Source organism: Sceloporus occidentalis, unplaced genomic scaffold (genome assembly GCF_023333645.1).
Source record: "Sceloporus occidentalis isolate IW3139 unplaced genomic scaffold, rSceOcc1.0.p SCAF_6, whole genome shotgun sequence".
Classification (NCBI taxonomy): domain Eukaryota; kingdom Metazoa; phylum Chordata; class Lepidosauria; order Squamata; family Phrynosomatidae; genus Sceloporus; species Sceloporus occidentalis.
Genome location: NW_028316986.1, coordinates 93,433,777 through 93,577,955, shown reverse-complemented (window position 1 = coordinate 93,577,955; position 144,179 = coordinate 93,433,777). Strand labels below are relative to the sequence as shown.

Genomic DNA, 144,179 nt, shown 5'->3' with positions numbered 1-144,179 from the left:
CTACATACCCCCATGACAGTAATTTCATGTTTGCAATTTCAAGTTAGGCCCCAGATTGGGTGCCAGTTTTGTACAACGAGCTGCATATTAAAATTTGACACCTATGAACTGCCCCCAAATTTCCAGGCATACAATGTGGTGTCAGAGAATGACTTGATTGCAAGGTTTTTTTGCCTGTGCCACTGAACAGTACTTCAATGACTGGATGCAATCTCAAAGCCCTAAATAAAAACATACAAAATAGATGCAAATGCAGTATAGAAGTTCCACTAGAATGAATTTTACTTTTTTGTTTTCTAATAAATAATCATATCCATATCCATGGATTCGGCATCCACAGATTCAACCATCCATGGCTTGAAATTTTTAAAAAATAAAAAAATCAAGCCTTGATTTTGTCATTTTGTATATGGGACACCATATATATAATAGGACGTGAGCATCCACAGATTTTGGTAGGCATGTGAGGGAGGGCTGGAACCAAACCCCAGCAGATAACAAGAGCCCACTGTATATACAGTAACTGACAATACCGCTAACTTTTTCAAGGTGAAAATAGCCTATTCATCAGCCCCAGAAACTGTAACTCCTCTCTAGCTCTCCCTCTCTTTCTGAACTCAGCCATCAAGTATGGACCCTTCCTTGTGATATCCCTTCCTACTGGGCCAAACCAATAACTCATAAATACTTTGTCTGTGTGCCTTCAAGCAACCCCATAAATTTCATAGGGTATTCTTAGGTAAGGAATACTAAGAGATGGTTTTGCCAGTTCTGCCCTGCATCAAAAGATTACAGGTCAGGATAGAGACAACAGAACACCATGTAACAAGTTTAAAAAAAATCTAATGATTTAGAACAAGTTAAACCTTGTGTACTAAAGCAAGACTTCATAGCCTGACAAGTCATGAACCATAGGCTCCCACAGCTTTAATAAAAAGTTCTGGTTTTAATGTGCTGCTTGGATGTGCTGCTTATTCAGTCTCAAGAGGAAGACATTCCCTAACGGAGGTAGCACAGCAGGGAAGGCTCAGTGTATAGCTGCCAGGGCCTGAGGTTTCTGGACCTGAGACCTAGGGATAGCCCCTGGTGATGTAGCACATCATATATCAGTCATGGTGGCTCTTACAGTTTGTCATTCAAATAAACACATATACAGAGCAAGAAAGAGAGAACATATCTTCTGTTTGGAAATTTGGACAGAAATCTCAGCTAAAATGTATTTTGAAGACCTTGGTGAAAAATGGACTAATCCTTCTTACTTAGGGAGACAGGATAAAGAATATTTAATCTAGCCAACTTGCTTTTAACCAGACGGTGGATGCAGAATAGAGGGGAGGGTAAATCCTGCTGATACAATGACTGTGAGTGAAGGAGAAGGCTAACTAAGTAAATAAATAAACACCTCCCCAAAAAAAAGTTTCTTTGGAAAGTTGCAGCAACAGATCAATTAAACCTTGTAAATTGTAGCAAGCTACTGCTACAATTCATAGAAATGAATACAAATTGTATTGGGAACTGATAGAAAATACAGTCAGCCCTCCATATCCACCAATTCTGCATCCACAAATTCAACCATCCACAGCTTGAAAATATATAATTTTAAATTCCAAAGAGCAAATCTTAATTTTGCCCTTTTGCTATGCCATTATATATATGGGGACTTGAGTATGGATTTTGTTATACATAGGGGATTCCTGAACCTGAACCAAGCCCCAGCAGATACCAAGAGCCCATTGTATTCTGCAATAAAATTATTTTACTTTATTTGTGTCTCCAAAATAAAATCAGAAAAAACAGGAACAATTTTTTGGACTTTCTGGTGTTTTTAATCAGTCTGTATGCACGTTATAGTCAAGTCTTTACCCCCCCTTCAGAATTGCTGGACTCTGATAATTTGCATCCATTTCCCCTTCCTCTCATCAGCCCTGCATCCGATAAATGGATGCCTATTAAGGATTCTGTTTCTTCTTCCTTAGTATGGAGATCTCCTGGCTCAAGACTTGTTTTCTGTGGCACCAAACTTGTCAGCACAGGGATAGGATATTTCTCTGTATCGCTAGGTCAGTGCCTTTGGTCCAAAGCAGGTGTGGGGATTATGTAGTCTTCCAGATAAACTACAACGCCCAACAGGCCTAGGCACTGTAGCTAGTGTCCAAAAATTTTGGGAGTATCAGTTCAACAAAATCTGGAGGTCTATATTATTCCTATACCTAGCCTAAAAGGATGTAAAGTTATTCTTTAAGAGACATGCACTAAGAACATGCCCACACTATTTATGCATCAATTATATAATTCACCTTTTCCTCCCAAATAAAATAGCAAGTGCAAGGGACCCAACATAGAGATGAGGAAAAATCCCTATGGCATCCTAAAGTCTAAAGGCATCACAAATATATTAGTGCATTAGTTTGCATTTTGTAGACCAGTAATCACTTTATCTATGTATCTGATAAAATGGATTCTGGTCTATGAATGTTTATGCCACAATATATTTGTTAGTCTTTAAGGTGCTACAGGATTTTTTTAACTGCTAAAAGCCCCCAAGAATTGTGCTAGAACAAGCCAATCTTTGTATCTTATTTTCTGACATCTCAATCCTATGCCTGGTTTACTCAGCTGTCTATACCTACATTGTATTCCATGGGTCTTACTCTTCAAAAAGTGTGTATAGGATTACAGCCAGAATGGGTCAAAAATATAATATATTGTAAAATGTTAGTGAGAATCAATGTCATATGTCGCTATGAATGGTAAGAGTATGACTCTGAACATCAGGTTTTGAATCACTGTTCAACTATGGGAACCCCCTGGGTGACCTTGGGCAAGTCACACTCTCTCGGTTTCAGAGGAAGGAAAAGGCAAAGGCAAAAGGCCCTCTGAACAAATCTTGCCAACAAGAAACCATGATTGGTTCACTTTTGTTGTTGTTGTTGTTGTATGCCTTCCAAGTCATTTCATAAGGCAATCATATCATGGCTTTTTCTTGGCAAGATTTGTTCAGAGGTTTGCCATAGTCTTCCCCTGAGGCTGAGAGAGCATGACTTGCCCAGGGTTACTCAGTTGGTTTCATGGCTGAGCTGGGAATCGAACCCTGGTCCCCAGAGTCATAGTCCAATGCTCAAACCACTATGCCACACTAGCTTTCTAGGTTCACCTTAGGGTCGCCATTAATCAGAAACAACTTGGAGGCATACAAAAATGTTAATTCTCCTACTTTTAAAGTAAATGTTTGGAACTTAATAAATAAACTCTTAGTAATAATTGAAGCGTGCTGTACAAAGTACTGCAATGTAGAGGTGTTACTAAATTTACGCAGACATTTCAGCTTAAAATCAAAATCAGCAAAAATACAGATAAATTTCTCCTTGTATCTATTTCCAAAGTGCCTTGCTAACACACTAGTTGCCAGTTCAATAGCAAATGAGCATAGCCCTTAATTTATCTCAGCTCAAACAACAGAGAACTTTCAAGCCATGTGGGGGAAAAACCTTAGGGCAGGCATGAGGAACTTTTAGCCTTTCAGATGTTATGGCCTATAATTCCCAGGACAAGTTACTGTTGACCATGGTCTGTGGGACAATGTGAGATCTGTAGATCAGAACATCTGGAGGACTAAAAGTTTCCAGTTCCTCCCTTACAGATTAGCTTCTCAAATTCTGATGTGGTGGAAAGACTGGGAACTGAAATGTTCCATGCGTGTATACATAGAAGAAAACAAACTAAAGACCATCTGCTTGATTTTATCCTTTATCTTTTGTGGTAAATACTTCATTGCATGCAATAAACCACATTTGGAAATCCTCTGGGATTTAGAGCAGTAAGAACCAAGAAGAGAGGTGAATCTGCGCCAAGTTTTAGTCTACAGTTTTAAAGAGCTATCCAAGGTGCAGAAGTCTGACTGTAGGGTAAATTCAGCACTTTGGGCCGGCCTTTTAAAATTCAAACTTTAAACCAGTTCGCTCCCCCAGAGGTGTATGTTCCACCAGCCACCAATGGTCACACTTTTTACAGGAAATGAAGCAGTTTCAAATATTTAGAACAAAAGAAGAGCCATGCTGGGTCAGACTAAGGGCCTGTCTAGTCCATCCATTAACACAGCAGCCAGCCAAATGTCAGTGGGAACTAACCGGATGAACAAAAGTGCAACAGCACCCTCTGTCTCAAGTTTCCCTGCAATCAATATATTGGCTCTGGTAGTGTAGAAACTGCATGTCCATCATGCCTAATAACCACTGCATGCTCCATGAATTTTACTTATCCCTCTTTAAAGCTGCCCAAGATGGCAGCCATCATCATATTGTATAGCCATGAATTCTACTGTTTAATTATGTTCTCTACAAAGGAGCACTTCTTTTTTAACTGTTCAGAATCTCTCATTTATTCCCAACCAGAGGAACGAATTCCCATTTACTAGTACAGGAGAAAGAAAGAACCTGATGTTTCTTTTCTTTTTCTTTTTTTAACATGTAGAATAATATCTCAACAAAGAGCAGAAATCTAAATAGGCTGTTTTGCAGATATGTGGAAATTTACCCTAAAGCAAATTGTACCTTTTTATAATAGTCACAAGAAAGCAAGCTTTGACTACAGCCAATGGTGTTTTCTTCTTAAATATTCTGCTATGTTTATAGCATGGATCTTAAAATGAGTACTGTCTAGCCAGAAAGGCACAGAAAAATTAGTAATCAAATAGACATAAAATTCTATTACAACTGTCATTTCTCCATTTATAATAATTACTACATTATTCCATACTCTACCAAAGAACTCATTACAGCGTATGCTCTTTCTTTCCTTATTTTAACAACCCTGTAACATAAATTAGACTATAGCTACATCTACATTGCAGAATTAATGATGTTTCACACAACTTTAACTGCCTGGACTCAATATTATGGAATTATGGGGATTTGTAGTTTTGGGATATTTAGGCTTCTCTGCCAGAGGCCTGTGGTGCCATAACAAACTACAAATTCCAGTATTTCATAGGATGGAGCTATGGGGCAAAACAGATGTGCAATAAAAGGCAGATTGAAGGTGCCTTTTCCAAAGCTGCATTGAAACCCCACCAATTGCACCACCCACTCCCAAGGTGGCTGGAGTGTGCATGTCATGACCACACGGCATGGCTTCAAGTCACGCCGCTGGGTACTTTTTTTTACTGTTCCCTACCATCACCAGCATCCGTGCACACTTTTGCAAGAGTGAACCACTGCTGACTGCCATCTCAATGGATGGCCATCCCTGTGAAACTGCATACATTCGCATATGCAGTGCTTCACTGGGACAGGGCATCGGAGCAGAGGTGTGCCCCTGCAAATGCTGGCAAGATACAATCATGCCCCCCTTCACCACCCCTTCACACCATGACTATCTGTTTTGTATATGTTGTACTCATTTCCATGAGAGGTGTCATGGTTTCTCTTTTGGGCTTTGCCACCCTCACTGCTTGGGTATGGCAGCTCTGTCACTTTTAAATGTGCTCCTGTGACGGGACATTTAGATGCACAATGGGGGCTAGGGTTTGAAAAGAGTGCCCGTTTAGAGCCACCCTGGCATCTGTGCATTTATATGTACATGTGTAGGTGTGCACTTTCCGGGAAGAAGTGGAAAAACCCAGCTCCTTTTTAGCTTGGCTTTTCTCTCCATAGCATGTCTTGAGTGTACTTTCTGGCCAGCTTCAAGGAGTGTGTCGTCTAATTGCCCAGCCTCAAAGCCAGCTGGAATCCTGCTTCTTTTGACTGTCTGTTTTGCCTCTGTGACAGTTAAACTTGGTACCAGCTTCGGCCGATATGCCAACTGTGCCATTGTCTGGATCAAAAGGACCTTGAAACAGTAGTATATCCACTGGTAACCTCTCGTTTGGATTTCTGTAATGCGCTCTACATGGGGCTACCTTAGTACCAGCTTCGGAAGCTTCAGTTGGTCCAAAATGCTGCAGCCAGATTGGTCACGGGAACCTCTAGGTCAGACCATATAACACCTGTGTTAAAATCTCTGCACTGGCTGCCAATCTGCTTCCAGGCCCAATACAAAGTGTTGGTTATCACCTTTAAAGCCCTACCTGGCTTGGGCCCAAGTTACTTGAGGGAATGCCTCACCCTACACAATCCGCCCCGCACTCTCAGAACAACGGGGAAATTGTTATTCGAACACCCCAAGGTGAGATTGGTAGCAACTCACCAAAGAGCTTATACAGCGATAACTCCAACTCTTTGGAACGCATGCCTGGAAGAGATTTGTCTTAGCGGTACACTGGAAGCCTTTAAGACGGCAGTGAAAACCTACCTCTTCCGGCAAGCATATCCTCCTGATTCTCTCTAGAGAAAGTATTCCCCATTTAGATTAAGATGTTTTAATATGCTGTTTTTAAACACTTTTTATCAGATTGTTGTAACTGTTTTTATACTATAATATGACATGTGTCATATAATTCTATCGTATGTGATCCGCTTTGATCTCGAGGAAAAGCGGTATAGAAATAAAAAGTTTATTATTATTATTATTAAACTGTATTAATTCTGCAGTGTAGCAGCAGCCTGAGAAAAGGTGGCTAATTCCAACAGAATTTTATGGCTGATGTAAAGACATGAACCTAGAGAACCACAGTCCTAAACCAGCATTCTCTCTAACAATACCCTGCATTCTCTTTTGAAGCTGAATGAGAAACAGATCCACTGTATTTTATACCTGCCCCTTGGTGTCCGGAGCTCCTGGTATCATTTGACCCACAGACCACCCCTATAATAAAGTCTCCCATTCCTGCTCTAGAAAATAAGTAGGCTATGTGTTCTAGACAGGGTGGACAATGGTTGCTTTCACATGAATTTGGCCGACAACTCCCATTGGCCCCAGTCAGAATAGACAATTGGAAGGGATGATGTAGCTGCAGTCCAAAACTTTTGGATGACCACAGTTATCCACCCATGGCCTAGGGTTTGCTTGACTTTGACCCTTGCCCATACAGGCCCACCAGCCAGATTAGTTCTGTTTCTAATGTAGCTTTATATATGCAGTGAGGTGATATGTACAATTCTTGTTCAAATGAATAAAATCTAACAACATAAAATTAAAATAACCAATTATAATAGTTTAAATTAACCTGAAATAACATTTATATTAATTCTTATATAATTTCTGTGCAACCAATTTTGTATCAAGCCTAAAAGTGAAGCACAGTAAAAATGAGAGCTCAGAAAGTAAATACAGGGGTTAAAATTATAAATAGACATTAAAGAAAAATATAGCAATAAAAAGAACAGCCATATTTTAAGTTCAGCAATATTTTAAATAGAAGGCCAATAGCCTTCAAATATAGGGCTGAAAAATAAAAAATAGACTCTCTTTTTATGGTCGCTTAAACCCAGAGATGTAGGCTCAAGTCAATTGACTCAAAATCAAGTAGCTTCCACTCGACTGGGACTTGATTCTGCAATAAATGATATACTAACTGGTCCCAACTTGCGACTGGATGTTTTTAGTGGACTTGCTGGCCTAACTCCATCCAGAAACAGCAAATGCATTAGGCAATGGACTTGAGGTGGAAGATGAAGTCTGCTCAGCAGCCTGTCTCTGAAGCCCATCCAAGGATCCTTCTAAAAGCTTTAGAAGGATCCTTCCACTCCAAGCCCATTGCCTAATACATTTGTTGTTCACCTCTGATAATTTTTTTACCTAACTTAGGCAGTGTCCTGGCAGCGATAATAGGGCTCAGGAGCACACACCAACCACACGCTCCCGAGCCTTACTATGTGCGGGTGGTGCCACTATTGCGCAGCACTGGCCACATGGGGGGCGTGTTGATGACGTGTGGGCGTCTTAGCACCCACACATCTCTTCCAGGAAGCGATGTCATAAGGGCTGTGACGCAGCTCTTACAACGTCGCGAAAAGGAGCTGCTCTAGGTGGCTCCTTTTTTGCTGCACAGTGGTGCCTCGCCATTTGGTTGTTGTGCTGTGGCAATGCTACACAGCAAAAAGGGGCGGCGTTTTCCCGTCCATCTGTCCTGCCCCTTTGTATTCTTGATTTTCTAGTTACTGAAACTTCACACACACCCCACACTCACACACAACCACCCTTTTTTCTGTTAAAATTGGCTCCCAGACATGAGACCTGATTTGAGACTTGACTTGAAAGTATCTTGCAAGGACTTGAGCAGGGGTAGGCAACCTTTTTGAGCCGGGGGCCGGGTTGCTGTCCCTCAGACAACTGGGGGGCCGAAGCCAAAAAATAAATAATTAAATATTTTTTTTAAAAAAATAGATATATAAATAAACCAGGACAAATGTAGGACAAAATTTTCAAATGGAAGACACTTTTTTTAAAAAATGGAGGACACGTAAAAAAATTTGCTGATTTTTTTTAAAAAATGTTAATATAAATGCATGTTTCTGAGGCTTCTATAGACAATTGCCCCCCAAAGGCCCCAGCGGCAATCGGCGGCAGGACCGGGCTGGGGCCGGTCCCAAGGCCTCGCCGGGTCGCATCCGGCCCGCGGGCCGCAGGTTGCCTACCCCTGGACTTGAGTCTTGAAGACTTGAGATTTGATTTGAGACTTGGAGTGAAAGACATGAAAACATTTCTGCAGGCTATCATTGTGATTTTACCATACTTGATGGGACACTCCAGTTTCTTTCAGGGCTGCCACTATCTCCTTCATTTTGATTCAAACATATCAGTTTACAATCTCTCTTCAAGAAAACAGTTCCATACAGGGGTATAGCTATGGGGAGAAGGAGCAAAATTTCCTTCATTACCCAAATTTCTAGCATTTCAGGAATTTAAAACTTCAGATGAGCATCTAGAAATATAATTTAGGCAAAGAAAAGGAACTAAGTTTACAGTGGAATGTGAACACAGCACATATGAGTTCTAGGTATAAACAATTGTCAACGTCTAGCTGTCTACAAAATGCTACAAATTGGAGGAGTGAAATAAAATGTAATGGGTAGAATTCGCAGAGAGGCAATATCCTCATTTTGCCCACTTTCCCGTAGCTACAATCCTGGTAAGATAAGTACAGTTGGCCCTTCTTATACAGAGATTTTTTATACACAGATTGAAGCATCCACGGTTTGAAAATGTTAAAAAAAAAGTATAAATTTCAAATAACAAACGTTGATTTTCCAATTTTCATAAGGGACACCATTTTGCTATGACATTATATTTAATGAGACTTGAGCATCGACGGATTTTGTTATCCATGGGGGATCTTGGAACCAAACCCCAGAGTATAACAAGGGTCCACTGTATCATGACATTATCCAAAAAGCTTTTTTTAAAAGAAAGCTAAAAGAGGTAACTAAGGTATTGACCGCTTTATGGAAATTAAGCACTGTTTTATTTCGTAGGAAAAGAAAAAAAGAAATTCTCCAGAGGCTCTTGAAATAAACGAATCACAAAGGAAAAGCATCATTAAATAACTTCAATAGTATTCAGACTTTTTATATATTAGATCTATGATGTAATATACGCTAGTAATTCTCAATTTATTACTGTATTTGAAATCTAATATGATGAATATACTGAATTACTATTTGTTGTTGTTGTTGTTGAATACATTGTTGTGTACCTTAGAGTCAATCTGACTAATGGCAAACCTATGGCAAATCTATTATGAGGGGTTTGGGGGGCATGATTTGTTCAAAAAGGGTTTGCCTTTGACATCCTCTGAGGCTGAGAGTGAGACTTGCCCAAGGTCACGCAGTGGGTCACCATGGCCAAGTGGGGATTTGAAACTTAACCACCAGAATCATAGTCTAATGCCAAAATAATAATAATAATAATAATAATTATTATTATTATTATTATTATTATTATTATTATTTATACCCCCACCTCTCCAATTAGATCAACGCAGCTGACAACAAAACCACTATACCACATTGACCCTCACAGATTACATAGAATTTTAAAATGAGGGCTAAGAAGTAAACTTTTTACTTACATTTTGGAGACTTTTACCAACAAATAATGTATTAGTTTCTCTCTAATCTAGAAAAGGGCTTTATATCTAAAAGAGTTTTTCAAGATTTTCAAGAACATCATTCAACTGATAGGTTAGGAAAACTTCCTGAAGTTGAGCAGCTAAAGAACTTTATACAAAAGTACACAAAGAGAATTTTTATCAGGTTTTCATTTCTATTTTTGGCATGCTCAGTTTTTATAGCTGCAAAACAGAATGACAATAAACTCTTAAAATGTGTAAATATACAGTGGTAAAGGGCTCCAGAGTACAATTTTTTTCTTGCTTGATTAAAGAGATATTTGAGCACTATACATCTCTGTTCTGAAGCAATCCCCGAGTTGGTAGGTGTTACTCCTAGATAAATGATTACAACCTCAGTTGATCAGTGATTTCAGTGAATTGTCTAGTTATTTGTTTAATTGCTAGTTTATTAATTATTATTATTATTATTATTAACCTTTATTTATAAAGCGCTGTAAATTTACACAGCGATGTACATACAATATTTTTAATTGGACGGTTCCCTGCCCTCAGGCTTACAATCTAAAAAATTTGCTGAAATGCATCTTTAAAAGTAAGTTTCCAGGTAGATCTGTGTTGCCACACAACTCTTATTGGTTTAAGGGCTGCCACTTTCACTGCCTATAATGTTTGCATTTCTTTTCCTTCTTGCTTTTCTGATCACCATCTTCCACACAAAGCAGTTCAGGGGTTAAACTCTGTCTCTTATACTTTGATTGGAAGAAGAGTTTTCATCACTATACTAGAGTAAATCTGCTTTTCTACGCAAGCACATCCTAGTCCCAGTGACTATATACACGTTGCAAGCTTTTGAAGCCTGCTATCAAGGCTTGTCCAGGCTTCCATGAGTCTAAAATGAGCACTTTCTCTTTGCATATCCTTTGTTTTTACTTCCTGTTGATTCTGGGTTGGAGGATTACTGATGAATAGCTTGTGATTTTCCCCTTGAATAGTCTGTTCAAACTGGTCCAATGTTTTGTTATTTATTTATTTTATTTTTTATCCCACCTTTTTCCCAAGTTGGGACCCAAGACATACCCCCCTCTCTCTACACACACACACACACACACACACACACACACACTTAAAAACAATTAAAATAATGCAATTAAAACAGTAAAAAGTTTTTAAAACTTCAAAAATCAAGTAGAGGTAGTCTCCAAAAGCAACTTTTCTAAGTTTTGCTTCTCTGAATGATAGCTTGCCTACCACTACTGATGGTAGGATTCAGAGACATAGCCATGTTAATCTGGAAAATCATTATGCAAACTCAAAGGGATCCTGTAGCACATTTGAGACTAACTGAAAGAAAGAAGCTAGTAGCATGAGCTTTTGTAGACTTGAGCGTACTTTGTCAGATGCGTGTCACAAAGGTGCTACAAGATCCCTTTACATACCACTACTGATATTTGCTGCTACAGTTCTTTTAATACCCTCTGATCTTCTCACCATATCTATAATAAAGTTTTCACTGTGAAAGTAGACTAGCAAATTACCCTGGTCAAAGTCTTTCCTGAAGCCCACATTTCCTGAGGTGATATAATGGATGGCATCATGGAGACCATCAGTAAGGAAAACCTCAGAGGACAAAAGTAGTTGACAGAAAGTTTTGCTTTTGTATTCTTCCCTGCAAATATTTCTTAATACCATTTTGTCCACCAGCACCAGCTTATTTTTTGCATTTGGAGCCATGGGTGGAGAAACAATGTCTCTCTGAGGACATTTAGAATTATTATTATTATTATTAACCTTTATTTATAAAGCACTGTAAATTTACACAGCGCTGTACATACAATCTTTTTAATTGGATGGTTCCCTGCCCTCAGGCTTACAATCTAAAAAGGCACGACACAGAAGGAGAAGGGAGTGGTGGTGGGGAAGGGGCCTATCTAGTAAGATAATACATATAAAATACATAGCAATACAGGAAACGATTCAATAAAACAGACAACAAAAGAACATCAAATAGCAAGTGACAATTATGCAATGCCTGGGAACGCTTCTCTGAACAGGATGGTCTTCAGCTCCGTTTTGAAGCTGGTTAAGGAAGTGATGGCTCTTGCTCGCGGGGGAAGAAGGTTCCAGGAGTGAGGGGCAGCATGTGAAAAGGGGCAAATCTGAGATGGGGCAGAGGAAATCCTGGGCTGGGACAGCAGACCTTGACTACCAGAACGGAGGGCCTTAGTGGGAAGGTGAGGGGAAATAAGGGCGGGATACAAACCGCCATATAGTACGTCTTCTATACGTACTAGGGTTAGGAAGGGGCGGTGCTTCCGCACCCCCCTAACCCTAGTAGTATAGAATACGTACAACATGGCGGCGCCCCTTCCACATGGGGGCCGCCATGTTTACGTACTGGACGCATAGCGTCCAGACGTGTCGCGGCGCCTATGACGTCATAAAGGCGCCGCAAAAAGAAGCTCCGAAATGGAGCTTCTTTTTTGCTCCGCGCGGGAGCCGCGCGGTTTGGCTGCTGCGGCTCCCTTGCGGAGCAAATGGCGCCAGCGGGAGACCGCCGCAAAGCGGCGGTCTGTATCCCGCCACGGTCTGACAAGTAGGGAGGGGCCAGCCCATGGAGGGCTTTAAACGTTGACAGCAGGAGCTTATACTGAATGCGGAAAGGGAGGGGGAGCCAGTGAAGTGAAGAAGATATAATATGGTCCTTGTTGTCTGTCCACTGGTTTTTGCCAGCTATCCACAGTCCCTGCACTGCTAGGAGAGTCAGTGAAAATTTAAATGGGGCACCAGTTGGCTACAAAACATCTTCCCCTCCCAGAAAACATTATTATTGTCACTCTCAATGACTATGTTTTGCAAGTTCAAGTATGTTAGGGGGAAATCGGGATGCTAACTGGCTAGCACCAGTGACAATGGCAACATTAATCCTCTTCCTCCAGTTTCCAAAACAGATTGCAAATGCTTTTAAAGTGTCTGTGAAATTTTTTATTGTAAAGCAGTTCATAAATGTTTATTCTTAAAAATACACATATGCCACTATTATGTCAGTTTAGAATATGTTTTTGAAATGGCAAAAAGCTTACCTAGAGCATTAGGCAAGTTTCAACACTGAGAGCAGCAGCATTTTTTGATTTACATAGATATAAGTGCATAAGGCATGTTGTGAAGCTTTTTTTTCCACTTGGCAGAGATAAAGCACCTAAGACCGTGGTTAGAAATGTTACATCTTTCCTTTGACTTCTAGAGTACTATCCATTTTGACAGGCAAAATAGTGATCTGCCCTGTAAAGTAGGCCACTATTTTTAATTCCATTTTTCAATTCTAGCATAATGTATCACTCCCTTTAGTCTTTTGCAACTGTTCAATTTGGTGTGCATGGCCCACTTGGAAACTAGTTTGTGGGAACATTTATTTTAATTTAATTCTGGATGATTTTTGGACATTATAGGATCAATAACAGCCTAAATACCCAGACAATACCAGTTCCTTCTGGTCTTGGAAGCTAAGCAGGGTCAATGTGGTTAGTAATTGGATGGTGGTTAGTAATTGAATACCAAGTGCTGCAGGCTGTACTTCAGAGGTAGGAAATGACAAGCTAGCTTTGAACATTCCTTCCCCAAGAAAACCCTATGAAATACATGAGGTTGCCATAAGTAGTTAGACAATGTGAAGGTACATACACACCCACATAAACGGTAATATTTGAAGTGTCTCAGTTCAAAGATACTGTTCTCAAGCATCACCAAAACATCCCAACCCCTTTGACATCACTCTCTCAAAAAAGGCTGGTACCAACCTGTTCTGCTCAGCTTTTTACCTGTTTCCTGAGCTATTATAGGCACATTCTCTCCACCTTTCCAGGGGGGGAGGAATCACAAACATGTGAAGTGAAGTGGGAGGGGAAAGGAGAGAAGGGACAATGAGAGCCACAGCTGTGGAGTATAGATGGGAGACATTGTGAAGGCATGAAGCAAGAGAGAGAAAAGGTGGAAAGAGAGGGTGCAAAGAGCAAGAGAAATAGGTACAAGGTGAGGCAAAGTACAAGGGAAGGAGGTGTGCTTGTAAGTTTGTCCTTGCATTCCTCTATGAATCAGATGGCAGCCACTTTCAAAGGCTTCCTGTAAGAATTTTTATGAATCCTTTTACTGATGGCAAAACAGATACTATAGTGATCTGAAGACAATGCAGTAAAAGAGCCTGATAGTGACAAAAGGTTGTTGATGTTTATCATGTATATTTACATGCACAGTATATTTACTGTCCTGCTGTTAATCCTCACAACAATCTGGTATATTAGACTTCCTGAGAGGTAGTGACTGACCAAGGTCAAAGGACCAAAGAGAAATCATGAGTCTCTCTGTTCTAGAGGCCTGAATACCCTAAGGAATCAGTTCCTGTCTGATCTTGAAAGCTAAGCAAGGTCAAGTATGGTTACTACTTGAATAGGAGACCTCTAATGAATAACAGGTGCTGTAGGCTATATTTCAGAGGAAAAAACTGACAAAATTACCTCTGAGTATTCCTTGCCAAATTAATGGGGTTGCTAGAAGTACAGAAACTTATAGCACCATAGCATTAATTTCCCATACAAGCAAAATTATGCTCAAACTTCTGCAACACAGCCTCCAATCATACATGGAGAGAGAAATACCAGAGGTGCAAGCAGGGTTCTGGAAGGGAAGAGGCACTAGGACTACAATGCAAATATAAGATGGCTAATGGAGCACACCAAGGAATTACAAAAGAAAACCAGCATGTGTTTTATAGACTATAGATAAGCCTTCAACTGCATAGATCATGAAAAGCTATGGAATGCTCTTAAAGGCATGGGACTGCCACCACTTCTGATAGTCCTGATGAAATATCTGTATGTAGGACAAGAGGCTACTATTAGAACAGAATACAGAGAAACAGAATTGTTCCCAGTTGGCAAAGAGGTTAGGCAAGCCTGCATACTATCACCCCTTTTGTTCAACATGTATGCAGAAAATATCATGCAAAGAGCAGGCTTATATTCAGAAATGGGCAAGACACATGCTCACGGCCTCAGGGGAAGGCAATGGCAAACCTCCTATGACCAAATCTTGCCAAGAAAACACCATGATAGGTTTGCCTTAGGATCACCATAAGTCAGAAATGACTTGACAGCAATCAACACACACACAAAAGTAGAAGAAAGGAATATCAGCAATCTAAGATATGTGGATGACATCATACTACTAGCAAAAAAACATCAGGGTCTTGGAACAATTACTAAGGAAAGTCAAGAAGAAAGTGTAAAGGCAGACTGAATGCTGAATATAAGGAAGACCAAAACAATGAGCAAGGGGTGACACACATACATTCAACCTAAACAATGAGGAAATCGAAATAATAAAAGAATTCCCATAGCTAATATCAAATATCATTCTGGAAGGAGAATGCAGTCAAGAAATCAGAGAAAGACTAAGGAAGGGCAGTGATGAAAGAATTAGAAAAGATCCTAAAGAGTAAAGATATACAACTGAGCACTAAATTCAGAACCATACGGGTCATTGCACTCCCCATTACCAAGTATGGATGCAAGACCTGCACTGTGAAGGAAATGGATAAGAAGAAAATCAATTTATTTGAGATGTAGTTCTGGAGAAGAGTGCTGAAGATACCATAGACATCCAAAAAGACAAAGAAATAGGTCCTTGAACAGATCAAGTCTGAAATCTCCCTGGAAGCCAAGATGATCAAGTTGAGGATGTCGTACTTTAGCCACATCACGAGAAGACATGACTCATTAGAACAGGCTAGGAAATATGGAGGGGTGTAGAATGAGAAGAAGGCCACACACTAGATTGATAGACTGGCGGGATACAGACTGCCCAAAAAGGGCGGTCTATCTGTGCCTTGTTTTGCTGCGCAAGGGAGCTGTAGTGGAAAAAACTGCGTGGCTCCCTCACGCAGCAAAAAGAACCCGCAAAAAGCGGGTTCTTTCTGCAGCACCACAGTCATTGCGACGCCATAGTCTGTCACGTCAAAATGGTGGCGCCTGTGTGTACAAGACACATGCTCTTGGCCTCAAGGGAAGGCAATGTCGTGTATGGGTAGTGCGCCCTCAGCCAACCCCTAGCATGTGACGAGGGCGCACTTTAGGCCCATCTTGATCGGGCCTCTATTAGGGAGGTCACTGGCATGAATTTACAGGACCTAAGCAGGGCAGTGGAGGATAGGGAGTCTTAGAGATGTCTCTCATCCACAGGGTTGCCATAAACTGGCATTGACTTGAAAGTGGTTAACAAACAACATAACAGGCAATTTGAAGGCATATACATACATGCACACTGTTCTAAGTCCAGTACTATATACATTACTTTATTAGCTCTCTCAAAAGAGTATGTACTATACTTTGTGTATTACTGCGTGGCAGTAGGTTGGATTGGATGGACTTTATAGTCTCTTGCAAGTCTATGATTGTATGATTCTATGATTTGGTTCCTGCAAATCCCACATTTGATTTGGGCCTTAAGAATTCCACCCAACAGCAAAAAGGCCATTCCCCTGGTTGTGAAGAAATAATACTCCTCATTTAAAACATATGTACCACACACAAAGGTAGGAGAAAGACACACCTTTGAGAAAAAAAGGGGATTCATTAGCATGTAGCTTCAAAACCTGGAGAGTGAGCAATACAGTTGAGGCAGTGCATCTATTATCTCCAATCAGTGACTAGAAGTAACAGTGGGAACCTTCTGTGTTTCACTGATCCTCTGAATTAAGAAGGTAATAATAATAATAATAATAATAATAATAATAATATATTTTATTTATAGCCCACCTCACCCTGCGGATCAAGGAAGGTTACAACAAGCAGAATACAGTGGGCCCTTTCCTTATGCGGGGGAATCCGTTCCGGACCTCCCTCCTGCGTAAGGGAAAATCCGCGTATGCTGTTGCCCCATAGAAAACAATGGGGTGAATGATCAAGGTGCTGGTGCGGTGCATGCGCCACGGGCATATGCACGATTGTTTATATTGTCACGTGGCTTCCACGTAAGCAGGAAACCGTGTATAGTGCACCCACGTATGGCATGGGTGCACTGTAATAATAAAACACAATATACAATTAAAATTCACATTTCTAATTAATTCCATATCCCACCCCCCTCCCAATCATAAAAAGTAATAAACTAAAAACAGTAACAATATAAAAGAAATGACAATATAAAATACTAATTAAAAGAAAAAATAAAAATTACCTAAAATTGACGGTAATTGGAAGCGACACTTCTATCATTCTAGGGGTAGATGGGGGCCATCAATATCAGTGAAGGGGAGGCTAATCTGGAAATGCCTGCTGGAAGAGATCTGTCTTAACAGCCTTTTTAAAGGCTTCTAGAGTAGTAATGTGAAGGATCTCCTCTGGCAGGTTGTTCCATAGCTTAGGAGTGGTAGATGAAAAGACCAGCCAATCTGGTCTTCTTAGGCTGCAGCAAATTCTTCCCAGAGAACCTGAGTGTGTGGGATGGATTATGTGGAGGAAGGCACTCCTGCAAGTAGTCTGGACCCAGGCCGTGTAGGGCTGGTTACATGAGGTATTCAGAGAGTGCATCTATGAGGAAGAGACAAGACTAATTAAAGGATTTCCCAAGACTTTCCACAGGCCAGACAAGAAGACTTCACAGGCTACATTAAGCTTGCACTAGAGGGGACTGGAATTTCCTTGCCTTTCTTAAAACAACTCTGAAGGAGAACAGTTTTCTTTATTCAGTTCTGAATTAGGAAGTCAAGAATGAAAGTCACTTGCCTAAGGCAGTAAAAAGGAGAAAGGGAGGGGGAAGAAAAAGTGAGGGGAGAAAAAATGTAGCAGCACCTTTAAGACTAACTGATTTTTATTTTGACATGAGCTTTTGTGGATATAAATAGTTGCGCCTCTGTTTCTGTGGACTTCAGATCCACAACCCTCGCTTACTCATGAGGAGCAAACAGAAGGGGTTAAAATGGGGTGTGCCCCTGAGGTGTGCACCCACAGCCACTTGCTTGCACGTGCCCTCATTCAACCCTGGGGGGGGGATGAATCCCCTGTGAAAACGGAGGGCTGACTGTACACTTCCTCAGATGCAGCATATTAAAGCCTCATGTAACAAAGCACATTTATACAGGTGTAGAAGTGAAATACAGTATAACAGAATCCAGAAAGATGCAAATCATGACCCTTGCAAATCAAGACATTTAATTTTTTTATTTCAGAACTTTACAGTGGTTAGTTAATACTGATGTGTGAAAGCAATACATCTTCTATAACTTGCTTAACACAGCAAATTTTGGGAGGCAGATCTCACAAGTTTTGGGAGGCAGATCCTAACTGAACAATTAGTCATTTACAAAAGGATACATAACATGGATGGTAATACACGGACAAGACCAACTCTATTCCCAATCTACTCTGGGAGCAATATTACAGGGGACAATAAAATCACACACGAGATCAAAAGTGCATTTACTTCCTCTTCCCCCAATGTGATATATGCCATCCTACCAGCAATGCCCTTCTACACTCTACACTGAGCAGTCTCTATGCAAGAGGATTAATGGTCATAAATCTAACATTAGAAATGGAAATTCCCCCAAATCAGTCGCAGAACAGGAATGTAGAATTTCAGCCTTCCTAGACATGCAGTAAGGGCAGTAGCGTCACTGGGGGAGGGGTGTGGCCCACACCAGGTGACACCTCAGAGGAGGAGGTGACACCTGGTCAGTCCCCCACCCCCTATGGGGCCTTAACGGGGCCTTGGGCACCCTGTTCGGGCCACTGCAAGGCCTTGGGCACTTTGTGTGGGCTGCCGTGCGGCCTTGGGTGCCCCCTCTGGGCCACCACAAAGACTTGGGTGCCTTGTCTGGGCTGTGTCCAAGTGTACTTCACTTATGTGCATGCACACTCCTGTGTGGGGCTCCACCCCAGAAGACACCCCCCACACACACTGGGTGAAAGGGATTTATAGGTCAAGGTCATTACAAAGGAAGATTAGAAAGATAAACAGCTAAACTGGGTTATATTCACAAATTTCAATCCATTACCAAAGGTGTGTATGAACAAAGTCAATGGCCTCATGGCACACCACATAAATTAATACAAGTGTCCTCATTACTGTACTTCTCAGAGAGTGTTAAAGCCAGGGAAACTGACTTTGGTAAGCTGATTTATTGCTTTCACGCATCAACACTGTCACTAACTGGCCACTGTAACATCTGAAAGACCTGTATCACCTCACCAAGCTCCCTAAAATTTAGGGCAATTGACATGATTTCCATCTTTCTGGGTGACCATGGGTAAGTCGTATTCTCTCAGCCTTAGGAGAAGACAACGGCAAATTTCCTTCGAACACATCTTGCCATGAAAGCTCTATACGGTCACCTTAGGTGAGGTACACAACAAGAACAGCAACAAATTGCATCTGAAGAAGTGGGTTTATATCCATGAAAGCTCAAACTATATTAAAAACCAGTTAAAGGTGCTGTCACATTTTTCTCCACCTCCCTTCCTCCTTTTTATGCTGCAAGAGACCAACATGGTTACTTCTTTGACAATTGCCTAAGGCAAGTTATAGAAGATCTGCATTTCAAACTATAAACCCTGATTCATTGTTCAAGTTTTTAACCCTTTCAGATTCATCATGTAATCCCATCTGTTTCTGCATCTTCAGTCACTCAAGCTATAAACACGTTGTGTTCCAGTAATTTTGTTGATAATAACACCATTTAAATCCTTTTAGATGTGTTTACATGGCCATTAACTCCAGCTCAATGATTAACAATAGCAATAACTACTACATTAGCAATGGGAGACTCACAGCAGCAAAAAACCCAAAGCAAAACACATGCAACCTGCCTAAATACTGTAAAGGCAGCAGCTCCTATCTGATCTTGGAAGCTAAGCATGATCACCCCTTGTTACTACTTGGAAGGGAAACTGCCAATACCTACCAGGTGTGTTGTAGGCTATATTTCACAGGAAAGAACTGCAAAATCACCTCTGAGTATTCCTTAAGAAAACCCTGTGAAACCAATGGGGTTGCCATAAGTACATGAAGGAACACACATGCACAATATGCATTATTGTAATAAAGAATTAATGTAATTGGTGTCTAGAATTGAATACTGTGTTTAAATCAAGCCCAACCCCTGCCCCAGACTGATTTACTGAAACACTGAAGAAATCACACCTCCTTATTTCCAGTTCATTAACTTAATAAAAGTATGCTGAGCTGACATTAGAGCACACTACATTCCTTGCAAAAATTCTATAAAACTGGGCATCTACAACAGAGGAGTTTATCAGAGAAGGGAAATTGGAAGTATAATCCAATGGCAATCCGAACGCAATCATGGGGTTTAATGTTATTGCGTGATAGACTACCACACGCAATTTCAGGCAATGGGAAGTCAGTCCGAACGCAATCATGGGGTTTCACACTATTGCCTGCTAGACTACCACGCACAATTTTGGGCAATGGCAAGCCAGTTCGAACACAATTCGAATTTACGTAAATTTGCTGAACTAGCGAATTCACATGAATGCGTTCTGGCCCCACTTTCTTTTCATTCAAAATTAAGAGAAATTCCTCCTGTGTGATAAATGTCAGAGGTTCTAAGCCCTAGAGCTCTCAGGCACTTTACTAATTCCAGATATTCTAGGCTCCATTTCCCAAAAGTCCCAGCCAGTGTGAACTATGATAAGAATTGTGGGAGTTGTAGTCTAAAGAGGTTCATGTCCAAAGATTCCCCAAAGCCCGCTATAGAAGCTATAATGTGTAGAATACAATAATAACTATAAAACAAGTTATTTCAATTGCCACATGAGTGTTTGATTTACAGGAGCAATTGTTTTTTTCTGAGTGGAAGGCATAATTTATTATTTTCTGTAGATTTTCATTTTCTTAATTTTTCATGGAAATTACTAAGTGTGCCTCTAGATTATGATGATGTATAGTGAATTCTGTTTTTAAAAAGTATGTTGTATTTTGTTTCATGATCAGGTTGTGAGTTGGTAGATCTTCAAACTTATTATATAAGCCTGGAACCATGGTGGATCATTTTGTAGTGACATCAAATTGAGGGGAAAGCAACAAAAATAGTTGTGTGTATTGGTGTTTAGTGCTTGCACAGAAAATACGCCCCTCAAGAGGAAATACAATTTTCTCTGAGAAAATTAAGAGAGACTTGGAAGTGGTTTTAAAACAAGTTACATGTTGGTCTTATTTCCAGTATGATCTAAAGCGAATTGCTGATCGGTTTATATGACTGTCGTTCCCACATTAAACCAGTTCTGATCCTGGTGTGATCCATTTCAATCACGATGAAGTGAGGCAAATGCAACCCCCCCCCCCAAAAAAAAAACAATGCCTTTTCGTGACACTATTTATTTAGTGGGGTTTTTTTAATGGATTCTGGAGCATTTTCAACAAGTGGGAACGACGGATCTGAATCGCATCAATCTGGAGGGGAGGGACACATAGCAGAGGCATGTTTACCATCCCTCCACCATCCCCCCCCCCCCCCCCCGGTGCTGCCTTTGTCTTTATGGTGTGACCAATGGCTGCATTTAAAAAAAATAAAATTAATAGAAAATTTGATTCATTGATGTTGCATCTGTGATGAATAGACCTGCCTATCAGCCAATCAGGAAGCTGCATTTGACCAGCCAATGGGAAGCCAGCTGGGCAGAGTAAAAATTCCAAGAGGAATGTTGAACAGAGAGTTGGGCGAACAGTAAAGCCTGAGAGGGGCTGTGCTCTGAGCCTTCCTGAGGGAACCGATTAAAGTTAAATATAGACCATGAAAGGGTCTGATAAGTCCAAAGTGGGACAGTGTTAGGTGTGAAGGGTCTAATAATAAGAGACTCAGAGTAAGCTGGACTCTTAGATAGGAGTTTATATTAATATTTTAAATAACGACTTGTGACTAAGTGACTAGTCATTATTAACAAGTCAACAGTGACAACTTTGAATCCAAGATAGAGTTTAATTTCCTGCTTTACAATAAACTTTCATTAGTGTTTGAACAAATACTTGGCCTGTGTTTTACAGTCAAACTATGCTACCAAACTTTGGACAGAAAGGTGTTGTCTATCATAGGAGAGACTTGTGGGTTTGCATCACAGCATCTACTTGGAAAAGCAAGTAGTTGGAAAGCCAATGAATCAAATTTTCTATGAATTTTTAAAAAATCTATACAGGCATCCCTTGGGTGATCCAGGTATGGTGGGGGGAGCCCCCCACAGGTCCCATCCACACCCCTGCTATGTCTGGATCAGGTGATCCAGGCATGGTAGGGGGTCTGGATCCCCCCGCCATGCTTGGATTGGGTGATCCAGGCATGGCAGGGGGGAAGAAGCTGGATTCCCCCCGCCATGCCTGGATCACCCGATCCAGGCATGGCAGGGGTCTGGAGGGACCCACAGGCAGCTTTCTCCATCCTGCCATGCTAGTTGCAAGACCAGTGAGTTGCATCTTCTATCAATTTATATATATGTGTGTGTGTGTGTGTGTGTGTGTATTAAGTTCCTAAGCTGGACTGCCCAGGCTACAGCTTACATCACTGATGACATACAGATGATTGACATGCATTTTGAAGCAGCATGAACTAATGGGGATGACAATCATGTCAAAAAAGAAGTGATCTACAGAAAAGATCTGCTTTCATAGTAGGAATGACAGACCTTTTGGAATCGCTTTACCAACACAGAGCAAAGGTGAATCACACATCGGTTTAAATATAAGTGGGAATGAACCCATAGGGTGTTTTTATGGTTGGTGCTAAGAATTGTGTATAGTAGCCTGTTCATTTGTGAGTTTTGTTTATATGTGGTGGAACATAGAAGAAAGAAGAAAGCCATTTAAAAATGAATGCACCTTCTAACCAAAGAAATTTTATTCTAATGTAATAGATGAAGGAAAATGCAAAAAACAACTGATGTAACCTGAGGTGATCGCTTGGCACCCTGTGACACTGAATTTGGCACCAGCTGATGTTTCCAAACATCTTTTAGAGACCATTTGTTATCTGAGAAGAAAAGCAACACTATAAAACAGAAGTGAAAAAAATAAATGTATCATCAAAGCTAAAATCTAAACCACCAACCCTTGCAATTTCTGCCTATGCTTTTCTAATATGCTTCTGATACAGTACTACAGGTAGTAACATTCTGGTGTTACTTTCGATAATCTGCCTTTGAAAATGATGGCTACAGACTGAGTTTCCCTTATCCAAAAACCTTTAGACCAGAAGAATTTTCGAATATTTGCAAACACATAATCTTGGAAATGGGACCTAAGTTGAAACATGAAATTAATTTGTGTTCCATACGCCTTATTCACTTCGGACTCTATCCCAAGGCCAAAAGTGAGGGGAGCATAGCGGGATACTCCCGTCACTATTACGAAATTGCACAAAGATTATCAGACGACGTCACCAGAATTCCATCATTATCCTGAGAATAAACAGTAATTCTAGCACCACTTTTCATCCACAGGACTTTCCCGTGAATGAAAAGTGATGCTAGAATTACTCTTTAAGTGTGGAGGGTTAAGGATAGAATTATGGTGACGTTGCGCGATGTTGTCTGATAATCTTTGCACAACTGTGCAATAGTGTTGGGAGCATCATGCTATGTAATGTGAAAATGTCCATAGCCTGAAGGTAATTTTATACATATAGTTAACCCTCCACATTCACGGATTCCTTATCCATGCATTCAACCATCCAGGGCTTGAATATATATACATGTGTGTGTGTGTGTGTGTGTTAATATATATATATATATATAAATGAAAAGCAAATTTGGTTTGAAAAAGTAGCAGCAACCAGTACAATATATATAAAAATTCCAACAGCAAACCTTGATTTTGCCATTTTATATAAGAGACATCAATTTGCCACCCCATTGTATTTAATAGGACTTGAGCATCCATGGATTTGGTTATCCACGTGGTGTCCTGGAACTAAACTCCAGCTGATACCAAAGGCCCACTGTAATATTTTTAAATTAATTTTGAGCATGAAACAAAGTTTGTGTACACTAAACCTTAAGAAAGCAAAAGTGTCACTATCTCAGGAGAAAATATAATATGAAGAGCAAGTTTAGACTGAGAAGAAGGAGAAGTGAAGATAGGAAGAACATCAGCAATCAGAGGGGAAGTTAGAAGGCCATAGAAAGAGAGGAAAGTCACATGTCAGATGGATGGACTTAATCAAGGTCACAGGCCTGAGTTTGCAGGACTTAGTCAGAGGTGTGGAGGGCAGGGGGTCTTGGAGAGGTCTCATCCATAGGGTCACCATGCATTGGGGTTGGCCTAATGGAAGTTAACAACAACCAACAACACTATTTCAGCCATCCATATTGACAATTTTGGAGTACAGTGGACCCTTGTTATATGCTGGGGTTTGGTTCCAAGATCCCCCGTAGATAACAAAATCTGTGGATGCTCGTCCCATTAAATATAATGAAATAGCAAAATGGTGTTCCTTATAAAAAATGGAAAATCAAGGTTTGATATTTGAAATGTATACTTTTTTTGAACATTTTCAAACCGTGGATGCTTGAATCCATGTATAAAAAAGCCGTGTATAAGAAGGGCCAGCTGTATTCAGGGTTCCAGATAAGGGATTCTCAATAATAACACAAAAGAAGTAGAAAGGGGTTTGTTTTGTTGTTAGTTGCCTTTCAGTTGGCTTTGACTCATGGCCACCCTGTGGATGAGATATCTCCATGTTTCCCTATTCTCAACATCTTTGTTCAGGTCCTGCACACTCAGGCCCCTGACCTCCCAGAATGAGTCCATTCATCTGACACTGGTCTCATTTTACCTTCTACCTTTCCTAGAGGAGAGCCAGTGTGGCGTAGTGGCTTGGGTGTTGGACTATGACTCTGAAGACCAGGGTTTAAATCCTAGCTTGGCCAAAATGAAACCAACTGGGTGACCTTGGGAATGCCACACACTCTCCAGGGGAAGGCAATGGCAACCGTCCTCTAAAGAAATCTTGCCCAGAAAACTCCATGATAGGGTTGCCTTAGAGTCGCCATTAGTTGGAAGCAACTTGAAGGCACGCAACAACATGAAGTCGAAGGCTTTAATGGCTGGCATCCATAGTTTTTTGTAGGTTTTTCAGGCTATGTGGCCATGCTCTAGAAGATTTTGTTCCTGATGTTTTGCCAGCATCTGTGGCTGGCATCTTCAGAGAATGTTGGTATGGAAGTGAGTGGGGTTGCTGGCAAAACATCACGAACAAACTCTTCTAGCCACATAGCCAGAAAATCCCACATAAAACTATGCACACAGTTTTTCCTTGCATCATTGCCTTGCCTTGTCATGAAGTTGCCAAAGTAGGACAGCCTCAGTTTAGTCATCTTGGTTTCTGGGAGAGTTCAGCCTCTACAAAACAGGGAGATTTCAAGACAGGTCTTTGTTTCCTTTTATCATTTCTCTGTTTATCATTCCTCTCTTTCTACTGCCTTCTATCTTCTCCAGCATCACTATCTTTTCTAGTGAGTCCTGCTGCCTTCTCATGATGTGGCCAAAGTACAACAGCCCCATTTTAGCTATCATTGCTTCCATTGCTTTGAGGAGGGAACAAGCTTGTTTTCTGCTGCTCCAGAGAACAGGACCCGGAACAATGGATGCAAGCTACAGGAAAAGAGATTCCACCTCAACATTAGGAAGAACTTCTTGACAGTAAGGGCTGTTTGACAGTGGAATGCATTCCCTCGAAGTGTAGTGGAGTCTCCTTCCTTGGAAGTCTTTAAGCAGAGGCTGGATGGCCATCTGACAGGGGTGCTTTGATTGAGAGTTCCTGCATGGCAAAATGGGGTTGGACTGGATGGCCCTTGGGGTCTCTTCCAACTCTATGGCCCTTATCACACGGAGGCTTACTGTTGGTAAAATGTTCCTGAAGCATTCCTCAAGTGTAAAGGTGTGATAGCCGGTTGCGCTTCTAAATCGTCATTGAGTCATCCTGCGTGTCTCCCATCTTCAAAGTGTTCGCAGAGCAGCCATTTCTTCAATAACGGAAGTTCCCGTTACTGAAGAAATGGCTGGTCCACGAACGCTTTGAAGGCGGGAGAAGTGGGACGCTTCAACAATGATCTAGAAGCACGACCGGCTATCACATCTTCACACTTCAGGAATGCTTCAGGAACATTTTACCGAAATTTTAGTGATGGTATGCGCCTCCGTGTGATAACAGCCTATGAAGAACAAGACGACAAGATTTGTACTTTGCTGTAACATGACTAACAGAGAAAAGCAACTCTAAAAAGATTCCTCCATCATTTCTCTTCCAACTCCTATGATTCTAAGTCCTTGTTGCCTTTTTAGGATTCCTCCAAATTTGCCCTGCCTTGTGAGAACAGGGATGCTGAGGGGGGAGGAAAGAAAAAGAAGGGTGCAAGACCCCCAGTCCCAGGTGTGTCTTGCTGCTTTCCCCTGAGAGGCAACAGCAGCAGCAAAAACAGCCAGTCTTCCTCCAGCAAGAGCAGCAGCAGCAGCAACCAGCAGCAGTTTCCCTTTCCCTCCCAGCCCTGGCTCTGCGGGCGCATGCTCACTTGTTCCCGCAGCCCTGGACCATATTTGACTCCTCGAGAGACGGAGAAAGAAAAGAAAATACATAGAAGAAAAAGAGACAGAGAGAGATTGAGAAAAAGAAACTGAGAAAAGGGATTTAGGGGGGTAAGGAAGCTGCTGGTGGTCCCTTGCAATGTCCAGAGGCTGAGATGGTGGATGAAAGTTGGAGGGAGGAGGGAGGAGAGCGCACCCTGAGGAGGAGGAAGAGGAGGAGGAAGGGGAGGGAGAGATGGGGTCTGAAGGAGGGCTGGATTCCCACTCAAGACCCGGCAACTTCGGGGGAAGGGGTGGGTGGGTCATGGGGGTGGGGTGGGGTGGCTGCTTCCCTAAAATCCTAAGTAAAAGAGGAACAAAAGAGGGAGGGAGGGAGGGAGGGAGGGAGGGGAGAAGGGAAAGGGTGGGAATCCTTTCTAAAATCATTATTATTTAATGTTATATCTTCTTTCCCCCTCCATTTCTTCTTTCCTCCATGAAGGGTAATGAAAGGGGGAAAAGAAGTGGCTCTGGAAGGGGGAAACCAGGGGGGCATTTCGACCCCAGCAGCGTCCTGTCAAGGGAAATATATATGCCTGAAAACCTATAAAGTCATTGCCCGTCACTGTATTATACCAAGATGAGCAAATACTAGGTTGAGAGCTAGTTTGATATTTAGATCAACTGCCACATACAAAACATTTGAATACGTGTGTGTGTGTGTGTGTGTGTGTGTGTGTGTTCAAAGTGGCTCTGGAAGCGGAAAACCAGGGAGGCATTTGGCTCTCAGCAGCTGAGAGCCAAATGCCTCCCTGGTTTTCCGCTTCCACATACATACATACATATATACATACACGCACACACACACCACACCACACGTATATATTCAAGTGTGTGTGTGTGTGTATCCTCCATCAGGACACTAGTGAGGGCCAAATGCTCCCTGGTTTCCCCCTTCCAGAGCCACTTTGGATATATATATATATATATATATACACACACACACACACACACACACACACACACATATGTTTGTGTGTGTTTATGGCAGTTGATTTAAATATCAAACAGTATCTCTCAATCTAATATTTGCTCATCTTGGTATAATACAGTGACTGGCAACGACTTTCCAGGTTTTCAGACACACACACACACACACACGTATATATATGTGTGTGTGTGTGTGTGTGTGTGTATATATATATATATATATATATATAAAATCTCCCTTGAGACTTCTGAGGGAGGGTTTAGGGGGGAGGTGCTGCTGGTGCAAAGGAGATTTGGGGGAAACGCTGCCTCTCCCTCTCTCTCTCTCTCTCTCTCCTGGGTTTTGTTTACCGTTTTCCTCAGGAGAGAGGCAGGAATTTTTTAAAAAAGGCTGGAAAGAAGGGAGGAAAAGGAAGGAAGGCAGACTTTATTCCCTTCTTCTCCAGCCTGGCTTGGTTCGGATATACCGGTTGAATGTGTGTGTAGCTTTTGGTTCTTGTGGGGAGTGTGTCGTTAGTGAGGGAAGGCCTGTGTTGTTCAGCCCAAGCGCGCAGTGAAGGGAGAGGGCTATTTATTTTATTATTTCATTTTATCTAGTTCTCCTCCTCCTCCTTTCTTTTCTTCGGCTTTCCCTTTCTCGAGTTCGTGGCGCGTTATGTGTGTGTGTGTGTGTACATATATGTGTGTTCTGAGTGCGGCGCTCTATAGAAATCTAATCCTGAGCTCCCCAATTCCGCCATTTTGGGCAAACTTTGCACACGCAACACGCACTCACTCACAGCCACACGCGCAGAGAGAGGGAGGGAGGGAGGGAGGGAGCGCACTGGCTTCCCCCGGAGTGCCTCCTTCCCCCCTTCCTTCCCTCCTTCTCTTTTTTAGTAAGTACTACTGTAGGAACATGCCTGTGGGGGGGGGGCATGGCGGGTATCTGCGGGGAGAAGGAGGAGGAGGAGGAGGAGAAAGAGCGCCTGAAACCCTGGCACTAACTCTGCCTTCTTCCCTGACAGACACAGAGAGATATCTATCTATCTATCTATCTATCTATCTATCTATCTATCTAATCTCTATCTATCCAATGTCTAATATCCATCTATCTATCTATCTATCTATCTATCTAATCTCTAACTATCCAATGTCTAATAACCTTCTATTTATCTATCTATCTATTCTCTAACTATCTATCCAATCTTAATCTAATCTCTATCTATCTCTATATCTATACTGTGTATCTAATATCTATCTATCTATCCCTATCCAATCTCTTTCTAATCTCTCTCTCTCTCTCTCTCTATCTGTCTGTCCTCTATCTATCTAATCTCTATCTAATATCTATGTGTCTGTCTGACTGTGTGTCTAACCATCTTGTTTTATTTTCTCCACCCGTGTGTGTGTGTGTGTGTGTGTTGTTTGTTGTTGTGTGCCTTCAAGTGGTTTGCAATTTGCAGCGACCTTATTAATAGCTCTTCTTGTTGTTAGCTCTTCAATAGCTCTTCAAAAGGGGGGGAGGCTTCTCTGGGGCTGAGAGAGTGTGACCTGCCTATGGGCACTATCTCTCTAGTGTTGTTGTGTGCCTAGTCCCAAGTCCTTTCCAACTTGCCACGACCCTGAGGCAGACCTATTGTGGGTTTTCTTGTTGGTAAGTACCTTCAGAGGAGGAGGAGGAGGAGGGGTCTTGCCATGGCCATCCTCTGGGGCTGAGAGAGCGTGACTCGCCCAAGGGGCTTGCATGGCCCAGTGAGATCGGAAGCCTGCTCTCCAGAGCCCTAGCCCAGCGCTAGAACCCCTGCGCCCCACCACTGCCTCATCTGCCTATATTGTCTGTGTCTATGGCTATATCTATCTATACTGTTTGTCTATTTATCTCTCTGTATCTATATTGTATCTCTCCATATATATTATATTCTCCCTATATCTATATTGTCTGTCTGTCTATCTGATCCCATTGTGTCTGTGCGCTCGCGTCAAGGAGGCTGCTGCCTGGTGGCGATGTCCTCAGGAAGGGAGGCGCTGGGTGCGAACTGGGCTCCCTTCCCGCCCAGAGTGGCCCCTTATAACCCCCTGGGGCCCCCAGGCCTCCTGCAGAGCCCCCTGAAGCCCCGGCTGTGTACACAGAGACACTTGCCCGCCCTTCCTGCCTTCCTGCCTTCCTTCCTTCGGGGGAGGTTGGGGCTTAAGGCGCTCTCCTCTCGGTCGCCAATGGGAGCCAGGCGCGCCTGGGAACCCAGGCCTGCTGTTGTGTGTGTGCTTTGTGTCATTGTGTGTGTGGAGAAACGGAACAGAAACACAGTCTTGTCGGGAGGAAGCAGGGTAAGGTCCTGGGTTCTCTCTCTCTCTCTCTCACAAACACACACACAACACACGCACCCAGGAGAAGTTTGAAAGGACTGCGCCGTCGCCAAAAGCAAAAGCGAGGGGGACCCTTTTCTTGAGGCTGCCTTTGCGCCAAGGAAGAGAGTAAGGCGCCTCCCTCCCTCCCTTCCAAGAGGGTTTCTCTCTCTGGAAAAGGATCCTGCATGGAAATTGGTATTCAGAAGAAAAGGGAGGGAGGGAGGGAGGGGCTGGGGTCTAGAAATGTTTCCTGCCGCCTTGAGAAAGAAAACCTCCTCTTCTTCGCAGAGTGAAGGGAGATGGAGATTGTGGTGTTTGTGGGGAAAGTCTTTTTGAGTTTCGTTTCGGGCCATTAAGAGAACTAAAGGGGGGATGGAGGCCTTAGCAAAGCAGCCTCCTCCCATTATGCAACTTCCTCACTCTCTCTCTCTCTCTCTTTCTCAAGACGGACGGATGCGCCTTTTCTTCTGATGTATTTGTCTCCCTTGCACCTAGTGCCGCGCCTCCCTCCCTCCCTCCCTTCAGAAAGGAAAAAGCGGAGCCTTGCTTTCTTTCAGGTGAAAAGCTGCCCTTGGCTGGGGAAAGGGGCCATTGCAGCTTGGAGCGCAGTTTGAATGTGGGCTTTTGGTTTCTTGGGGCCACTGGCTGGGAGGCCTTTTAGGCTCCGCTGCCATCTGTCTCCCCCTCCTTTCCTCCCAGCGTTGCCGTCTTCTTGGGTTTTCAGCAGGGAGCAGGGCCACTCACCCGGAGAGATGGATCACAGCATTTCCCCAGAAAAGTTTCAAGTGCAGCAAAAGCAAGGCTGTGCTCCAAAGCTGGCCAAGGAGGGACCCCTGCTGGCCGAAGGGAGCGACCCATCCTGGGCAGGAAAGGCCAGGTTGCGGTGGCCTCTTTGGAGTTTTGCAATGCAGCTGGCCCTCTCTCTGACTTTTGCGGAATTGATTATTTGCGGCTTTGATTCATATGCCCTCCCTAGGAATCTCTGGGCCCTCCAGCACACTTCTCCTGGAGGCTGGCCATAGAGTTGTGTGGAGAACATAGGAGTTCCTAGAGAATAACCACGCTTTTGTAGGTCCTCCAGCATGATTCTGGGATCAGCTTCTGGCAGATGTTGGCCATAGCCTTGCACTGGAGGACCTGGAGGTTTCTAGAGAAGTGTTCTTCTAGGTAAAAAGAATAGTGTTGTTTGATTTCTGGTCCCCCCCCCCCCCCCCACATGCACAAGGGTCCTTCACCCTTAACCTCAGTGCAGGGACCACTGTCATTCGCAATGACTGCAGGATCTATGAACTGGGAAGAGATAATTTTAGGCCTCTTTGCCATGTTTTGAAAAATAAATGAATGTTTCTTCTGAACCTTAGCAGAGTAAACTGTTTCCTGTTGGCACTCAGTACTGTATGTTGAACACTATCCTTTCTGCAATATTTTTTTGAAGGTGGTGTGACGTTTGGTTGTGATTAGGTAGAAATCTTTTTTTTCTGAAGAGATATCTTATGGCTAGATGATTTCCCTCCAAGCACTTGTACCTTACTCAAGTTTTTTTCCGAGGTAAAAGCGGTTGGTCGCTGGGTTGCAATAAGATGTGCATTCGTAAAATGTTGGAGGGTCTGTTAAATTCAAAAGGTTCTAAAGTTTGTGTAGGATATTAGACTAGGCAGGTGGGTTTGGTCTTTTTTAACTGTCTGGATGTGGTAATGGGAATCTCCATCATGACTTGTGGGATAAAAATCACAGGTTTTCAAATTGTTCCTGGACTAATATGAGAATAATTTTGCATGTTTATAGAAGATTCCATTTTTATCTGTTGACGCAATGTTGGAACAAATATGTTTATGGTGGAGATAGGTGTCTGTTTAGATATCTGAGGATTCCTCATCTCTTTCAATTAGCTTGGTCGGCAGAGGAGGTAAAATGATAAATACTTGTACAGGTATAGCAACGAAGTTTTGGCAATGCACTTCCTTTTCCCTATCTAACTCACCATATATATATATATATATATATATATATATATATAATTGTAGACTTAGCCTAGATTGTGCGTCCCCTGATAACTGCACAACAGATGGAACTCATCTCCTTTGTACAAATCATGAGAGGAGACTTTGTGTATCTGAGGTGCTTTTATTATGAGATACTCAAGACAAAACCAAAGAAAAGCTTCCATTGGGTATGAAGGACAGAAGGAAGTTGGGTGACTTTTCCCTTCAAAATCGGTAAGGGGTTTAAAAAAAGTCTGTGGCTCTGAATGTTTGGAAGGAGAAACATGCATATACATTATCAGCAGCGTATGTTATACTGTATGTGAAAGAAATCAGATGTTACATCAGTCTTACCTGCCTAATCTGTCCTACAACATAGTACTGAGGAATTATGATTTAGCATCCTTGCCATTTGGTTTCTTGAGATTCGTCAAACTCTATTCCAGTGATGGTGAACCTTTTACAGACCAAGTGCCTAAACTGCAGCCCAGACCCCACTTATTTATTGCAAAGTGCCATGTCCCTCTGGCTTTCTAGTAAGAAACTCTGGCAAACTCTGTGCTAGGGCTACAGCATGTGTGCCCAAAGAGAGGGCTCTGGCACTGCTCTATTCCTATGCTTTTTATCACTTACATGAAGCTGCTGGGGGTGAATGGAGTTTAGGGCTTGCATCTCATTACTGTACTGTATCCACTACATTATATCTATTTCTGTCTCTTTTTTACTACTTATACCAAGGAAGTCTGTTGAAGCCTTGAATTTAGTGTGGACACTGGTTAACTGGATGTGAGCTGCGAAACTGAGTCTTAGTTCTAATACTGTTGCCCAGTTGACAACTAATCTGTGGTTGTGAGTGTGACTTGTTTCGGATGGGGTTGCATTTCCTAGACGGTTCAGATTTGTTGCAAGTGTAGTAGTGATGGAGTTCTAGACCTGGTATTTCTTCTGGTGACTTAAGTAGCTGCTATTGCCAGGAGAGCCTAGCTTTGGCTAATGCAGCAAATGCACCCCCCTCCTGCAGAAGGTTGATCTATTGCAGGGGTTCCCAATCTTTTTGACTCACAGAGCCCTAAGGGCTCCATGGAGAACAGATATCAACCACTTGGTTAAGCCTCTGCTTTGGGCTCTTATTGAAGAGTGTTAAGAAACTGCACTTAGCATAAAATGTAGTGATCAAATTACTTTCTGTTGCACACTTTGTTGACTGTATTACCCCAGCCCTATGTGGACTACTGTGCCTTCCAGTCTTTTCATAAGTCAAGTTTGAGGTGCTGCCTCTTACCTGTAAAGATCTCCACAGTTACGATATCTGATACACATCCCATACGAAGTGTATGCTCTGCTTCAGAGGCCTTATTGTGTATCCTACAACCAGGGCTGCATCTACCCTGCAGAATTAATGTAGTTTGACACCACTTTAGCTGCCATGGCTCATTGCTGTGGAATTCTGGGATTTGTAGTTTTGTAATATATGTAGTTTTCTGTGTCAGAGAGCTCTGGTGCCATGACAAACTACAAATCCCAGGATTCCATAGGATGGAGCTTTGACAGTGGTGTCAAACTTTCTCTTTTTCCTGATTTCTTGTTTATGACCCGAATGGGAATCAGGCGCTGTGGTAGATGTTGTGTAACTGCAAGTCCTGTAAGCCCTCTGGTGAGTAGGCAATGGTCAAGAATTCTGGGAGTTTCAGTCCAACAGTATCTGGAGGGCCATATGATCCCTCTGTCCCCACCCTGATTTTAAAATGTTACGTTATTTGTTGCTATAGGGCAGTGATGGCGAAACTTTTAGGGACTGAGTGCCCAAACTAAAAGGCATTCCAGCACTGGGTGTTACGCAGGGGTGGGACTTCCAGGGGAAGGGACTTCTGCCCTCTGGGGGTGGGACTTCTGCTTTCCAGGGGCGAGACGTCCAACATGGGACTTCTTCCCCAGCGGCAGCTGAAGGCCTGGGATGGCTGGGAAGAGGAGGAACAGGTGCTCTACACGTGCCCTGATGAATGGCTTTGCATGGCATCTCTGGCATGCGTGCCATAGGTTTGCCACTACAGCTGTAGGGGGCTCTAGGAGCAGAAAGGAGAGTTACACAATTTTTTATAAATAAATAATGTTTCACATTTTCATTTTGTTTGGTTTGCAGTTCTAGATACTGAAAGAAAAAGTGGAACCAACCTCTATCCTGTTTCTGTAAATGCCTGTTTTTTGTTGTTGTTGCTATTGTGTGCCTTCAGGTTGTTTTTGACTTATGGCAACCTAAGGTGAAATGATTACGGGTTTTTTTTTCTTTGCAAGTTTCTTCAGAGAGGGTTTGCCATTGACATCCTCTGAGGTTGAGAGAGTGTGACTCACCCAAGGTTGCCTAGTGAGTTTCATGGTTCGGTGGGGATTCATACCCTGGTCTCCAGAGTCATAAACTCAAACTACTATGCCATGCTGGCTCTAGCTGTTTGAAAGTTCTAGTTCTTCCCATTCATCAGTCTTCTTGTAATTTTTGTGCAGTTGATAGAGAGGACATTTCTTAGAGTTATAAGAAGAAAAATCTCCATGTGGAAGATATAGGAGAATTTTTTCCTCTTTGTATTTCAGTGGACACATCCTTGTTCATCTTAGTTGTTGCTAGTACTTGGGAGTATTGATGGTCCCCGATGGGCAGTGTATCTTCAGTTGGTTTTTACAATATACTGTTAAATGAATCAAACAAATAGCGTTAAGATAGCTTTTTCATCTATTTGTGACATATATGCGGGGAACTTTAGAGATGTATTTAGTTGGCGTTTGTAGTAGAGTTGTCATTTTAAAGTCAGCTTCATTTAATCACTTTGGTTGTTATCAGACAAGGGAAATTGGAAGTATAATCCAATGGCAATCCGAACGCAATCATGGGGTTTAATGTTATTGCGTGATAGACTACCACATGCAATTTCGGACAATGGGAAGACAGTCCGAATGCAATCATGGGGTTTCACATTATTGCGTGAGAGATGATCACACACAATTTTGGGCAATGGCAAGCTATTTTCGGGCAATGGGAAGTCAGTTTGAATGCAATTCAAATTCACGTAAATTTGCTGAAGTAGTGAATTCACGTGAATGTGTTCTGGCCCCACTTTCTTTTCCTTCAAAATTAAGAGAAATTCCTCACATGTGATAAACTCCTTTGATACTAAACTGTACATATGAAGTTTTGATTCTTAGGAAAAAGAATTGCATGCCTTGTGCTTGTTATTCTGTATATAAGGGTTTGGTACTTGCTGTTGAGTTTAATTGAACAACTTCTCCTGATGCATGTTGACAAAATAGTTTTCTGATTGATAGTAAGAATTTATTTCCATTAAACCACCACTTTGTTGTTCATTATCAAGACAGGTGGTTTGAACAGAGACTGAAATATAGCACTTAATGAAGACATAAAAAGATAAACAGTATGCTATCTTCTTTAATATTTGTGGAGTAAGACTTTTTCTCTATAACATCTCAAACAAACAAACAAGACACAGACTTGTACCTCCAACAATGTCACTTACCTTCTGCTCCCTGATTTTTTACCATCTTTCCTTGACAAATAAGCCAGTGTATTTCTAAACCAAGCAAAATGATTTTTGTGTCTTTTGGTTGGCCTAATCAGGGTATAAACTACCTGTGTATTTTGGATTTTGTAATCATTTGAAGAGCAAATAGCAAAGCAATAGTAATAGCAAGTACATTTCTATACCCCTTATCAGTGCACTTAAACACTCCCTAAGCAGTTTACAATGTGTAAGCCAATTGTCCCCAACAATCTGGGTACTCATTTTAGTGACCTCAGAAGGATGCAAGCCTGAGTCAACCCTGAGACCCTGGTATTGAACTCACAAACCTTGTGGTTTGTGAGTGAGTGGCTGCAGTACAGGGCATTTAACCACTGCGCCACCAGGGCTCTTGTCACCACTGAAGTAATTCAGGAAGTAATAATAATACTTATTTATTTATATCCTGTTCTTCAGCCAAGGCTATCAGAGCAGCTTACATTTTGTTAATTAGACATTAATCAAGTGATGTTAATCTTAAATCCAGGAAATGATGTTAATCTTAAAATGGTTATTTGTGACTCTATACCATTGGAACTTATTTATGTGTGAACACTTAGTATTTAGGATCAGCATGTGAATATATATATATATCAGGTTGAATTGAATGCCAAACCAGTATGGCAAGACTATACCCTGTGACCAGAGGAGATCCTGTACCATTGTTGATAATCTGGGAATAACTGCTACTCTTAAATCAAATCAATTGTTACTCATTAATGTTTATTTAAATAAATAAACCTTGTCAGAGACTCCACCTCATGTTATGTGGTTGATGAGGAAAACCCCTTGAAGGGTTCTGCCCATTGCTTTGTTGTTGTTGTCATTGTGTGCCTTCAAGTTGTTTCCGATGTATGATGACCTTAAGGAGATTCTATCACATGTTTTCTTGGCAAGTTTCTTCAGAGGGGTTTGCCATTGCTATCCTCTGAGGCTGAGAGGTTGTGACTTGCCCAAGGTCACCCAGTGAGTTTTGTGGCTCAGTAAGGATTTGAACCCTGGTCTCCAGAGTCATACCCAATGCTGAAACCACTATGTCACCCTCATTGCTTTAGGGGCTGCCTAATTTACTGGGAATTGGCGGTTAGTTGGCCTACACTGAAAATTAACTAAAATCAGATCAGCATTGTTACAGACAAGACGTATATGTTCAACTTTTGTCTCAGACTGGGGCAAATTTCTTGTTGCAGTTGATGTGCTACAATTAAAAAAATCTGTTCTGATTCAACCGTTGTAGTTCTCATGTGAGAGCCAGAGTGGTGTCCTGGTTTGAGCATAGGACTCTGGAGAGCAGGGCTAGCTTGGCCATGAAAATCCACTGGGTGACCTTGAGCAAGTCAAACTCTCATGCTCAAAGGATGACAATGGCAGATCCCCTCTGAAGAAACTTGCCAAGAAAACCCTGTGATAGGTTCGCCTAAGTCAGAAACCATTAAGGAAAACAACACACAGTTCTCTTGTGCACTGTGAAGTCATTGCCAAGACGTTAAAAAAAATATTACAGCGAGAATGTATGGAATTGGCCAGAAATCCTGTTTGTACATCTAGAGCTGGATTTCAATGATTCAAACAGAGTAATTGAACCTGGCCCTGCATTGTTTAGGAGCCCATTGTGTGTGTGTGTGTGTGTGTGTGTGTGTGTGTGTGCACGCGCACGCATGTGTGTTGTTTGCTTTCAAGTCATTTCCGACTTGATACCGACCCTAAGGCGTGCCTATCATGGGGGTTTCTTGGCAAGATAGGTTCAGAGGAGGTTTGCCATAGCCTTCCCCTGAGGCTGAGAGAGTGTGACTTGCCCAAGGTCACCCAGTGGGTTTCATGGCCATGTGCAGATTGATTCTTCTTTTTCCCTGTTCACTTCCTGAATCTCCTGAGTTCACCATTGCAGGATCACCCAGTGACTGGGTCTGCTCAGAAAATTCCTCCAGCTTCCCAACAGAATTCAAAAGACAAGAGGAAGAATTAGTTGCTCTGAGGGCAGAAGTACCTGCCTTGATTTCCATGAATGGATACATTGGAGTTGCCTGCAGTTGTGAAGGACCTATAACATTCTTTTGTGAAAGGGGTAGCCACTAAATCTGCTCACAATCAATCCAGACAATTTTTTTAAACACACATACACACACATTTAGAATGGGGCCCATTGCTAAATTACCTGCAAAGGGAATGGGGTGAGAAAGCTGTTTATTGGCTTGATATAAGATCTGGAAAAATGTTTTGCGAATAATATATGGATCAGTTTAGACTAAAAATAAGGTAAAGGAATGATTAAAATGTATATATGAAGAAAAATTGAGTTAGTAGATTAACAGACCAAAAAATTCAGGAAGTCATAAGCTTGTCTTTTTTGTGTTGTCTTTTTCTTTTAAAGTTTTCTATGCTTTATTGTGGTTTGCTATTTTACTTATTCTTTTGAGAGATTTTATTAGGTATATCAGTATTCTTTATACTTATGTTTATTTTATATATGGTTTTGTACTGTAGGATGGATGATTTTAATGAAATACAAATAAAAATGATTTTAAAAACTCTCAGTAGAGAAGCAATAGGGAGTGTTTCCATTGAGACAGAGAACAGGGTTGGAATAAAAACTAGGTTTAAAAAAACATAGCAAAATTCCAATTTTATTTGGTTTAAACCAGGTGATTGGTGTTGTTTTTTTGCATTAATCTTTCAATGAAAAAAAATAGGATCCTGCTTATATTAATACTGTGAAACATTTTATGTATTAGAAAGCTTGATGAACCATGTTTTAATGCTTTCTAGCAACCCAAAATTATTAGGGTTTGATATGATTTATATCTTTCAGTAAAACTTTGGAAATTATAGTGACAAGTTGGTAGCCTATATATTGGGTAGGGCTTCACCAATATAGGCGAATCTGACAAAATCAGAAAATGAAGTAGGAAAATACAGTTCAGATGTTATGACCACTAGCTTAAATAACAATTGTTCTCAAAAAGTTTAGGTTGAACTTATATTAATTGAAGGATTTGTTTCTGAATGACATTTCTTGCTCTGGTGGTGCAGTGGTTAAATGCCTGTACTGCAGCCACTCACTCAAAACCATAAGATTGCGAATTCAATACCAGCGAAAGGGCTCAAGCTCGACTCAGACTTGCATCCTTCCGCTGAAATGAGTACCCGGATTGTTGGGGGGAAACTAGCTTACAGTTGTAAACTGCTTAGACGCTTAGTTTAGTATGAAGCGGTATATAAATGAAGCTGTTTGTACTGTAAAATAAAGTGATTGCAAACAAACAACTGATGCTGGATATTGCCAGTAAACTGTTAAAGTTAAAAAATGTTTAAATTCAAAAGTCATTGTTATTCCAGTAAGAGGGTTGCAAAAATAATAATAGCCAGACTTTTTAAAAAAGAAGAAAAATAAATGGGAAAAAACCCAGTAGTGTTTTTTTTTAAAAAAAAGTAATTTGGTAATGTTTTCAACCAACCATCAGATAGTCAGGAAAAATCAGTACAGGTGAAATTGGTGGACAGGATTTGTTTATGTGTGGGACATTGGGGTTGTGTTTGTGTCTAGGGAAGCTGAATATGTGTTTGCATGTATGTGCATGTGAATAGGGTTGCAGTATGGGGTGTGCGGATTCCTTTGCTAGAGAGAGAGAGGACTTCTGCCTGGGCAGTACATGCATTAATAGAGTTGAATAGGTGTCTGCCTAGAATGGATGCAACCCCTTCCCCAACTGTTTTGCGATCATGACTTTAATTTCTCAGTTTGGTTTCTTGCATTGTGCAATGTGAGAGATTGGTGGAACAGAAAAACATGGCCTCAGAGGAGTGTATTTGTGTGGCTTTGAAGACTGTTAGCATTTTATTCTTTTATTACTAGCAAAGGAATGGATTGTAGATGTTCTCTGATCTGACTGTGCTGCCCATGCTTTCTCCTAAAATACTTTCTCCTAGTCTTTCTTAACTTCCAAATAGATAGGCATACACATGATTTTTGTACTGGGTGCTGCTTCTCACTTTTATCTCTGATTAGAAATGTAAATGGGTGACATAATGACACTTTGTGGTTAACATGCAAAGGACTAGATTTCGCATTCTTTTCAGAACTTGCTACTGTTTCAAAGACTGCCTTTCTGTGTTGCTCTGAGGGAAGATATCCCCCTCCACCCACATGCAGTTTTGCAGGTATGCTGCTGTGTCCCTTACTGCAATAGGTTACCTTGGGTCATAGTTTTTGTTGTAATCCAACGCTGTATGTGTTATTGGACTAACTGAGTATTAATGCATGGGATCAGGCTGTTACTTTGATGGAGGTGACTGGGCTGATAACAGGAATGTGCTGCTGTTTGTTATGCTTTGTGTTTTAGTTATAGTTCATTCATTTATTTAATTTCTGTCTATTACTCTGAGAATAGTTCATACATCAGGATTGATAGCCAAATATTGATTGTTTTGGGGAAATTGTTTTGGGTTTTTTGGGGGGAGGGGTTCAATTTTGCATGGAATTTGGAGTGAAACAAATGTTAACGATTCTAGGTACTACCAGTCAGAATTTTGCTTGATTTAGACCATAAGGAAAACCATCTACATCAGCCTGGGCAGTGCTAAATACATTTTTTCATCTAACAAAAACTTACGGCATCTGGATACAGTGAAAACATAAGTTATGTTTGTGGAAGAGAGACCATATCAAAGAAAGATGTGTTCATAAGCACAGAGAGCTATAATGGCACCAGAATAATGTCGATATATTCTGAGATGAAGCAGTTTACATCTGTAAGTTATAACTTCTCTGTTGGCTGTGCATGAACCAAAATATTGTATTGTGTGCACAACAAAGTTATTTCCAGAAATGTAACCCTGTGGAGTTCAGTGGAGCTTGATTCTAAATAAATTGATGTAAAATTGCAGCCTTTACATCCAAACCTATACCCACTTACTGTCATGCATATTTACCATTGCTGGGGACAATGAACCATGGAAGAGTCCTCCCAGTTAAAAGAGTTGCATTGTAAAGACTTTAAACCACATGAAAATTACTGAGGATGCAGTAGTGTGATAGATAGCAGGTTCTTTCCTGCCATTACTGCTGTAAAACAAGTTAACATCAATACTCCCTGTAAGACTTTAGGTCAACCTCATGCATAGGTCAAGGGTAGGTTTTTATGTCCCATGGATAAGTTGAGGGTACAACCTAGGGGCATGTAGCAAAGGATGTAAAGGATGAAGCAAAGGAAAACAATGCCAAAGAACTTACAAACATCCAGCAGGTATAACTGCTTACATTAAGAGCTGAATGGATGAGAGAACACAATGGGGTCAGTGCTTCCAGCACAAACTGCACTCTTGACTTTCACCAGGGGATGACTCCTTTTAAAATAAGAGTTAAAATATAGCGGTAGTACATATATTGGCCTGTAGATAAGTTGATTCAGGGTTTCTGGATCAATTTTTTGACTAAAATTTCTAGACGTATATACAGTAATTTGTCTTAAATATTATTTAATTTACTAGGCTTCTTATTTTTTACCTTACTTTTATCTTTGTTTAGTATAATTAATGCCCAGACAGAAGTGGAACACATATTTTTACCTAGGACTAAAAACAAAAAATAAACCCAAAACAGGTAAATAAGTCAAAAGAATGTGCACATCCATGAATGTCAAGGAACTTTCCAATACCAAATTTACTTGTATCAATATTCCTTCCCAAAATGTAGCTACTATGAGATAACTACAAAACATATAAATTAAGAAAGCAGCATTAGCAATATTACATTGCCAACAATTTGGTGATTTAGAAAGCCCTAGTTAGATATATGTTCTGATGACCAATATATCCAAAAGTGCTACTGTATATATTTATGTTTAGGTCTAGAAATTTTAATCAAAAAATTTACCCAAAAAACTTGGGCCGACCTATCTATGACTCAAAATAAGTACTGAACTTTAACTCTTATAAAAAAAGGGAACCCTTCCCTGGTGAAAGGTAAGAGCTTAATCCCTTCTCAGAGCACCTAAAAGAAGCACCGACTCCCTTTACCGTCATCCGTCCAGCCTTTAGGGTGAACACAAACAATTACGCCTGCCAGAATTTTGTAAGTTCTTTAGCATCATTTTTCTTGTTTTCATCCTTTGTTATATGCCCCTAAATTTTACCCTTAAAATCCATAATTTTGGCCCCCAAACCTGCCCTCAACTTATATATGAAGTTGACATATAGTTGAGTATACAGTGGGCCCTTGGTATCCACTTGGATTTTGTTCCAGGACACACACACACACACACACACTGTGGATACCAAAATCTGTGGATGCTCAAGTCCCATCAAATACTGTGGCATAGGTAGGAAAATGGTGTCCCTTATATAAAATGACAAAATCAAGATTTGCTTTTTAGAATGTATATACTGTATTTTTAAATATTTTCAAGCCGTGGATGCTTGAAGCCATGGATAAAAGATTCATGGCTATGGAGGGCTAACTGTATACACTCATCCCTCCACATTTGTGGCTTTGACTTTTGTGAATTTGATTATTTACAGATTTTATTAATAGGTTCTTTCTAGGAATAGCTAGGTCCTCCAGTGCAACTCTATGGTCAACTTTATCCAAAAGTCACACTGAAGGACCTAGAGATTGCTAGAGAGAACACTCCACTAGGCATTTGTAGCGCCACCGGTGAAATTCTATGTCTAGCAGATGTTGACCACAGAGTTGCACTGGAGGACCTAGAGATTCCTAGAGAGGTGTTCTCTCAGGTAAAAACATGGTGTTTTTGTTATTTGAAGTTTTTTCACATTCCTGTGTCCCTAACTCCAGTGAATGTGGAGAGATGAATGTACTGTATTTCTACTGTATAAGCTGTAGTTGGAGTTTTGATGTCTGGAAGCTGTTAATCCAGCTCTGCATTTTGATAAAACATTGCTATAGTGGCGAGGAGAGTCTTTTTCCTATGATGGCTCATGTTCTTGAGAAACCATGCAGTGCTAATCTGTGTTTTTGTAAACTTGGCTGATCCAATGCATTCTGCGGAGTTGCTCTGGCTAGTGCAGGACATTGCTAGTGAATATGAGATGTTCTAAAACGGGGGTTCCCAACCTTTTGGACTTGCAGAGCCCTAAAGGCCCCACCGAACACAGGTTGGGAACTGATATGATTCCCAACCTTTTTGATTCATGAGAACTGCTCGAAAACATCCAGCCATTTTTTCTGAGGGATGCTCAAGTTAGCAATAGCAAGTACATTTCTATACTGCTTATCAGTGCACTTAAACACTCCCTGAGTGGTTTACAAAGTGTAAGCTAATTGCCTCCAATAATCTGGGTACGCATTTTAGCAACCTCGGAATGATGCAAGCCTGAGTCGAGCTTGAACCCTTTTGCTGGTATTGAACTCGCAACCTTGTGGTTTGTGAGTGAGTGGCTGCAGTACAGGCATTTAACTACTGTGCCATCAGGGCTCCTGCAGGGAACCTTGCAGGTGCATCCTTACAAGGTTCTTCACCTCATGTATTTCAAATGTTTTTCTCATTTTCTCTTCATATTGTCTTCTATACTCGCTTATGGCATCTTCTCAAGTGCTGAATACTCTGGGAGCAACCCTGAAGCAGCCCAATGTTCTTCTGTTATTTAGTCAATGTGGAGTGATGGCACACTGTCTATGCAGTGTCCCTGTGTGCTGCCCACTGCCGAGGGTTGCTCCCTTTGAGGCTGAAAAAGAGGCACCCACTGTTTATAACATGGCTGGGTGACTCATTCTGTCCTCAGAGGGAGCAATTCGCAGTCGCAGTAGGTGGCATAGCAGGATATGTTGTAAACGCCTGCCATCTGTCTAATTCTCCAGGTTTTCTTGGAAGATCTGTACAAAAGGTGAGTTGAATTAATCTTAGAGGTGGTATATCATGAAATTGGTGCTGAATTGGCTATACGTTGTCTGGACAGTTTGTACCAGAATTGGGGATTTGGTCCCTGTGTCATCTGGACTGATTACCTTAGGGAGGAGGTCATGTTATTTGGACTTTGTGGGCATGGACCAAGTCTTGTTTCAAGTTCCCACACTAAGCAAAGTAAAAATGGTGTGCTGATTTGCAAGGTCTTTACCTCAATTTATCAAGGCTGTGAAATGAATTTACCCCAGAAACCCACAATTTTGAGTCTGTGTTAGCCTTCATCTCTTCTGTCTGGCCCTTCAACTATCCTGTTTGTTTTTAATGCTATGCTTTACTTTTGGAGGTTTATTTTGCCTCATTGAGCAATGGAAAAGCATGTAAGAAATTATTCTGGTTTAGCTGAAGCTGTTAGTTGGTATGTTAACAGAATCTTTACTCTAGCTTCATGTGGGAAACATGTGGTCCTTCAGATGTTGTGGGACTTCCTCACCAATGGCTCTGCTGGCTAGGACTGTCGGGAGTAGGAGTCTAAGCTATCTGGAGGGGGGTTCATGGTTCCCACATATAGACCCCTTTCACACTACACAGTTTTAGCACTGGAATTTGCAGTTTAGAATTTGCAGCCAGAGGGCTGGATTGAATTCCCACCATACAATAATAATGTATATTCTACTTTGGCTGCCATGACAACATCCCATGGAATCCTGGGATTGGCAGTTGAGGGAGGAGCATTTAGACTTCTCAGCCATAGAGCTGTAGTGCCTCATTTAAATACAAACCCCAGGATTCCACAGGATATTGCCATGGCAATTGAAGTGGAATATAGCACTTTGTGTATTGTGAAAGGGCCTCTGACTTCTGTAGGATGCAGGCACAACTGTTGAATTGAAATCGTAGTGTTACAATTTTGTAATGTGAAGGGGCATCAGGTATATACCATATTCTGAATATGATGCCTCCTACTAAAGGGAATATTATTGTGAACAGTGACACCCATTTTTCTTCCTTGCTCCTCCCCTGAATAGTCTGGCTAGCAGTTTAATCTAAGGAAATTCTCCTGATTCATCCATTTGGATGCCTTTAGAATTAAATTCTGGATGGTAGTTCTTTTCCTTAAAATTGACCTGACATTAATTCAGGTAGATGTGGTCTGGGCAGAAGACCAAAATTAGGCTGAGTACTTACTTTTTTGAACCCCCTTTCCTGCTAACAGCTTGTCATTTCCTCATTACCATATCTCCTTCTCCCCTGCAATAAATCAGGGGTGAAGAAAGTGTGGGAAATAAAATTCCAGCCAATTTCCCTACCAAAATGGGCATAAAACACCCAAGTCATCACTAAAATGTACAGCTTATAACCCCAAATCCCCTCTCCCCCCATAAAAAGAATCTGCTAAATTTACTAAAAGCAAATGGATGGTTTTCAGTTGAAACCTAAACAGGAAATAGTCTGATGCTATGACCCATGGGAGATAATTCCCCCCTACAAAGTTATCCTTTCCTGCATTAAATAATTTCTCCCCATTCACATATTGTGCTGCTGAAAAAAATGATGGTGCTTAGGTATTTCACATCCATAGTTTTATCTTGTATTTATTGCTTCTGTTAATGGCCTTGTATAAGAACTTGTTTTCTTTCATATTTCTGCTTGTGGTCATTCATTGAGCTTTTATAGGCCTTTCTGCCCATCTTTCATAGCAAACTTACCTTGCTGGGATGTATGGTTAGCATTTGAAGGAGTAGTTATATTTCTTAGTAATACCATTGGGTCTAAGATAACATTTACAGTGGGTCCTTGTTATCTGCTGGGGTTTGGTTCCAGGATCCCCCGTGGATAACAGAATCCATTGCTGCTTGAGTCCCATTAAATGCAGCGGCATAGCAACATGGTGTCCCTTATATAAAATAGAAAATCAAGGTTTGCTGTTTGGAATTTATACTTTTTTAAAAATATTTTCAACAGTGGATGCTTGAATCTGTGGATAAAAAATCCCTGGATAAAGAGGTCTGACTGTATATATAAACCTAGGAATTGCATCTTATTGTTAAAGATATATTTTTGGAATATATATTAACAATTAGTATATAAGTTATTGATGATCATTGTAGGAACGCATAGGACTTTCCATCTAGCTGAACACATAAACTGCATCAATTGAAATACATTGTTTAAGGTGATTTTAAGTAATAAGAAATGCTCAGATGGTTTGAAAATCGATGGCTGTTTTCACACTTGCAAGTCATTACTTAACATTATGTGATGAACATATATTTGTGGTTCTTAATAATATGTTGCAAAATGTCCTAATATTCTAAAGTTGAGAATACTGTGCTTTCCCAACGATGGAGGGGAGGACATCCCCATATGGGTTGTTCCTTCCTCATCACTCCAGTAGTCAGGAGATAGACTTTGAGGGAGTTCTCAGCAGGGAGAACACCCCCCCCCCCCATATCCTGCAGTCCAGTTCCTGCCTTTGCTCCATATAGGCGATTCCAGATTCATTCCTCATCTCAATCTACTTTTGCCTTTCCAAAATTTAATTCTCAAACCAATAAACCCAAACCACACCCCGCTCTTTCTCACCTTCTCCCTCTATCCTTGGTGGGCTAAACCAGGAGACTAGGATGAGCCCCATGAAGGACAATTCTGGCATGCTGGAGGAAGAAATCCCCCCTCCCCCACGTCTGCCTCTAGGCTCAGGGAAATGGATGCCCATGCAGTCCCTAGCCAGAAACAGAAAGCAGCCAGGACAGAGGAGGGGGACCCGTCTCAGCAATTGCGGCGGGGGGGGGGGGGGAGGAGCACCAGTAAAGCAAGACTCAATGAGCATATGGAGGTGCTGTGACCACTGATTCAGAAAAGGGGCAAGTTTACTTTTCCAACCTCTGCATACCAGAGGGCCATGTGGCCTATAAGGATTTTTGTGTCTGCCTAAATGTGTATATAGCCTCTGAAATGGCTGGGGCAAGTGCCCCAACAGCTGCTTCTCAACCACAACAACCCCCTCTCCAAAGGCCTCTCAGAGGGTGATGCAACAGTGTGCCACTCTTGAGACAATGGGGGATGGTCCTTGATTCCTGTTATGCACATGGAAGGTGGAATCAATAGGACCTTTCCCACAGCAGAAACTGACTGGTATTGAAAGCACTAAGGCTGGCTCTTACGGCCTTCCACCAGTAAGTAAAGAATAAGGCAGTTCTTATCTGAACAGACAGTGTAACAGCAAAGGCCCACATAAACATAGTGGGAGGCACATGCTCAAACACACTGATGACAGAGTTGATGATTCTTCTATTCTGAGTGGAGACCAACCTAACAGCCATAAAGGCAGATCTCATAAAAGGGGAGCTGAACACCAAAACAGATTGGGTCATCAGGACAGATGTACACAGAGTGGCAACTACACCTGGAAATATTCCAGAAAGACTCAGCTGCCTTCAGATAGACATGTTCACCTGGCTGATCAACACACAGACACTGAAGGTTTTCTCAAGATTCAAGGCATATGAAGAAGAAAAAATAGACATACTCAGCACAAAGTGTCTGAAGGAACACCTGTATGTGTTCTCTCCAACAACCATGATATCCAAATGCCTCAGGAAAGTAAGACTGGAAAAGGTGGAGATAATCATGGTTCTACTGCACTGGCCAAGGACGGCATGGTTCTCAGAAATCACGAATCTATACCAGGAATAAGGAAATACCTGCTCACCCAAGGGCAGGTGTGTCACCAGAACCCAGCAGGGCTCAACCTTCACTCATAGAGATTGAGCAGGAAATATTACTGAAGGATAGTATCAACCCAAAGGTGGCAGGCACCATCCTGAATGTCAGTTGACAAGAAGGATATAAATTTTAGACCATTTGTGAGATGGAACAAAAGAAAGGGTCTGAACTGTGAACCAGTCACAGTGAACACCCTGTTACTGTTTTTAAAAGAAGGGTGAGATAAGGGTCTCCAAATATACCCAAGAGACTGGTGGCAGACTGGTGCTCCCTCCGTCTGGAGCAAGAAAGTTATTCACACACTCGCACATCAAAAGCTTCCTAAGGACAGCGACACTGATAAAACCACCCACAATACATTGATACATTGATACCCAAATTGGGACCTACATCTCATTTTGTTGACCCTGACTAAAGCACCATTAGAGTCCATGATAGAAGCTTCATTGAAACTTCTGACGTGAAAGGTATTGTTCCTAGTAGTGGTCACCTTGACTAGAAGAGTGTTGGGAGCTGAGGGCCTTATCAGTGAGGAAAGAGTTTTGCATTTTACATCAGGAGTCAGTGAATCTCAGGTTAGACTGCAAGTTTCTACCTAAGGTCAACTCAGGCATTCACAGAGCTCATGAGGTTGCACTCCCCTCATTTTGTCTGAGTCCCCTCCAAGGAGCTGGAGATGTCATGGCATACCTGGAACATATGCAAGGCAATCAAGATACATATTCGTTGTATGAAGCAAATCAGGTAATCGGGTTGCATGTTTGTCTCATTCCAACTGTCCAGTCCAGTCTGTCCTATTCTTCTAGAACTCACAATGTAAGTCTTCCCAGCTACCCATCAAGGTGAATATAGGTTATTTTTAAATAAATATATATTTATTGAACATTTATGTATAAATTACATACAAACATAAAGACATGAACAAAACATAAAGATGTGAACACTGATAAAGATGAAGGTCTCAGCCTCAGCACTGCCAAGGTGGCTAAGTGCCTGTATCATGCTATGCCACGCATTGTCAGGGCCCCCACTGCCAGGGGTGGTTGTTGCGCCTTCCACACACAGTGCTGCCACCTTGGCTGTTCTGTTTATGAATTCTCCCATCGTATACATATGTAGAGCAGTGATATGGCATCACCATCTATGTTTGTGTGCTACTGTCGTCTGTAGGCCTTCAAATCAGTGGAGGCATGCTTCAGTAGATGAGTGCTGCAACTGATAGTTCCAAAGTAGGAAATTTGCCTCAGTTCACCCTCCCCCCCAGGAAGTGGCTGTGGTATGACCCACATAATGATGTCTATCCCTCCATTGCTGGAAAAAGGAACATACCTGTGAGATGTTTCTTTTCTGCGATGCAGGTGGACACATCCAAACCCACGCTGAACTGAGGAATGAAGACTTCATAGAATCATAGAGTTGGAAGAGACCACAAGGGCCATCCAGTCCAACCCCTGCCATGCAGGAACTCTCAAAGCATCCCCGACAGATGACCATCCAGCCTCTGCTTAAAGACCTTCAAGGAGGGAGACTCCACCACACTTGTAGGGAGTGTGTTCCACTGTCGAACAGCCCTAATGTTGAGGTGGAATCTCTTTTCCTGTAGCTTGCAGCCATTGTTTGGGGTCCTGTCCTCTGGAACAGCAGAAAACAAGCTTGTTCCCTCCTCAATATGACATCAAATATTTAAACGGCTATCATATCACCTCTTAACCTCTTCTCCAGGCTAAACATCCCCAGCTCCCTAAGTCGTTCCTCATAGGACATGGTTTCCAGACCCTTCACCATTTTTGTCGCCCTCCTTTGGACACCCTCCAGTTTCTCAACATCCTTTTTGAATTGTGGTGCTCAGAACTGGACACAATATTCCAGGAGGGGCCTGACCAAAGCAGAATACAGTGGCACTATTGCTTTTCTTGATCTAGACACTATACTTTTATTGATGCAGCCTAAAATTGCATTGTCCTTTTTAGCTGCCGCATCACACTGTTGACTCATGTTCAACTTGTGGTCTACTTGGACTCCTAGATCCCTTTCACATGCAGTCTCGTTCAGCCAAGTGTCCGCCATCCTATATCTGTACATTTCATTTTTCTGACCTAAGTGCAGTACCTTACATTTCTCCGTGTTGAATTTCATTTTGTTAGCTTAGGCCCAGCTTTCTGGTCTATTCAGGTCATTTTGAATTTTGATCCTGTCCTCTGTAGTATTAGCTATTCCACCTAATTTGGTGTCATCTGCAAATCTGATAAGTATGCCCCCAATTCTGTCATCCAAGTCATTGATAAAGATATTGAATAGCACTGGCCCCAGGACAGAGCCTTTGTGGAACCCCACTGGTTACTTCTCTCCAGGATGAAAAGAAGCCATGGCTGAGCACTCTTTGGGTTCAGCCAGTCAACCAATTACAAATCCATGTAACAGTTACCTTGTCTAGCCCACATTTTACAAGCTTGTTTGCAAGAATATCATGGGGAACTTTGTCAAAGGTCATACTGAAATCAAGATATACTATATCCACAGCATTCCCTTCATCTACCAAGCTACCAAGGTAATTTTATCAAAGAAAGAGATCAGGTTTGTCTGGCATGACTTCTTTCTCTGAAACCCGTGTTGACTTTGTGATTATGGAATTGCTCTCTAGATGTTCACAGACTCTCTTTTTAATGATCTGCTCTAGAATCTTTCCTGGTATAGATGTCAGACTAACTGGACGATAATTGTTGGGATCCTCTTTTTCCCCCTTTTTGAAGATGGGGACGTTTGCCCTCCTCCAATCTGCTGGGACTTCTCCTGTTCTTCAGGAGTTCTCAAAGATTATTGCCAGTGGCTCTGATCTTACATTTGTCAGTTCTTTTAATACCCTTGGATGTAGTTCATCTGGTCCTGGAGACTTATATTCATTTACATTAACAAGGTATTCCTGTACAATCTCCTTGCTTATTCTGTGCTGAAATTCCCCAATTCTGTCCTCTGCTCCATTATCCTCAGGTTTAGCACCCTTTTCCTTTTCTGAGAACACAGAGGCAAAGACGGTGTTGAGTAATTCTGCCTTTTCTCTGTCTTTTGTTAGCATTTTGCCATCTTCTCCATGCAGTGGCCCTAGTGGAAGAGATGGTAATACAGCGCGCCCGTGTCATATGTGGGCGCGCCTTACGTGGCTTGAGCATACGCGCTCAAGCCGCGGGGCGCGCGCAGGGCGGAAGGGGCGGCGCGTCCCATTCAGTTGAATAGGCGCGCACGCCCGTTGCGCCGCCGCGCCTCCGTGCACGAGCCCCATTGTTTACAATGGGCTTGAGCATAGGTGGAATTCGCCTTACGGGGAGGGATCCGGAACGGATCCCCGCGTAAGGCGAGGACTCACTGTATATTCCTTTTTTGTAGTTAGTGATCTGCACTAGTCACTAGTTGTGTCTGTTCAATCTGTTATATAATTTTTTTCCTTGATCATAATGGGGGGGGGGGGAGCACTAGTTGTCTGGCTGTATCATGAATTAAGGGATATGGGGGGTTGCTCCCTCTCGAAATCTATTTCCTGCCTACTGAAGTGATGAGAAAGGAGCAACCCACTCAAGGATGTCTGACTGTATCTCTGAAAAGAAACATCTCACAGGTAAGGCCAATGTTCCTTTTAATGATTTTAATGAAACTTAACATCATTGCATATACTTTTTCATGATTGTTCATGTATCAGTGCAGAACATTTATGGAAAAGCTGTGAATTAAAGAACAGCTTTGAATGACTAACAGACTTCGTTACTGTACATAACATGTGTTATAAGTCGAGAAATTTTAGTCAAAAAATCAACCCCCAAAGTATGGTACCTTAACTCTTATCAAACAAGGAACCATCTCCTTCTCTGTGTAGAGCAGAGAAAGGAGAGTGCTTAGTCTGTCCCAGGAGAATCTAAAAGAAGCAACATCACCCTTTATTTTTTGAGCGGTGGTGCTGCTTCTGCCCTTTTGGAATGCTTGGGTGGGAGAGTGGCAGCGGCAGCTCTTTGGTGCTTCCCTCAACAATTCCACTGTTTATTCAATTATTCCATCAATGAGCACTTGGGCTTTGAAGGATTTGAATAAGATATTTGTCAGGTTAAAATCAAGGACAGTAATCACATTTAAAAAGCCTGTAATTACTGCTAACATTATCACCATTTTCTTTGCTTTGACTTTTCATCCTTTTTGACGAGCACATTTTCTTAGCCCTGCCCACACTAGTTGCCTCCAACACACAGCCATCATTTACCATAGTTCCCTCCTCCTCTAGGGCAGTGGTTCCCAACCTTTCTAATGCCGTGACCCCCTTGTGGCTGAAAGCCTTGCCCCTTCTTCCAGCCAGCGGCCTCCTTCATTGGTTGGGAGGCTGAGAAGGGGTGGATTTCCAGCCCCACACGATCAAGGCAGTGGTGGCAGGCCAGAGGAGGCCTGGTCTCCCTGGAGGAGGAGTGTCCAGGAACTCATCTGCTGGTCATGTCAAAATCCATAATTTTGGCTCCAAAATCTGGCCTCAAATTATAATTGAGGTCATCTTATTTACAAGTATATATGATATTCTATGCAGTATTTGTAGGTTGCAATCCTACGTATTCCATTGACTGTACTGTCACACCCATCTTGAGTATATGATTGCAGCAACAGTATGTGGTTTTATCTCAAAAGCTTCTATAGCGTGTGTGTGTGTGTGTGTGTATTTGCTATTTGCTATTTATAGACACTTGTTTCATTAGCTAGGTTTTCTTCCTCTCTGTGTAAGAAGAGTGCTTAGATCTCAATCTCAGAGTTCTTTCATTTACTCTGCATTCAAATCCACAAAAAGAGAATTTTTCTTTGTCAAACATAATGAGCTCCAAGAAGTTAGTCAAGGCAGTTATGTTTCTGACAGTGTGCTAACTTTTTTTAAAAAACAGCTTTAATATATTTGGCTATAATACGTATCATATATTTCTGCTTTATCTTATTCTCTGTATAAAATAGGCCAGTATTGGAAACAAATCTCCTTAGATCCCATTCCAGGCTTCAATAAATCCAATAAATAAATAAATATGGAAACATACATGGAGAGGCAGATATGGCATTTTCTATCAGATAAGAATATATATAGTTAAACATTTTACATGTTGTGAAAATGACACTTGGTAATACAGGTTGAGTATCCCTTATCTGAAATGCTTGGGGACCAGAAGTATTTTGGATTTTGGAATATTTGCATATATATAGTGAGATATCTTGGAGATGGGCCCAAATCTACACATGAAATTCATTTATGTTTTGTATGCACTTCATAACATAGACTGAAGGTAATTTTATACATGCTCAGCCCTCACCCCGCCTGCAGGATGGCATTTTTTGCCCGTTTGTACTGGGCCTTAGTCTTTTAGGGATAGTCCTATAAATCCTAATCACAGATAACTGACTGGACTGATAGCCTTGGTACAATAGGGTAAGTTATGCTACTGGTTCATTCTTCTCTTTTAAAGAAAACCTAATTAATAAATACATGCTCCTTTGCCTGAGATGATTACTTAGGATAAGGAGGTAGTCTGCATCTTGCCTGTTTCTCTCTCTCTCTTTCTCTCTCTCTCTCTCTCTCTGCCATTGTTTTTGTTGTGTGCCTTCAAGTTCTTCCCTACTACCACAGGGCTTTCTGAGGCTGAGAGTGTGTGACTCACCCATGGTCATTGAATGGATTTCCTTGGCTGATCTCTAGAGTCCTAGCCCTACACTCAACTCCTACATCATACAGAGTCAAAAAATGAATGTGCTGTGTGTGTGTGTGTGTGTATGAGAGAGGGAGAGGTTCCTTATCATTTTACTTTGAGATTACTGAATTCCAGTGCCTGTACAAGTTTTCTTTGGGCAGGTTCAGTCATGTTGTTGGGAAGATGGCAATATGATATTTAAATGGGATTTTTGCTCAACAGTGTTATTGGCGCTACTGAGTAGATGCAGATGACATTCACAAAACTATATTACAGTAGTTTGTATTGCAATAAACCTTCTAGAAGACTGAACAATTAACTTATGCTAGCAATAATGTACTGTTGTCTGAATGCTGCGAAAATACAGCAGTATTGGGACAGGAAGAAAAGCTATAGAGCCACTTTTGCCAGTTTGTGTTACAAACTGATCTTCTGAAAAGAGTTCATGGCTAACTTTGTGATATTCTGAATAAAAACTTAATGCTAGTTATAAATAGTATATTGTATATATGAATATTTCAACTTTTAACTTTTTCAACACTGTTGAAGATGATAAGGGCATTTAAAGCCACTGATTTTGATCCAGCTTAAATTAGTTATAGCTAAAACAAGTTGAAAATAATGGATAAATTAGCCATGTCTGGAGTTTAGTAGGACTTAGCCACACTGAATTTATTCTTTAAAAAAATGAATGAATTAATCTTGTGTTTCAGCATATTTATTTAGGGAGGTAGTCCTACTGCTTTTATTGGGGATTATTCCTATGATTTTAGTTTTCATTTTGCTAGATTGAAGCAAATGTAAACCTGTAGCCTAGTATTGATTCTGGCTACATCCACACTGCACAAATAATCCAGGTTGACACCACTTTAATTACCATGGCTCGATGCTATGGAATTCTGGAAACCGTAGCTTGTTGTTGCACCAGAGCTCTCCGACAGAACAGGCTAAATATCTCACAGAACTGAAGATCCCAGAATTCCATAGCACTGAGCCATGGCAGTTAAAGTGCTAACAACCTGGATTGTTTCTGCAGTGTGGACATAGCCTCTATCTTGAAGGTGGGAACAAGAAGAGTTCCTTCTAGCCCATTTCTTAGTATGGAAACAGGTGTGGTCACACTTAAGTTTGATCTGCAAATTTACAGATTTTGGCTTTGGCTACTTTTGCAGTTCTAAAGCACAGCATTCAGCCTCTGAAATCATTGAAAGTTTTGTCACCAAGAGTTGTGAAATTGCATTAAGAGAAAATACAGTAATCTGCTCCAAGTTGCGTCTTTTACAAAATGAAGTGCGAAAAAACTTAAATTTTAAAAGAAACATAATGAGTGGCAAAATTGCAGATATTTGCTCTGACAGGTAATGTTTTATAAGTATTCAGAAGAGAGTGTTTTGGGGCATTTTGAGCAGTTTCATGCATGCCCTCCAAATTTCCCCTTTTTGGCAAGGAAAAGGCTTGATTGATCCACTGTCATCCCACTTTTTCAGCAAAATGTCTTTTTCTCCTCTTCTTCCTCCTCCTTTTTCCTCACCTTATTTCATATGCTGTAAACTGAGTTCTAACTAAGGTGCTATATAGACGGGCCCTATCGGGCGCCATCGTTACATGCAAGGGACGGCGCTTCCTGACGCACCTTGCCCCTCGCACGTAATGAGGGCGTAAAAATGGCGGCGCCCTATACACATGGGTGCCGCCATTTTGACATGACGGAAGCCTAGCGTCCGCACATCTCGGTGCCTTGATGACGCCGCAAGTGCTCCATTGGTGCCTTGTGGCGTTATAATGGCGCCGCAGAAAGAAGCCACTTTTTGCGGCTTTTTGTTGCGCAAGGGAGCCACGTGGTTTGTCCGCTGTGGGCGGTCCCTTTTGGGCGGTCCCTTTTGGGCAGTCTGTATCCTGCCATTGTACAAGAATAGTTTGTACTTTCTTATATTAGCAGGGAGGAGAGAAGTGGGCAGAATCTTGCCCTTCCCAATAGGCTCAGGAAGAAGGAATCTGCTGCAGTTTCTCCTTGCATGTGTATTCTTCCTCATTAAAAGCTTTTGTCAGTTTGACCACACTGTTGTTGCTTGGTAAAACATGCCATTGTTTTCGTATGTGCAATGTTTGAGAGTATGTTTAGCTGGAGGTTTCCAAGTTCTGTACCATTTGTTTAGCAAACCTAAGGTTTGTTTGTTTTTAAAAGCAGCAAATAATGTAGCACACAACAAAAGTTTTTTACAAGAGTAATGGCTACATATGTGAGGAAGGGCTTGATAATGAGTTATATAACATATTACAGATTGAGTCTGCCTTATCTGAAATGCTCAGGATCAGAAGTGTTTTGGATTTTGGATTGTTTATTTATTTATTTATGGATTTTAGAATATTTGCATATATAGGGGACACTCTTTTATTACACCATTGCATATAATGGGATTTGAGAGCATCCATGAATTCTGATATTCACATGGGTTGCTGGAACCAAACCCCAGCAGATACCAAAGGCCCACTGTACATAATGGCCGACATTTAAACATTTATGTTGATAATAATAATAATAATAATAATAATAATAGGTTTTATTTATATACCGCCCAATCACTGGGAATCCAAGCAGTTTACAACAGAGGAGACAATAAACGGTTCCCTGCCCTCAGGCTTACAATCTAAAAGACACGACACAAAAGGAGAAGGGAATGGTGAGGGGGGGAGGGGATCAGGTCCAGCATTCTTCTCTCCCTCTGAGGCCTGGACCAATGCAGATGGACCGGAGGGAGGGCTTTGCTTCTTCAGGCTAGCCCTGGTGGAACTGGGCCAGCCTGTTCTCTCCCTTACCGGCCGAAAGATGACAGTTATGGAGGAAGGGCGCTCTATCTCCAGGCTAGCCCCTGATTACGCTGGGTCAGCCTGTTCTCTCTATGTGTATATAGCATGTACACATAGCATGAAGGTGATTGTATACACAATATTTTTAATAATTTTCTTCTTGAAACAAAGTTTGTTTACAATGAAGAATCAGAAAGCAAAGGTATCATTCTCTCAGTCACCCATGTGGAAAATTTTGGGTTTTGGAATATGTCTGATATTGGAATTCCAGATAAAGGAGACTCAGTCTGTACTTCTAAAAGGTAATTTTCCAAATTAATTAGAAAATAAGCAGAGCAAACAACCATCTCACTGTGCTTAATGGTTGGTCTATTGAGTCCTCCTATTATGTTTGTTGAAGTGAGTCAGGACTCAGAGAAGACCAGAGGAACTTGTGAAAGAAAAATATAATGTTTCTTGGGTCTGGGCTGGAAGGTTTTTAACACAAAATATTTTGATTTTGCAATGTATACATCATACATAGTGAAGGTATATTCCTCCCCCCCCCTTTCATAGGTAAAACAAATCCAACTAAATCCACCAGTTGAAAATTTGATGAAATGTGTTCATAATAATGGCTTGTGCCTTATATCACATATGTTTTATAACAGCATTACATATGAAATGTACTTTGGTTTCATTCACAGCTTTCTTTGTTGCAAAGAAAGCGGTTGTATAATAGCTGTGATTAGCTGATTATGCAGAAAAATTGAGATGTAGATTTACCGGGTCTAAAAGTGCGCTCTCCGCGCGTGCTGGGGTTAGAAAGGGGCGTCCTTTCTGGACGCCCCCAACCCTAGGACACGCAGAGCGCGCACAAAATGGTGACGCCCATTCCACACGGCTGCCGCCATTACTATGTCACGACCGCGCCGCCTCTAAACGGGGTGGCATGGTTGTTACGTAGTGGGGCCGCACGAGGGCACTTAGTGCGCCCTTTCCGCGGCCCTGGAAGGAGCTCCGTATCGGAGCTCCTTCCAGGTTTGCATCGCTGGGCGCAGCCTTTAGATGGCTGCGCCAAGCAACACAGAGAAGAAAGGGGCCAAGTGGCCCCTTTCTCCTCCTCCCCGCTGCTGCGGGGTGTCCTTGGGGCTTGAAGCCCCAAGGACACCCTTTTCCAGGCCTCGGGGAAGTGGCCTTTTGCCGCTTCCCTGCGGCCTGGAAAGCGGGGGATCGGGGCCTCAGCGGCTGCCGCTCTGGCCACTGAGGCCCCGATCTGGCAGGGAAAGGGGTGGGTGCAGGCCGCCGTTTTTCGGCGGTCTGTAATGCGCCCAAGGGTTTACCAGTTAATACTAACATTCTCCATGTGTTCTGTTTTTTGCTGATACTTCTTGTAAGAGTTGCAGAGCAATAGCATCTGAAAATCATTAAATTAGCAGGATCTAGTGACCACATGCCACATTTTGTGTAAGCACCATGTATTTGTAAGCTCTTTATTGTCACTTGAAGATTAGTGGACAGTTTAGAACAGCATTTCATAAACAAAATTGTCAGACACTCACCTATATGTGAATTGCTTTAGATCAATACATAGAGCTGATGAAATCCCAGCCATATATAAAATTCAACAGTTACTTAGCTCTTTCTATGTTCTTAGGTTAAACATAAAGGATCCTTGTTAAGTATGAAACAAGTAAAGAACAACATAGTGGTTTCATATGAACTGAGATGGAAATTACTTTTAGATGTTGTACCGGATATGTTTCACTTAAAGTTAAAGACAGATTTGAGTAGTTCACGGATTCATTTTTCAACAAAGCCATCAGCCATTGTTGTTTTTGTTTGTTTCAGTACTCGGTGATGCGCTTAAAACTTGAATAGCATATAGCGAAGCTATTGCAATCCTGTATACTAGCCTTCCCCAAACTGGTGCTCTTCAGAGGTTCCAGACTACAACTAATTTAAACCGGTACTACTGTATTTTCCGGCGTATAAGACGACTGGGTGTATAAGACGACCCCCAACTTTTCCAGTTAAAATATAGTTTGGGATATACTTACCATATAAGACTACCCGTCTTCCAACGCACACCAAATAAAAATTATGTCAGATTTGATTTCAATATGGTAATTTTAATTCAAATACTTATGACATGCAGGTACTTAGCAGGAGAACTTGTTGTATACAAAGCCTGGTTGGATTGGTCAGCTCTCCCTGCTTGCCCAACCCTCCCTGTCTCCAAGACTATCAGAGAGGTAGTGCAAACACAGCTCTTTTTCCATACCTCAGGTGTCCTGGACACCTGCAGCTTGCTTCGCCCTTCACTTACACCTTCCAGGTGAGACACCCCCTCACCTCGTCATCAGGACCACATTAAGTCATTTCTTTCCACGAATCCTAGTGAGTGGATTTTCTTCTACTGTACTTGTACAGCGCCGCCCTTACTGCTTTCATACGGTCGCCGCATACAGTGGGGATGCAGCCGCGGCCGTTTTTGATCTCCCCCCACCATATGCGGCAACCGCAGATTCTCCCAGTCTGGCTTGGAAGTTTCAGCACCTGCCCTATAAGACAACACCAGGCTTATAAGACGACCCCTGACTTTTGAGAAGATTTTCCTGGGTTAAAAAGTAGTCTTACACGCCAGAAAATATAGTATTTTTACAAGGACTGGCAGGAGTTGTAGGCCAAGGTCTAAATCCAGTAGCAAGTTCCATTGACAGTTCATCTGTTGAATTCCCTGCTCACTTTGGAAGTCAAGACATGAATAAATCGCATTAATTTAGTATGTGTACTTTGTTTGCAATTAGAATTAGGATTTAGTCCCAAAACATCTGGAATGCATCAGACTGGGGACACAACTACACATGCATACTGGAAGTATCTCCCAACTCAATATGGTGGTGAAAAGGTTATTATGTATAAGGTGATTATGCTTAGTAGAATGATATCCCCTCCTGTATTCTGTTTTAAGACTCTCATGACAAGGTAGAATTTGTGGCTTCAATACTCAGCCAGATTTTTTCCCTTCATTCCAGCTTACTAGTCTGCTCAGTATGCAGTGTAATGAGTTCTGGAGAGCTTGTTGCAGTTACATTTGCATTGGTCCTAAGAAGACATCATCAAACTCTGTATACTTGCATGGGTTATTATATTGTGGGGCTGGCAAAGTAACTTGAAAATCATGGGGACTATAGTGCATTGGAAGAGGTGTCATAGTATGAAATTAGATTAGGATTTTTTTCTTATTGCCTATCTTTTTATTTTACAGTAAATGCACAATGAATGAACCAGCATCTAGTGGAAATGGACAAGACTTTGATGTATTTAGTGTAATGGACTGGAAGGATGGAATTGGTACCTTGCCTGGAAGTGATCTAAAGGTAATATTTTTGTAATTTCAAATGTGTTTTAAAAAGCCAGAGGCCTGGCAAAATTACTTTAGAGTACAATTCCCAGAGTATTGAGCCAGCATTGCTGGATTTGAAGTTCAAAAAAGTAACTTTGGCCCCATACAGACAGACCAAAATAAAGCTGCTTCGGGCCACTTTGGAGGTATGCTGTTTAAATGATGCATGCATCCTAAGAGTCCAGAAGCCATGCCAAAGCCAGACTCCAGTCCTAAGGACTGGAGCACAGCTTGGGTGTGGCTTCTGGCCTCTTAAAATGTGTGTGTCGTTTAAACAGCATATCTCCAAAGTGGCCCGAAGCAGCTTTAATTTGGCCTGTCTGTACAGGCCCTTTGCCAAGCTCTGGTAGAGACATATATAGAAGAGAACCAGTGATGTGGATTTTCCAGGGGGGAAATAGTAGAATTTGGGGTTGGGGGATGGAATATTTTGCAATGCTCTAAATAACATTATTTGATTTATCAATTTTGTTTTAAATATTTTAATCAAACACATTCAAAGCTTTATATGGAAATTACTCTAGTGGAATATTTCATTTTTGGTTCCCCTTTGCCAGTGCTTGTCAATACTTGTTGCCTTAAAAGAGTAACTAGAACATCATGTCCTATATTGAGCTCACCCAACTTGATTGATTGCATTACAACAGCCCGTTTGTGTGTGTGTGTGTGTGTGTGTGGGTAGTTGGAAAATTTTCTGTGGAATAATATAGCATTGGAAAATTTTCCACTCCATATGTCTAGATGGATAGAACAACAATGTGATATTGCATAAAAGCAAGTATTTGTTTTTTTTAAGGGATTTTATTGGCCTACTGAGAACACCCTGTTTTCAGTCGCCACCAACCTCCTGCTTGGGACCAAATCAGCTGCCTGCTTTGGGAGCATACCGTCTGGTCGCCACATTCCTGAGCAGCCATATGCTGCTCCTTCTAGGCTTTCTGCTTTGGCCCAGTGTGATGAAAATAGGCATGCAGGTTCCATTTCCTCCAAAACTGAGCAGATTCAGCGTTCCAAGTGCCGTAGTAGGGTTGCCATAATTGTCCACTAAAACCAGGGACAAAATGTGGAACAAAATCTAGACCAAACTGTAGGACAACTGCAGGACAAAACTCAGCCCAAAATGTAGGACATTTAAGAAGAAGGGAGGACCTTAAATGTCCTACATTTTGGGCTGAGTATGGCAACCCTACTATGATACAAATAGAAAAAACTGTCAGATTCCCCACCAAAGCTAATGCAGCTGCAACTAGATGGAGTATTTACATCTCATGCAAATACTACACTCCTAATCCAAAAGAGAAAGTACAGCATTGGAGTGGAAAATCATGGCTAATGGAAGGAAATCAGAGTGCTGCACTAAACAGTCTCTAGTTTCTGTGATGAAGATGTCCGCTATCCTACTGGACTGGCTATATTGACCTTCCTGGTTGAGAGTATCTTGCCAGGCATGCCTCTCCAGAACCTCAGAAAAAATGCATTTTGGACAGCCAAGGAAGTAGAAGTCCTGTATCAGTCCTGATAGCATTGGTGAGACAAGGTAATTTATGCCTACTGAAGTAATTCTTCCCGAGCTGGATGATAATATCATATGGATAATCTTGGGTGCCATTATACAGCACCATCTGCAGTTTCTCCTATAGCTATACCTGTCACTCCTTCTTAGTGAGGCTAATTCCTTGAGGTCAAGATGTGATCCCCATTCAGTTGATGAAGTACAGATTCTCACTTAATAGACAATGATATGGTCACAGATCAATACAGATATTAAGTTCAAAACTGAAACTAAAGAGAAAACAAGCAGCTGTTGTAGCCTGGTTGAATAGCCCCCTAGAAAAGAAATAGTGTTGAAGAGAGCCATTCCACAATGGTTATTTCTTAGTAGTAGTAGATACATGCATTGACATTCCCATGCTTTGATTTTTTTCCTTCCAAAATTTAAAAAAAAAGACTAGAGATTACATTTCTTGTTTTTAATATTCAGTGTTGTGTTATTTTTAGTAAGTAATTTCATACTTCGCCTTGAGCAATTTTTTCAGTTTGAAGGTTGTCTGCAAGAAAATTGCAATTGTTACATACTCATTCATTATCCAGATTTGTTTTTAACATTGTATTTTGTGGTTTGTTTCAAAATGCAAATTATTAATCAAATGCACAAAGAGGTGAAAATAAAATGAAAACTAGCAAATCAGACTGGCTTATAGTTTGATAGATACAGTAACTGTAGACTAGCAAGGGGATTCAAGGTTTGGAACTTTTCCATTTTGCAAGCTAAGCAGCATGTTCAACTCAGAAACACTTCAGTGGTTTACAATTGCTTTGCACTGTTTAGAGGACTAGAAGAGTTGATATCTCCTAAACTGAAGAGCATATATAAATGTGCTGTGCTTTTTTGAATCACTCTTTGAATCACGGGTGCACACAATCTCTAGTACTTCTAGATTCAAATGCTTCCAACAAATTGGGCAAGCTGTAGTAATTTAAAATTGCTTCCTGGTACAGTTTGAGTATATGGAATATTTATGCCTTGTGTTTTTCTCAAGTGCCATATCTTCAAAGTAGAATTACAAGTAGGCCTCCTATATAGTCATTGCATACAAACAAATCAATGTATTAACTGCAACAATCATTGCAAAAATAGATACATCCAGGAAGTTTATTTAGGAGCAATACATGGGGAAGTTAATGGCATGGCAAAGGTAGTTAGAGACAAATTTACCATCCAAACTGTTTGTTATCAATGACAAATGGCTTAATTTATTCCACTTTTGTCTCTTTAAAATATTGTCAATGCAGTATCATTTGCAAATGATAATCCACTGGTATTGTCTAATGGGGGGCATGTAGGCTTTAGGCTACTTGGATCTACTTTGTTTATTTTTTTAAGAATAAAGCCCCACTAAACAGAGCCAAATGCAAAAGACATGAACTTAGAATTAAATAAAGACGTAGCAGTGTTAGTCTGCATCAGTACTCAGAGAGATATTGTAGTACTGTATCTTTGAGACTGAGAGAAAGAAGTTTGTAGCAAAAGCTTTTGTAGACTGAGCCTGCTTCATTAGATGCATGGAGTGACGTTCTTATGGACAGACCTTAACCAAAATGCTAGGGACAGAAGTGTTTTGGATTTGGATTTTTTCATATGTTGAATATTTTCATATATATAATGAGATAACTTAGAGATGGGATCCATTTCTAAACATTAAATTCATTTATGTTTCATATATTCGTTATACACATAACCTGAAGGTAATTTTATACACAATATTTTTAATGATTTTGTTTGTGAAACAAAAGTTTGTGTGCAAAAGTGTCACTATCTGAGCCACCCAAGTGGACAGTTTTGGATTTTGGAATTTTTCAGATTTCAAAATTTCGGATAACGGAGACTCAACCTGTATTCTCATTACTAATGTTTGATTTATGTCCATTTATTCTCTGATGCATAGACTGGCCTGTTTGCCCAATGCCATGGGTCATTTCATTAGATCCTCTGATGATATTTGCTGAATAGATGCGTGTGCAGATTCCTGTCTTTTGATCTGTTCTGTAATATATTACTCCTGAGTAAGAGTCTTGCCTTGTTGATTTTTTTTGGTTTCATATGGTGGGTACTATAGCTTGTTGGCTGTTGGCTGTAATTTCATGAGTGACATACCTGTCTTGTGGGTCTGAGCAGATGAAATTGTATTGGAGGGCTTGGCTGTAAACTATGGATTTGGTAGATTGTTCAGAGTGGAAACTGGAGGTATGTATGTGTAGCAATCTTTCTTCCCAATTTTGTTCCCCAACAACCATAATTAAAACTAAATCTGTCACATCATTAACATACATATAAGTTTTAAATTTCTGTTACTGTTCACAGAAACATAATCACTCATGGACATAAATGTCTGTCCATAAGCACTTTTCCATGCTTCTGATGAAGTAGACTCTGACCTTGTCTATATAAATATTAAATACCCTGAACTCCCCCCAGGCTCTCTGCTTCGTGTTTACACAATGCAGGCTCATGACACCCAGATCCAGTTTGAGGTTTCTACCCTCGAACCCTCATTTGCTTATCTCACCTTTTGGTGCAGGTTTTCTGGTCTCTTTGTGGCAGTGATGGCACCTGCACTCACGTGGTCATGAGCTGCCTGTCTCTGTAGGTGCGTCACTCTGAGGTCGGAATAAGGCACCTAGCATTGTCAATACGGCTGGACCCTTCATTTTGGCCTCAAATTGACATGCCCACAGTGGGCAGCTTAGGACCATGCAGTTGCTGCCATTTCATTGATTCAAAGAGACCTGAGCTGCCCACTGGTTGGGCATCTCGTTCTGGCCTCAGAGTGATGCACCCACACCAAGGGTATCAGGCTGCTTGGTATTGCAAGAGTGAAGGCAGCAGCATCACTGTAAAGCAGGTAAGGGGCGAATTCAGGGCCAGAATAATCTCACTCCAGGGACACCTTGTTGAATTTTAGAAGGTGTAGATGAACCCTCAGTCTGAGAAAGCTTATACAGTGGACCCTTGTTATACGCTGGGGTTTGGTTCCAAGATCCCCCATGTATAACAAAATCCGTGTATGCTCAAGTCCCATTAAATATAATGACATAGCAAAATGGTGTCCCTAATAAAAATGGAAAATCAAGGTAAATTTATACTTTTTTGGAACATTTTCAGACCGTGTATGCTTAAATCCGTGTATAAAAAATCCGTGTATAAGAAGGGCCAACTGTACTACAAACTTCTTTGTCTGAGTTAGTTTCAGAGGTGCTACAATATTCTTTGCATACTTAGAATTTAAAAAATGGTGCAAGAATTGTTTCAATTGTCAGCACTGAGCTAAGATTACAGTCCTTATACAGAAACATTCAATACTGTGTTTCCATTAATTTTAGCAATATAATTCAGTGTGAGGTATGAAGTAGGTTGGTGTCATTAGCTGCTGCTTTTTCTGTCTCAACATATGCTGTCTTCTGCTTTACATCTATCCAGACAATTAACCCACAGCCAGCCACTGTGAGGCAAGTTAAACCATAACTGTATATTAGAGAACTAAACAATGTCAACTTAAAAAGGATTTAAAAGAGTGGTAAGACAAGTGGTAAGAAAACAAAAGGGGCCGAGAATATCAGGAGATAAGCAGAAAGAAAAAAACTGAGGGGAACCAGACCAGAAAGGGAAGATCTGCTAGGGACAGCCAATCAAACATCAAAAAGTTGCTAACAGTTTGGTACACAAAGAGCAACATCATTATAATGACATCTTAGAGCAATCAGACATATTAGAGCAGTGCCCATTTAGGCAGAACATTTGCTGTTGTTTCCATCAAAAATCCTTGTTGATCTACTACTAATCACCCAGAGATCCACCAGGAGATGTTGAGATCTACTTTCTATCCATTTCTGGCCTGATGAGTGCCTCTACAACTGATCTGAAGACACAAATCCACTGATTTATTTCTGGGGTTAGCATGAGAAGAGTGGGATGAAGAAAATGAATTGTAGTATGTCACAGCGTCGCTTTTAAACAAGGAGAGAAAGTGGAGATAGAAAAGGAAATGACATGAGGGGATCTGGATTTACAAAATAATTGAGAAATATAATTCCTCATTATTTTCTGTTACCTTTTAGTTCATAAAAATAATTCACAGACACATACAGTTTTCTGAACAGGAGTCTTTCTCTGTATTGTGCACATGTATGTGTGTGTGTATACATACGCATGCCTACTCTGAAGTAAATCTTGGGGGCATACTCCCTGAAAAGTGTACACAGAAGTACAGTAAAAGTGATAATAAATACTAATTGTCAAAGAGCATTAGGATATGGCATTTTTTGTTGACTGGTGATTATTTGCTGACTGGTGATTAATGAGCCATTGTGGAATAGTGGTTTGAGTATTAGACTACAATTCTGGAGATGAGGGTTCAGTTGTCCACTCAGCCATAGAAACCCATTCACCTTGGGTGAGTGACTTGCTCTCATCCCCAGAAAATCCTGTGATAGCTTTGCCTTAGGATCACAATAGGTCGGACTTGAAGGCCCACAACAACAGTTATTTCCATCTGCCCACACATTCTGTGGATACTTGTTACATCCAACCCCACATAGTGTCCGGTGTGTAAGAACATATTCCAATGACAAACGGATTTCATGTGGATTTTGCTGGCATCCTCAGTTAGAATCCAATGTCAATGTTTCCCTTAAAACATATTTTCATTGGAACTACATGGTTTGGTTTTATAATGACCACTAGATGGTAGTGGTGTGCTACTTTTTTCCATTATACAATTTGTTTTACTTAACTTACTGCCTTTTAATTGTACACAATTTTCTTTTTCTGTATTCTTATATCTCTTTATGCCTCAGTATTAAATTGGGATTGGAATCTAAAAGACTAGGCACTCGATTCAGCTTCCCAAAAGCTGTCCTTGATCCCCAGTGTATTTGCACTGTGTGATGCACCTCAGCTGCACCCTCTGATGGGTGAACAGACAGGAGGAAGCAGCATATGATATCATGCAGGAAAACGTCTTATATGCTGGCCTAAAGGTGGTGATTGGCCAGCTATTTCTCAATTCAGAATGTATTCTGAGTATAGCTGTAATGGAAAGCACAGGGACTGGTAAGAGAACTTGTTAGGATTTCTTGCAAAAATGTGTGATGAGTACAGAAGTAATTAGGAAGTCAGAAGCTACTATATATGCATAACATACAAAAAAAAAACCTAATTGGGCTACATTAAAAACAGCTTTTCTCTTCTCATTTTTACATTAAAATCAGTTTCGTGTGAATGAATTTGGTGCCCTGGAAGTGATCACTGATGAAACAGAGATGGAAAGTGTTAAGAAGGCCTCAGCTACCACAACCTGGATGGTGCCCACTGCTCAAGATGGTCAGAACTTTGATTTAATTGTTTTTGTACAATTATCACACAGTCATAGAAAAGTCAAGTTATTTATTTGTGTGGGTAAGAATACAGTTTATTTAAACACAAACTCTTCAGTGCAGTCCATTAATTTCTAGTCATGCATGGTTCAGTTCAGAGAACTAACATGGTATAGTGATTTGAATGTTGGACTAGGACTCCAGGAGACCAGTGTTTGAATCATGGAAGCGAAGCACACAGGCAGAAAGAAGTGGCTTCTGGCCACTTTGGAGGCATGCCAATTAGACACATGCCTCCAAAGCAGCTGGAAGCTGTGCCGAGGCTGCACTCCGGTCTTTGGACAAGAGCAAAAAGGAGCTGGGATAATCTGGCTCCTGGAAGCACCAGTCAGCCCCAGCAAACACAGCCCAACTTGGAAGCAGGCCATGCAGTTGGTGGGATTCGGACTGGACTAGATTCGGGCCGTTCTTTCCTGCCTGTTTATTCCAGCCTATGGTAACTGAATGGATAACCTTGAACAAGTTAAACTCTTTCAGCCTCAAATGAAGGCAGTGGCAAACCTCTGAATAAATTTTGCAAGAAAATTCTAGGGTAAGGTCATCATAATTTGGAGTTGGCTTTGGAAGCACATAACAATAATAATGGGTTATTTCTAAATAAATGGAATGTACACAGGTTTGGTGGTACAAACTACATGTTAGGATATTTTCTAAAAAAAAACCCAGTAGCATTATGATGGTGGTGGGTGTATTCAGTAAAACTTCAGGTCCATGTTAAGTGGCAAAGGAGATGCTGCAGTCGCGATCAAACTTTTCTCCCCCTCCCATGTGCTCTTTAAAGTTACAGAAAACCTGCTCTTGCTACCAGTCAAAGCTTTCTATCCAATGTAAATAGTTGGTGTGTGTATCATATTTTCACCAGAACAGTAATCCCTTTGGCGGGACACAAACCGCCGCTTTGCGGCGCTTCCCCGCCGCCACCGTCGTTTGCTCCACGCGGGAGCTGCAGCAGCCAAACCGCGCGGCTCCCGCGCGGAGCAAAAAAGAAGCTCCATTTTGGAGCTTCTTTTTGCGGCGCTTCTATGATGTCGCGAGGCGCCTGGCGCGGACTCGCGACGTCATAGGCGCCGCGACACGTCTGGACGCTATGCGTCCAGTACGTAAAGATGGCAGCGCCCATGTAGAAGGGGCGCCGCCATCTTGTACGTATAGGATACGTACTAGGGTTAGGGGGGTGCGGAAGCACCGCCCCTTCCTAACCCTAGTACGTATCCTATACGTACTATATGGCGGTTTGTATCCCGCCTTTCTCTGCAAACTGTGGTTCCAAACCTGACCAGAGTGCCTGTTAATTATTGTTTTGTCTTTAAGTCACATTAAATTAAATAGCAATGAATCAACAGGATTCATATCAAAAGCTAGAGACTGCTTTGAGAATTACTGTTTGTATGCGCCATGTAGATTACTGTTTGTTGACAAGTATAACTTACCGTTCACAAGTCTATAGCATGGAATAATAGGTCACTATTTGAAGAAAATGTGAAGATCAGTTGTATTGGACGTCAGCTCCCAGAATCCCAGAGTATTGGCCAAAATGGCTGTATGTTCTGAGAGGTGAAATGCAAAATACTTGGAGGATCAGAGATTGGGAATCATTGGTGTAAAGAAATGCTGAGAAAACAATTCTGCAGTTTGATTAACATTCTAATTTCTCCAATATATGTATCATGGCCGCATATTAGTGTGCCTTAGAAAGCCCTTTAGAATACACTACTGTCTTGAAAATCAGATGGTAGTGTACTTTGTTATGACAGTGCTGCATTAGACTATGATTTGGACATGTGGTCAGATCCAGGCATGTTGTTTAGTTCACAGGGAAAGCAGAGATCCTGTAGAATTTCCGATTTTTAAAATCTCTCCAGTCCCTTGCACAGTGGTTTGGAAGGTCTCCCAACTCTCTAGAGCATTTTCTTTGGGTGAGGGCTGATACACACAGGCCACGAAACGCCCCCCCCCCTTGCTGCACAGCGTTGCCGCAGCAACCAAACAAGACGGCAACGATGCGCAGCAGGAAAGGAGCCGCCCAGAGCAGCTCCTTTTTTGCGGCGTCATTATTACTGACGCTTCTTCCATCCAGAGCAGTTTGGGCACTCAGGCTCCCACACATCATGGATGCGCACCCCATGTGGGCGGGGCTGTGCAATCATGGCAGTGCCTACATGTAGTAGGGCTCAGGAATGTGCAGTTGCTGCACTCTCCCAAGGCCTAGTTTTGGCCCCCTGACGGCGCTTCCCGTCCATCTGTACACTGCCTGAGAGGGCAAAAAAGGATGTAAGTGGAAAATGGATTCAGTGAGAATACATCTTCTCCTCCCCACAGTGAAAACTCTAGTGTTGAACTTTTACTCACCACCACTCTGAATCCAGCTCAATATATTTGATTAATTCTGTTCTAGAAGAAGGAAAGTTAGTTAACATTTTAATCATTACAGTTCTGAAATTTGCAAGCCATTTTATAAAAAATAATAAATATAAGTAGAATGGCTGTAATGCTGTTGACTGAGTTATCTTAACTAAATCCAATAATATTTCTGTAATTGAAAAGATAGCTGCTGCAAACCCTTGATCACTTTTTCATAGCAACACAAATGGGCAGAAGTGAGACTAGAAAGGCTTGGGAAATAAATGTATGCTGCATTGGCGTATTTTGCTTGTTATACATGATACACAACTATGTCTGCTATTTTTCACTTATACACAGTCCCAAAGACCCACTGCTCTTTCCACTATGTAGCCTTCTCAGAGAAGACAGATATACCATCAAATCTGAAGGAAGTAGATGGGCTTCATTTCTGTGAAAATTGTTTTCATCCTGGAACCACAGTGGAATTTGTAGCTGGAGACAGAGCTTGCAGCCCAAAGTGTGCCCATCAGATTAAAAACAGGTAAGCATTGCTGTAAAATGTGCAAAATAATATGACAGCAAGTGTAAATACTGTTGCAATATAAGAAACATTGAAGTAGCATGGGTGGAAAAAGCTCTTTTTGTGAAATCAGCTGATCTTAAAAATACAGTCCACATTGTATCTTTAAAGCCTGTTTATCACTGTTTTAGTTTTACTCTGGAGAGGAGAGAAATACAGTGATTGAAATCATTGAACATTTGTCAAGTGCTTCATACAGTATGGATGTTTGCTGTACACCTCATGAAAATAATGTTTTTCCAGTAATTATCAGTTCTTGCTTAGGAACCACTTACAACACAGTGCTAGGCATATCTAGTTAGGGGCAACCCCCTTTGTCCATTGTCAGTAATGGACTGTATGAAGTTGGAACAGATTGAAACATAATCCAGGCAAAGCAGAGGTGCTCCTGGTCAATTATAAGACAGATCAGGGAATAGGGATTCAGCCTGAGCTAGAATCTCAGGTTCATAGCTTTGGCTAGACTTGAGTTGATGTAACTTTGAAACAGCTTCCCTGGCTACTGTTCCATCTCTGGGCAATGAGGGAAAGACTTCTCAGTGGTTACTCCTAGACTGGACCTCTCTTCCATGGTAGGTCCAGTTAGCCTGCTCCTTGCTCTCTTCCTGCCAGCAAGTTAATACCTTTTTATTTAGGTTGATCGAAGAGGCTATTCAGAGCAGTGTGCTCTGTTTTTATATTTTATGTTTTAGTTATATTTTAAATGTTTTTAAACTGTTTTAACTAAGTGCTTTAAATAGAACTGGGGTTTAATTGTTATTTTAAAAAAAGTTGTGTAATAGTACATTTTTAGCTAAACTTTATTTTAAATTTTGTAAGCCACCTTAGGTTCCTTGATGGGAAAAGGGCAGGGTATAAATTAAATTAATAAATGAATAAGTAAATAAAATGGAAGTTGGACTTTGGGTGCATCTGTACTATAAAGATAATGCAGTTTGATGCTACTTTAAGTGTTGTAGCTCCATCCAATGGAATCCTGCAATTCGTAGTGGAAGAGAGTTGCTTTTGAAGACAAGGTCTTTAGCTTTCTCTGTCAAAAAGTGCTGGTGTTTCCCAAAACTGCAAATCCCCTAATTCTGTAGGATAGACCCATGGCAGTTCAAAATGGTGTCACACCACATTAATTCTACAATGTAGATGCACCCTATGTGTGTACAACAGTAGTCAATTTAGGAAGCTATTTTAAACAGGCATAGTCAGATTCTACCAACATCTTACTTTCCATGTTCCCTCACAGGAATGGACAGGGTTCTGGTTGTCGGTTCCTTAGGTTGCTTCCGCAGTGCAGAAATAATCCAGTTTGACACCATTTTAATTGTCAGGGCTAGAAGTTATGGAATTCTGGGATTTGTATTTATTGTGGCACCAGACCTCTCTGACAGAAGGGTAAATATCTCAATTAAACTGCAGTCCCCAGAAATCCATAGCATTGAGCCATGGCAGTTAAATACTGTAAATAAATAATAATAAATAAGTGGTGTTAAACTGGATTATTTCTGCAGTGCAGATGTAGCCTTCAAGATCTACCAATATACCTGCTACGTTCTGTCCACCCTGTTCTATAGGATGTCTCATATTTTTAGCACTTGTAATGGCTTTTCTTGGCTTGTATTTAAATTTCAGTTCTTGAAAGTCGTTATTTATTTTTATTTTTTGACGGTGGGAGAAATTAATGTCTCTGTAATTCTCTTTCTAGAGAGCAAAAGGAAGACAAAGACATATTAGAATTCAATGATGAAGACTCTTCTAAGAGCAATCAGAAAAGGAAAACCAAATTGCCTCCAAAGGCAGAATGTACGGAAGACAGAAACAAAAAGGAAAAGGAAATAGTTAGTATGGTTCATCTAAACAGGGTTATAGGTTAAAAGTATTTGCAGTTGCAACTGGATTTTTTTTAAAAGTTCTGTAATTGACACAGTTTGTACATTTTAAATGCGTCTGTCCTTTTTGAAGAGTATCATGAAATACCTAATTTTAGAACAAGCAAAATGTAAACAAAATTCCATCATCTAATTTGTAGTTAACTACTCACGGTCAGTTTCCCAGAGAAATTATGTCCACACTTGATCTAACCTTACTTCCTGTGATTAAGAGTGGTGATGTGCTGGGGAGAGTAGCACTCAAAAGAAGCTTCATACTTCATTGATTTGCACGCAAACTAATTTAAAAGTCCAAAATTTTAAAAAGAATATTTGAAGTAAATTAAATCGCAGAGTTTGTCTTTGATTTTAATTTAGTATCTTTTTCCCCACCCCATCAGCCACAGGCATCATATATTCAAGGAATAGATTGCAGCATTTTTAGATTGTCATATCATTGCATTTATATACTGTAAAGTGCCTAAAAGCCTAGGGAGTACAGATAACATTAAAAAATAGAAAGGCCTCATCTGATTATATTTAGTTACAAACATCTTTTTTTAAAAATGGACCAAAATTAGACATTTATCTTTTGGAAATAGTGAATGAAGTTCACAGTGGGCCCTCCACATTCACTGGGGTTAGCGGCATAGGACCCCCATGAAAGTAAGGAAAAAAAACCACACAAATAAAAACACTATTTTTAAAACCTGAGAGAATACTTCTCTAAGAATCTCTAGTCTGTGGCCAGCATCGGCCATAAGTTGACTGTAGAATTGTAAATCTACAAATGACTAGAAAAGTGGGCAATTTATATTGCAAGGATTTTTCATATCCTCAGAATTCTCCTTTCAGTCCACAAACATCAAAGCCACAAATGTGGAGGGATGACTGTATATGCCATGAGTGATGTTTGTGGAAAGTGCTCATTTCAGGAGCCACAATATTATTGTTATACAGTCGGCCCTTCTTATACGCAGATTTGCCATCTGTGGATTTGAGCATCCACGGATGGCAAACTGGGAAGTTGTCCCCAATGGCTGCGCACGTGCCATTGGAGACAGCTTCCTTCTCCTCCCCTCCTTTCCTCGCTTCCCTCCTCCCTTCCCTCCCTGCCTCCCTCCCTTCCCTCCCTCTTACTTACCTTTTGAACCTGGGAGGCCTCCGGCACGGCTGCTTGGCCTCCTTGCTGCTGCCGTCGCCGCTGAAGGGCCTGATGGCGGTGTTGGAGGCCAAGAGGCCCCTAGCACCGGCACCTGGCCCTTCCGTGGTGGCGGTGGCGAGGACACCTGGTGACGGTGTGGGAGGCCTTGAAGGCCTCTGGCGCTGCTGCGCTCCACCTCCTCTTCGCTGCCGCCATCACCGGGCTTTTCCTGCAGCATCAGCGAGGAGGCAGAGCGCAGCAGCGCCAGAGGCCTTCAAGGCCTCCCACTCTGCCATTCGGCCTCCTCGCCCACCGCTGCGTAAGGGCCAAGTGTCGGTGCTGGGGGCCTCTTGGCCTCCAACACCGCCATCGGGCCCTTCCGCGGAGGCGAGAAGGCCGAGGCTTGGCCACCGCCACCCGACTTTTCCCGCGGCAGCAAGGAGACCAAGCAGCCGCGCCAGAGGCCTCCCAGGCCCGAAAGGTAAGTAAGAGGGAGGGAGGCGAGGAGGGAAGGGAGGAGGGGAAGGGAGGCCAGGGACTTTTGTTCCCAGTGGTGGCACGCGTGCACTGGGAACAAATGGGACTTGAGCATACGTGGATTTTGGTATATACGGAGGGGTCCGGAACGGATCCCGTGTGTATACCAAGGGCCCAATGTATTTACTCCAAACAGCTTTTTTTTTGTAAGTGCATAGATCTTTAAGGTTTTAGTGTTTAAAACAGATCTAATAGATATGAAGTCCATGGGACTTACATTAGAATAAACATACATAGAGAGCCTTGGACATTTTACAAATTATGTGAGACAAATTGTTAGTCATGATTAAAATATTAAAAGGTTTAGAAAATCTGCTTTGTAAAGTTGTTTAAATTATTATTTATACTTTAATTTTGTGACTTAGGAAGAGAACCCTGAAGGAAGGATACTAAGAGTCTCTCAGAGAGCCACACGGAAGAGGAAAAGAGAGATGGCAATTTTAAAAGAGAGTAAGTTATTTGAGTAAGGGCTTGTACAGACCGCCCAAAAGGAATGGCTTTGTGCTGCCCTTGGATACGCAGGTTTGGGGATGCAGTAACTGGATGCCATGCCACCAACCCGCCGGGAAAAGAAGCCCCGAAAAGGAGCTTCTTTTGCCGGCGCTACATGAGTGCCATAAAAGGGTTGCATCGTGCCCTCATGACTCTCCCCATGCACGGCGCCATTCATGGCGTGCCCTGTGTAAGCAGTGGCGTGTGGTAGGGCTCGGGAGCATGCAGATGTTCCGCTCTACCGAGCCCTACCTTCGGCCCCAGGCTGGCACAAAGCTCCGGTCTGTACCAGGCCTATGTTAATATAATTTCAATGTAAAGTTTTCATCACTTTCTCAGAGGTCCATTACTTACCTTGTGAAAGCAAAATATGGTATTATGTCCAGGAAAGTTTTTGTATTTTGCAATGTAAAAGTCTGCAAAGCATTGCTCTCCACATACTTCTATTTTATTATTTGACTGAATAACTTCTCATATACACTGGCTTTGTTATACCATTCCACAGGGGAGCATTCAGTATAAATGAGATAAAGTTAATTAAATCTTTTGAATGCAAGCAAGGATTTATGTTAGCATATGTAAAGGTCATACTGATAGTGTTTGAAAGCATGCATTCCAAAAACAACAAGGAGACCTTGCTCTGTGTCTCCTGGGCGGTAGCAGCAGCCGGGGGGGGGGGGGGGGGTCAAATCTGAAACATATGCCAAAGTTAAGAAGAATAAAGAGAACCAGTAATTAAACAAAAAATGAGATACAGTCAGCCCTCCATATCCTCAGATTCTGCATCCACAGATTCAACCATCCACATCTTGAAAATATTTTAAAAAAATTAAAAATCCAAAAAGCAAACCTTGATTTTGCCATTTTATATAAGGGCTACCATTTTACTACACCATGGTATATAATGGGGCATCAGCATCCATGGATTTTGGTATCCACGAGGTGGGGCTGTAACCATATTAAGGAGCCACATGAAGTAGCAGAGTAGATGCATTGCATTAATAGCAGAGGAGGTATTGGAAGGGGGAAAATATGATTAGGAAGTATTGGTTAATTGAATAACTGTTTGGTGTGATAGGTAAGCAGCTGCACTAAGAACAATGGTAAATCAAATCATTAATATAAATAGTTAGCGTAGCTGCTACCATACCTTATATAATAAAGTAACTTGCCTAAATTACTTGCAAAGCTGTGAAACTATCTAATTTATTTAAATTTTTTAATTTGTAATCCCAGCTTTAATGTCAAAGGCAAAGAAAGCATGGACATGGCCCTCATACCTGGAAGAAGAGAAGGCTATAGCTGCACCTCCTAAGATTTTTAAAGAGGTATGCTGTTTCCTGATGTCCTAACAGACTTCTTCTTACAGGTAGCCTGGGTCATGTATTGTGGCAATTAATCATCTGAATCAGAGGTAGAAATCTGTGACCCTATACATATTGTTCTACTTCAAATCCCATCAGTCCAAGCATAGCAGAGGTAAAGAATGCTGTGAGTTGCAGTCCAGCAACATCTGGAGGGCCACATGATTCCTACCCCAGTCTAAATAGAAGATGTATTGGGGGGGAAAGATAAGAATCTCATGGTCATCTTGTTACTTACCTTCCTTATGAAACTTGACCACAGCTATCATTTGGGATAGAATCTGTTGGACTGCACGGACTTAACCAGAGATAGCAAGTTTTCGTTCTGCTTTAAACCACCCCCTCCTTGGCACTCTAAAACCTGCAGAAAGCTGGGAGACCCTCTGAGCCATTTGGCATGATTGAGGGATGCAGCGGTAGGGATGGTGTAGTAAAGTACCAATATCATTAGTGCTGGACACCAAAGTACAGTTTTGGATCTTTCTAATGGTATATGTTTCATGTGGGAAAAACAAAAGTGTTTGTTGGATTAATGTGTGTTGGACTGTTCTCATGGCTTACTCAGAGTAGATCTTGCCAGATAATATTCTTTCCTAGATAACTGCAGAAAAGTCAAGGCTTTTGAAGTGGTAGCATGAATATGGCACGGCCTTGTCACTGAATTATTTCATCCCTTCTCTATTGCTGTTTAAGTCAGCAACAGAAAACTGGTTTGTTTCAATAGGTTTTTAAAGACTGAAGTGGTTTCGGAATAGGCAACCTGACTAGTGTGATAAACATATAACCTACAGGGTGCCAACCAGTGAATGCTGCAATTGATATAATGATTAAGAAGTGTTAAAACTGACGGAGAAGGATGGTGGGGTTTGGCTTCTAAAGAGTAAGGATTGAGGCAAAGCTGAGCATAGATGCAGCTTACTCAGAACTTCTTAATCAAGGCTAAGAGTACTTCTGAATCATTCCAGCCTAATTTTTCTTGCAACTAGGATCTTTGCTTTTATCAGTTTTATCAGAATTCATTAATTCTTGTACATTTTCCAGGGACAAGCAAGTTCTAACAGAAATATAGAGACCTGTTAGTAAACTATTCCTGGAAAAGATTTATCATCCCATCATATTTTCATTTTTTTCATTTTATGTAGCTCCAGTATGTATTTCCCAACTTTCAATTTTCTAGATGTATATACTCATGGCTGGCTTTAAATAAATAAATACAGGATCTGTTCAAAGGAAGAACTGTGAGATCCATATTCCCTTGAAATACCTGCTCATGTTTCTGTGTTTTCATACAAAAATCAATTACAAAATCGGTATTTTACTCTCAGTATCAGTCCTTCCCATACAACAAAAATGGATTTAAAGTGGGAATGAAGCTAGAAGGAGTGGACCCGGAGCACCAGTCAATGTATTGTGTCCTTACAGTAGCTGAGGTGAGTACAGAACTATAATAAAAATAAGCTTTTAATAGAGGTGAATTTCAATTTGCAGTGTAAGAAAACATCCCCATTAAACAACTGAGAGTATGATAATGGGAAGAGGAAGGACTTAACAGTTAATAACAAAGATGAGCCAAACAGCATAAGGCCAGACACTTTTTTACATCAATATGCTGTTTCTGATAGGGGCCAACCAAATGCTTTTGAAAAGCCCACAAGGAGGACTTTTTCTTTCAGATACTGCCCCCTCCCTGATCTTAGGTGACTTTAACATCCACCTTGATGATCCCAAGAATTCCTCAACCTCTCGCTTCAGCTCTCTCTTAGCTTCACCACATTCCAACTCTCCAACCCATTCCCTTGGTCACTGTCTCGACTTAGTTCTCCCCGCCAAGTGTGTCGTGTCAGACTACTTGGCTTCTGATTTTCCACTATCTGACCATCACCTACTTTCCTTTACTCTTATCTACATCCCAGCTCCCTGTCATACCGTCCTCCGCCAGTTCCACGATCTTCATTCTCTTAACCTTAACCATCTCACTCAGTCTTTGGACTCATCCTTCGCTTCTCTTAATCTTGGGGACTCTGTTGACTCAGCGATGTCTTTATTGAATTCTACTCTCTCCTCGACTCTTGACAGCTTTGCCCCAGTATCCACGCGCGTGTCCTCCTCTTCCTCTACGACTAGGCCTCAGCCCTGGATCACTCCCATTGTTAGATTTCTCTGGTCCTGCTCCCGAGCAGCCGAACGTCTCTGGAGAAAGTCCAGGGAGTGGGCCGACTTTATCCACTATAAATTCATTATTTTATCTTTTTCACGCGCCCTGTCGATGGCAAAACAAGACTACTTTAAATCATTGATCTGCGCCAACGAGAGATGCCCGCAGCGTTTGTTCTCCTGTTTCAACACACTGTTAAAACCCTCTCCTCCCTCTGTCTCTCCATTATTTTCTCCCTCCGATTTTGCCAATTATTTCATTACAAAGATCACTACCATTCGTTCTGAGTTGACTCTTCTTGATCTGGCTCCCACCATTAATCTCCTCGCCCCTCCTACTAATAAACTCTCTGTGTTTCCTCCTGTTTCTTTGGAAGAACTCTCTTCACTGCTGAACTCATCCAAACCCACCACCTGCTCTCTTGATCCAATTCCTTCTCGTCTTCTAATCTCTATAGCCCCCTCTTTGTTACCCTCCCTCCTCTATATCTTTAATCTCTCCTTCTCTTTGGGTTCCTTCCCCTCAGTCTTCAAACATGCCTTAGTTTTCCCTATCCTGAAAAAACCCTCTCTTGACCCCTCTTCCTTGGCTAGCTATCGTCCAATCTCTCTTCTTCCTTTTCTCTCTAAGGTATTGGAATGAGTTGTCTACTCACGCTGTCTTGAGTTTCTTGAAACCAACTCCATTCTGGATCCCTTCCAGTCTGGTTTTCGCCCACGGCACTCCACAGAGACGGCCTTCACTAAGATCTCGAATGATCTTTTGCGGGCCAAGGCGAATGGCCTTTACTCTATCCTCGTCCTTCTTGATCTGTCTGCGGCCTTCGACACTGTGGACCACTGTCTCCTAATAGACGTACTTTCTGACCTTGGTTTTTCGGGCCTTGTTCTCGGTTGGTTCACATCTTACTTGTCAGATCGATCTTTTTCAGTGGTCTCGGGTGGTCAGACCTCATCTTCTGTCCCCTTATCTGTTGGAGTTCCTCAGGGCTCTGTTTTGGGTCCCCTTTTGTTCTCTTTATACAGTCGGCCCTTCTTATACACGGATTTTTTATACACGGATTTAAGCATACACGGTTTGAAAATGTTCCAAAAAAGTATAAATTTACCTTGATGTTCCATTTTTTATTAGGGACACCATTTTGCTATGTCATTATACTTAATGGGACTTGAGCATACACGGATTTTGTTATACACGGGGGATCTTGGAACCAAACCCCAGCGTATAACAAGGATCCACTGTACACACTCTCCCTTGGCAAACTTATCAGTTCTTTTGGTTTCTCCTACCATCTGTACGCCGATGATACCCAGCTGTACCTTTCCACCCCTAATCTTTCACCAGAGCTAGAGCAGCAAGTGTCATCCTGCTTAACAGCTGTCTCCCACTGGATGCACCATCGGCGTCTGAAGCTCAATATGTCCAAGACTGAGCTTCTTGTTTTCCGTCCTAACCCCCCCCCCCTTCACTATTCCTTTTCTATTTCCATCAATAACATCTCTATCCAGCCGGTCCAGGAAGCCCGTAGTCTTGGTTTCATCTTTGACTCATCTTTGTCATTTATCCCCCAGATCCAGACTACAGCCAAAGTTTGTAGATTTTTTCTCTATAATATCGCCAAAATCCGTACATATCTCTCAGCTTCTACCGCAAAAACACTGGTCCATGCCCTAGTGGTCTCACGACTAGGCTACTGTAACCTCCTCCTGGCAGGGCTTCCTCTCTCTCACCTCCACCCATTAATTTCTGTTCAGCATTCAGCTGCACACATTATTTCACTTGCTCGCCGTTATGATCATGTCTCCCCTCTGTTGTCTTCCCTTCACTGGCTTCCTCTTCCTTTCCACATCAGGTACAAACTTTTGCTACTCACTTTTAAAGCCCTGCATGGGCTGGCCCCTCTTTATTTAACTGATCTTCTCTCTCCCTACATCCCTACTCGCACTCTCCGCTCTGGTAGCCAAAGCCTCCTCTCTCAACCCAGGATTTTCTCTGTCCTGTCTCGGATCCGTCCCTTCTCTCTTGCTGCCCCTCATTCCTGGAACCTTCTTCCTCTGCATGCGTGGCTCATCACTTCCCTAACCAGCTTTAAGGCTGAGCTGAAAACCATATTGTTTAGGGAAGCGTTCTCAGGGAATTTGTGATTGTCATCTGGCTGTCTGATAATGTTTTGATGTGATGTGATCTGCTTTTATATTTGATGTTTTTAATTTGTCTTTTCTTTTCTACATGGTAATTTTATCTACTCCTCTATTTAATTGTTATTATCTTAAGAGTCTACGCCTTGGGCAGGCTTTTATATACTCCTTAATTTTACCGACTTTGTACAGCGCTGTGTATAATTACAGCGCTCCAGAAATAAAGTTTAATAATAATAATAATAATGACTTGAGGGCAAAAGTTCTCCTGATTGCCTTTGAATGGTATTCAGAGGCAAGCTCCCACTGATCCCCTATAAGCACTTAGCCCTAATGATGAGCAGCCTTATTCTTTGTTAATTTGTATAATTCCCCTTTAAAGACATATAAGGGCTGGGACAGATCAGCAGGAAGGGGCAGCTTGAAGCCATCCCCGAAGACACCTTGGGACCACTGCAAACACACATCACAGTCCTGAATGTGCCCTCCACTGCCAACCCAAATAGAAGCAGAAAGATCTGCTCTTATTTGGGCTGGGTTTGGGATGCCTTAGGCAGCCCCAGCAGAACTTCTGGGAGCTCCAATGCATCTTGAAACCACCCCCATATGGTTGGCTGGATGACTTCAGGGCATAATGGCGTACGGCATCAAACACGCCTGGAATTTGGGTTTTGCAGCCGGTCTGTTCTGACCTTCAGTTAAGGACAGCACTCTGTTGGTGGCTATTCCCATATTTGTACAGTGAATTCCCTAGTTTTAACTATTCATTGTGTTATTAGTGTCTGCCTTTTGTCTACCCTTCATTTAGCATCATTTGGTAACTCTTCTGTTACGAAAATGAAGAACAGATCTATCTATAGACAATAGTATCTGAAAGAAATACCTCTAGACCAGGGTTTGGTGTACTCTAGGGCCTGAGAGCCATATCTCCTGATTTTTGGCTTGTTACTTTGATCATTTCTTGGCCTCTTTGTTTCAGGACAGGGACTCACTTCAAGTAGTGTTAAATAGTCCTAGTAGATGGTACTTTTAAATTGTGCATGCATTTTGGCTCCAAAATAAATGTATTTGTTTGAAAAACGTTTAAGCGATATGCCTTTGGAGGATTAGTGCTGTTCTTCAGGCTGAACATCCTTGCTCTAGACCCAAATGCACATGTGAACTGCTGTGTATTCATACTGGGCTTTTTTCTCCCCACCCCCAATTTTATCTCACATTCCTCTTCAGCTTTTCATTAATTCTTTTTTCTGAATAGTTAAAGAAATTGTCACTCTGTGATAAACTGTACTGTTATATTTAGGAGTTCTTAATTCTGACTATCTGTGAAACGGATTGGAATTTTGAGCTTACATATAAATCTACTTTTTAAAGTTGCTTCTACTTGCTTGTATTCTTTGTTTCCTATGTTTTGTTACCTGCTTTGTTTTTAGACATGTGGCTACAGAATTAGACTTCACTTTGATGAATACCCAGATTGTTATGATTTTTGGCTGAATGCTGACTCTTCTGATATTCACCCAGTGGGTTGGTGTGAGAAAACAGGACACAAATTACATCCCCCAAAAGGTAATGTGTTCTTTGAAAAAACTATGGTGGCCAGAGATGTGATTCTGCAATTGCATTTGGAAATAGATATCCATTTCTTTATCACATTATGCTTAGACCTCCTGAAGAGCATGCAAAAATAAAGAATAAAAAAAAAACATGGTAAAAATGCAGTTGCTAGGCTGTTCAGTAATACAGAATACTGGGATATTGTTACTCCACTATTGCAAGAACTTCATCGGTTTAAAATTTATTGTTATTTATTTTGTCATATTTTATTTATTGGATTTAAATCCATCTTTCTCCTGGGATAGGAGCTGTTTTGCATGTTGATGCCAAGGTATTGACTTCCTTTTTTAAAGCTGTGGATGGGTTTCAGTCTAACCATCTAAGGGATTACCTCGTATGAACCGCTCAGATTGTTAATATCAGCTGGAAACCCTTTTGAGGACACAGTGGGTCACTGAACTATGAGATGACCTTTCTCTCGAGTAACTCAAATAATGGAACACACTCCCCTTGAAGTAACGATCTGTCATTCTCTCTTTTTAGGAAAAGTGTCAAGGCATCTTTTCAAGTTACCCTTTAAAATTGTTTTTAGTATTTTTAATCATTGTTATTCATGTTTTAATAATGATTTAGTGCTTATTGCTGATTTTAATATTTTGCTGTTTTTATAATTTGTTCTATAGCTTCATTTTTTTAACCCAAAACAGTATAAATGTTATATATTTATTACCATTATTCATTTTATTTTTTACCCTAATTTAAGTGATTCTCCCTATGCACTGTTGACCTGTGTTGAACAGCCCTCATTGTTCAGGAGGGCTTACCAGCCTGAGCAGAGAAGACTTCATCTGTCTTGGCCAGCTTTCAATTTGAACTGAACATGTTTTGACAGTTTCTTTTGCCAAACCTGTTTTAGCATTACAATAATCAACTTTGGATTCATGTTGTCATCTCTTTCTCTATAGTCTGCTTTAATCTGTTATTTCCTTTTTCATGGCAACCTCTCTTTGCAGTCATAAACAGGCAGCCTATGTGGGGGATGCCTAACAAGCATCCCGCCAATTTGGGATGAAGCACCTCCCCTATTTGGCCCATGAGCTGCTGGTGGGTTATAATGGTCAAACATATATCTGTGTACTTTGTAAAGTACTCCTTCAGCACATCTTAAGAAGTGAATTGATATCCACAAAAAACATAATGATCCTATTTGATTCCCCTCCTCACAGTTTCCCTTTTTATGGTGATTACAATGAAATAGTAAAACAGTTAAATGGTCCTTCTGTATCAGGACTTGCAACTCAAACTTGAGAAGTTGTCTGAGGGATCCAACTTATTTCGCCTTCCTAAACATTGCATCTTGTTGGTTGCAAGAGTTAAACCGAAATTATGAGCACATATTATCACTAGATATATTCTTTTCACTAGAAAATAAGTACCATATATACTCGAGTATAAATTGACGTCATGTATAAGTTGAGCATAGGTTTTGGAGTCAAAATCATAGATTTTGATATAACCCGTTCATAAGTCGACAGTAAAACTTAGAGGCATGTAACAAAGGATGTAAAAGACGGAGCACAGGAAAATTATGCCAACATGTCAGTGTTTTTCCCACCCAGGCATTAAAAACGGTCAGAAGGTATACAGCAGCAGAGAGCGTAGAGGGGATTGATGCTTCTTTTAGAATTTCCTGAGCTAGACAAAGCTCTCACTCTTTACCACTCTGCTCAGAGGAAGATATAGTTCTTATTTTGATAAGAGTTAAAGTACAGTACTTACATTGACCCGTGGATAAGTCGACCCAGGTTTTCTGGGTTGATTTTTTGACTAAAATTTCTAGATTTATACATGAGTATATACAGTATTTGCAGCTTTTGAAGACAAGCAAAAGGTTTAGTTTTAGTATCTGTACCTCAGTACTGCTTTCAGTAGAAGCTTTTAGGTTTAGTATGACGTTGACAATTAAAATTCCAAAAAACAAGAAGTTTTTCAAAAAGAGTTTTTTTCAGCTTATTAGTGATGGATGATTTGGCAGATAGTGAAAACGAGTTTTAACAGAGGTGGCTGCAGTTGACATAACTTCATCTCAGATTTAATGAATATTTTAACTTCTTTCTTATTTTTTGATGGGCTTTCTCAGGATATAAAGATGATGAATTTAATTGGTCTGCATACCTGAAGAAATGTAAGGCTCAAGCTGCTCCTAAATCCTTATTTGAAAACCAAAACACAGTAAGTTTTCTCTGACTGCTTCCCTACTGTCAGTAGCTTTCCTACGTTAGTTCGCTAATGTCCTTAGATCTTACTTAAAATATGGCATTTTTTCCCTCAGTACAATATATCTAAACTTTTCAGGGTAAAACAAGTGAAAGAATCCTCTAAACAAGGTATGGTGGTACATCTACCATGTATTGTCTGTTTAGCACAGTACAGCTATATCACACGGAATGTTAGAATAATAGATCTAGTATAATTTGTCAGCTTTAAGAGGTAACATGCCTCAGAAAAACACTTCAAGCCACATGATTTCCAACAGAGTTGATGATGAGCCTGTAATTCCAAGTCTGGAAGTATGAATTTGAGAGAGCCTTTTAACACTTAGTTCAAAGAAAATTAGGACCTCCAGGTTCTTCTGGGTCTCCAGGCCCAGTCTCACGTGAATTCTCCTCTAATCTTCTCTCATCCCAGCTATTCCATGATTCTCCAACGTTTGTCTTCCTTCTCTTCCATAGCATCTCCTGGAAAGTGTAGTTTCCCTAAAGCTTATTGCAGTGTTATTAATTCGTAAGCGAACACTGCATTTCCCAGGTACAGAAAGGATTGCCTGTACCCATCCTATATTATTTTATATATTATACTATATATATTTTGGCAATATAAATGCAAGCACATTTTTCATACAACCAGAGGCATCAACAGATGGCCAACATAAAAACCAAATAGATTACATAATTGGAAGTAAAAGATGGGGAAGCTCCATACTGGTGGCCAAGACTAGACCAAGTGCTGATTGTGGCACAGATCATTTAAAAAATAAAAATAAAATTCAAGAAGAGAGCAAAACCAGTCATCATACCAAAATACGATTTAAACAACATTTTCACAGAATTCATTAACAATATAAGGAACAGATTTGCAGTACTGAGAATAATAGATTGTGAACCAGAAGAAGCTTTGATCTGAAGCCAGGGACACAATAAAAGAAGAATGCATAAAGACACTTCCAACAGACAAAAGGAAAGTGAAGAAACCATGGATGACAAATAAAACGCTCCAAGCAATAGAGGAAAGAAGAGAAACAAAACAAAAAGGAGATACCCTGTTTCCCCGAAAATAAGACATGCCCATAAAATAAGCTGTAGCAGGATTTCTAAGTATTTGCGCAATATAAGCCATACCCTGAAAATAAGACATAGTGATAGGCGTGGCTATGCAGCATACCAGCATGAAGCAGTAAAGAAGACGGGTAGCCCTTTTCATCCCGACATCCCCTGAAAATAAGCCATAGTGTGTCTTCTTGAGGAAAAATAAACATAAGGCAGCATCTTATTTTCAGGGAAACACGATAGGAATAAACTTATGCCTGGTATACACTGGCTGAAAATGCTGTGTTGGCGCCAAAATTAGGGTTGCAGAGTGTGCGGCAACCGGACGCTCTGCAACCCTAATACATATGGCTGGCACCATCTTTACGTGGCGCCGTCTGTATGTGGCGTGTGTCATTGATGTCACACGCGTGCCACATTTAAACAGTGTGGCGTGTGTGAGACGTCTCTGCACTGCCCCAGGCAGCTTATGGCGGCCTGGCGGCATCGCCTCAAGGACCTCCAAAATGGAGCTCCTTTTGGGGGGTGGATTGTTCCCGCAGCAACTGCACGGCCGCAGGAACGATCCTGAGGAGAAAGGGGTCGCCCCTTTCTCCTCTTTAGCATGAAGCCCCAAGGACACCCCTTTTCTGGGCCCTGGAGAAGTGGCATTTTGCCAGTGAGGCTGCCCTGGCCCCAACTAGTGCGAAAAGGAGTGGCTGCAGGCCGCCCCTTTGGGGCGGTCTGTACTGCCCCTCCGAACCATGAATGCAGCAGTACAACGGCTAGTGTGCAAAGATAAGGAAAATTACTACAACAAATGTAGAGAAATAGAAGACAATAATTAAAAGAGAAGAACAAGAGACCTATTCCACAATATTCAAGAAATCAAGGGAAAGTTCAAACCAAGGACTATCACAATAAAAAATATACAATTCAAGACCAGGAAGGAATAAAAAGGCGATGGATGTAATACACAGAAGAGTTATATAAAAGAGATGACAACATGAAGGACACATGGAATGAAGAGCCATATGAAAATGAAAAAACTGAGGTGGAAGCTGCAATAAAGGAAATGGCAAATAACAAAACTCCAGGAACAGATGATATTCCAATAGAACTGTTGCAATCCACATTGACAGAGTCATCTCTAGTGCTAACCAACATTTGTCAACAGATGTGTCAACAGATATGCGGTGGCTCAAATGGTTAAGATGCTGACTCTGTTGATTGCAGGGTCGGCAGGTTGGGAGTTCGAGGCCGATGTGAGCTCCCATCACTAGTCCCAGCTTCTGCCAGCCTAGGAGTTTGAAAGCATGCAAATGCAAGTAGATAAATAGATACTACTCCAGTGGGAAGGTGAACAGCATTCTGTGCAATCATGCTGTCCACGTGATCACAGAGTATCCTCTGGCAATGCTGGCTCTTCAGCTTAGTAAGGGAGATGAGCACTGCCCCCTATGGTCAGACATGACTTGACAACCTTGTCAACAGGGAATACCTTTACCTTTATAAAAAACAAAATGATGGCCAACAGATTGCAAACGATCAATGTACATCCCCATCCACAAAAGAGACACAAGAGACTGCAGCAACTATAGAACCATAGCACTAATCTCCCATTAGGAAGACCACATGCTAAATGGATGGAGTTTATTAAAGAGACCATGAATATGAGTTTTGGGCAGAGCAGTAGAGGACAGGAGGGCCTGGAGATGTCTCATCCATAGGGTCGCCATAGGTCGAGATTGACGCAAAAGCAGTTAATAACTAAAATGATTTTTAAAAATACACAGATTTTTTATACATGGATTCAAGCATCCACGGTTTGAAAATGTTCCAAAAAAGTATAAATTTCAAATATCAAACCTTGATTTTACATTTTTTTATAAGGGACACCATTTTGCTATGTCATTATATTTAATGGGACTTTAGCATACACTGATGGGGGATCATGGAACCAAACCCCAGTGTATAACAAGGGTCCACTGTACATACGTACATACATACACACATACATCAGCTCCGAGACCAATCTGTCGGGCTTAGGAAGGGAGACTGTCGAGTAATAGGGTGAGTGGTATGCCAACATAATCCCTATTCTGTATCAACCACCCATGTTTAGGTATATACACACAAAACTTGAACACTGGGATATGGCACCTGGTCAGGGGGGTGGAATCATGATAGATCATTGCGACTCCACCATCACCACACTTTCCTGCTGCAGCACAGAAAAATCTGGGTGAGGGCAGGGCATACTCTAAATAAATAAATAAACACAGAGAGATTAACCTTCTTCAGCCTCATCAATTAGGTCTCTGTGGTACAGGCCAGGTCAGCATGCTCATCCAGGATCTGGGTGATCGCTGTTTTACCATTCACAAAACTGGCGTTATGCAGCAGCATTTTCAACCCAAGGCAGGGTGGAGGTGGGAGGTGCAGTCACAAAGACTATTCAGACTATTTGATCAGGGAGATACTTTTGTGGGAACAAACACCCTGTTGCACTCCCCTCTTCCATAATATTGTGATTGTCTCCTCCCTCCATCTATCACTTTGCCCTGTATGACTCCAGTGGCTGCTCCTGAATCTGTTCTCCATCTCTTTCCTCTGCAAAAAACATTCCTTTAGGGCAGGCAAAATGTTTTCTGTTAAAAACAACCAAAACAGTATACAGATAAGCAGATGGTGAAAGCAGATAACAAGGGCCTGTGTCAGGCAGAGGGACAAGCCCTTGCCCTCATGTACCTCCAAAGTAGCATCCCCAAAAGCACAACTTCTATTTGGTGTTGCCCCCTTTTGCAATGAACCCAGTGGGGTGGACCTGCCCAACCCTCCTGCAAGAATCCTGCTTTTATTGGCAGAAACAGGCAAGTCAGCTATGTTGGATGAGGAGCTGCTCAGTCAAGGCCAAGAGCAGAGTCTCACTGGGGAAGCAGAGGTGCAAGGCAACAGCAACCTCTTCCTCCCTACAGTCTTGAGATGGTCTCTTGGTCCTCTTTTTTCCTCTCAGTTCTGTATCAGTAAAGCAGTACATCTCATTTTTTATGTCATACTAAATTAGGCAGGATATCATTTTTATGGCATAATAAACAAGGCAGGACAAATTTTCCAATTTTTTAAAAAAAAAGATTAACACAATTGGAACATTTTCAGAACATTTTGGAACTCCTTTCTGTTTGTTTTTTTATGGCAAGAATACTAATAAGCAACCTGTTCTTATAAATAGTCAGCTGGATTTTTTATGTATAATTTATTATTCAGCAATTTTAAATTTCTGTTTTATGTCGTGTTGCTTCAAGGAGTTAAATAAAATCTCCTCCTCATTATTTTTTAAACTTTGTCTTTGATTAGACTGTGATTCCATCAGGATTCCGCGTGGGGATGAAGCTTGAAGCAGTAGACAGAAAAAATCCTACATTCATATGTGTTGCTACGGTAACTGACATTGTGGACAGTCGTTTCCTGGTTCATTTTGACAGTTGGGATGAGAGCTATGACTATTGGTATGGCTTTTTAAAGAGATTGTTTGGATGATAGTTTTTAGATTTTGGAAATAATTTTTTTAATTTTTATTTCTTTTCCCATTTGATTGCTATGAACACATAGTACCTGTTTTTCTTTAGGAAGGTTCTAGATTTTGAAAACTATAGGCAGCATAGTTCAGTGCAACAATATAGCATGGAGTCAGATGGCTTCTTGTGTTTGTTTGTTTTTAATGCTGTAGCATGCTGTATAATGTAATTATGCAAACAGAAAACTTTTGAGTTCTGAGGAACTTCACCAGGGTGGATGTCAAAAGTCAGGCAGTATTTTTCTTTCATTTCTTGCATTTGTTCTGTTATAACAAGAGCATATATCAACACTTCCATTTAAAACATACAGATAGCACATCTTTTAATTATAAGAATAATTAAAATTATTAGTCTGTTATTATTAATTCATTGTAATGAGATGGACAGGACATGACACATTTGTCTTCTTTTTACTTTTCTTTCTTTCTTTGATATGTATCTATGCTGTCTTCAAATTGGGCAACAGAAGTAGGCTGTCATTTTGAGCCCACACGTTGGTGTTTAAGTGTGAGGCAGACTTCCTTAAGGAGATGCAGGTGGTTGCTAGGAGAGCTGAGAGTAAATGCAGAGTAAAATTAAAGATAATCAAATGAGAAAGCAGATGAAGAAAATGTCAAAAAGAGAGTATAGGCCAGAACATGGGAAAAATAATCTCAGAAGGCACATGAAATATGTTTAAAGCTGCTTAGAGTCCTCAGCATCAAATGTCCTGACACCCTGGGTTGGATACAGTTGAAGAGGATAATGGAAGCTGACCTCTTCTTGGCAGCCTCCTCCACTCCTGAAAAGAATGCCTTGACACGCATCCTAGACTTCAGGAGAGCGGATTTCAGTAAACTTAGAGAAATACTGGGGGTGATCCCATGGTCAGGAATACTAAAAGAGAAGGGAGTTCAAGATGGATGGGAGTTTCTCAAAAGGGAGATACTGAAGGCACAAATTAAAACAGTTCCAGTGAGAAAAAAAAATGGGAGGTGTCGCAAGAACCCAGGATGGATGACAAAGGAACTTTCAGCTCAGCTAAATTTTAAACGGAACATGTATAAGAAATGGAAAAATGGGGAAATCACCAAAGAGGAATTCAAACAAATAGCTAGCAAGTGTAGAGATAAGGTCAGAAAAGCTAAAGCACAGAATGAACTCAGGCTTGCTAGAGAGGTTAAGAACAACAAAAAGGACTTTTTTGGATATGTCCGCAGCAAAAGGAAGAAGAAGGAAATGGTAGGGCCACTACGTGGAGAAGATGGCAAAATGCTAACAGAAGACAGAGAAAAGGCAGAATTACTCAACACTTTCTTTGCCTCAGTCTTCTCAGAAAAGGCAAAGGGTGCTCAACCTGAGGATAATGGAGCAGAGGACAGAACAGGGGAATTTCAGCACAAAATAAGTAAAGAGATAGTATAGGAATACCTGTTTAACCTAAATGAATTTAAGTCTCCAGGACCAGATGAGCTACATCCAAGGGTATTAAAAGAACTGGCAAATGTAATATCTGATCCATTAGCATTAATCTTTGAAAACTCCTGGAGAACAGGAGAACTCCCAGCAGACTGGAGGAGGGCAAACGTTGTCCCTATCTTCAAAAAGGGGAAGAAAGAGGATCCAAACAATTATCGTCCAGTTAGTCTGACATCAATCCCAGGAAATATTCTAGAGCAGATAATGAAACAGAGAGTCTGTGAACATCTAGAAAGCAATGCCATAATCACAAAAAGTCAACGTGGGTTTCAGAGAAACAAGTCATGCCAGACAAACCTGATCTCTTTTTTTGATAAAATTACCAGCTTGGTAGATGAAGGGAATGCAGTGGATATAGTATATCTTGATTTCAGTAAGACCTTTGACAAAGTTCCCCATGACATTCTTGCAAGCAAGCTTGTAAAATGTGGGCTAGACAAGGCAACTGTTAAGTGGATTTGTAACTGGTTGACCGGACGAACCCAAAGGGTGCTCAACAATGGCACCTTTTCATCCTGGAGAGAAGTGACCAGTGGGGTCCCACAGGGCCTTGTCCTGGGCCCAGTACTGTTCAACATCTTTATCAATGACTTGGAGGAAAAAATTGGGGGAATACTTATCAAATTTGCAGATGACACCAAATTAGGAGGAATAGCTAATATTCCAGAGGACAGGATCAAAATTCAAAAGGACCTGAATAGACCAGAAAGCTGGGCCACAGCTAACAAAATGAACTTCAACAGGGAGAAATATAAGGTACTGCACTTAGGGCGAAAAAATGAAATGCACAGATATAGGATGGGGGACACCTGGCTTAAGGAGACAACATGTGAAAGGGATCTAGGAGTCCAAGTAGACCACAAGTTGAACATGAGTCAACAGTGCGATGCGGCAGCTAACAAGGCCAATGCGATTTTAGGCTGCATCAATAGAAGTATAGTGTCTAGATCAAGGGAAGTAATAGTGCCACTATATTCTGCTCTGGTCAGGCCCCACCTGGAATATTGTGTCCAGTTCTGGGCACCACAGTTCAAAAAGGACATTGAGAAACTGGAGCGTGTCCAAAGGAGGGCGACTAAAATGGTGAAGGGTCTGGAAACCAAGCCCTATGAAGAACGACTTAGGGAGCTGGGTATGTTTAGCCTGGAGAAAAGAAGGTTAAGAGGTGATATGATAGCCCTGTTTAAATATTTGAAGGGATGTCCACCGTAAAAGGTCCAAGTGGCCCCTTTCTCCTCCTCCCCGCCGCCACGGGGTGTCCTTGGGGCTTGAAGCCCCAAGGACACTCCTTTCCAGGCTGCGAGGAAGCGGCCTTTTGCCGCTTCCCCGCAGCCCGGAAAGCGGTGGATCGGGGCCTCAGCGGCTGCCGTTCTAAACACTGAGGCCCTGATACACTGGGGAAAGGGGTGGGTGCAGCCCGCCCCAAACGGGCGGTCTGTAACCCACCGATAAGTCATCTTTTTACCTTTTAGAGAAAAATGCAGCTCAGCAGAGAAACAATTTTGAATGTAGATTTATGTTATATTGTTTATTTAAGCAGTTTGATATTTAACTCCTCACCTCATCAGGAACAAGAATTCCATGCAAGTCAGTGGAAAGGATTTCCTCCTGTCTACCTTACTTTGTTTCTAGGCTGACTTTGAAGACAGTGAATCTCCTTCCTCTGAAACCAGTAGAGAAATAGAGGAGGATAAACCAAGAGAAAACAGATCTCTCATTTTTTCCATCACCAGTTTACTGTATACTTATTATGAAGATGCTCTTTATGTGCCTGATTTTTACTCATAAGAGACACATGTCTAAATAGAAGAGAATAATTTTTAAAAAAAAATTATGATTTTAAAATAATAAATAAAATAATATATTTTTTATTTTTATCCCGCTTTTTGCCAAGCAGTCAAAGTGGAGTACAAAAGGTTAAAATATATCCAAAAATGTTCCCAAAATGCAAAAAGCCTCCCAAAATGTTGTAAGCTGTTAACTGTTGGGAGCATGAACACAAATAAATATAGGAAAACCCTGAATTTAATTACTGTGATAGAAATAGAAATCAGGTATCCTTATATTAGAACAACAAATTATCTTTTTGCAGCAAAACAAATTTTTCTAACCATAATGCCTTTTATGTCTACAGTCGCCTCACAACCTTAGTTATGCACGGAGGAGCGACCTCCATTACTTCTAATGGTTTGTGTGCCTTATTCAAGCCTATGAGCCTTAAATACATGTGAGCCTCCATTTTTGCGGGGAGGGGAGGTCCAGAACAGATTCTCCACACAAACGGAGGGCCAACTATATATCTATGAATTGTCCATGTGCAACTACAGAGTTTGTTCAAGTTTGTGCCACCCTTCAACAGTCCTTTAGTGAACAATTAGTTAAGGCATCCAGAAACCACAGAGGTAAATGATTCTTCCAAGGAGTAGTTGCAGAAGTAAAAGGCTTGGTAATGAGGTAGGACACTTCTTCCCGGGGTAGTTAATGACTACCCCAGGGATGACTTCATCAGGTCAAAATGAAAGTATTCAACATTCAGTAAAAAGCTATTGCTCTCACATTTCTCTCCCCTCTATAGCACTTGCAACTGAAATGGCTGTTTTACCATGGCATATTGTTTTCTGTGAGTGTTACATCTGAACACTAGATGGGGCTATAAGATGTTTTCTGCATTACTAGATTACTAACTGGTTTTACTAAACAGAAATAAATCAGGGTGGCCTGGGAGACAGGGAAATAGTACAGACTGAAATTCTTTTATGTTTTGTTTGCTAATGTGAATTATTATTTTTAAAGTTTTAAGTATTCCTAATAACAGTACTGGGGTTGTTATTAGGTCCTGTGGGCTGTTTAACTATTTTAACATGCATATTTTCAATTAATGTTAAAATTATTTCCTGCCTCTCCATGGAGATATTTTCAGTATCCTAAAAATACCTTACAAGCACCAAAAAATAATAGCAATAAAATAGCTGGGTAATCTCTAACCAAGCTTGTAAATACCTGGTCAGATTATCACCGTACTGAGTAAACTTAAGTTCAAGCAACTAAAGCAAGAATGCTGATTAGAATTAGTGTGTGTGTGTATGTGTGTTTGTGAATTCTTGTGTAAGACATGGGCTACCAAAAGATATTTTAAAAAAATAATAGTAAGGTTTATGCTTGGACTCCTTTCTAAGCCAAACCCTGCCCCTATAGCCAAGTATTTACTTAACAAATCTGTTTTTCAGCATTTCCTAAAAGACCAAGATAAATATGGTCAAATAAATTCACTCTGAGAAGCTATTGCAAAATTTGTTTCCCTGTAGCAGGAAATCCAGCTGTTCATGTATGCTCCACTGACTATAAGACGCCTTAGATGAAACCCAAATTACAATTAAGGTAGCTGCGGGAATAAAAACTAATCAATATTTTATCTGCAGATGCATTATAAAATTATGTTTGGCTCAGCAGAAATTGAAGCTTTAGGTGTGCTGGAGGCCACAACACCTTTTAAGAAAGGCATTGGCCTGAAAAGACGGGGGGGGGGGGGGTGCCTTCTGCATGGTTTGAAGTCGTGACAATTAGACAACACACACCCCAAAACCACAGGAAAGATGCGGTGGAGCCGCCTAAGGCAGCCCAAACCCAGCAGCAAAAGGAGCTGATTTTATCCACACCTTGCCGCAACCCATTCAGCACTGCAGTAACGGGCGGCCTCAGGACCGCAGCATCTGGTTGCTACAGTCCCACACCAATCAGGGCGGGAGTGACCTCTGGCCATTCCTTTTGCCCCATCTGCTCAAGGCCATTGTCTACTTCAGCTAAATGGTGATGCTATAATACAGAAAATGCTTCCTTGTGGATATACTCAATGGTTTCCCCTTTCTAGTTGGGTAATGGGTACTAATGCATTAATTGCAATACATTAATTTGATATTAGAAAAATATTAGAAATGTGTACTTTTAAATTTTATTTTAAATTATATTTTACCAAGATTTGGAATCTGATTGATGGTAACATGGTTGGATCCTATTTTATTTTCCTGTTGTCTGCGCTCCAGGGTTGGAAAGATAAACATACACCATCCACTATTCAGTGGTCAGAAGTTCTTCCTGTTTACCTGCACATGAACGTATATTTTATAGGCATCGAGAAAAAGTACTTTTGGAAATATGGACAGCCTAGCATTCTGAGCCTCTGTCCATGTTCTATATATTTCCTTCCTTCCTTCCTTCCTTCCTCTCTCTCTCTCTCTCTCTCTCTCTCTCTGTGTGTGTGTGTGTTTGTGTTTGTGTGTGTTCTTTTTTCTTTGCATTTATACTTTAAATGTCCAATAACATTTTTTAAAAAACTATTTTATCTGCAGGTGTGAAGCAGCGAGTCCACATATTCATCCAGTTGGGTGGTGCAAAGAACATAGGAAGACACTTGTAACCCCGCCAGGTCTGTATAAAACAACTCTTCTGTACACTTCATAGTGCAATAGTTCTAATGAGTAGTTACTAGAAATTTTGAGGTGGAATGCCATCAGTACACTGATGAGACTCAGCTGTTCCTCTTCTCAAGTCAGATGAGGCTATGCAAGGGTTGGACCAGTGCCTAGATGGCTTTATTAATCTGGTAGAGGGCCAATAAACTGAGGCTGGATTCCAGTAAGGTAGATGCACTTGGTGGTTCTTGGGTTTGGGACCTGGGTCAACCATGTGTTCGGAATGGGGTTGCATTCCTTCTCCCTCAGCTTTGGAAGTATTCTCACATTGATTGTTGGAGACCCAAGTAGACTGTGGCTCAGAGTCCTTGGCACAAATTTCGATGGCTTTTCCTGGTCTCTCAGATATAGGAACTTTTGTAGGGCTTTTTTTTTAGCTCACACAGTGGCTAGTTAAGCAGCAGCTACAAACTTGCGGATAATCAAATCTGCAGAAGTTAAACCCACAAAAGTTTATGGCTGATTGTAATACCTTGCAGGATGAAATCGGAACACTTATACATCAGATATACTTATAGGACAACCTTTTAATGTACCATAAATATTTAACTTGCCAGTGAATTAATTGTAGCTTCTCAGTAGCAAAAGCTGTAAAACAACCCACACAGATCAATGGTTTAATTCACTACCATAGTATGAGTCACTCGAAAAAGCAATTCTTTGAAAACTGTTACCTTTTAAACAGTAGGCATTTATAAACAGGGGGAGTTCAGATTGGGTTCCCCACAGTGACAGTATTTCCCCCCCATGAGTTGAAGCAATGTTCTCTATGTACGGTATAGAAAATTTTGTTCAGAGCAACTTCACCAAAATTGCCGGCTGGGCAGATGGCTGTCTATATTTAAAATGTGATAAATAACTCTTAATAGCTTCAAATTAGTATGCAGCTCTGTAAAATGTTAAGATCTGAAATGCACATGCCTCTAGGTGACTGTTGTTTATCTGCCCAAAATCACAGTGGGATTTCTGTGATACTTTGGCATTATATGTCCTGCAATAAAAGGTTCATTCTCTTTATAGCTGGGATTTTGTGTCTGGCATGAACTATATTTTGTTCTGTCTATATTTGTAAGAAGGTCTCCTGCTTTTGTTGTCTCCGGTCTCCTGTTCACATGCAGGGCAATCAAATGCAAATCAGGAAGCAGAACCATAGCATTAGTTCCCATTTTGAGGAAATGTGTGCCTTTTAGGCCCACACTCATGCTTTGGATGCAAATGCCCCAAAATGGTGGTCTGAGCCATGGGGGGAAGCTGTCTCACCTCACCTTTTCTAAGTGTGGTGCCCTTTCTGCTCAGATTACAAAATACCCCTGGCACTTCTTGGACTTGGAAGGGTAGTGCATAAACAGCTGCTTACAAGTAGGCTTTCCACTTCAGACATCTACAACTCAGAAAAAAAAGAAAGAAAGAAAGACAGTGAAAGTGAAAGAATGTGAAAAATTGGAAATGTACATTGCCATCGGATGAGGTGTCAGAGTCCCAAGAATGGCTTGTGGAACATTGGACTGGATGGCCCTTGTGGTCTCTTCCAACTCTATGATTCTATGATTCTAACACATGGCCCTTACCACAGGGAGCCCCACAGGGTGAGAGGAGTGGAAATCATACTTATTTCTATTTTGAAATGATGGAAGGGAAAAAGGGAAGGGGACGGGAAAGAATGTAGCAACATCTTTAAGACTAACTGGGTTTTATTTTGTTAAGGAAAAAGCAACATGGGATATACAGTGATAGAAATAAAACATGTATGTGAAAGTCACTATGACTAAGCAAAAGCAATTAAGGAGCCACACAGGTGTAAAAGGTAATGTAATTAGCAGTCCTAAATGCCAAGGACAGAAATGCAGAGTGAATAATTGAAAGCACCTGAGAATTGTTAAGTGGACAAGGTGAAATGATGAAATCATTAATTATGGGTTGAACCTTGAGAACCAATCAAAATGGATGTACACGCCCACTGGGTGGAAACTGGCTAAGTGGGTGGTGTTTTACTATGACTATAATAATTGCTTTGATTCCCAATGTCTTTTGTGGGTAGTTGTTGGGTAGTTGTGGAGTTTTGTGAGTAGTTTGGAGAGTGTAGAGATTGTGATTTGTGAGGGCATTAGTATTTGTATATAGTAGAATAAAGTAGATCTTTTATATAAGACTACTGAGTTGTCTGGTGTCTTGGGTGAAGAGACAAGAGCCAGCAGGATCCTGAAGAAGTGTGAAGACTTCTGTGGAAGCAAGAGTGAGAAGGCTTGGAGAATTTGTCAGGGTCTTCAGCCTATTCTCTGAAACTCTGCTGCTTTAGAGCAAAGCTTTAACCACTGGCCAAAACTGGTCAGCGCCGGTGCATAACAAGGTGGTGAGTTAGAGCCAGAGGTGAAGAGCTACAACTCCCTGAGCATGACTTGCCTGAGCATGACTTTAAATCTACAAAAGCTTATGCAGAAATAAAAACCAATTAGTTTCAAAGGTGCTGCTACATTCCTTTTCTTCCTTTCCTATCCCTTCTACCTTTCTATGCTGCAAGAGATTAGCTCAAGTGTTTCTTTGAAAACAACTCTGGAAAATATCAATTCAATTATATATTTCTTGCATTATCTAATTCTTGTTTCGTTATTGATCTTTTAGATTATCCACAGGCCAAGCATTTTTCTTGGGAGAAATATCTGGAAGAAACTAGTTCATTACCTGCACCTGCCAGGGCTTTTAAAGTGGTAAGAAAAATATCCATGGTTTTAAGTTATCCTGCTTATCAGTTACCACTGCTGCTGCACATGTTATCCTTGGCCCTGTGATCAGTGGACTCATGGTTGCTTATTTGCCTGTTGCTGTATTTGTATACAACCATTTCAGATATATTTTTCATGATATTTATTTTAGGGGTCAGCAGCTGTGAGGCTTCCAACCAAATCCATTCCCTGATGAGAGCCATCTGTTTCTTCAGTTGCTAATGCAAACAAAAACATGAGCAATTACATAAGAAATAGAAAGCAAAGTTTTGAACACACCTCTTCCCCTTCCCCTTTCTTTCTTTGATTGAGATGATGGAATATAATATATAAATTTGATTGGTTTTCATGTTTTCATGTTTTCTTTCTCTTTCACTCATCCTGGCCCCTTTATGTGTTCTACAGGGGGAAAAGAATGAATAAGGGAACTGTAGATGCACAAAGTAATGGACTACTAAATAGAGAACACTTTCTCAATCAGATCAAAGTTCATTCAAGTCCAGCATTCTCTTATTTCCACTAGCCAGTTGGAGACCTCTGGGAAACATACAACAACAGGGACTAGATCTGGCTCTTAGGGCCTTAAGTAAGGCCTTTAGCATCTTGGAAGCCACACCCCCTCAAAATTGAGAGTGGTGAGGGCTTGGTCTTGAAGCTGTATCTCAGTTGTTATGCTTCTCCTTTGCCTAAGGAAAGGAAGGATGAAGCCATATACTTGGATACACTCTGCCAGCATCTTGAGGTATCAGCTGAGTGCTGTGCTTCACTTCCCCTTAATCTTCTCCACACAGGGATGACACAGGAGTCCTGTCCCCAAAATGTGTCATTTGTTGTTTCAGCTAGTGTTTGACCAGGACCAAAATGACACCGGGGACCTGGACCTGGACTCATCTGTCCCATGATTCCACATTGTTACTAAATCAGGTCCTTTGTTCCTAAAAAGATTCCTAGTGCTTGCCTGAAAGTGACTACCTTCTTCTGCTGTTTTCCCTGTGCCATCCTGTGGAGATGTCACAGTCTTTGAACTGTATTTCATATAGTTACTTTCATCAATAGTCTGACCTTTTAAAAGCACAGGAAGATACAGATACATTGGGATGGATTCATAGGAGAGCAACAAAGATGTTTAGGGAAGAAGAAGATCCTATGAGGAAACCTTAAAGGACCTGCATTTAGCCAAGAGGAAATGATAGCCTTCACCAAGTGGCTGAAGGGCTGACACACCGTCATTCATTGTTTTATAAAACTCTTATGTGTCTCTGCACACCAGCCTGCTATATGTTTGTCTTTCATCACTGCGCCACCGGCAACTGTGCAGCAAAGGCAGGAAGGGACCACTTGGCCCTTCTCACCCCACAGTGGGAGGAGGCCCCACTAGCTGTTACCCCTCTTCTGGGCTGTTACTCGGTGCAGGACACATCCACCTAGTAATGCTACTGGGTAAAGTCCAAACATAGTTAGCATCACCATTTCACTTAAGTGCTCTTAAGTCTTAGTATTTGAGGAGATTTAAGATAGAACAATGAACAGATTCTCTGGTAGCCTTTAAAGCTATATAATGACTATATGGCTGATCCTCTGCTGTATCCATGGTTTGAATACACACACACACATTATAAATAAACATATATGATATATAAAAATATATAAATTCCCAAAAGCAAACCTTCATTTTGCCATGTTATATAATTTTATTACACCATTGTATTTAATGGAATGTGAGCATCCCTAAATTTTGGTATCCACAGGGGGTATTGAAACCCCAGCAGATATCAAGGGCCTACTGTATATTAGTAAATTACTAGTTTAAAATATATATTTGTTCTTTGTGATCTCTGTGAATCATACAAATAGGTTATATCTGCGCCTGCACAGTAAAGCTCAGAAACTTCTAGAATCACTGGGCAAAACTTAGTTTGCAACATTTTGGCGGTATCTCTGCCCACCCTTATAAAGCCCCTGGTGTTCCCACTCTTTCCCCAATTCCCTTCGTCCGCTGCACTAGCAACTCGAAGGAACTTCACTCTAGAATCGCTTGTACCTTTCAAGCTGACCGAAAGCTTAATCTTGGCCATTGTTTTTGACCATTCTTATCAGACTTTCCCTTGGATATTGTTTGCTGACGATTGAAAACTGGACTGTTGGGCTATTCTCTCCATTTTGTGATTTGGCTACGTTGATTTTTATTATGGTCTCCTTCAAGAAATGCAGCAAGTGTGGGGCTAAAATTCCCATCTCTGACTGCCATGATTCCTGTGTCTTGTGCTTAGGAGAAGCACATAACCCTAAGAATGGTTCTCTTTGCAAGTCCATGGCAGCTCAAGCTTTGAAGAATCGAGACTTGAAATTCAAGGCAGCTCTGTGGGATCAGGCCCTATAACTGGCCTCTGCTCCGGCCCTGGAGGGCTCTTCGATTGCTCATCCTTCTACCTCTGGTAAGGAGATGGAAAGGCCTAAGGAAAAGTCCTCTAAGGACCCCAAGGTTTTCAGGGCTGAAAAGGGCTGGAGTGAGGATTCTAGGAAGGCTTTAGAATGCAAGCACTCCTATGACAAGCCTTCCCACCCCAAGAAGGATAAGCCCTCTGACCATTTGTTTTCGAAATGGGCCCATTCTGCCTCCCCCACTCCAAAATCAAGCCATAAAGAGCCCATCCATCCGGGCTCCATCTGCTGCCTTCGGCGCAGACCCAGAGGCATGGATTCCGACCCCAGCTGTCTCTTTGCCAACATCGTGATTCCAGTCGATACCGCACAGATTGTTCATCTCAGATGTTGGGAGATCTCTGTCACCCCAATATCTAGTGGAGCTGGACCCTGCCTCTCCAACCGATGATGTTCGGTCCTTCACTGACTATATTGTTCATGTGGCCAACGCTCTCAAACTCAAAAAGTCAATTTTTTTGAATCTCGAATTCAAAAAGTCACTTGCTTTTTGTTGTTCTTTTGTTGTCTGTTTTATTGAATCATTTCCTGTATTGCTATGTATTTTATATGTATTATCCTACTAGAGAGGCCCCTCCCCCACCACCTTTCCCTTCTCCTTTTGTGTCGTGTCTTTTTAGATTGTAAGCCTGAGGGCAGGGAACCGTCCAATTAAAAAGATTGTATGTACAGCGCTGTGTAAATTTACAGCACTTTATAAATAAAGGTTAATAATAATAATAATAATAATAATAATAATAATAATAATAAAGTCTTGCACTGACAATGATGCTCTACATCCTATCGAATGGAGAATCCACAGCACTGAACCAGCTCCTGCCTCCATTGGGAGTCTCCCTTCGCTGGAAAAAATTGCCATGCGCTCTTGGTCCATCCCAGCAATAATTGCTTCCACCTTGACGAAAATCAAGCATTTATGTCGTATTGCACCATCTGGACTGAGTTGCCTCTTCGAGCACCCCAAGACAAACAAACAAATAAACAAACAGCTTCATTTATATACCACTCCATGCTGAACTAACAGTGTCTAAGTGGTTTACAACTGTAAGCTAATTGCCCCCAACAATCTGGGTACTCATTTTAGCGACCTCGGAAGGATGCAAGCCTCAGTCGAACTTGAGCCCTTTTGCTGGTATTGAACTCGCAACCTTATGGTTTCGAGTGAGTGGCTGCAGTACAGGCATTTAACCACTGCACCACCAGGGCTCTATACTCGGCAATTGTTGAAGGAGCTCAGATGTCTTTCATCTCCAGAACTACTTCTTCTTTCCCTCGGATAAGGAGAATAAGAAGGTTGAAGGGTTGGAAAAGAAATTTTATGCCTTGGCAGTGCTCAACCTCAAGGTGACCAACTATTCAGCCTGCAAGGGGGCTTATGTCCAGCATCTCACGGAGATCATGGAACCACTCTTGGACAAGATGTCAGATGATAAAAAGAAGCTTGCTATGGCTCTCCATGTTGCTATGGCTCATGCCATAGTCCCAGATATTGCTAAAGATCATGCTTCGAATCTGGGACTGATGCAGCCACAACAGGATCCTCCTTCAATCTATCCACCTCCCTGGGGAGGAAAAGGAACTGACACACTTGCTCACCAGATCTTCCAACCCATGCCACAAATGGCAACTCCATCCTGAGACGGTCTTGGATCTGATCTTGGAAGCTATGCAGGGTGGTCAGCCCTGGTTAGTACTTGGATGGGAAACCACCAAGGAATACCAGATGCTAATAAGCTATATTTCAGAGGAAGGAAATGGCAAAAACCAACTCTTGAGTATTCCTTGCCTAAGAAATTGCTAAGAAATTCATGTGGGTGCCATAACTCAACAGATGACTTGAAAGCACACACACACACACACACACACACACACAGGATTAATTAGGTGTAGGTGATATTTTGAATATTTAGTTTAATTAAAATGATTTTATCAGACATGTTGGAACAAAAAAATAATCAGTATTTTTGGTGGGGTTTAGAAATCACTACTGTTATTAATTTTTATTGTATTTTTTAAAATAGAAAAGTGGTATCCAGAGTCATAAAACTAAAACTAGAATTATCTTTTTTTGTTGTAGAAACCATGTCATGGATTTCAGAAGAATATGAAACTTGAAGTAGTTGACAAGAGGAATCCTGTACTGATCAGGGTAGCCACTATAGTAGATACTGATGACCACAGAATTAAAGTAATTGAGATTTGCTTTCTTCATCTTTGCCTATCTTTTTAAAACAAGAACCTGTACACACTGCTACAGTTACTGAACAATTCATTTTGCATGACAGTTGATTCTTACTCATAGTGATCCATATAGCTTTCCCATTTAATCTAGTGGAAGAGAAGATGACATTCCACTGTACCCTGTGAAACCACTGCTCTTAAATTAAAATGAATAAGCCTGCAAATTCATGGTCTGTAAATCATACGTGGTTTTTTCCCTATTATACACTCCGTTTAGAAGACAAAATGCATCTAGAATGTTAAATTAAGAGACACTTCTAAATTCAATTCCGTCCTATTATCTGAAGAATTTGAATGTTAATCCTTTGAAGTGGACCTACATTCACTTCCTCTAAAAGACTGACAAATACTAAAACTGAAGGTGGCAAGGAAATAAGGCATTTTAAAGCATATTTACTACCTTGAGTGTTTTGAACTCTCAAGTTTTTAATAGAGAGTACTTCTTAGTTACTTTTTGTTTTATTTATTGGATTGTGTGTTTTATTTTTTATAAACTTCCTTGAAATCTTGGATAAAAGGCAGTGTTTAAATAAATAAAGCTTCTTTTGGAATGGGTAAAAATAGATCTACCAGGGAATTCTACTGTATACAGCTTTTTATATTAATGAATAATTAAATGAATGAATAATTAAATGCTAATGATTTAAAAGAAAAGATCTTTCATCACAACATTGTATTCCTGTTATATGTAAAACAGGTCAAAATTGTGGGGTGGCAAGATTGGGGCTCCAATCTTTCCTGAGGGGCTTTCTCTACTTACTGTTTCTCAGTTAATCCAACACAAGTTGTTGTCCACTTTTTGTCCATTACAATCTTTCAATTAATACAGCAACTGTCAGCTTAGATTCTATTCATCTTTCTCTCTTTTGTAGTCTCCAGCTGTGATTTGATTGAAGATGCTGAGAATTAGCATTTTCTTATTTAATAAATTTAAACTAGAGCTGCAGCAGTTCTTTGTCCTTAAGGGGAACTTTCAATCAAAGGCAACACTTTAGTTGCTGAAATTTCTTCTGCAGTGCATAGATTCATATAGGGCAGGGGGCAGGTAGATGTGTAAGCTACATGTGCTGACACCTTTCCACTCCTTTCTTTACCTCTCTCATGTCTGTACACAAACAAGCTTCTCCCCCTTTTCCAGCAAACATACATACTCTCCTTCGCCCATATCAGCACCTGTGAATAGAAAGGCTTAAAACCTCTGATCCTGTGGTGAGATGCCTCTCCTTCCACTGCCAGGCTAATTGGCACTGGAAATAATAATAATAATAATAATAATAATAATAATAATAAGATTTATTTCTAGCCTGCCCAATCACAAAGAATCCGGGCGGGTTACAAAAGTAAAACACATCAAATTACAATAGAGTTAAAAAACATCAAACCCTAGACCTATCCCCCATTCCCAGTACTAAAACAGAATTAAACAGTAATAGTATAAAAACATAAAAAACATTAAACAAAAAATAGGCAGAAAGATAGGCAGGGAAGAATAGACAGATGAGGGGACAAATATCTCTATATCTGGGGAGGGTAACTAAGTTGGAAAGGCCTGCCAGAAGAGATCCGTCTTAAGTGCTTTCTTAAAAGCTGTCAGAGTGGAAATATGATGGATCTCCTCCGGCAGGTCGTTCCATAGTTGATGAATACAGCTGATGAATACATCAAATGGGAATGTGGGGATAGAGGTCATATCAATGTCAGTGACCTCCAACCTTTGGGTTGCCTATGTGTGATGTGAAGCCTTCACAGCTAAGAAGAGATTTTGAGAATCATATCTAGATGTCTAAAATAAGTAACAAAAATTTAACTCCTCATATTTCCCCTCCTCTTTATTTTGTAAAATATTTACAAGGTGATTAGTAGGTGTAGAATGCCCAGAGAGTGCTTAAAATACAGTACAGAGTTTTTGAGATTAAAATATTTGATGCTTTATTTTGAGATTATTTTTACTATAATCCCCAGGTAACCTATTTCAGAGATGTTGTTATAGTTCTTCTTTGTGGTCTCTGTGAATCACACAAATGGGGTTATCCTGTGCCTGACCCCGAAATTGCTCAGGGATAGCCATTGCTAGTGCTGCTGAAACCCCATGTATTCCTGGCTTCGCTTTCTTTCGGAATGTATATGTTAATGTGTTATCTTTGCTACAGTCTTATCTTTGCAACTTAGCAGCTTCCCTCTATGTTACTGACTGGTTCTGTGGGAGAGTACTCTTTTCAAGCGGCAATAAAGGGAAAATGAAATTATTTTTAGAGGGGTACAGTTGAAGCCATGTTGTGTTCTCTTGAGCTTGCCTCATTCTTTCATCTGCATTGAGCATTCACCATTTTGTTTAGTTTTAAGAAGAATGGATGCTGAATCCCATCCTCTTCTCTTAACATGTTCACTTTAGATTCATCCTCCCCCTGATGCATGACTGTAATTGGTCACAGTGATGGAGCTGAAAGAGATGTAGTTTCACATCATGAGGTAATTGTCCCATATGAGTCCCCTTTGCTCTATTTGGAAGATACATATATCAGTTCCATGTCCCACCCTTAAATGTACACACTCTTTCCATGTGTGTATGCCAAGTGCATTACCATGCTGGTTATACGGCTTTGCCAGCCATAAATTCTTTTCTTTCCATGCTGTCGCTTGGCCCTATCACATTCTAGCAACTATTCTCAGTTGTTTCTGTTCTCAGCTGCTCTACAAATATTTGGAGTTCAGAAGTCATTATTCCAGAAGTCATTATTGGAGACCCCTTCCAAATCCAAGCCTGTCCATTGACAAAGTGAGCTCTGTGGACCTCTAACCAATCAAGTCCATGGTGTGGAAGCTTTCTCTCTGATTTTTCTTACTGGTCTCCATTAGCCATATAGTTGCTGAACTTAGAAACTGTTCACTTAATGCTCTTACGCCAGTAAGCAGACTAAGGCCTGTTACAGACTGCCAAAATAAAGCTGCTTCGGGTCTCTTTGGAGGCATGCTATTTAAATGATGCATGGGTCCTAAGAGTCCAGAGGTCGTGCCAAAGCCACACTCCATTCCTAAGCACTGGAGTGCAGCTTTGGTGCAGCTTCTGGATTCTTAGGATGCATGCATCATTTAAACAGCATACCTCCAAAGAGACCTGAAGCAGCTTTATTTTGGCAGTCTGTAACAGGCCATAGTTCTCCAAATGCTTTGCCATCAGAAAATTTCTCCAGATTCCAGTCACTCGTGTTGGACCTTATTCAGTTGTTGTTTTTGTCTTAAGTTAAGCATCTCTTTACAGCCATATCATGGCATTTCTGATGACTTGGTGAGCTTTCTGATTTATTGACACCATGGATCAGGCAGTTTTTGAATTGTTGCAGGGCTTTACAACCTCCTTGATTGGGTATGTTACTTTTAATGGTTCAAGTATAGGTTGAAGGTAGTAGCTTCTTCTACCCTCAGATTCCTTTTAGTGGTCCAAGAAATGCTTGAAAGTGTTAGCTTTTTCTACATTCACATCATGCTCCTGGTAGATAGCCCTTCCGTTGGTAATCACCAGAGCTGCAAAGTGGTATGCTTTGCGAAGGGATCAACCTCACCTTCGTTAGGCCAGATATTTTTCCTTCTTATTGATGGTCCTATCTCCTATCCATTTCAAACAGGACATTTTCTCTTCAGCATTCTGCTGTAACTTTCTATATGTTCATAGAGTGCTAACTTCCAGAGTTATTTCCTCCTTCATTTGCCTACAAAGCATCTCTGTAAGTGAAATGTAGCAACTACCCATATGGCATATGAGTTAGTAGGCTAGCTGTCTTCTGCTCAAGTGATTTCAACTAGAGTGATTGCAGTCTCGACTGTATTCCTTAATGGAAGGACATTCAGGAGTCACCACATGAACTGGACTGCTCATTTTTGTATCTCACTATCACATAGATTCAAGGTCACAGATAGAGGCAGTATTTGGGAGGGCTGTACTTTTTTCCTGCGTGGCATGACACTCCCTCCTCCTATGGTTAGTAGCTTACTAGTCTCCAATTTGTGTGATTCACATAGACATAGACAATAAAAAAGGAGGACAGGTTGTTTACCTGTAAATGTATTTGTTCGAGTAGACATTTGTGAAATCACACAACCCTGCCTATCCTCCCCTTGTTGTGTCTTGCCTCTCCTTAGATCCTGGGTTGCTGCTTTGGCATCCATGGAACTGAGGGTTTATGTGGGAAGTGAGCTGGTAGATCACTTGCAGAGTGGACGGGACTACTGCCAAAATGCTTTTGTAATAACTGTAGAAGGTTCCAAAGATGTACTGCATAGGCGCAGGATAACCTCATTTGTGTGATTTCACAGGTGACCACTCAAGGAAATACAGTTAAAGGTAAGCAAGTTGTCCTTTTCAAGATTATGTCTCAATGTGTATTCACTCATATACTGTAATAATGCTTAGTATTTTCTTTTGAAATGTTCTTCCATAGATATATTTAGGTTGTTCAGAAATTATTCAAATGAACGCTGTGATTGTATAGAAGGGGTCTGCACACCTTATGGCACATGAAGCTAAATCCTTATTTATTTTCTGCATTTATGTATTGACTTTTCCTAGTGTAGGGCCCAAGGCTGTTCACAACAATAAAAATAGCCAAAGAAACATAGTAACAATAATTAAACAGAATTAAAATATTACCATTAAAAATCATACATTAAACGATATAAAACCATTTAGAAAATGTGTGTGTGTGTGTGTACCTTCAAGTTGCCTCTCAACGGTGACCCCATGAATTTCATAGGCTTTTCTTAGGCAAGGAATAATCAGATGTGGTTTTGCCAGCCCCATGCTTTGGAATATAGCCCATGGTTATCGAACTGTGGGGCGGGACCCCTGGGGGGAGCACATGAGTTGCTCGGTGGGGGGCATGAGACTTGAAGGCCCTGATACCCCCTCCTCTTCCTCCTCCTCTTCCCAAACTTTTTATGTATAAAATTTACACATGCATTGCGTAAAATAGTGAATTTATTTAAATAAAACTGTTCTAATTTGAATGATATCATTTCCTTTTGAAATGTTAAAATATGAATATATATGAATGTACAAATGAAAATATGCACACTAAATAAATAAAATAGTTTTATTCATAAACCACATCAAGCAGGGGAGCAATGCCCACATGTAAATGTAAAGGGGATCCCACGGGTAAAACGTTTGAGTACCACTAATATAGCCTATAGCACCTGATATTCATTGGTAGTCTCCCAATCCAAGGCAAGGGACGCAGGACTCCCGCAAAAATGGAAAAAACTCGCAAATATCCCCCCCAAAAACCCTCTTCTTCAGCAGGAACCCTCTTGATGGTTGTGAGAGAAGATGTCCTTGCCTCATTCTTTGCCCCTTCCTTCCTCTCTCTCTTTCTCCATGCCTGTTAAACTTCCTTGCCTTTTTCTTTACCCCCTCCCTCCTTCTTCATGCCTGCTAGCTTTCACTATCTCTTCCTTTCCCCCCATCTCACTCCTTGTCTCTTTCTTTGCCTGCCTGCCTGTCCAACCTTCCTCTTTCTCCTGTCGCCAGGATGCATGTGGTGGGAAAGAGCCCACTTTCTCTTTATTTCTCTCTAGTTCGGTTTCATCCTTTCTTCCTGCCCACTCTACACAAACTCGTGAATAATCACATCTGCGAATGAGGAAGGCCAATTGTACCAGGGATGACCCTGCTTAGTCCCAAGATCAGGCAAGATCTGTGGCCTTTAAGGTATTTAGAATACAAATGTTAAAACTAGGGTACCCACCCCCATAAGAATGTTTCTTGCAAATAATTAGTCATTAGAAGCCTACTTAAACAAAAAGGTCCTTTACCTACTGGAGGAAAGGAGAGCAGGGAGGGTGCCAGGCTAGCCTCCCATGGAAGAGTTCCATGGGATGGGAGCAGCCACTGAGAAGGTGTTCTGTGTCCCCACCAACAAAGTCTGTGGTGGTGGCAGCTCTGAGAGAAAACCTTCCCCTGAGGATCTTTAGATTCTGGCCAGTCTACATAGGAAGATAAATAGTCTAAACAAGTAGTCTAAACCTAAGCCATATGCAGATCTCACATGATATCCCAGTCAAAGTTGTGTCTTTACTACATGCGTGGGACAAGCGTTGTTTAGCCTGATGGATTACAAGTTCTAAAGGTCTAGTAATGACTGTTGTTCAGGACCATTTCTGTATTTAGTAAGCCCTTGAGCTTATTAATCAAGACTTTAATGAACTAGTTTCTATTAGCATAAATCTGCAATTCTTATTTCAATAGAGTTAACATAAGAGCAGCTGTAATTAGCACAAATGGAAGCTCTTAGCTTGATTTGAATCATTTGGTGTTTATGCTTTCCCCCACGTAATGCTGGTAATTTAAATAAGGGGATTCTGTAATGATTACGTTCTGTAATAAAAAGCAGGGACTCTTGGCAATAACAGGGAAATAAGATTTTGCTGCAGTCTAAATGTGCTATTCCATTGTATTCTAGGTTCACTTTGATGGCTGGAATAGTATTTATGATTACTGGATTGATACTGACAGCCCTGATATTCATCCTGCAGGCTGGTGTGGAAAAACTGGACATCCTCTTCAGTCCCCTCTTAGTAAGATGCATCATTACATAGTAAAAAATTGAACACCATTATGATAAATCTGCCACTTATTAGACACTTTCTCTGTATTGGCAAAGTGATGTGGCACAGTAGATCCATGTTACTACTTCATATAATAAATATTTGTGCCTTCTCTGAAGAGCAGTCATTTTTGTTTGGAGACATTGGCAATCATAAATAGTTTCAAGTTGCAGCTCTGTGTGTGTGTGTGTGTGTGCGTGTGTGTGCGTGCGCGCACGCACATGCATGGAAGCTTTTGCAAAACAGAAAATTTTCAAGAACTGAAAATAGAAGAAATGATACATATTTAATCATAGAATCATAGAGTTGGAAGAGACCACAGGGGCCATCCGTTCCAACCCCCTGAATAGACTATGAAAAGAATTTTATCTAGATTCCTTAATACATAAAGTGCTTTTGCACAGTTAAAACTAGTGGGCCCACTGTGTCCATTCCTGGAGAAATCAGATCTGGCCAGGGTGGTACATGCCTTGGTTATATCCCATTTGGGTTACTGTAATGGGCTCTATGTGGGGCTGCCTTTCAAGAATGCTTGGAAACTTCAGTTGGCCAAAAGAGCTGCAGCCAGGTTGTTAACTGGAGCTGGCTACAGGGAGCATACAATTCCCTTTTTGCAACAGCTCCATTGGCTGTCGTTCTGCTAAAGCACTGGTTTTGACCTATAAAGCCCTATAAAAATAATGCCCTATAAATGCAAACTTTACAGTGCTCTATAAATAAATGTTAATAATAATAATGACTGCTATCTCTCTTTACGAACCAACTAGAACACTGAGATCATCCAAAGAGGCCCTCCTCTCTGTCCCACTATTTTCTCAGGTGTGTTTGGTGGGAACAAGAGAGAGGGTCTTCTCAGTGGCTGCTCCCAGGCTCTGGAAATCCCTCCCTAGAGGCCAGGCTGGCTCCATCCCTGCTTTCATTTTGGTGGCAGATAAAAACATTATTATACCTCCTGGCTTTTGCACACTGACGTGAGTGCTGTAAAATTTTTATAAAGAGTTTTAAAATTTAAACAATGTTTTTAACTTTTTGAAATTGTTTAATTGTTTTTTAACTTGGACTATTTTAAATTTGGTTAGCTGCCTTGAGTCCCTGTTCCGGGAGGAAGGCAAGATATAAATAAATAAAATAATAATAATTTTGTATAAAGTAGTACTAATCATGACACTTTAATGAATATGCATTTTCTGAAGAACAAAGCACAAAGCACTTCTAACTAAGTGTATAAGTATACTTGATCACTTTTGTTCAGAAATAGAGGATAACAAGACTGATACTTCCATTTTATTTTTGTTTGTCTATGTGTGATGCATATCTTCTGTTCTTGATAGTTTAAAAATAACTATATTTTACCTCTCACTTTATTTGTACAGGTCCCTTGGAATTAGTAGAAGCTTTAGAACAAGGAGGATGCCCTACAGCAGGCTGCAAAGGAATTGGACATATAAAAAGAGCCAGACATATGGGTCACCACAGGTGTGTGTTGTTTCATTAGACTGCCACATTAACTTGATTTAACTGTTAGTTGTTAGAAGAAAGTGTAGGAAGAAAAAAGACAATTGGATATTCAAATATTTAGGTGCTGAACATTTTGTGACAAAACAAACTATTTGTAATTCCAATTGTATGTTTAGCTTTAAGACTTACTTGCATAACATATTCCTAGCCATTTTTTTCTACTAAGGCCTCTAACAAGCTCACCCTATCCTCTGTCTAAAAATTCTGCTTACCAACAACAACAAAAAGCTCAGATATCAAAAGTTATATAAATAATACACCCTATGTTACTTTACAATATCTACAGCTTCATTCTCCCTTCAGCCTCATGACTAATTTCTTTACAAGGTACATGTAGGAATTAACTGGTATGTCCTTCACCATAAATGCAAACCATAAGCCTGAACTCAAGTATGCAAGCTTTGAGTTAAGTTATTATAAATCATATGAGTGTTGGTTGTTTAATAAAGAGGTATCTTTGTTTATTTAACAAGCACAGCAGTAGTGTTTCAGCTTTTTGTATACATGTGTTTGCCTAAAATTCTCTGTCCAGTTATCCATGAGATTCAGTGTAAATTTTAATATTTTTTCACTTCAGTTAACGAGACATGTTTAACTGATTGTGCCTGTCCACAGAGTGTAGCAACTATGTTTTGCTCAAGTTTTAGTCCTTGCAACTTTATTTGGGAATCAGATGTCATACATCACATAGCAATACGTACTGTAGGAATCTCTTTTTCAGAATATCTGATCCAAGTGATAACTGAAATAAATGAGAACCATATGCTGTTTAAGTCTGAGGTAAATCAAATACAGTCAGCCCTTGGTATCTGTTGACTTGCCATCCATGGATTCAGGCATCTGTGGACAGCAAGACTGCATTGTCCCCAAATGTGGTGCCTGCATGTGGCCACGCCGCCATTAGGGACAAGAAGTCCTGTTGTCTGATATATAAGGCTGATAGTGTGGTATCAGGGATCAAACACACCTCAATGCTCTCTCACCCCCTAGTACTTGTGCTCACGCCACTGGTGCTGGTGGGAGTGTGACTTGCTTGAACCTAGCAGAGCTGTTGGGAGACTGAGGGTGGCGGCAGCAATCATGTTTTCCACTCCTCCACCTCCTACTCCAGCGATGCCAAGCACTATGCTAAGGTAACTCCCATCCTTGCCCCCGTGGCCCTCTCCTTGTGCCCACCCAGCATTAGAGAAACAACCCCCCATTAATAATGCTGCCTGTTTCCATTGCTGGGCAGCAGGGCTATTCAGTGGCTTTCCTCCCTCATCATCTTGGCACAGTTAACCTCCTGCTGCTGCTGAGGGAAGAACCAGGTAAGGTGGTTCTCCAGGGAGGATGTAAACAGTGGATGTGTATGGAGCTATCAAAGCCAGTGGTGCCTTTGAACCCCAGACCTTTCTCTGGCAGTCACACATAATCCTCCGGATGGTCTCCTAGGTAAGGAGTCCCGTTGTCTCTAATGGCGGCATGGCTGCGTGCCTGTGCTGCCATTGGGGACAACAGAACTTGAGCATCCACAGATTTTGGTATCCGTGGGCGGGAGGGGGGGGGGGGTTCAAGAAAAGATCCCCTGTGAATATTGAGGGCCGACAGTATTAGAATTACTCCTGAAATAGTTTAATTACAATTATGGGTTTACAGCTTAAGTAAACAGCAAGTTTAGTAGTATCAGCTTCTATGGGCAGAGGACGGACCATATTCTGGTCAAGGTGGGGCTGAAGGTCATTGCTCATGCTCCCCTCGGGGGTGGAGGACCTATTAGAATGGTCCGCCCTCGAAGGCTGATGGAACCCAAAAGATTCCAAGAAGCCCTAGAGGGTTTTATGGTTGGGAACAACGGCAAATCTGTTGAAGCCTTGGTTGATACCTGGAATAACGATATTACCAGGGTTATAGACATTATCGCTCCCAAGCGTCCTTTCCAGCTTGCTTCTAATAAGAAACCATGGTACACTCAAGATCTTCAAAAGATGAAGCGAGCTGCGCAACGACTAGAGCGCTACTGGCGGAAACATCACCACTTATCCAACAAGACACGCCATAGGGCTCTCCTTGACTCCTATGGAGTGGCAGTCGATACAACAAAGAACTTGTTCTATGCTGCTCATATTGCATCAGCAGAATCTCATCCAGCAGAGCTGTTCAGGGTGGTTAAAGAGCTAACCCAACTGCCTCCCACCCTGAACTCTCTTCTAGAACCAACAAAAGCCTGCTGTGACCTATTTAACTACTTCTTTGCAGATAAAATCTCTTGGATAGGAGAAGATCTTGATGGCGGTATTACAACAGAAACTATGATAAAGATGTCAAGTGACTCCATGAACTATGTTAGACTGGATCACTTTGAGTTTGTAAATACCAATGAAGTGGACAAGTTTCTTGGTTGTGTAAGGAGGACAACATGCCCTCTTGAGCCTTGCCCATTCAGATTGACCGCTCAAGGAGGGGATACAATGACAACATTACTTCAGACTATAATCAATGCATCCCTTAGGGAGGGGAAATTTCCATCTAAACTCAAACAAGTGGTGGTTAAACCACTTTTGGAAAAACCCTCCCTAGACCCTTTGATAAGAAATAATTAGAGACCGGTCTCCTTACAACCATTTTTGGGCAAGATGATCGAGAGGGCCGTTGCTTTCCAACTCCCAAGTCGTCTTGGATGAAGCCAATTATCTGGACCAATTTCAAACCGGCTTCAGGGCGGGATACGGAGTTGAGACTGCCATGGTTGCTTTGGTCGATGATCTCCATCTGGGCATCGACAGGGGAAGTGTGACCCTGCTGGTGCTCTTGGACATCTCAGCGGCATTCGATACCATAGACCATGGTATCCTTCTGGAACGCCTGAGAGAGTTAGGTATCGGAGGCACTGCGCTCCAGTGGTTCCGTTCCTACCTCTTGGGTAGATTCCAGATGGTGAGGTTGGGGGACAGCTGTTCTCGTAAAAGAGAGCTGACATCTGCCGTCCCTCAGGGTGCCATTCTGTTCCCCATGCTATTTAACATTTACATGAAGCCACTGGGAGAGATCATCCGGAGGCATGGGACACGGTGTTATCAGTACGCTGATGACACCCAAATATGTTTCTCTATGCTTCCGACTCTTGCAGTGACCAAAGATGGCATCTCTCCTCTGCCTTGAGTCAGTAATGGGCTGGATGAGGGAAAACAAACTCAGACTGAATCCAGAGAAAACGGAAGTACTAGCCATAGGATCCCTAGGCCCAGGCAAGAAATTTGCCAACCTGTCCTGGATGGGGTCACACTTCCCCTAAAGAACAAAGTTTGCAGTTTGGGAGTACTCCTAGATCCATCTCTGTAGTTGTCAAGTAGATGACTTGGCTAGGAGTGCTTGGTACCAACTTTGGTTGATATGCCAACTGTATCCCTACCTGGACCAAAAGGACCTCGAAGCAGTGATACTCACACTGGTAATCTCTTGTTTAGATTTCTGTAATGAGCTCTACATGGGGCTACCTTTGTACCAAGTTTGGAAGCTTCAGTTGGTCCAAAATCCTGCAGCCAGATTGGTCACTGGAACATTTAGGTTTGACCACATAATACCAATATTAAAATGTCTTCACTGGCTGCTGATTAGCTTCCGGGCCCAATACAAAGTGTTGGTTATCACCTTTAAAGCCCTATATGGCTTGGGCCTGAGTTACTTGAGGGAATGCCTCTCCCTACACAATCCATCCCGCACTCTCAGGACATCTGGGAAGAAATTATTAGAGTGTGCAAAAGCTAGGTTAACAGCAACTTCCCACAGAGCATTTTCTGCCATAGCCCCCAAGTTATGGAACGACTTGCCAGAAGAGATCTGCTTTATCACCACCTTAGATGCCTTTAAGAAGGCACTTAAGACAGATCTCTTCTAGCAAGCCTATCCACCAAATCTGCTATAAAATATCCCACCTCCATTAGTACTCGATGCTTTTATGAAAGTTAACTTTATTTCATTAACCTTATTGTATTGATAATATGCCATTGTTTTTATTGAATGTATTTTATATGTTTTTACTGTTGGAATAAATTGTAATCCTGCCTTGATTCGCAAGGAGAGGCAGGAAATAGAAATAACATTATTATTATTATTATTATTATTATTATTATTATAGCAAGTTACATATAGAACACAAAAATTGCTTCCAACTCACCAAACATTGAATTGATTCGGATTAACCTTACAGTAAATTATTATTTTTTGTGAAACTTTGGTAGGCTTATTTAGTCTTCTTTCTTATCCCTTGATAAATTCTGACAACAAATATTTTACTCAAAGGATTGTTAAAGATGAAAAGGATCAAAATACATTTTGAGTTGGAGCATACATGCCAAATTTTGTAAATATCAATAGTTGATAGTCATGTGGAAGAAGGTGCTATTCTGCTCGTGTCCTTGCTGACTTTCTCTTAGGCATCTTTATCTAAGGCTGCATCTACACTACAGAAATAAATCAGTTTTACACCACTTTAACTGCGCTGGCTCAATGCTGTGGAATTCTGGAAACTAGTTTGTTGTGGCACCAGAGCTCTGTGACAGAGAAGGCTACGTGTCTCACAAAAGTACAATTCCCAGACTTCCATAGTATTGAGCCATGGTAGTTAAAGTGATGTCAAACTGGATTGTTTCTGCAGTGTCTGCATGTAGCCTTAGGTGGGACACAGACTGCCCAAAAAGGGCGGTCTGCCGCCCCCTCCTTTTCCGCCGGTGGGAAGCCTCAGCAGATAAACCACGTGGCTTCCCGCCAGCGGAAAAAGAACCCGCAAAAAGCGGGCTCTTTTTGTCATGCTTGTGACGCCCGAGTGCGCAAATGGCACACTTATGACATCACAAGTGCGACGCAACATGCAGATGCTATGTGTCCATCACATGGTAATGGTAGCACCCAGGGCACCGCCATTTTGACACCACCGCAATGTGCTAGGGTTGCGGAGTGTGCAGTGGCGCCGCCCTCGGACAACCCTAGCACGAATCCAGGCCGGCGCAAATACATCTTTGCTTGTGTTTTCCTGCATGGCAGGGTGTTGGACTGGTTTGCCCTTGTGTCTTCCAAGTCCTATGATTCTGTCTAGTTTGTCAATGTAGAAATAGAATGCCATACTAGATAGACATTTTATCTGATCCTGTGTAAATCTTCTTGTGTTGATTAAAACAATGTAAATGTAGTTAAGCACAAGCCCTTTATTCATTTATCTGAATTTAACTGGGATTTACTTCTGATGAGACATGTATAGGATTTCATTGTTAACTAGAAAAGAAAGGCCGTGATAATATTCCAGTACCAGTTGCTACAAATTTGATCTGTTCTGAAAATATTAGAATACTTCATTTAAATAGGATTCAGAGAAAAAAGATTTAATTCTCTTCTGTCCCCACCAAAAACATAGTGAGAGACTAGAAGCTTGTGAATCCAGATCATCCTAGCTCTTCGCTCTCAAATTGTGTTCCTAGTTTCCTTTTGAATTAACAGGGACAGTGTAAAATGGGTATAATTATCTATGTCAGGCTTCAGTCCATTGGTTCTTTCATCTCAGTTAGCTGAAAGTGTACTTAAATATGCTTTTGAAAATTTTCTTGACAAGGTACATTTAAGTTGTCAGGAAAAAAAAACTTCTGAAAGCAGGTAGACTGGTCATTTTCTGATAGCATATTGTTTGAGCCGGATGAAACCTGCAGTGATTAATTATGGCGCGTTACAGACCGCCCCTTTGGGACGGCCTGTAGTCGCACCTTTCCCCGCCGGATCGGGGCCTCAGTGTCCAGAGCGGCAGCCGCTGAGGCCCCGATCCGCCGCTTTCCATGCTGCGGGGAAGCGGCAAAAGGCCCCTTCCCCACAGCCTGGAAAGGGGTGTCCTTGGGGCTTCAAGCCCCAAGGACACCCCGCAGCAGTGGGGAGAAGGAGAAAGGTCCGTGTGAAGGCTGCGCCCAGCAGACCAAAACAGGAAGGAGCTCCAAAACGGAGCTCCTTCTGGGGTCCCGGAAAGGGAGCCCTAGGTGCCCTGCCGCGACCCCAATACGTTACAACTGCGCCGCCTCGTTTGGAGGTGGCGCGGTTGTCACGTAACAATGACGGCGGCTGTGTGGAACGGCTGCTGCCATTTTGTGCGCGCACAGCGCGCACTAGGGTTAGGGCGGTGCAGAAGCACCGCCCCGCCTTAACCCTAGTATGCGTACTTTTTAGCCCGTGTGTAACAGGCCAATGACAGGGTTAAATTGAGCATCTTTTAAAATATAAATCTTAATAAAGGCTTCAGGGTTCCGCAGTGGTGGAAAAGGTGTATAGACTCACATACAAACAAATTACTCATTGTCTTGTGCTTTTATATGAGAAATGACATACTGAATGTCATAAAAAGTTGACTTTCTAAATTTCACAAGTCATAAATCCCTGTGATCAAAAGATAACACCCTTCTGTATTCAAAGATCCATCCAAGATACTCTTTTGCATTCTGCTTTTTTGTGATTTTTCACAATGAAAATTGGGGCAAAGTTAGGTTTACACGTTTTAAAATGTTAAGACAGAATGTGAATAAAACTGCACAATCCACCTGAAACAGCTGGCCCATTCAGCACAACCAGGGTATACCTACCACCCTTAAAACACATCAAATAACTTACAGTTTGCTTAGATCATTCTGGAAAATCCAGAGCCCTTCATTCTGATGCTATGTGGCTGTCGCACACAGCAGCAGAGGACACATCCAATGTGTCCTCTGTTGCTGCCAGTTGCTTACTTTGAGGTCAGAATGAGGCACCCAGCCATGTGATTGAAGTTGGGTGCCTTGTTCTGACCCCAGAACAAAACAACCTATGGCGATGGTGTATGTGCCACCTGGCTCAGTGGGACACACATGCAATCAGTTCTCTGGCACTGGAACAGCAGGCATTTGCAACAGGGGAGGATCAAGGCAGTTCCAGAGACTGGGTTACTCCTGCAGTCTACCCTGTATCAGTACAACAGGACCTGATATGATAGTATAGCTTCTTTGAGCTGAACATGAAAAAGTTTGATATTTTGGACTGGCTTAGAACAGCCTAAAGATTATGTAAGGTAGACTGGATGGTGAGACTGGAAGATGGTTAACTTCCTTACATCAGACATCTTAGTCCTTAAGCTTCTCTCAAAGAGTAGTTTATGTTATGAAAAACAATCATGTCATAATGATTGATAAATGTAGAATAGTATGTAAAAAGATAGCTACTGTTGTGGAAAAGAAACAGCAGGTAAAATATGTGGAGTTCTTTTTCCTTGCATTTTATTATACAAAGACAGACCATGGACAAATAAACAAATAATTAAATAAATATACAAAATGAACAGGAAAGAGTAATTCTGTTTCACAGCAGGTGTTTCAGCTTATTATTGACAAGAAAAGGAGAATCTTTTTAATATATTTTCTCTTGTTGACTGGCAGAGTAGTTTTGTTTACCATTGATAGTAATATATCTGTGTTACTGTCAAAATTTGAAAAAGTAATTTTAGATAAATTGTGTGGCACCTGGGAAATATGTGAAGTAGGATGCCAATTTTGGTTCCTAATTAAGTTACTTTCATTTATAATAACTTTTTTGTACTTCAAAAATATGACTTCTTTAATCCTCTTTCCCTCACACACACATTATTTAATGTATGCTATCAAATACTTAAAGAGATGTTTTCTGTTCTTCCAAAGAAAATCTGAAGCCACCCCAAGGCTGCATTAGTACAAGTCTCATATGAAAGCTAGTGTGTTATACTGGAAAAATAAAGTAGCTTACTTTTTACAAAATATGTCCCCTAGTCCTTATTTAGGCTGTTCAACTCTACCTTCTCTTACTTCAGCATAACTGCCAACAGTTTTAACATGTCCTCTTCTTTTTAACCAAATTCCCAACTTGATATCACAACAGGATGACTGTCAGGATGAAAGGTGAGGCAGGTAGAGGGGAGTACAATCCTTGGATACCAGTCTCACCCGAATGATTGAAAATGCTGCTGAGAAGACATAGTGTCTGAAATGAGTTGACAAAAAAGGTTAAAAAGTCTTTTTTGCACAGCGAGGAAAATAGAATTGGCTGCTTTTTCTCAAAAAAACTAAACTGAAAAGAAAACTCTTGAGAGTTTTCAAACAACTTCTGGTGGGATGAGAAACAGGTCCTCACAAGGGGGCGGAACCCACTGTTCTACAGAAAGTTAGATTCCTTCCTACAGTGAGCAAAAAGAAGCCGTGAAACCGTACAGAATTCAAGAGTTCTACTTCATGTGTTTCTCTTAGAAGAGAGTGTAAAGAAAAGAAGGAATATAGAATTAAAGCAACTACAGATGTACCTCAGTTAACAATCCCTTGCTAGTGAAACTCCTTTTTGCAAAGGTTTTTGGGCAAGCATGGCTAGGGAAAAGCCTACGAGTGGCACCTGCCAAAGGGATCCTGGCTACCAAGTTTGAAGTCCCTCATGCTTTTCCAGCCACCTTTGTGTTCTGCTTTTTCTCCTAGTCTGCCATCTTACAGGTAGTTTAATGGCAGAAACATCAGGAAGAATGTTAGCAATATTTGTGAACCAATGAGAAAAAGTATGCTGGGAAAAGATAGTGATGACCTGCTGCAGCTGTGGAGGAAGTGCTGCATGATCAGCAAGAAACTGTTCCTGAGATTCTGCTTGATAAAGGAAAACAGAAACAAAGGCAGGCCTTGCTGGACACATTTTGGAGAGAATCCTTCAAGTGGTCTATAGAACATTCCAAATGGGTTTTTTTAACATGTGCAAGGCTTATCTGATGTGTTCTTTTTTTTTTTTAAATTTCACACAGACATATTTGTTAGTGCTGAATAGAAAACCTGCTGAAACATGTTGAACTCATCTTTTTTGTGGTGTAGGATTCTGCCCATATTCTTTCTGCGTTATTTCTGCCTCTTAAAGAAATAATGCGCAGGAACACATCTACTTCAGCTGTATTATCTCATTAAATAAATAAATAAATAAAACTTTTATTTGTATCCCGCTTTTTGTAAAAACAAAGCAGTGTACAACATATTAAAACATAGTCATATATACACAATATCCCCCCTTAAAGAATTAAACAAGTAACAACTAACAATAGGCGGAGCCAGCATAGTCTATAATGTGTCCATAGTATCTGGTGTATAGGAGTGGTTGCTATATGACCAAGTACTTCAATCTGGAAAGGCCTGCTGAAAGAGATCTGTCTTGACATCTTTCTTGAAGCTGTCTAAGTTGGTAATTTGACAGATCTTGTCCAGCAGGCCATTACACAGGTTGGAAGCAGTTGCAGAAAAGGCCCTCTGGGAGGTTGCAGTTAAGCTGGTCTTTGATGACTGCAATAAATTCCTCCCAGAGGGCCTCAGTGTATGGGGCGGATTATATGAAAGTAGGTGTTTCCTTAAATAAGTTGGACATTACAGTTGACACACCATCAAAAAAGCAACTGTCATTCATTATTTGTTATGCACTTTTGAAGTTATTGTAGAGCTGATAGTGGGGGATTAGATTTAGTCACAGAATAAAGGTTGTAATTTCTCTTACCATTGGAACTAATGAAACTGCTTATGTATCACACATTTATACAACTGTAGGCCCCATTTCCACTTACAGATAAATTGGTGTGCAATCCGAATCAGTGGATCGATTCGCCAGCAGACCATGGTTCCTACTACATTTGCCCTGATCGCATTTTTCCCTCCAAAATAATCCACTTGTGATTCACATTCAGGCATGACTCAATTCAAAATGGACCTGTTCCAGCCAGACGAAGGGCAAATTTAAATCGATTCCAATCTGCATATGGTTCACACTTGCGCAAATTCGATTTATCGAACAAGGAGTGAAAAAAATCAGCAGGTTAAATGGGTCCAGCGCATGACCCCTCTCTCGGAATCACTTCAGTGATTTGGATTAAGTTGGAACCAGGGTCGTTTGAACCGGTTCAAACCAATTCACAATCCAGTTTAAAAGGTAGTGGGAATGAGGCCATAGTTCTTCCATACTGGAACAAAGTGAACTATTAGTCTATATATTATGAACCTCAGTTTCTTTTACCAGTGAGGAACTTGCACACTTGTATTTAGTAGACACTGCTCTAAAAATAAAAATTCTAAAAATAGAATGGTATTAGGAATTTTTGCTTGTGTATGTTAATGGATAGTGCCAAATTTCAGGCAAGTTGTAATCTAGATCAGTGCTACTCCAAAAGTGATAGTTCCTGGTCTAGTGCTGGTCCATAAGCCTTTGGCTGCTGGTCCCAGACAAGTTTTCAGGAAAGAAAGAAAGAAAGAAAGAAAGAAAGAGTTGTACCTAATGGGTGCAAATATAATGCCAGTCCTTGATCCATGAGGGATAAATTGCCAATTCCCCAAATCAGAAGCACTAAAGTAGATAGTGTTTGGTCAGGCTGGGAAGTTCTTTCAGTGTTTAATATTCTCTCTCCCCCTCTCTTTGTGTCTCTCTTTCACTTCATTTGTCAGTGCTGTCAGCTGTCCATATTCTGAGATAAACCTGAACAAAGAACATATCCTTTCAGATCGTTTAAGTGGAGAAATGCCTTTGAATAATCCACCTACACATTGGAACAGAAAGCCAGAAGGAAATGAAACATCAGCCTCTCCTCTAATCAAGTAATTATGACCCTAACAGAATTACAGTTGTGCTTCATTATACAGCTTGTTGTGCCTGAAGGATCAGTAAGCATGTCTACTCTGTGTATTATCCATTTAAGAGGAACATGATTGATTTGGGTTTCATTCATGTGTTCTTGTTTTGAAAAATGTACTTCAGTCTTTAGAATTTAATACACTTACTTTCAAGTTCTTTTGAATCATTGACAAATGTGTAAGATTGGGATCCAGAAAGCTATTTTGAAGATACGCAGCCGATGGTTTAAAAACACATAGATTTTTTTAAAGCTGTTTACAAACCATGCCATATAATTACCTACATGGGGATACTTCCCCATTCCTACAGTTTCTCATATGCAGAATTGGTGGTTGCTATTCATCCAGCTCCCTTATGTGATGGAACAACTTGCCCAGAATCATGAGCTCTACATAGATGTCTTTTGCTAATAGCAGTTGTACCAATTATTAACTTGCTTTTTAGAAACAATCCATTAGTTTGAATGAATACTTCAGTTCTGAAACATCATCTTTTTTTTTATGCTGCTCAAGAAACTTCTCTCAACAAAAGCTGGCACAGCTTTTTTTCAAGAGTTAAAAGTCAAACTAGCACTGAAATGTTTAGATGTGTGTGACCATGAGCAATCAGCCTTTGGAGGATGAAAGCTAATGAGCTACAGCTGTTGCTCATAGGTACAAGGCCATTCTACTGCTTGCTTGCAGCAAGCCTGGAAATGTAACTGTGTCTGTTTAAACAAGGGGACAAGTTTCAATGTAACACAGGAAGGGGGTGAGTTTGTGGGACCGCATGGCATTATGTGTATATAAACTCAGGGACTTCCGATGAGTGGTGTGAGTTGAGAGATAGGAGTTGGTTGTGTAGTTCTGTATAGTAGCGTTGGTTGTTTGGTTTGCACTCTGTAAATAAAGATAAGCACTTCGGGAGCCTGGCTTGTCTGGTCATTAATCAGCAGAAGCCTACAGTGGTGCTGGAGAGTTCCCGACAGTAGCTGCATTCCTTCATTCCTGGAAGACATCCATCTGCTGTCATCTTCGCTGAGGGCTGTGAACACGTTTCCGAAATTGTCAGTTATATTCTGCTGTATTCTGACATTTTTAGCATAAAACATTTGTTATTCCTGGTATAAAAGATTGTGTAAAATCAGTCACTTGATTTCAGTGATTGGAATCAGTTTTGCATGAAAAGCCAGTAAAAACATTACTTAAGTATTTGAAAAACAGATACTTTTGCTGTTCGGTTATATACAAGTAGCATCATTTTTATTTGATACTTGGAAGAGTGGTAAATATCTAACTTTTATGACTAATTTCTAACACTTGGTTTTCATATGCATCTGGAAATAGTGCATTTTAACCTGTGGAAGACTTGTCTACACTTCAGTTTAAATTAACCAAATTAACTTAAAATCCCTCTGTTTTATAGAGCTATAATTACCAAGGTTCATTGAATAGGAGATGCAACAGTTAGCCATTAATGACTGCTAACTTGTGACTGGGGTATCCTATAACAGAACTATGGGGGGATACAGACCGGCACTTTGTGTCGGCCTGTGGACAGAGCCATGACTCCTCCCCCAGGGTGCTATTTTGGCGCATGCCCATTTACACAGTGCATGCCATGATGACACCACTCTAGCCCTGCATCTATGTGATGCAGCGCCAAAAAGGTATCATGCCGTGATGTGGCAGATATGGCGCCCTTTGAAGGGCACAAGAAGGAGCTGCATTTGCCGCTCCTTTTTGCCTCCTCTGAAGGCTGGATCAGTGCCGCGATGTGCAGTTGCCCCAGCACTTATCCAGGGCAAAAAGGGGCAGCATCCTGCCATCCATCTGTAGAGCCCCTTTATCTTGGGAAGAAGTTGCTTTTCTAGTTTTCCAGCAGTGGAGGAGAAACATCCTGTTGTGATTTGCTTCTCCCATTTCTTGTTATAGGCTGGACAGAGTTCATAGGAGTGCCCATAAGTTGAATAACACATGGTTAGTCAGTCTTGTTCTGCTGTGCTTTGTTGTTGAATCTATATTTTTCCACACTATTTAAAAAAAACTTTAAGGTTCTTTTTTTCCCTCTCTTCCCCTTTTTTTGTGGGACAAGATCCCATTAAGATTCCCAGTGCTTAATGAGAACTGGCAGCAATTGCCATGGTTACCTTTCCCTGCAATTATGAAGACAGTCCCAGCATTTCCAGAGACTTGCCCCTTCTCTTCATTGAGTCAGGCTCCAACAGTGCTATGGCCACAACAGAGGAGAGACCAAAGCCAATGGGCTACTGTGTGTTGTAGATTTTAGCATTGGGAAAATAAGTGCTGACAGTGCAAATGCTAAAAGTAGGCCTTGAGAAATGGCTACTGGATCACTTTGCAAAGGGGTGAGTTTCCTCCTTGCTCAGTTGCAGGGCAATTGCTGCACCCTTAGTTTTCAGTTAGCTGTAGTTAATAGTTGCTTAGGAGGTAGTCACCTTGCAAACTTCTTGGCATCATTTCTGTTCCAGAAGACACTTACCCACTTCACACCTCTTCACTGTGAAACTTTAAAATCCTCCATTGAGTCAGTTTTGGGTTACAGAATAGAGGGGGTCCTCTCCTCCTTCATACACGAATTCATCCATTCCTCACTCCGAGCATTTTTGCTACTGTTTTGTTTTTTAAGTTGGAAAAGCTGAGGTTCAGCCACAGCTCCCTCCAGGAATCCCTTGCAAAAGGATATGCTCATATAGTGTGATTCTTCTTGTTTTTCCATAGAGGAATGATCCATTTACTCTTTCTGATTCATATGGGAGGACTTACCTGAAAAAACCAGGGTCCCAAGTGTCCCATAAACCAGTTAAGTGTTTTAGGTAGTGTGCTTACCTTTGTTTATAGTTTATAGAAATCACTTACACAGAGATGTCCACTGTAAAAATAAGCAGTAACTTTATTAAATAACATTAAGAAAGAAAGCACAGTGAGCTCTTGGTATCCACTGGGGGTTGGTTCCAGGACCCGCATGGGTACCAAAATCAGTGGATGTTAAAGACCCATTGAATGCAGTGGCTAATAAAATGGTGTCCCTTATATGAAATGGCAAAATCAAGGTTTGCTTTTCAGAATCTATTTTTTGAAAATTTTCAAACTACAGCTACTTAAAACCATGGCTACAGAATCTGTGGATATGGAGAGCTGAGCGTATCTTATGTGGGATACTTCAAGCTTAATGTGGTTACATTAACATCAACAATTGCAGACTTTTAAATACTCTGTATCCTATTCTCTCACTCTCACTAGGAATATCAACCAGACCTGACAAGCCTAATGGAATCACTGTCCCCACTGGACTAACTGAATTTAACTTTGTCTTGTATCCAAAACCTTATCTTACCTGAATTGAAAACACTTGGTCTCTTCTCAAATAGACAGACAAACATGCACACACAAGCTTTTATACATTCCCTTCCCCCGCACGTGTCCCCCCACAGCCTTCCTGAATTGTGATTGGCTGATGGGAAGCCATGTCTGCCTAGCACCTCTTCACACAGGGTTATTGTTTTCTTTTAAATAAAGTATTTTCTTGTTCCATAGAATTTATCTTATGTTAACTCTTCATTTTCTGTGATTGGATTTCATGTAAATGTAGGAGTTTAAACTCTTGTCATTCTATTTTTGAACAGTAATAGAACATGTCCCAGTCCCATTGGCCTAACATCTTCAGCTCAGCTCCATTCATCAAACCAAGAAGACACAGATGGGAAACTTTGCAAAAAACCTGCAATGCGTGATGCCAAAGAAAAGAATTATAGGTATCTTTCATATACATTTAAGACAGAGTATTCTAGTTCTGAACTTCTTAATTCTTGTACTAGTCATTGTTTCTCTGGATTAACTATTTTGTTCAGGCCCCTTAAATCATATCATACACAGTGTCATATAAATGATGCAATCTCCTAATCCATTAGCTAAATACCACAAAGATTCATATAAATAATATGTTGTAGTCCTTAGAAATGACAATGAGTTTGCTCATTGTATTGCAATCATGTGAGCATCAAAACATAAATGTTATTGTATTATAACATGGACATTATTGTAGTATTGAGCTGACTAATACATGTAGTATAATTTAAAAACAAAGAAATAAACACTGTCCTTGTACAAGGCAGAGTAAATCTCTTGATGAACTATTCTTGAGCGATTGGACATAGAATGCCAAAAACACTGTCTGTACCACAGTTAAAAGAAACTACCGTAGTGAAACATTTACAAACCAAATACAAGGACATGAACATTATCTTAATATTTTTAATATTTTCCTAGTATATTTAGGTTTTGTGAAACTAGCACAGTCATTACAATGCCCACAGTGTCAATTTCCAGAAACACTGTCACCATCAACTATCTCATTAAAACAGTGAGCCATCTGCCACAGTAATTGGTGGCATTCAGCAATGCCCAAATCTGACTTATATAAAATAGATAAGATATCTTCTTTTCATGGAGATCTCATTTTTGGTATTTAGAGATACTTGATTTTGTAATTTCCTTTAAAAAGGAAATATCCTCCAAGTTGCTATTACAAGTAGAAATGTTTCCTTCTTTGCAACAGATATTTATGGCTTAAAGAGGGTTTTTTTATATAAAAACAAGAAAAAGGAAACAGTGTTCTCCTTTGCATTAAATCTGGGGTGGGGCAATCTTTGTCCAATGCCTTGACTACTGGCTATTATCTGGCCTGATATATAGTGTTAACCTTATGTGTGTATATGTCACAGAGTCATATCATTGGAAGGGACCACGGGCTGTGTAGGCCATTTCTTACCCCTCTCCCTTTTCCATGCAAGAATCCACAGATGAAGAACTGAGAATTGACAGCAGGGTGGCAGCAACAACAACAGGCAAAGGCAAAGTACAGGAGGGGGTGGCATGTGGGTACTTGCTCCTGCAGTCAGTCACCTCAATCATCTCCTGCCTTCCAGAGCCACAGGGAACAAATGTGTATGTGTCTTCAAGTTGCCAGTCTAGTGACAACTCCATGAATTTCATATTTTCTTAGGTAAGGAATACTCGGAGATGGTTTTTGTCAGTCCTTTCCTGAAAGATGTCCTACAGCCCCTGGTGTTTATTTTGCAAAGGGATCTTGTAGCACCTTTGAGACTAATTCACAGAAAGACATTGTAGCATAAGCTTTCATAAACTTTCATAGATGTGTATAGTATTCATTGGCAGTCTCCCATCCAAGTAGTAACGAGGGCTGACCCTACTTGACTTCCAATATCAGACAGGTTGTTGTGCCCCTGGCTTTTAGGTTAAACAATAATCTTACATATTCACAATTTCTGTAGTATTAAGTGGTGATGACAACATGTAACCAGATAAAGGATGCTGTTTGGGAAAGTTAATGTCATGCTTTTGATATCTCTCACTCTGGTGTTTGGATTATTGCAGCTTCCTCTTCAATTAAAAAGCAATGAAATCAAGATCAAATTGTTTTTCTGTAATTAGGATGTCTAAAAGTTTATTTTTAGATATTTATGTGTTCTTTTAAAAGACAACAAAATAGCCAGAAATAATTTTGAAGTTTTGAAAGTTGATTATCAGTAGATTGTGGGTATCAACTGCAAGAGCTGTTACAGAAAACTCTTGTTTATTTTTAGACCTCATTATAAAGTTAAAATATCACTTACATTCTTTCCTTTCTTTCCTTTGGGTAAGCTTTATTGTAGGTTTTTATTTAGTATTTTCCGTAAGCTAAATGCTTTGCACCTCATTCCTCCCGCCCCTGGCATCTAGCTTTTTCCACTCCACATGTTAAGTGGAACAGATATTTCACTTACATGCCTCTGACATATTTATGTTGAACCTTGCTGCATTTGTGAAATACACAGCATTATTGCAAATAAGAAAAACTTAAGGCACAATTTGAGAAAGGCCTTCTCGGTGGCTTTTCCAAAGCTCTAGTACTTCCTTCCTAGAGAGGTTTGAGGGGCCACTCTCCATGAGATATCCTTCTGAACGCAGGAAATTTTTTTGTTTTGTTTTGTTTTCTTTGACTTGTGAGAACTAATTACTGATGAGAAAAGGCAGTGGTCTATTGTCTGTATTTGTTGTTGCTGATGTTTTAGTGTGTATGTTTTAAAATTATTCTTAATTATGTTTATAATTTAGTTATGTTTTTGACTTTTGGATATCTTAAGGATGTCATAAGAAATTTTTGCTGTATTTGATTTAACTTTGTAAACCCACTGGAATCTCAGGCAGAAAAAAGTCAGGAAATAAAGGCAGGGCTTAAGAGAAAAAGAGTTCTTTTTGTTCTAAAAACCTATCAGATTTTTTTAAAAGTCTTTACTTTCTTTTTTATTATTAATATTTTTAAATTTTACAATACAAATTATTATGCTTTTTTCATACAAATATATGCTTTAACACTTTACTTTTTTTATACAAAGGCGGGTTATAAACCGCCGCTTTGCGGCGATCTGCCGCCGCCGCTGTTTGATTCGTGAGGGAGCCGCTGCAGCCAAACTGCGCGGCTCTGTTACGGAGCAAAAAAGAAGCTCCAAAATGGAGCTTCTTTCCGCGGCGCAGCTATGACGCCGCGAGGCGCCGCTGGCGCACTCGCAACATCATAGGCACTGCAACACGTCTGGACGCTATGCGTCCAAGATGTAAACATGGCGGCGGCCGTCTGGAACGGCCGCCGCCAAAAAATATGTAGTGACTACGTATTAGGGTTAGGGGGTGCGGAAGCACCGCACCTTCCTAACCCTAATACGTAGTCACTACGTATTTTTGGCGGTCTGTAACCCGCCTAAATATCACCTCAGTGCACCCCTTCCCCAGAGCCATTCCCATCCATATACTCCAACCAAAATTTTAATTCATCTCGTGAAGGTAATTTTTCATCTTCTTTTCTTAATACTTTTTCAATAATTTCTTTCCATATTTAATCAAAATCATATCTTTGCCATAATCGTTGCTTCACTTTACATGTTAATTTATCATTAATCACTATTTGCTAGACTTCTTTATACCAATCCTCCAATTCCACATTTATTTTCGATTTCCAGCTTCTTGCTATAATTAATCTCACTGCTGTAAGCAAATTTGTTACAAGATTTCTTTCTTCTTTTTTCCATTCTGTATCATTATACAGTGATAACAATACTATATTTGGCTTTCTATCTATTCTTATATCCATATTATTTTCTTTTTCTAATATTACAGTTTCCCAATTATTTTTTTACATATTTACATTGCCATCACATATGTATATATGATCCTACTTTATTACATCCTCTCCAACAATATTTTGAATTATTCTTATCTATATTATGTAATCTCACTGGTGTCAAGTACAATTTCCAGATCAGCTTATAATAATGTTCTTAATTCGTACCGATAGGTTTTTCAAATGTCTTTGTTCCCAAATTTTATTCCATTCATTTTCACAAAATTTACATCCTAATTCTTCTTCCCATATCTCTTTCCAAATATTTTGGCTTATTTCTTTTCTTTTATTCTTCATTACTATTTTATACATTTTGCTAGTTATTCCTTGCATACTTTCATTTTCCTCTAGTTCTTTTCCTTTCTGAATTATTTGTTCAAATTGTGTATATTTTTTTCTTTTCTATATTCTTTTTCTTTCAATTTTTAAACCATTGTTCTATTTGCATATAATGAAACCATGACATTTTTATTCCCCTAAGTTTCTCTTTTATATTTTCTCTTCTTATTTTTAATTCTATCCAATTTTCTATTTTATCTATCTTCCTTTCCTTTAATTCCTTATCTAATAAATTTCTTAAATTCTTTGGGAATGACTTTACTATTATTATTGGTACTATCAATGAGTTTTCATTCAATAATTCTTTTTTATATTTATTCCATATTTCTAGTATATTTTTCATAAGTGGGTTTTCAATTTCTTTAATTTCTTTTCTACTAAATTCTTTAAAGAAAATATTCCCTATTTTCATATGTATTTCTTCTTTTCCAGTGCATATCTGATGTACTTAACATACCTTCTATTACATATCTTAATTGATTGGCCTCATAATATCCCTTTATATTAGGGAGGCCTAATCCTCCCTTTCTCTGGGATCTATACCAAAATTGCTTATTTACTGTAGTTCTAAAAAAGTCTTTACTTTCTGACAGAAGGTCAGCAAGGGTGTTCAACAATGGCTCCTTTTCATCCTGGAGAGAAATGACCAGTAGGATGCCACAGGGTTCTGTCCTGGGCCCAGTGCTATTCAACATCTTTATTAATGACTTGGATGACAGTATTGGGGGCATAATTATCAAATTTGCAGATGACACCAAATTAGGAGGAGTAGCTAATGCCCTAGAGGACAGGATCAAAATTCAAAATGACCTGAATAAACTGGAAAGCTGAGTCAAAGCTAACAAAATGAAAGTCAACACGGAGAAATGTAAGGTATTGTACTTAGGGCGGAAAAATAAAATGGACAGATATAGGATGGGGGACACCTGGCTGAACGAGACTACATGAGAAAGGGATCTAGGAGTCCAAGTAAACCACAGGTTGAACATGAGTCAACAGTGCGATGCGGCAGCTAAAAAGGCCAATGCAATTTTAGGCTGCATTAATAGAAGTATAGTGTCTACATCAAGGGAAGTAATAGTGCCACTCTGTTCTGCTTTGGTCAGGCCCCACCTGGAATACTGTGTCCAGTTCTGGGCACCACAATTCAAAAAGGACGTTGAGAAACTGGAGCATATCCAAAGGAGGGCAACTAAAATGGTGAAGGGTCTGGAAACCATGTCCTATGAGGAACGACTTAGGGGGCTGGGGATGTTTAGCCTGGAGAAAAGAAGTTTAAGAGGTGATATGATAGCCCTGTTGAAATATTTGAAGGGATGTCATATCGAGGAGGGAGCAGGCTTGTTTTCTGCTGCTCCAGAGAACAGGACTCAGAACAATGGATGCAAGCTACAGGAAAAGAGATTCCACCTCAACATTAGGAGGAACTTCCTGACAGTAAGGGCTGTTTGACACTGGAACACAGTCCCTCAGAAAGTGGTGGAGTCTCCCTCCTTGGAAGTCTTTAAACAGAAGCTGGATGGCCATCTGTTGGGGATGCTTTGATTGTGATTTCCTACATCGCAGGGGGTTGGATTGGATGTGGTCTCTTCCAACTCTATGATTCTAAGCAGGGGAACATTCTAGTTTCCCTAGAGCATACTGTTCTGCTTGTAGAGTTCTGTGTCTGCCCCCTACTCCGTTTTAATAGGCACAAGGGGCTATCCACTAGCTCTTCATGCTCCATCTACCACCCATACCAAACCTTGCAGCTGTCAAGCCTCAGAAGGGGTAGCACATGCTGCTGCTGCTTATGACAGAGAAGTGAGGAAGTCAGATGAAAAGACAATGATGTAGAAACAGCTTGTCTCAGCTCAGAAGCGGAAGGAAATGGGAGAGCATTCAACAGGTGGAGTGCACTCTCCTATACCTTCTTCTCAGCACTATTGCCTCCATGCTCTCTTTCCTATCCCTTTTTAGCAATATTGCCTCTACGCTTCTCTCCTATCCCTTCTTCTCAGCAATATTGCCTCCACAATCTCTTTCCTATTCCTTCTTCTCAGCAATATTGTCTCCATGCTCTTGCTCTGTCCTTTCTCTTCTCCTCAGTAATATTGCCTTCTCTCCCTCCCTCCCCCCTCCCCTTTCCCTTCTCAGCACTGTTGCCTCCACGTTTTCTCCTCCTACCACAAGTAAGCAGCTGGAGTAGCAACTCTCAAGACTTAACAGCTGCAGGTTTTAGACAGTGTGCAAAAAGGCTACAGAAAAGCACTTTTGGCTGCATCCAAAAAGAAACATATATTTGTATATGCCACTAATAGGATTCTGGCCCCTGGCTCTGGTAGCTTTTCAGTAGTAGGATGGAACGTGACATTTGTCCCAAGGAAGTAAATATTTGAATGACAGTGGTTGACTAAATGAAAGTGTTGCTGAAATGAATAGCCTGGAGTAAACAAAATACTCCCAAGTGGTGCAGCATTTTGTCGAGTTCATCCCTTTCCCTATTCATAGTGAATTTCACATAAGAAAGATTGATGAACAGCTCTGCTATCATTTGACACCAAAAGCAGTAAGGCTGCCTGCCCTGCCATTGAGATGGATCAGGCAATTTCCATCTCTCTCTGCACTTTTACTTAATGCTTTTCTGTAGTATACTTGAAGGACATAGAGTTCCCAGTGGGTCTATTTTCTTTTAGGTTGTGCACCAACATATTTGTTTCTCTGCTTGTTTGCCTTTGTCTTGCTGTATATCAATATATCAAACTCTTAAGGAAGCAGTAAGAATAGAGAGAAGCATGACTGATAGCAGAAAGGAGTAGCAGCAATTGTCAGTGCTAGAAACTCCATGCTCCCATTGCATTTTGGATAAGTATTTGAATATTCACAGACCAATATTACCAGTGTTTTCCCATGTTAGATACTATGTATAAGTTGAGGGCAGGTTTTGGGGCCGAAATTATGGATCTTGATATGATCCATGGATAAGTCAAGGGTAAAACTTAAGGGCATGTAACAAAGGATGTAAAGGATAGGGCAAAGGAAAACATTGTTAAAGAACTTACAAAATTCAAGCTGGCATGACTGTTTGTGCTCACCCTAAAAGCTGGAAGGATGAGAGAGTAGAGGGAGGTCAGTGCTTCCAGGATAGATTACACTCTTACCTTTTACCAGAGAGTGGTTCCTTTTTTAATAAGAGTTAAGGTACAGTATTTACATTGACCCATGGATAAGTTGACTCAGGTTTTGGGGTCAATTTTGTGACTAAAATTTCTAGACTTATACACGAGTATATACAGTAAGTGGGTAGTGTGGTGTGTAAGCAGATGTTATAATTGTTGGGATATGATGGGTTATGCACTGTGAACTCTCTTTTTAATAAATAAATAAATAATAAATAATTTTTTTATTTCTACCCCGCCCTTCCAAAAAATGATCAGGGCGGCTTACAAAGTTATAAAAACATTACAATACAAGTTAAAAATTCAATCAGCAGTTAAAAACCATTAATTACAAAAACAGGAACAGGAAACGATAAAATAAGAAATACATATATCAGGGGCAGAAGAAAAATGCAAAAACGTTCATCGATCCAGGGTCAGAAAGGAAAAAAGGGGCAGGAAAAAAAACAGACAAACAAATTAAGGTGGGAAGGCCAGCCGGAATAGATATGTTTTCAGCTGTTTTTTGAAAACATCTAATGAGGTGGCGGAGCGAAGCTCTGCAGGGAGCTTATTCCATAGTACAGGGGCAGCAATAGTGAAAGCTCTCTGCGAGGTCCGAATAAGATTGGACCTAGGGACCTCCAACAATTTAGTCCCAGATGTTCTGAGTGTGCGGGGTGGATTATGTGGGGAGAGGCGGTCCTCCAAGTACCCTGGGCCCAAGCCATTTAGGGCTTTATAGGTCAAAACCAACACCTTGTATTGAGCCCGGAAGCGAATAGGCAGCCAGTGAAGATCTTTTAAGATAGGTGTTATGTGGTCCGACCTGGAGCTACCAGCGACCAATCTGGCTGCCATATTCTGCACTAATTGCAGCTTCCGAGTTTGGTACAAGGGTTGCCCCATGTAGAGCGCATTGCAGAAATCCAATCGAGAGGTTACCAAAGCATGTACGACAGATTCAAGGTCCTTACGGTCCAGGTAGGGACGCAGCTGGCGTATCAGCCGAAGCTGATAACAAGCACTCCTGACCGTCGCATCCACCTGAGAAGTCAGCTGGAGCGACGAGTCAAGGAGTACACCCAAGCTGCGCACCGAGTCCTTCAGGGGGAGCGTGACCCCGTTCAGGGCCGGGTGACAGATCTCACCACCAGGAACCGGGGAGCCTATCACCAGTACTTCCGTTTTCCCTGGATTCACACTGAGTCTGTTCTCCCTCATCCAGCCCATTACTGACGCCAAGCAGGCATCTAGAGGAGAGATGCCAACCTTAGTTACTGCATCAGTCGGAGACATAGAGAAAATTATCTGGGTGTCATCAGCGTACTGATAACACCGCGCCCCATGTCTCCGGATGATCTCTCCCAGCGGCTTCATGTAAATGTTAAATAGCATAGGGGACAAAATCGCTCCCTGAGGGACACCAGATGTCAGGGCCCTCCTGTCGGAGCGACAGTCCCCCAGCTCCACCATCTGGGATCTGCCCGAGAGGTAGGAACGGAACCACTGCAGAGTAGTGCCCCCAATTCCCAACTCCCTCAGGCGTCCCAGAAGGATACCATGGTCAATGGTATCAAAGGCCGCTGAGATGTCCAAGAGCACTAACAGGGACACGCTCCCCCTGTCCATGCCCAGACGGAGATCATCAACTAAGGCGACCATGGCAGTCTCAACTCCATAGCCCACCCGGAAGCCAGTTTGAAATGGATCCAGAAAATCGGTGTCGTCCAAGATCGACTGAAGCTGGAAGGCGACTGCTCTCTCGATCACCTTCCCTAAGAAAGGTAGCAGCGAGATGGGCCGATAATTATTATGGATCAGGGGGTCTAAGGAGGGCTTCTTTAGCAGGGGTTTAACCACTGCTAATTTTAATTTAGATGGAAACTGGCCCTCACTTAGAGATGTATTGATTATGTGATGCAACATTAGTCGCACCACATCTCCCCCCTGAGCTGCCAACCATGAGGGACAGGGATCAAGAGAGCAAGTCGTCCTCCTAACACTTCGGAGGATCTTGTCCACTTCATCGGTACTAACAAACTCAAAGTGATCCAGTATAACAGGGACCACGGACGCTTCGGACACCTCTCCTATAGGATCTGCACAAAGACTGGCGTCGAGATCAGCCCTTATCCGAGAGATTTTATCCGCAAAGAAGTTGTTAAAATCGTCACAGCAGGCTTTAGATGGCTCCAAGATAGGGCTCAAGGTGGGAGGGAGCCGAGTTAGCTCCCTCACAACCCTGAACAGCTCTGCCGGACGCGACTCTGCGGACGCAATACGTGCAGCATAGAAAGAATTCTTCGCTGCACGTATTGCCACTCCATAGGCTCTTAAATGAGAGCGAAGGAGTGTCCTGTCAGACAAGCGCTGATGTCTTCGCCATTTGTGCTCTAGTCGTTGCGCGACCCGCTTCCTTGCCCTGAGATCTTCCGTGTACCAGGGTTGTTTATTGGAAGCAGGCCGGAAAGGACGCTTGGGAGCGATGCTGTATATAAATTGCATAGCTAATTTGAACAGTTGTTATTTCAGAGGAGGGAAATGACAAAAACATCTCTGAGCATTCCTTGCCAGTAAATACCCTATGAAATCAGTGAAGTTGTCATAAGTTGACAGACAACTTGAAGGCACATACATACACACAAAGTGAAAGGAATGGTACAGTGACATGCAGCAGCAGTAGAAGTAAAGTCTCATTTTCTAGCCCTGAAAATAGTTTAGTAACTTGTATGTAGGTGTTCTATATGTTTCACTGGGGGATGAAGGCAACCCTTAGAGGACACCTCTTGAGGAATGGCTTCGTGTATACATTGTTAACAGGAAGAATTATTTTTATGTAATTAATTAAAGATGAAGTCTTTGTATTCTTTAGGGGAAGCCAGACAATCAAGGAACTTGCTAGAAAGAATGGGTATGAAAAAAGGAGGATGGAAAGCGAAGAACCATGTCTAAATGAAACCAAAGGTAACTATTTTATATTACACTTGGCTCTCCATATTTGTGGCTTTGACGTTTGTGGATTTGATTATTCATGAATTTGATTAATATGTTCTGTCTGGGAATCTTTAGGTCATCCTGTACAAATTTGCTGAACACTGACCATAGAGTCATGCTGGAGTAACTAGAGATTTTTAGAGAAAATAATGTAATTCTGTGGCCAGCCCCTGCTAGATATTGGCCATAGAGTTGTGCTGGAGAACCTGGAGATTCCTAGAGAAGTGTGCTCTCTGGGGAAAAAAACATTGCATTTACCCCCTCCCCATTTTCACAGGGCTTCTGCATCCCTAACCCCAGTAAACATGAAGGGCCTTCTGTACATTCATGCCGTATTTTGTTTGGCAATGCACTTTCTGGTTTTTGAAATCTCAAAAATTATGTTTTTAAATTACTTTTAGGAAATACTTTACCAGTAGGCATAGTCATTCAAAGACTGCCTGAATGAAACACCTAACTTGTAGTCATAGGGTTGTTTTGTATTTAACTGTTTATGCAACATGATCTGAGCTCTAATCAGAGACTGTGAAGATAGAGCAATGTTTTTCAACTTTTGGTCCTGCATGTGTTTTGGATTTCAGCCCCCAGAAGCCCCAGCCAACCTGACCAACAATCAGGAATTATGGGAGCTTAAGTCCAAATCATCTGGAACACCAAAAGTTGGGAACCACTGACATAAAGCTTTACATGTAAACCCAGTTGCCAGTCCCAAATAGAGTATCTGCTGAATCACTTAAGTTCTGATGATCCAGTAGGTATACTCTAGTTGCAACTGTCAGTTGATATAATGTTTGGTGCTCCCCCCCCCCATTTATTAAAATACAAAAGGTATATACTGACCCCTTCCTTTCCACAGGGATTTGGCTGAGCATCCCCCATCCCCATAGATGGGGAAGAACTCAGGTAAGCTCAAGTCCCATATTATCTAAGGGGCAGTGACAGCACACCCGTGTGCACACGCCACCACTGGATAATATGGGGTGTGGACTCTCAAATCCACAGATGGGAAGCCCAACAATACCAAGTGCCCACTGTGATTAATATATTACAATACATAATATTAGTAATATATAAATCACAACATAATAATAAAATATACAAAACGCACATAAATTATCAGGCATTAATACCATAATGAAATAAAGATGGGGTATAAATAAATTACAACCATCCAGAAATAAAGAATGAGGGGCAACTTCTTATATGTAAGAAAAATGTTCAAGGTGAAACAGTGATTGGAAAGATGTCTTTTGAGTTAGAAAAATTAGAAACTTTACCTGAATTTGTTCATGCCCAGTTGGGAGGGATGGTGTTCTAATAACTTGAAGAAGCTGTGGTACTACTCATGAGATTTTGCAGTCAACTTGTGGAAAAATAGTATACTGGATTGGGGTAAAATCTGAGAACCATAGCTGTACATGCATCTCAGTTTGCCTTGTTCAGATAAAAACATGAGTGCTAAATAAACATCAGAACTGCATTAGTTTCTAGAATTTTATTGATTTCCTTATTCTCCTTCCCCTACCACCACCACCACCCCCCCTCCCAAAGAAATAGCATAGCCAAAATCGATTTGGAGAAAATGGAAGAGAGAGTAAAGAGCATTAGGGGCTTGGAATCCGTACTTTTTTTTTAATGAGCACTGTTCGTTAATAACAACAAAAAATACTCAAGTTAATAATATTAAGAGAGTCAGTGTAATATAGTGGTTTGAGCACTGAACTACAACTCTGGAGACCAGGGTTCATTTCTCCACTTGGCCATGAAAAGCTGCTGGGTGACGTTGGATGAGTCACATGCTCTCAGCCTCAGAAAATCTTGTTATAGGTTCACCTCAGTATCACCATAAATCTGTTACAGTTTGAAGGCACACAACAACAACAGTTGAATTAAAGTACAGAGTTATTTTGCAGGTGTGGTCACCAATGTCAGTATGGCATTTAATGTTTGTTTTTGGGTTGTTTTTATTTGTAGATGCCAAGGATTTCAGTAACAGAAGTTCCCATTCTCAGCCAGTCATTTTGTCTCCCAAGCTGAAAAACTTATCCTTTCCTTTGCGGTGGGAACAGCAGAGCAAGCTTCTTCCTACTGTGGCTGGAATCCCTGCCAATAAAGTTTCCAAGTGGAGCACGGATGAGGTGTGTTTTCTGAACAGAACTGAGCTGCACATGATTATTAGCCCTTTTGGACATACTGCCATTGGTATGGTGCATATATAAGGGTCTGAATCCAATGCTGTACTGACTACAGCAACAGAATATCAGAATGTTCCTCTTCTATTCTCCCTGCAGCTTCTTGTAGATCCCTGAAAACTGGCTCTGAAAGGTTTTCCAGCCCTCCAGAACAAGTTTCAGGGATGCAGAGAGACATGCAGTAAGAAGAGGAAATTGCCCCTTCCCACCTCTGCTCGACTTCACTGGTCAACAAGCAGAAGGCTAGAATTGGATCCTGCCCATTAATTTGGAGTGGTGATGAATTCTTCATGTTTTAATTGCTGTTAGTATTGTCTGCATTTGATGTTGGCCAAGGCCCTGCATTGGGACATGTAGCCATGCTGAAATAGCTCTGACCTCCTGATGCTATCCTTCAAAATCCTGCCTTTGAAGCCTGACAGCTCCCGCTAGCCTCCAGCACAGCCACTGCTTGGGTGCTGGAGAGTGGGGCAGTGAGTTATGACGTGTTCATCCCTCTCCTGATCATGGGGCATGCTGAGAAAGGCAGCCACAGAAACTGCTGCAAGGGTCTGTCAGGATCCTGTTGAAGCTTCCTGTCCCAATGTGTCCCACAGCTGGGGGAAAGTTGGACACACCATTACTTCACCATCTTGCTCTCCAGTATCTTAGAACTGGCTACAGGGACCCTGAAAGACTTCAAGAGAAGGAATTTAGGAGACGTTTTGATGGTTGTGATTGTACAACAATAAACATGATTTGGAATAACTATAGTGGAATAAATCAGGCTTATGATATTGTAATTACTGAACAGGAGGCCAGCTGTTGCTTTTAACTTTCATAATTTGCTTAGCAGAAATGATAGTAATGATGTCCTTAATGTGTTCTGTTTATAGTCCTACATTCTAGCATAAGGGGACTTCCTCTGTCTTTATCAGGTGGATAGTTTCCACCCTCCTCTTCTAGTTAACACCTCTTGAGGTTCACATCACATCACAAGCCTTTAGTTTGTTTAAGGGCAGGTTATTTAAGACCTGTTTCTGTGAGTCAGATCCAAAACAGAGAGACCTTTAATAGGGTGGTCAGGCTCTGTACCTCTCTCCTGATTTTGTTATTCAGACTATGTTGATTGAGTTCTAATTTATTGTTGGGCTTCTCGTTTTTTAAAAGCATCCTCCTTTAAGGAAGTATTAGTGCAGATGAAGAACAGGAAGTGTAGGAACAAGAGCAAGTACTGTCTTGGAGTAATTTAGACATTAGTTCCTTCTTTCCTTTCCACCTTTAAAGTATACTATGTCTGTAGTGCTAAAGATGCATGTCTGTGATAAAAGAGCACTGAAACTCTGTTTAGATGTACCTTCCACACCCAGATTAAATACATGAAACCATGCTTGCTGTCCTCATGTGTTCAGCAGAATGTGTCCAAAGGGTGTTAGATACCTACAAACATCTGTGTATGTAGATACTTCTTGTGAATGGGCCCTTCATAATCAGCATTTTTGGTGGTAGATGCTCTGTTTCATAATTCTTGGTATTGAAAGGTGACTTGGGTGAGTAGAAGGTGGAGTCTGATTCCCTCCCTGCTGCATGCATTTAGTGTATGTGTAGAAGGAATATCTGAAATGCCCAGTGGTTGACTCACTTGAAATAACAGCATACAGAACTGGTCTACACTCACGGATCCAAACTGGACCTGCAAATGCACAAAAGTTCATGGCTTGTATTTCATCAAAAGTTACAATCCAGTCCAGATTCTAGAACCTGTAAATAAGACTGACTTCACTGCCAGGAGAAATAAATAGGAAAAAAATTCCAAAAAAAATATATTGGATGTTCAATATTTGATGTATATTCTACAAATTATGTATCAAGACACTTCTTACCAAATGAATTCATTTTAAAGGCCAGAATCCGGTTGGTGCCTTTCACCAGTGAACCTATTTGTTTTGACAGTACAGGGCACTTTTTGGAGTAGTGCATAGCAGCAGCAGGGGAGCGAGAGAGAAAGCTTTTCTCTTTCACTAGAGAAAGCTGCCCTGGGCGCTCCAGAGGAGCTTGTGAAGTAGTAGTGCAGCTTTCTCTTTTTATTTGCTTTTAAACAAGTTTTATATATCTTTTTAAAATTTAATAAACTTTTTTTAAAATGTGATTTCTCACTGCTTTTATTGGCATTTTTTTCTTGGTCTGATTTTTAATGTGTTATGATATTCCTGAGAAAACCTTTGTTATCTTAATTATTAAATAAAATTACATGAGGAGAAGGTCACCCCAGATGGGGTATCTACATAGACAGAGGAGCCCTGTTGGCACAGTGGTCAAATGCCTGTACTGCACCCACTCACAAACCACAATACCAGCCAGAGACTCAGAGTTGATTCAGCCTTGCATCCTTCCGTGCGTCACAAAAATGAGTCAGCTTGATGGGGGCAATTAGCTTACACGTGGTAAACCAGTTAGGGTGTGCTTAATGCACTGATAAGTGATATAGAAATGTACTTGCTATTGCTATGGGTGGGAATTGGAATGACATTTCTTTGATTTGATCCAGAAAAAAAATTGGGTTAAAGAGTCAATCTGAGTGGAGCTTCAATGGGATTGCTCATCTCAAGGTATAGTGTAACTGCCATTTTGTTTGGTAAACATCTGTTGATTTATTAATGTCCTCCCATTTTGAGAGAAAATAGTGAGCAAAATAGATTGCAGGATTATGTCAATTATGGTGTTTATCTTTTAATCTCTGTCAAAATTGGTTGACAGGTTTCAGAGTTCATACGAAGTTTACCTGGCTGCGAGGAACATGGCAAGGTGTTCAAAGATGAAGTGAGTATAATTAATTAATTATTTAATAATCAGGGCTCAGTATTTTCATGGATAAAAGTCATCTTTTAGAATGATAGAATCATAGAATTGGAAGAGACCGCATCTATACCAGGAAAGATTCTGGAGCAGATCATTAAACAGAGAGTCTGTGAACGTCTAGAAAGCAATGCCATAATCACAAAAAGTCAACACTGGTTTCAGAGAAAGAAGTCATGCCAGACAAATCCAATGATGGGCAAGGCAGAAGGAAAATAGGGAGACCACACTACAGGTGAATAGAGTCAATCAAGGAAGCAACAGTTTCTAGTTTGTAAGACCTGAACTGGGCTGTCAATTACAGGGTGACTTAGAGGTCTCTCGTTCATAGGGCTGCCATAAGTCAAACGCAACTTGACGACAGTTAACATCAGTTAAATACGTACTTCAAAGAATTCAGCACCTTGTCTGAATTGGTTTTGATGCATTCTCCCCCCCCCCCTTTTTTTTTTTTTTTTTGGCTTGTTAGCTTTTTGTATTGTCTGTTGGAAATCATTGATGCCATGTGACTGCTAAGGAACCATGTAATTCCCCCCTCCCTTTATATTTCTTGGAAATAATAGTAATGATGTTTTTTTGTGGGTTTTTCGGGCTATGTGGCCATGTTCTAGAAGAGTTTCTTTGTGACATTTTGCCAGCATCTGTGGCTGGCATCTCTGAAGATGCCAGCCACAGATGGTGGCGAAATGTCAGTAAGAAACTCTTCTAGAACATGGCCACATAGCCCGAAAAACCCACAAAAAACTATGGATGCCGGCCATGAAAGCCTTCAAGTTCACAATAATAATGATGATTTGGACAGTGGCACTTAGCCATTTCCTCTTTGGAAAGGTGTGGGAAAGATATCTCAGATAATTATGATGGTACATTTACCATACCACCCTGACCACACCTGAACTTACCTGATTTTTAGAAGCAAAACAATGTCAAGCCTGGTTTCTACTTGGATGGGAGACCACCAAGAATACCAGGTATGGATAGAAAAGACTCTGTCATGAAATCCTGAGGAGTTGCTGATAGTCAGAGTTGACCATACTCAAGTTAGCAGGGAGAATAGTATAAAGCTGCTTCCTTTGTTCCTAAGAACATTTTTAACTTGAGTTTGGCAACAGGTGTATTTTAGGGGAGCAGTATTTTCAGCCAACATACACCTTTTAATACACTTTTTGCAGAAGTGAAAAGAAACATTAAGCAGCTCTGTTGACTTGAGCAGAAGAAATATGTTTTCCCTTGACACAGAAACAACTGTGCACATACAAAGTGCATCATCAGAGGGAGAGGGGAATTCATGTCATTTACTGTAAATGATTAATGTAGATGATTATTATATGGATGGAAAAAGGTAGACTCTGGACCCCATCACACTACACTGTTATTGCACTATCTTTCACTTTAACTACCATGGTAACATTGAATGGAATGCTGGGATTTGCAATTTAGGGAGGGGCAGTTAGAATTCTCAGCCAGAGAGGTCCTGTGTCTCACTATACAAACCCCAGAATTCCACAAGAAGCAGCCATAGGAGTTAAAGTGGAATATAGTGTAATAACAATGTAATGTGATGGGGCCCTATGTCCAGTTATATAATGGTTAGTCATAAATATTGCCATGATTTGGCACTTACACTAGTTAGATCCCTGTTTGATAGAGAGATTTGGAACCAAAATGTTCTGTAATTCAAATAGTCTTGAGTTCAATCTTTCAGTTTTGGCTTCTGGACAGTTATTAAGATGGTATTTGTATATTCTTAAATAGTACGGTAAGGCCCAGTACAGACTGGTGCAAAGCACCAGCCCGAGGCCAATTTTAGGGCTCAGGAGAGTGGAGCGTCTGCATGCTCCCGAACCCTACTGCACTGTCCAGGCACCATCATGGCTCACCCCCATCCACGTGGGGGCCGCCATGATGACGTACGTGCAGCGTAGTGTTCAAACGGTGCCACGGCATGCAAATGTCATTGCCGCCTTCGTGCACGACCTAAAAAGAAACCACCAGGAGCGAGTTCTTTTTAGGCCTCATGGAGGCTGCAGCATTTGTCTGCTGCGGCCTCCATCTGGAGCAGAAAGGGGTGGCGTCTTGCCGCCCCTTTCTGCCCGGCTGTATTCCCCCCCCCCTCCCAAGTTCCCAGATAGAGCTTTAAAATTGTATCTTATATATTTGCTAAAATATACTGGGGAAAAGGTAACGAAGAGGTTGCAAGGTTCTTTTTTTCTGCAGCCAAAACCTAAAGGCCATGTTCCATAAACATTAATCAGTTAAAGGATAGCTCTTCTAGTCCAAATTATGTGAGGTGCTAAATAGGAATCATAGCCTCAGGAGCAGGAGGGATATCTTATTTTGGCTGCATACTTTTAATGTCAAGAATTTTAAATACATTTTACTAAGCTGTTTTTAAAATGTATTCATTTACACTTAATTATACCCTAGTATTCTATTTTAATACGGTTTGTTTTTATTTTCTAATATGGAGTGCTTACATTTTTGTGTAAAGGTGTATAAGATGTATACAGCCCGACCTCCCCATATGCATTCCAGACCCCCCCTCCTCCATTGTATGGGGAAAAGAGTGTATGCTCATGCATAGAAAATATTGGGGTGCGTGCTCGCAGCGGTGCATGGGGTGCACGGCATGGGTACACACCCTATTATTTTTGCTGGGGCTTGCCTTCCATGTCAGCTCAAAGCCACAGAAGGCAAGCTTGCTTATGGGGAGGGCTGACTGTACAACTATTGGTTTATTTTGGTTGGTTTTGTTGTAGTTATGTTGTCATTGTTTTGCCTTATGATTTGTTAACTGTAATAAATGGCTTGACTATATCCTTAAATGCTCTAAAATATTAACAATAGTTTTTTTTCTTTCTTAAGCAAATTGATGGAGAAGCTTTCCTGCTAATGACGCAAGCAGATATAGTCAAAATAATGAGCATTAAACTAGGACCAGCACTAAAAATCTTCAACTCAATTCTCATGTTCAAATCAGCTGACAAGAACTCTCATAATGAACTCTGATAGGCAATAGACTACAGGACAGGCCTGTACATTGTAGTTCATGTTATCTTCAAAGCACAAAGATACAAAAAGGATCATTACAGAAGAACTCTCCAGGGAGTGAAAGAAATTAGAATGGATGAAATGTCGATATTCTCTGAGAGGTTGGCGATCTGAACACTTCTGAGAAGTACTTAAGCTTTTAGCAAGACTCTCATAAAATGGAGTGTACTTATTGTTTACCAAACTGATGGCTCCAGTTTACCTATAACTAGCCATCCTTAATTTGATTGGAAAACTATTAACTGGTTAAAATTATGGAAATACTAGCTTTTTCTAAGGAGTCATAAAATACGTACTTGATTAATTTACTTATTTCAATTTAGTGAATCCTTTATCATTTTGCCATTTTCATAATTTGTTCACAATTTTTAAAAGGGGGCTATGGTTAGTTAATGGAGACTGTTAACTGTTTAATTTTGCACAGCAGCTCAAACTGAAAATTTTGCTATGGTCTATCAATCTGATTAACCTATTGTACAAAAACATTTCTGGAAATTAATGTTACATTTTTTTATTTTTTATTTTTGCATGCTTTAAAAAAGCTGAATGAATACCTCCGCCAACATATTTAGTATGGAATTATTAAACAAACTACCAAAAATGAAATTTAATTCTTACGTAATAACTATTTTATATTGCGTTATAGTGCTTTAGATCCCAGTCTGTTAAAACAGAAGAAAATTAAAAGTGAATGTATGAAAGAAGGAATATCATAACCTTTCAGTTTTAAAAAGAATGGGAAATGTACAGATCTGTTGAGTAGAAAGTATGCACTTAGTAATTTAAAGATAGTGGCCAGATTCCTGTATGGGAGATACGTATGTGTAGGCACTGTAGTTATAGTACTTCGCAATGAATCCCAACTTGAACCACCTCATCCCCACTTATTGGGAAGAAGCTGCTGCAAACAACTGGGACCTGTCCCCCTGTTGCTTGGGAAGCAGCTGGCTGCAGTTTTCACCTCCTCTTGTGAGTGATCTCCAATGTGACAAGCAGAAGCAAGACCTAGGCCACAATTCTCCCTCATGCTGGAGATTGCTTGTGTGAAGGGATAGGAATGTCAGCCAGCTGCTTCATGATTGACAGGGGGACAGAACACTGTCGATTGCAGTGACTGATGCTTGGTAAGTAGGGATTGGGAAACTTTGACAGTACCTATGTAGTCCCTAAAGTAAAGGCTACATTGTTGTTTTGTGCCTTGAAATAGTTTCTGACTTATGGTCATTCTAAGATGAAGCTATCATGGGGTTTTCTTGGCAACATTTGTTCAGGGAGGGGTTGCCTTGGCCTTCCTCTAGACTGAGAATGTGTGATTTGCCCAATGTCATCCAATGGGTTTGCATAGCTCAGTGGGAATTCAAACCCTGTTCCTCCAGAGTTGTAGTCCAACGTTCAAGCCACTACACCATGCTGGCTATGAGGGGCCATATAAAGATCATGCATATGTAATGGTCACGAGTGCATAACTCTAGATTACACATTTGTAACAGTCAAAGATAGTTCTAGACAGGATAAACATGAGGGAAGTGCCAAGTAAAGTAGTGCTGATGTTAAAGAGAACCTCCTCTTAACTGAGAGCCACCATAGTGTAGTGGTTTTGAATGTTGGACTACAACTCTGAAGATCAGAATTGGAATCCCACAGAAACCCTTCTGGTAACCATAGGAAATTCATAGTCTCTCATCTAAAAGCAGGGGGAAATCCCTCTGAACAAACTTTGCCAAGAAAACCCTGTGATAGGACCGCCATAAGTCAGAAACAACTTGAAGATACACAGCAACAACCGCTCAACTGTATTTGTAGAAGTCATTTTGTGACTAATGACTTAGGCCAACATCCTGTTCAGTATTTATGAGGTTGTTCATTAGACTTAACTTAGAACTTTGGGATATACATTTACAGTAATTAATGACCAAATGTGAGCTCAAAAACTTACCTTATAAGCCAGTCAGTGCTCCAACCAAAGGGTTACTGAGGCACAGCAGTTAGGAGTGCTGGAAATAATGACAGCAGTAATTTCTTACTGCAGAGTACATTGAGACAAGCAGCTATGTCAGGGCCCCAAGAGGCCTCTCTAGCCACCCATTTCAGCATGCTCCACAACTAGGAAGCACTGCAGGTGTCATTTCCCAGTGCCCCAGTCAGCAGTGCGCTGACAACCCTTGTGTTCAGGCACTACCTGGCTTCAAGTAGGTTTGGGGAGTGTCATCAACAAACACAGTTAAGGCAACAGAGTTCTGTCATCACTGTTACATCTGACAATGCAGGATCTTGGCCACCGTCTTTAACAGTCCTAGTTTTCAGTTGAAGTATTGATTTAGATTTGCTGGAGATTTGACAAAGCAACTTCATTTCCCTCCCTGGGTTGCAAAATTGCATCTGGCTGCTCCCTAATCAGTTCTCTCCCCAGTTCACACACACACCGCAATCTACTGTCGGCAGCACCCCTGAGATTTGAAAACCACCTTCTGGAGACAGGAATAACATATGTGTGCATGAAGCATGTAGGATTGTGTCCATGACTAGTCTGGGGAATAAGCATGCCATTCAACCCACTTTACAAACTAATGTCTGAAGAAGTGGTCACCCTCTTGTGTTTATATATTTGGAAAAATCAACTGGAAGAGCTTGGGTAACTCTTTTTCAAATGTCACTTGCAACAACAGGTGTGGAGTGTAAACTTCTTCAGTCACATCAAGTTGTAACCACACAACGTTAGCACTGTAAATTTATTTCATACGGGAGCTTTTGTAAGGTTTATTTAAAATTACATTGCACCATGTTTTTAATGAATGCTTATGTGCAGCACTAAGGGAAAGAGGAATAAGACATTTTGGGGTGGGGGGGGGATCATATTAAAACAATCATTTACTTCAGCTTAGTCAAAGGATTGTGATGACAGTCCAACCCCCATATCCACAGGGGATACAGTCCCGGACTTGCCACAGATAGCAAGAACTATGTTTCTGCTGGAAACTGACCATAAAGTCACTCTAGATGACCCCAAGATGCTTAAAGAGACCTTTATTCCAGACATGGGTAAGTGAAACCATGGTTACCAACCCCACGGATATGGGGGTCGGGTTGGAGAGAGAGAGAGAAAAAAAATTATTAACAAAGATTAGTATAAAAACTCTTGCTTATAACTCCATAAAGGAGGACTTATTTTTTCCTAAATCCATGTAGAAGTATAACTATTCTACTGAAAAAGTGCACCACAAACAATCTGCATATCTTATAAACCAAAAATTGCTCCCAAGGAGATTCTTTTCAAAAGTAATACTGCTATGGAATATTCATTATTGGTACAGTCATGTTTTCCCATTTCTTTTAGTTTGTGGTGGACGTTTCACTTCAAATATAAGGGATTCCACAAAGTGAAGTGTATTGTACAGCCTTGTGGGGAATGGCATGCCAAAGACATGATAGGAGGCCAGCCAAGGCCATGGTGCAGTAATCTAGTTGAGCCAGTTTCTCCTTCACATATGGAGAACACACACATTAATATTAAATG

The 144,179-nt window shown here is 41.0% G+C and overlaps 1 protein-coding gene across 9 annotated transcripts; it reads left to right on the top strand.

The window, feature by feature from the left end:
• The first annotated feature begins 26,490 nt into the window (after window positions 1-26,490).
• On the top strand, window positions 26,491-141,251 carry L3MBTL3 (L3MBTL histone methyl-lysine binding protein 3). 9 transcript variants are annotated; one of them, XM_089530399.1, is made up of 22 exons: window positions 26,492-26,641; window positions 58,718-58,829; window positions 65,624-65,735; window positions 68,522-68,672; window positions 70,408-70,540; window positions 72,617-72,701; window positions 73,980-74,071; window positions 75,433-75,537; window positions 79,831-79,966; window positions 82,095-82,186; window positions 86,617-86,768; window positions 92,642-92,718; window positions 95,384-95,469; window positions 100,004-100,114; window positions 106,623-106,737; window positions 108,141-108,243; window positions 118,749-118,898; window positions 122,561-122,689; window positions 132,466-132,557; window positions 134,562-134,725; window positions 137,516-137,578; window positions 140,480-141,251. In XM_089530399.1, exons 2-22 carry the CDS (start codon window positions 58,728-58,730, stop codon window positions 140,621-140,623), a joined length of 2,394 nt encoding a protein of 797 aa, XP_089386525.1. In that variant the 5' UTR covers window positions 26,492-26,641; window positions 58,718-58,727; the 3' UTR covers window positions 140,624-141,251. The 9 variants fall into 9 exon arrangements, with proteins under 9 accessions (XP_089386527.1, XP_089386525.1, XP_089386518.1 ...); XM_089530392.1 differs by having other exon boundaries at window positions 68,489-68,672; XM_089530397.1 differs by lacking the exon at window positions 26,492-26,641 and adding an exon at window positions 27,825-27,975 and having other exon boundaries at window positions 68,489-68,672.
• Window positions 141,252-144,179: the final 2,928 nt, after the last annotated feature.

Excerpts from the sequence above, each read along its gene's own strand:
- L3MBTL3 (XM_089530392.1), top strand. The coding sequence starts at position 58,728 with ATGAATGAACCAGCATCTAGTGGAAATGGACAAGACTTTGATGTATTT. Across the intron at positions 74,072-75,432 it reads CTCCTAAGATTTTTAAAGAG|TATCAGTCCTTCCCATACAA; the intron begins GTATGCTGTTTC and ends TTTTACTCTCAG. Across the intron at positions 86,769-92,641 it reads GATGAGAGCTATGACTATTG|GTGTGAAGCAGCGAGTCCAC; the intron begins GTATGGCTTTTT and ends TTTTATCTGCAG.